We start from the raw sequence: 144,179 nt of genomic DNA on the forward strand, positions 1-144,179 counted from the left end.
TACAAAGATGGTCTATTTTCAAGTTATGAATAGACAGAGGTTCCCTTGTAGCTTTGTGAGAAGAAATGAATTGGTTAATGAAGGAATTAGATAAATTCGTGGATGATATAATAACTTCCCAAAGAAATTAGAGATGTTTGCAGGCTATTATCAAATTTGCCACCCAGTTACCGGCCCTCTCTACTCTGTTAAATTGGAGCTCTCTTGGGGATGGCCATACCTTACATTAGGATTCATGCATGTTTACTATATTTTTCCCTATAGATGTTGTTCAAATTTCCCTCTCCTGCCCTTTTGTTGACCTTCATCCCGGCTTATACTTCCAACTGCCCATGGGTAACCTCCATTTGAATGTCCTGCAAGTACCTCAAATCCAACTTGTTTAAAGTGATTTTTTTTTTCTCCCTTATAAAAGGTCTCCTAACTTCCTTGCTTCTTTTGTCCTTCCAATAAATCAGGTTCAAAACCTTGGAGTCTTCTTTTATTCTTTTTTTAATCAATTAATTAATTAATTAATTTTTGTTATTTTTATTATTTTTTTATTTTTAGAGAGAGACTGCAAGAGCCAGTAGCAGGAGAGGGGCAGAGGAAGAGAGAGGGAATCTTAAGCAGGACCCATGTTCTGTGCGGAGCCTAACATGGGATTCAATTCCATGACCTTGAAGCCATGACCTGAGCCAAAATCAAGGGTTGGATGCTTAACCAACTGAGCCACCCAGGCACCCCTCTTTGATTCTTTATCTACATTTCCAAAACATATTTCAAACCTAGCCTTTGTAGGCCTTCTCCATAAGTTATCTTTATCTCATTGTCCTCTTTTTTTCTCCCAGCCCAGTTGTCTAATACTTTTCTCCCAGCCCGTTTAATACTTTGACTATTATATAAAACTCTGAAATTGTTGTCTTCCACTTTTTACCCCCACCCTTGGTTAATAGACCCATTCACATTACCTCCAGGTGCACCTTTGTGTACAATGCTTCCAACTGCTTGATATTCTCTTACTCAAACCCTTCAAATTCCCTCACTCTACATCCAAAGCGTTTAATCTGGCATTGAAGGCCATGCATATCCCAGTGGTTTCATCTTCCATGTAACCTTTGAGCCTTTTTTTTTTTAAGATTTATTTATTTATTTATGATAGACAGAGAGAGAGAGAGAGAGAGAGAGGCAGAGACACAGGAGGAGGGAGAAGCAGGCTCCACACCAGGTGCCCGACACGGGACTCGATCCCGGGACTCCAGGATCGTGCCCTGGGCCAAAGGCAGGCGCCAAACCGCTGAGCCACCCAGGGATCCCCAACCTTTGAGCTTTTTGAGGCCTGCTCCATACCACATAGCTAATATTTAATAACAGTGAACCTACAAGACACTTAGTCCTGAACCACTTTATCTGACCCATCCCAGCTGATTCACTCTGGCCTGCTGTGGTCCTTACAGCACTTGCCCTTGCAATTAAATTTCCCTAGAACTGATACTTTTTGCCATTCCTGTTCTTTCAACTCTCCAACCACCTCTCCTCAAGTTTTTGGCTTTGACTGCTAAATTTAGCCACACAAGATAAACATTCTTAGTTATCCTGGAGCAACAATCTAGCTACTGTACTGTCACATTCTTTCTCTCCTATCTACTCTTGACTTTCTCCTGTCTACTCACAAACTTTACACACAACTACTTCTAGTAGCCATGAGCCCTCACTCCTGGATGTGTAGGCAATGCGACGCTCCCTATGTTGGCTTAAACATCTCTAGTTTTGGTTTTAGTTAACACAGGCTGGGAATGTCCTCCCTAACTCTCTTCATTGAGCACATTTTTTTTTTTCACTTCAGTGCCCATCAAAATTACCTGAATATTACCCATAAAGAATACTTTCTTTGAAATATATAACCGCTTCAAATAGAAATAGGATGTGTGTCACAAATATAAACCATGTATCTAATTTAAAAATTGTAGTAGCCAGGGTAGCCTGGGTGGCTCAGTCCGTTGAGTGCCCAAGTCTTGACTTCAGCTTAGGTCTTGATCTCAGAGTCATGAGTTCAAGCCCCACACTGGGCTTTATGCTGGAGCCTACCTAAAAAAGAAAAAAAAAATGTAGGAGCCATATTATAAAAGTAAAAAGAAATAGTTGAAATGAATTTTAGATTTTATTTTATCCAAAATACCACTTAAACATGAAATATTAAAATGATTAATGAGATGTTTCTATATTCCTTTTGTTTTCATTCTAAGCCTTTGAAATCAACCGTGTATTTTATAGGCCCAACGTATCCCAGTTCAGACTAGCCACACTTCTAATGCTCAAGAGCAACACATGACGAGAGGCCACAATAATGGGTACCACCAGCTTATCACCTTTATTGATTTGTTCAGTATTTGGCATATGCTGGCTTGAAAAATTAACCATATTTCATGAGTAGATAACTAGGTTGTCAGTTCCTGAGGTATGCGAATAGCCACTCCTGGAAGGGTTTGAATACAAGAGTAAGTACTCGGGGCTAGAACACAAAGACTCTGACAGTAAACAAGCAGCATGCACAGAGGTTATTACAATATAGCATTCTCAGGGTTAAAGTAGAAATGGAAGCATGATACTCCATGGCTCTCTACAGCCCCCCTGCATTTCCCAGGTCTGCCCCCATTAAGTTGCAACCAAGGAAGAAATTCAAATAATTCCAAAGGGAGTAATGATAAATAGGGTAAGTACAAAGAAGAAGGGTATTAGGGAGCTCATCACTGGGAAAAACTCACCAGCTCACAAATGAAATGTAAAATGAGACCTGAGGCCCAGGTGGTGTGGACACAGCTGCTGCGGGTAGCATCCTTGATGTCTCCAATGCACAGCACCTGGCTTCTCGGGGGTGGAGCTGGTACAGATGGTGGTGGACGGTGTGAAGCTGCTCATCGAGATGGAGCAGCGGCTGGAGCAGGGCCAGGCCACTGATGACCTCGTGCCTGCCCAGAAGTGAGGCCCGAGCCCGTACCTGCCACCACCACCAGCCCCGCGGCTTCCTAACTCATGACCTGGGCAGTGCTCACCGTGCACCCCTCTGATGTTCGCCACTTGTTGGCTGAGCCCTTAGCCTCGCTGGAGAGACTTCTGGTGGCCTCAGCAGAGTTTATTTTTGTGATGGCTAAGACGGTGCTGATGCTGAAATAAGCTAAGGTTTCGGCCTGAAAAGAAAAGAGGAAAGGGATATAGGACAAGAGGAAATAGGAGAGAGAAGAGTGTTCTAGGCAAAAAGAACAGCCTGTGCAAAGGCCCTCTGGCAGGAGTAACCGGAGAAAGGGCCTTGAGAAATCCCTTAGGAGCCTAAAGTCTGAGCACGTCGCCTGCACAACACACAGGGCTTTATTTAGAACCTGAAGAAATAAAAAGCAGTGAAGATGTACCCTTGTGTCTATCAGGGAATTCCTGAGAATGACCACAGTTAGGGGCTGAGGTTTGACCCAGCACCCAGATCCTGCTAAATGAGTTTTCTGGAGGTCTTATATTCTTTTCCATCTCATAATCTTTGGGAGATGTGACAGAGGTAAAAGCTTCTTCATTCTCTCCCTAAAATAAGGTTTCATGAGCTGACGTCTGAGGGGGAATGAGGTCGGCCCCACTTGATTCATGTCTGAGAAGTCAGAGGTGCCATAGCAACATCTTGAATCATGAGCCATCCCTCGATTACTTGCCTTGATACTAAGATTTAAAAAAAAAAAAAAAAAACCCTGAAGGGCAGCTAGTTCTATATCTCAGAAATCCACCTCCTAAATATGAATAGGAAGCTTAAAAATATAATGAAAGACAAATAAAGCAGCTATAGCAAAGTCTTAAGTTTTTCAAACTTCTAAGTAATTCAATGTGACCAAAAAAGTCACGGAAATGCTGCTACAGTTGTCTATTTTTAACTTGCGTCTCCTATGCTCCCCCAAATCAATGGAAAAATCTCTGACAGCTACACAGTGGGGTCACAGCAGAAAGCAGTTTCTATTTTTGAATTCCTGCTTTCAATTATGCAGACACACTTTGGAATTTTTCCTCCACGATTTAAATATTGGTTGCTGCCCCGTTACTTTGCCAGCGTCGCATGATTTTCATCGAGCGTGGCTGTATCTAAGAGGGAAAGGGCACCGACTTTGTAAAGCAAATCATCATAGCAGCATGGCTCAAGTCTTGCTAGTTGTTTTTCTGGCTGTCTGAAGAATTCTACAGATGTTAGAAACTGAATCATTATGGCATCAAAGTTCCCAGGAAAATGCTCTGTTTATGATGCCAAGTCAATAAGATGCAGCGAGTTAATGCTGATTCCCAAAGCAGGGAATCAATGGAATATTTTAAAGTCACATATTTAATTCCTTGTTCAGTTGTATTGTGAGTTTATCAAAATATTGCATAATCACTCAATCAGCCTACTATTCTGGGTCCAGAGCTCCTGGGACACTCTCCAGCACATTCTTCTCTCCCATCAAGACAGTTTATTACTAATAGGTTATGTAACCTAACAGCCTAAGTGATTACTGAAACAAATGTCTTCTTCATAGAATCTTAAATCTGGCAATATTTAACTAAAAAAAAACCAAAAAAACAAAAAAACAAAAAAACATAAAAAACAAAACTTCCTTTCCTTAATAAAGACCATAGTCCAGCCATAGCCAGCCACAAGCCCAATACAGTTAGCAATGACAATAGTGACAAACATATATTGCACATGATTCAAGACCCTGCTACTCAAAAGACTTTCTCTCGTTCTTTTTTATCAATAAGATTTCATTTTTTTGGTTTGTTCATTTGTTTTTGGCTTGACAATGAGCCTAAAGGTACATACCTTCTTAGACCCTCTTGCATTTGGGGGGAGACCATGTGACCTGGTGCTAGACAATAGAATATATAGGCTGTAATTCTTGGTATGGCTTCTAGGAAAGCCATTGTTTTCCCGAGTGCTGGAAAGAAAGAGAAAGAAAGAAAGAAAAGGAGGGAGAAAGGGAGGGAAGGAAGGAAGGAAGGAAGGAAGGAAGGAAGGAAGGAAGAAAGGAAGGAAGGAAGGAGAGAAAGAAGGGAGGGAGGGAGGGAAGGAAGGAAGAGGGAAGAAGAAAGGAGGGAGAGAAGGAAGGGTGAGAGGAAGGGAAGAAGGGAGGGAGGGGCCCTGGTTGGTTCAGTCAGTGGAGCATATATGACTCTTGATCTCCTGGTTGTGGTTTCAAGCCCCATATTGGGTGCAGAGATTATTTTAAAAAGAAAAATCAAAAAGAAAAGAAAAGGAAGGGAAGGGAAGGAAAAAGAAAGGAAAAGGAAAGGAAAGGAAAGGAAAGGAAAGGAAAGGAAAGAAAAGAAAAGAAAAAAGAAAAGAAAAGGAAAGAAAAGAAAAGGAAAGAAAGAAAGAAAAGAAAAGAAAAGAAAAGAAAAGAAAAGAAAAGAAAAGAAAAGAAAAGGAAAGGAAAGGAAAGGAAAGAAAAGAAAAAGAAAGAGCAAGCGAACTTTCCCTTCCTGCCTGCAGTCCAGACATGGTGGCTGGTGGTGAAGCAACCATTGTGCAACATTGAGACGAAAACCTCCTAATTGCAGAAGGTGGAGAAGGAAACAAGATAATCTGTGGCCTTCATGATTCCTTTTGAGCAGCTGTGCCTCCTCCTCCCAGATTTCTTATTACGTGAGAAAAAGAAACTCTCTGTGTTCAAGGGAGAGTCCAGGCTTTATGACATGGGGCCGAAAGAGATCCTAACTGATCAAACACCCTGCGGGGTGTGTGGGGCCAGGGCCACTGCACCACACTAGCCCAGGGAGTGTCATTTCCTTGTATCCTGTACAACCACGTGGTCCCAGAGCTGCCAGGCAGTAAGCAAGTTCTGAGGATCCAAGAATTAGTGAAATACGGTTTCTGCCGATCAGGAGCTTAAAACCTAACGAGACAAATTTGTAAAGGGAGAGTTACAGCGTAATGTTATCTGGGACGTCAGGGTTTCATAAAGAATGTGCCTTAGAATAACACTCAAGTTAGAAAATGATTTGCTGTCTTAGAAGCTCAGGAAACTCACTCTACCTCCAAATGCACTCCGGCACGTTAAAGACTCCAAGGAGCCTTGTAACTAGAAGGCTACTAACTTTCTCTGACCCACTGTTTCTTAAAACTAATAATTAAACCCTTTTTTTCTCCCTAGCCAGTATCTCTTAATATCCTTCAGACTAATGTTCAAAAAATACACTTGAGGAAATGCTGTAGCAAATGATTTAACAAAGCTATAACCTTAGTACTATGGCAAGTGTTAACCCGTGGAAATAAATCAGCCATACTTAAATTATTTATATATGAGTCTCTTTAAAAAAAAAAATCTGTGTGGGTTGAATTAGGTCCCCCTAAAAGATACATGGATGTCCTAATAATAAAAGCTGTGCGTGTGCCCTCATTTGGAAGCAGGGTCTTCGTAGATGTAATTAAGATGTAAATTAAGACAAGGTCATACTAGATTAGGGTGAACGAAATCACTGGTGTCCTGATAAGATGAACAAAGGAGATATATGGATGCAAAAAGCAGAAAGCCAAGTAAAGACAGAGGTAGAGATGGGAGGGACACAGCTACGAAGGAAAGAATGCCAGGGATTGCCAGCCACCACCATGAGCAAGGAGAGGCCCATAGGACAGGTTCTCCCCTGAGCCTCCAGGAAAGAATCAACCCTGCAAACACCATGATTTTTGACTTAGAGCCTCCAGAACTCTGGGAGAAAAAAAAATCTGTTTTTTTAAGCCTCCTAGTTTGTGGCACTTTATTACCTCAACCCAAGGGAATGAGTACACCATCATACTTCCTATTTGGCTTCCATCGACTCTGTTTGTACTCAAAATTTTTCTTAGTACTTTGTCTCCAGCCCAGCAGCTGTGGGATGGAAAGGAAGGGCTCCAAGTCCAGAAGAGCTAAAGCCCTGGCTCAGCCTATTTTTAACTCTTTAAATTTAGACAAGTCATTCAGATGTCCTGAGTCCCAATTCTCAACTCTAAGGACAGAAATTTGTATTCATTCATCAATTCATCTATTTGACAAGGACTGATTGGCCAATAACTGTGTGCCAAGCACTGTGCAAGGCACACGGATAGATATTACATAAGCCATTACTAAATCCTGCAAAGGAAAGGCAGGATTGACCTATAAGCTACTTGACCCTATAAGCTACTGTAGGAGGTGGCGGTGAGAATTTTATGAGAAGTATGTGAATGTCCCTTACGATCTGTACCTTACAATACAAACAAAGGTATTATTTCAAATAGGATCAGATGGATTGATGATAAGGAATGTCCCTGTTCCCTCTGATCAAACTGGTAAATATTAGGTAAAAATAAATAAATAAAAACTCTTGGTAGGGTTTCAGAGGAGGGGTAGGAAAAATTTTTTCAGGATCATTAGAGGGAATAGGAAGCCCTAAGAGGTTTATAAATTTATTCATCACTTCATTCAAAAGCAGACCTGGTCATGATCCTCTCAGAGTTTAGCCCAAACTCACCTATCATGTATTGTAATTAAGTGAGATGATTGATTGATAATTGTTCCTTTTTTTCTCCAAAGGTGATAAAATAAACAATTGTGTTAACTCATTAACTGGTTCACTTAAGAAATATCAGTATTAAGTATCACTTAAGAAATATCAGTATTTTGGGGCTTGGGTGGCCCAGTCGGTTAAGCAACCCATTTGATTCGGGTCAGGTCATGGTCTCAGGGTCCTGGGATCCAGCCCTGCATAGGGTTCCACACTCAGTATGGAGTCTCTTCGCGCCTCTCCTTCTGTTCCTCCTCCTGCACTCTCTCTCTCAAATACATACATTAAATCTTAAAAAAAAAAAAAAATCAGTATACCAATAACAGGAAGGGAAAATAGCTATTGGTATTGCATTGTCAAAATGTATCCTAGAATAAAAGAATAAATTGTCTTCATTATGTCTGAAGTCACGCAGCTGAATATTTGAAAGTTCAAGCTCCTAGTACCTGCATGATGAAGGTACAAAAAAATCTTCCTCCGTAAACTTGTCGGGGATCATCAGCTGACGTCTTTGGAGCCACCGAGCCATTTGAAAGACCCCTTCCTTGGTGTTCGGAAGACTTGACTTTTTCCAGTCTCATAAAGTAAGCAGCCATGAGTTTTCCATGCAAGGATTAAGAACTTTCCTATAAAACTTTATGAAGTGACATAGAGCCCTCTTCTTTCAGAAACCAATTCATGGACTCTATGTGGAACCAGTCTATATTGAAATTCCCAGCACAAAGGTTTATTCTCTAAATAGACTACACCGGAGTGCAGAAAGAGTCAGAGATGCAACTCTGCATACGTGCAAGGAGCAGCTAGGCCTCCTGGCCCAACCCGGATTTCCCCGGTCTCAGGGCTTACTTTTTCTTCCCAAAAGTTAAGAAAAAAAAGGACACAAGAATAAATACAGAAATAATGATAATATGTGTTTGTATAAATAAACACACAAAAGCATATATTCTTGCCTATTTCAAAAAAGGGTTTGAGGCTGCTTTTAAAAATATTGCTTATAAGAAAAGAATTCTGTTATTACAGGGCTTATAGGCCTATACTTAATAAAACCTATACTTAATAAATAAAACTTAATGATACCTAATAAAACCTATAGGTTTTACTGTCACATATTAAGGTTTTAATATCACAACTAGCATTTCTCATGGTATAAATTTCATTTAAAAGAAAAACACCTCAAATTGGATTTCTTAAGTCCATTCAAGATTCAAAGAAAAGTAATGATAGCTCCAAATCTTGCCAGGAGTAATTTGAAAAAACAAAAACAAAAACAAAAACAAAAAACAAAAAACAAACAAACAAAAAAACCCTACCTCATCAGCAAAAGGAGATGTGTTTCATGGACGCCGAGGGAATTTTGGCAAAGTTCATGTTTAACAAGCATCCAAAAATGATAAGGAAAACATAGTGGCATGAGCAATATTTGAGTTCTAGCTACCTAAGCTACGTCAATTATATTCATTAATTGTCCTACGATCATCCATGCTTCCAAAGCTTTCCTGCTGTCATACCCTGATCACTAGATCCTTTTCTTGAACATCTTCATGGCAACTCTCATAGGGTTGACTAGTCCAGCTGAAATTAAAGTGGACTAATGTGGTTTGAATATGGGAAAGACAGAATTGAACAATAAATCAGTTTGAGGGCCAATACATCTACTTAGAGATGGAGTGATATGTAGGAGAATATGGACATTTAGAGAAATCATGAGGAATCACAACAGGATCTAGAATGATCTAGAGACACACACACATATTATCCAGCTAAGAAGATACGTAAACATGATATCCAATTATTTACTTCAAAACGTCAATTTCAATGATAAAATGTTAGTGTTGAAAACAGCAGGGAAGATTACCACATTTTTCTCATATTTTACAGTCACCTTGGTCATTTTGGGATGCTATCATCAATGGTTTGTAGACGGCCATCTTCCGTGTCCTCATGTGGCGAGAGAGAGAGAGAGAGGGCTCTCAGGTTCTTCCTCTTCTAAGGTCACTAGTGCTCTAAGAGTAGGGCCCCCACTCCTATAACCTTGTTTAGCCTCCTCTCAGGCCCTACCTCCAAACACAGCCATGGGGGGTGGGTCACGGGAAGGGCTTCACCATAGAGAATTTGGGGGACACAGACATTCAGTTCATAACCACAGGTGTGTAACCAAGGACAGGAGAGGCCAAGTTGCTTGTTCAAGGTCATGTAGTGTGCAGAGTTGGTGAGAGATGGGCAAGCCCAAAGCTGAAGAGCCCGTGGTTAGGACAAGAGCTGGCCATGGGTGAGCTTGGAGAGGAAACTGACTTGGGAAGACTGAACTCCTGGAGACAGTCCTCCCCTCCCTCTCCCTTTCCTCCTCCCCCTGTGGCCCAGGTGCCCGTCACCCTGCCCGTCATCACCCTGAGGTGCTCTTAGGGATCGCCCAAGGGTTCACGTTTGCCTTTTACTGGCAACCAGCGCATCAGCTACGAGCAAATCTTCACTCATCTGTGTACATCCAGCAATTACAAAGACCCCCTCATTTTTCATTTTTTTTTAAATTTTATCCATTTTTGTTTTAATTTTTATTTATTACACAGAGAGAGAGAGAGAGAGGCAGAGACACAGGCAGAGGAAGAAGCAGGCTCCATGCATCGGGAGCCTGATGTGGGATTCGATCCCGGGTCTCCAGGATCGCGCCCTGGGCCAAAGGCAGGCGCCAAACCGCTGCGCCACCCAGGGATCCCCCCTCATTTTTCTTGATTGCCTGATGAGAACCAAGACTTTTCCTTCACTTCCCCCCTCCCCTTGGACATCAAAATTCCACATTCTTCAACAGGAAACGTAATTGAAAATGTAGATGAGCAAACTAAGTTTTTGATTTAAATGCCACCATGAAGGCTCTACCCATCCACTACCCCCCCCTTTTTTTTTAAGTGAGTACTTTTTGAATTTCCTATTATCCATATAATAAAATAAAAGCACAGGGCCGGCTTGTGCTGTGGCCCCCCTGGCCTGTGAGGTGTCCCGTCTTCTTTTTCTCCTGAGGCTCGGGCTTTGAAGAGAACAAAGTAGTTCTGGAGTTTTCCCTTCCTTCCCCAGAGTCGTTATTATCTGAAGAGCAAAGAAAATAAGGCCGAATGTTGCTTCGCCGCAGCACGCCTCGATCTTGCGTGCCTGTTTCATCTTGTGGTAGTGGGAGCGTTGTTCCCAGCCGTGGGGAGAATAGGCCCTACCTGGAGTGCTTAGGCCAAGACTAATTTATTAATACTCACACAGAGGAGTCCAGAGGAACAAAAAGAAGTAAACAAAAGGAAGAAGCCCTTTAGGCACAGTGAGCAACAATAAAGCCACATTCCCTGTAAGGGCGGCCCAGAGAAACAATCTTCTCCTGGGCACCTGGGTGGCTCAGTGGTTGGGCATCTGCCTTTGGCTCAGGGCGTGATCCCGGGGTCCTGGGATCAAATCCCACATCAGGATCCCCGCAGGGAGCCTGCTTCTCTCTCTGCCTATGTCTCTGCCTCTTTCTGTGTCTCTCATGAGTCAACAAATAAAATCTTAAAAAGAAAGAAAGAAAGAAAAGAAACAGCCTTCCCCCTCGAGCCCCCCTGCTTCTAAAATTTCACACCTTCTACTGCTCCCCACCACCCCAGTTCCGGGTTATTCCAGGGTGAACTAGCCTGCCTCTGGTCACTCACACAGAAGACTAGGATCCGGAGCATAGCATATGTCATTTGCTAACTGAAATCAAATAACACGGCTCCCTGATGATGATCAAATGTGAAACTGGTTGAGATTTTCCGCTTGCAGGATAAATTCAGTAGAGAAATGCCTATCTGGTGGTTTGTATCTGGTCACCTGCCAAGGAGCTATTTTTTTTTTTTCTTTCAGATATCAGACAATTATTCTTTCCACAGAGAATGTTTTAGTTGGACACATTTTAAGTGGAAATCTTTTGAAAATGCATAACGAGTTTTTATGACTCTACCAGTAGGGTAAACACAACGTAATTTAATTCATTACCAATCTCAAAAGTATGAGAGCGCAGTGTGGTCTTTGGGATTAGGACATTTCTTCACCGAAGAGGCACACGGCCTCTCCTAAGTGCCTTGTGGCGAGCCAGGCAGCTGCCAGGTGGGAAGGACTTGTGAGTTGAAGGCCAGTGGTCGTCAGATATTTGGCATCAGGACCTTTACCTGGGGCCCCGACATGACTGTTCTCAGAAGTTCTGGGAGAGAGTCCTATTTAACTCCTCCAGAGCAAAGAATTGGCACTCGACTGTAGCTACACCCAGAATTACAGATGGGGCTCTCTCGTGATTCTGTGGGAAGTTTGCTTCTTTACTTGGCTTGCACTGCACAGTATGTCATTTTCTGCCCACAACTTGGTGAAAGAGAACTTCTCTGAGCTCCTCTCCAAGCATGTGTGTGCAATGCGAAGACAGCCTTGTGTAACTAGATAAAGGACAAAGGAATGGGATGATCTATTCTTCAAGGATACCTTGAGCAATACAACCCAAAGAATGTTCTCTATCTTCAAGTCTATGCCTATTTCAAGTAAATGTAATCATCACCACTCTTGAATTAAGTGGGTCATAGAAAGGCTCTAAAGATGTTTTAAAGTACCGAAAAAATAATTTAAACTCAGTCAGAGTAATGATTGTTGTATAATTCGGGCAAAGAGTTGATCTTTGAAGAATACAGATACTATGAATAATTAAAATATCTGGAAGAGACATACTAATTAAAACTTGTCCGTGTGCTTGGAGACAGTGTGCTAGAAATACGTTTTGTTGCTAGATGCTGATCATGATATTTGAGAAACCGTTGTGAACAAAAAGAGATCTGCAAATCTTACCATTCATGCTATCAAAGCCTCCTTTCCTGACTTTCTGCATTGGAGACGGACTTCGTGTTTCTTTTTTGAATACTTGGTGTATTTTACAATACTTTGAGCCTGTTCAAAATCCGGTCATGGCTCCCTTTTTCCTGTTGAAGCTCATATTCATTGTCTCAGCATTTTTAAATTTGTCCACTCCTTGACCCCAATTTGTCTTTCCAATTTAGTTTCTAACCCTCGCTATACAAACCTATACTCTCACGTTATTAGACATTTCATCATTCTTTAAGAAAGCCTTGCAGTGATCTTGGGCCATTTCTAATGCCATCTTCTCTGTGAAGCCTCTGTGATCCTTCCAAATAAGAGATTGGTCCTTTATCTGAACTTCTGTAGTCCTTTGTACTTCCCATGTGGCATCCGTCACATACGGTGTTGTATTGTTATCTGTATCCATCTTATCTCTCTTACTATATTGTAAAGTACCTTAAAGGCAGAACAGGAGTTAATTTCTTATAGGAGTGTCACTCACAGCACCTAACATGGTGCTTTACATATACACAATAATCAGGTGATACTACATGTATATGCAGCAGGTCACTTTCAGTGGCAAAATAACAGAAACCTAATTCACACTGGGTTACTTTCTAAAAGGGGAATGTATTGACTCCTATAAATGGCCAATCCAGGGATGCAGCTGACTTCAAGTATAAAAGGATTGAGGGGCTCAAAGAATGTCATTACTGTTATCTCTCCTCAAATCTCTGCTTTTTCTATATCTCTTTGTCTTCATTTTTCAAGGAGATATTTTCCACGTGGTTTTCGAGAAAGGCGCATACAACCTCGGGTCACATACCCCAGGGAAGAGAACTATTGGCTCTTCCTGGGTTTCATAAAGTTACACCAGATAAAGCATGAAAGCATCGTTTCCTAATGGAACTCAAAGACAAATGATAAGAAAGCACGCTGGACAGGAGAAAAAAAAAAAAAAACCCACTATAAAATTACACTAAAAAATTACAAATCAACTTGCAAAGAATATACAGACTAGCATAAGGGCTAGCCTTACCATTTTTAAATTTTAGTGAAAATATCAAGTCAACAAGCACATAGTATATAACTGTGTATTATGCTCAATGAACGCAAATGATATAAAAGCCAAACTCAACCACTGAGGAAATCCAGTCTGGCTAGTGGTTAAAAAATATCTGATGCATGACAAATACGTGAATATAAGACATCATATTAACCGAGTGTTAAAATAGCAGCGCAAATGATAACTTTAGTAATAACTCAGAGGGCCACCCGGGTGGCTCATTCGATTAAGCATCCGACTCTGGTTTCAGCTCAGGTCATGATATTGGGGTTGTGAGATTGAGCCCCATGAGGGCTCCACACTGAGCATTGAGTCTGCTTCAAGATTCTCTCTCTCCCTCTGATTCTCACTCTCCCCCATTCATGCACCCACTCTCTGTCTCTCTCTCTAGAAAGAGAACAAATCAAATAAATAAAATCTTAATAATAAAAATAACAACTCAGGAAAGACAGGATGATTGTGAAATAGAGTAATCTTTGAAGGTTTTACAGATTGTGAAAACTGTTTTGTTCAACGAAAAATGGATTGTCTTTGAATTGTTGGAAGAGGGTGGGAAGAAATTAGGGTGGAAGGAAAGAAAATTAAATGGTCTGGAGGTAGACAATCTATTTATAGAGACATAATTGTAGACAACACCTCACTTATAATGGATAATTCATGTCTAGAATGAGGTAAAAATGGTTATACGTAAGTCAACTTAAAGCAGATTTTAAATACTGGGTCTCTAAGTTTGAATTTTATCTAGTTCTAATTTCCACTATATGTAGGTTGAAAAAAGAATTGAAAGGGAAATCAAACTGCAGGTCAGGATAAAATTAGGTTCAATTCCATAAAGTTGGAATAATATTCAACTGTGAAATAGGGGCCAACATCTCCATTTATGCAGGTTGTGCCCTAGACCAATGACATTGCAGCCTCTTGAGGTTGTGCAGTGCACAACCCTTATAACACTGGCTATTAAAAAGAAACCCACAAACCCGAGGTGAAGTCATTTACCCCCCGGACTGTGAACGAGGACTTAATTGCAATTTCAACTTCTCTAGGAGTAGAATTTTAAACCAGTCAATTTAGAATTTTGTGGTCAGCACCAATGAGGTAATCCGCTACATGGGCCCTCTCTATCCCCCAAAGGAAGATGAGGTAATCCACCTAGTAAATCCCCTTGCCCTTCTCTGTAAGGGAAGGTGACCTTGCCTGGAACAACCCTTTCTTTTCTTTTGCTAATAACTTCTTGCCCCACCCTCCTTCCTATAAAAACCTTCCAATTTGTACAATTCCTCAGAGTAACTCTACTTGCTAGATGGAATGACTCCTGATACATGAATCAATTAATAAAGTCAATTAGATCTTCAAATTGACTCTTATTATTTTTTTTTTTTTAACATGGCCCATCTGGATGACTTTCAAGAAACAAAGAACACATCAGACATTGGTAGAACATAGGTAGGTGTTAAGTAGAACTTGAAGAGAAGGTTGAAAACTGGGGACTAGATTATGGAGTGCCTCAAATTCCAGGCTAAGCAATATAGAGTTTGTTCTGTGTTTAATGCAAGGGAGAGATTAGGGAAGCCATTGAAGGATTTTGAATAGAATAGTGAAGTTGCAATCAGTGTTTTAAGTGAATGAAATTTAGGCTACAAATTGAAGAGCAGAAATTAGCAAATAGTGAACAATTAAAAGATCATTAGAGTAGGGCAGAGAAAGTGGACCGTATGCAAAGGAGAGATTTGGGAGTTTGGTTTGGCTTTGGCTTGGTATTGGTTTTTAAGGAAAAAGAAGGAAAGGCAAGAAAGAGGGATTTTATGAATCTGTTATAAAAGAAATATGTGCCCTGGGACTTATTATTATTATTATTGTTGTTGTTGTTGTTATTTAGGTAAAGAATAAAAGACAAAAATTACATTTCTTAAAAAAATCACATTTCTTTCAGATCACTCACTCTGGATGAGGTTACTTCTGACTTTTCCTGCTGGCAGCTGTATAGCTTTTTTACAGTAATTTCAAATACACTTCTTGAAATAATGAAATTAAACAATGTCCTGAGCTTACATAAAAAATCACGTCTAACATATAGAAACTGCGATGCATTGCCGATGACAGAGAGCAGTGTAATATTCTAATGACAACTCCCCCTTTATTTACTTGGACTAGAAAAGCATAAATGGGCGGTGACACCAGTGGGACAAAATCAGACTTTTCATGTGCTTTGGATTCCATTCTTTTCTGGATCCCATTCTTCAAGGACCTTATTCCCTATCTCTGCTTTTCCCATCACCGAGTTTCCCTTCAGAATTTTAGAAAAACATTCCTTAACCATCCTGGGTCATCTCACTTTCCATCAGTCCAGGCTGCTAGTAGAGCAAGTGTACACTTCATGTCTCTGCCTCCTTTGCACTCGGTCACTTCTCAGTCCATCCCACTTCCGCAACTTTTCTCCCTGAAGATAACACAAACTTCCTATTTGTGATTTCTATCGGGTAGTTTTCAGTATTTACCATCTTTGACCTCTCTACAGTGGATAATAGTTTTCCTTTCCTTCATTCTTGAATCTCCTGACTTAGATTTCTGGTTCCATTCTGTCTGAAATATGTTGCCTGTCTGCCTTGGACTTGTTCTTGTCCTTTCATGTTAATAATCCTCCAGGGTTCCATCCTTCACACTCTACTCTTTCTTGGTGTACACATTTTATCTGGGGAAGTTCATTCATTCCTTCTAAAGCTTATATACTGATGGCTGTCAGGTCTACATCTCCAATCCAGACCGAAAGCCATATGGCTACAATTGGATGTTCCAAAGATGTTCCACAAAACAGGTCCAGCACTGAACTTCTTACCAGTACCTCAGGTCCATTCTTCCTTCCATATTCTCTTTCGATTTTATGGAACCACCACTCAGGCAAGGAACTATGACAGAACATAGAGGTGTTCTTGATTCTTCTCCAACCTGTATGTGACAGTTAATTTTATGTGTCAACATGACTGGGCCACAGGGTATGCAGATATTTGACTAAACATTTCTGGTTGTGTCTGTGAGGGTGTTTCTGGATGAGGTTAACATCTAACTTGGTGGACTTAATAAAACAGATTGCCCTCCCCATATCTAATCCATGAAAGGCCTAAATAGAATAAAAGGCTGAGTAAGAAAGAATTCTTAAAAAAAAAAAAGAATTCTTACACTTCAGGTCTTTAAGCTGAAACCTCAGTCTTCTACCTTGGACTCAAACTCAGCTTGAGACGTACATCAACTTCTCTCCTGGTTCTCAGGCCTTTGGCCTCAGACTGGAAATTTACCATCAGCTCTTCTGGGTCTTGAGCTTGCTGACTGCAGATCTCGAACTTCTCAGTCTCCCTAATCGCATGAGACAATTCTTTGTAGTACATCTCTTAATATAGAAAAATATACAAATATACTTTTGGTTTCACTTCTCTGGAGAACCCTGACTGGTTCAGATTTTGGTACCAACAGTGGATCTAGAGGACCACAATTTTAAGGATGAGTTTCCTCAATTAGTTCAGAGGTTTCCAACATTGGCTCTCTAATCTCATTAGATTGAAAGATGGAAACGACCCTATTTCCAGTAGTGAAGAGAGTACTGATTGTCCCTGGCAAGATCTAGCAACAGAGATATGCAAGATATCTTCATTAGATATGCTAATCAACAACTCATAAGAAGTAAAGAGCTTGGTAACTGCATATATGATAATTTCAGACATTTTTGGAAATCCAGAGAATTTAATGAGGTTGGTTGGTTGCTCCTCATGTTGCTGGACAAAGTGATAAAAGAAAAGATGAGCTCGGGGATATGAAATCTCAGTTCAAGTGTCACATAAATGACCTAAACATTTTTGTGTGTGCCCTAAAGGAGACCCTTATCTCCTGTAGCCTCAGGGCTGAGATTGTTGAAAACCAAACACAGAATTTCATCCTGCTGTGGTTGAATTACCACACTAGCTGAACTCCCAGCTCTACAGGGTGTCTACTATCCAAATGATGGCATTGTTTGGCAAAGAATAGAATCTTGTCAATTGGAACAGGGACCTGTTGGAATTGCCTGATGAGGCTGGGGACATTGCACCTCTAAATTCTGGCTAGTTTTCTTTCTTGGTGGAAGTGGTCTCCTTACCCCCAGTAGTATTGGCCTCTTCAACTCCCCCTTAATCCCCGTTGGAGGGATTTAACTCTGCATTGCCTGAGGAAACTCTAACACTATGCAGTACAAAACTGATTCTCCTTAGGACCCAACTCTACTGCCCCTCTTTGCTTCTGGGCCTACACCTAGACTCAAATTCCAGAAGGTTCCTAAGGATGAGGTTCAAAATGTGACCTATGAGGTGGTGTGCTACACTTTTTAAACAAGGAAGTGACTTTTCTAACTTATACAGGCTAAAATGTGGAAAATATGTATGGGAATGGATACTGAGGGCATGGGGTAATGATGGAAGAAGCAAAGTTGGATCAGGTCGTTATTATCAATATGGGGTTAACTAAGCAGAGATCTGGATTTAACCTTGGAGCTCAGGGAGTTGGAAAAGGTTTCTAACAGTTTTGGTTGATGGGATGGAACCTGGACCAGAAGGTGGCCTACTATGAGCAAACTAGAAACACTTGACCTGCTTTGCTTAAATGCAGAGGAAGAGATTTAAATGCTTAGGAAGTTTGGAATGTAGATTTGTCAAATTAGTGGATTTGACACTCTTCTCTGTAGGCCAGTCCTTACAGTGGGGACTATAGGCACTGAATCAGGAAACCGAAATGCAATCAGAGTAATTGGATCCTGGGTAGTAAGGGCCAAGTGGTAGCACTCAACCACCAAAGGCAAGGGTGGGCCTGGTTACCATAATGGATAGCACTTAAGCAGCAATCAGAATGGTCTGACTTGCACAAAACCATGGCATTGGCTGGTCGATCATGGTGTTCCAAGAAGTGAGATAGATAGGAAGCCTGCTAAACTCTTACTTGATCTATCACAACAGAAATGTTTCAGGTCAAGTGGACAGAAGTCTAAGCTAAATCATAAAAAATAGAGTCATGGCTTCTCAACCAATCCCTGGACTTGACTGGTTTTTAGACCCAGAACCCCTTGAAGAGAGAAGACACTGAGTCCCCTTGAGACAGAGCCCCTGTACACTGCCAAAAACTGATAATCTTCCCAAGCCTCCACCCAAAGGACATACAGCTCTGCAATGAGGAAAGAAAATAATGAAAACTTTTAGCACTACTGAACACTGGCTCTGAACCGACATACTAATTCTAGAAGCCCCGAAATATCACTGTGATCCACCATTGGAAGAAGGGCTTATGGACATCAGGTAGTCTGGGGATTTTGGCTCAGGTCCCTCTCACAGTGGGCCTGCAGGTCCTTGAACCCATCCTGTGGCTATTTTTCCAGTTCTGGGATGCATAATTGGAATAGATATAATTATAGCAGGTGGACTCCCCATATTGGCTTCTTGACCTGTGGAGGGAGAACTATTATGGTGGGAAGGGCCAAGTGGGAGCCCCTGGAACTGCCTCTAACTAGGAAAATAGTAAAACAAAGCAAAATTGCGTTCATGAAGGGACTGCAGAGATTTGTGCCAATACCGAGGACTTAAAGGACGCAGGCATGGCAATCCCATGACAATCCCATTCAACTCACCTACTTGGTCTCTGCTAGAGACGGATAGGTATGGAGCATAGTGGTAGATTTTGTAAGCTTTACCCAGGTGGTAACTTACTGTAGCTGCTATACCAACTATGGGTTCAAATTGCTTGAGCAAATTAACACATCCCCTGATATCAGATATACGACTATTGATTTGGCAGATGCTTTTTCTCCCTACCTGTTAGCAGAAACCACCAGAAGCTACCCATCATGCACTGGATGTTATCTGACCCACCAACAGCACCCCACAACAAAAAGAAAGGTGTGTGGCGTGGCGTAAATGCACTGAGACTCATTTAGATCTCAGAATGTGGTCCATATTGGTAAATGGTCCATAAGCACTTAAAAAGGATGTGATTCTGTTGTCGAGTGGAATGTTCCATAAATGTCAATTAGATCTTGTTAGTCGATAACATTGTTCTGGTCTTTTAAATCCTTACAGATTTTCTAGCTACTCCTTTTATCAAGTCCCAGAAGAAAAGAGTTGAAGGCTCCAACTGTAGTCGTGGACTGGTCTACTTCTCTTTGTTCTATTACTTTTTGCTTCATGCATTTAGAAGGCCTAGCACTAGGCACATAATCATTCAGGATTATTCGGTCGTCTTGATAAATGGACTCCTTTATCATTATGAAATGATCAACTTTATTCTTTTTTTGTTTTAACTTTCTTCTTGATCATATTTTTCTCGAAAATCTACTTTCTCTAAAAAAATTAAAAAGCAAAATAAAATCTACTTTCTCTATTATTAATGTAGCCACCCCATCTTTATTTTGATTAGCATCCTCATGGTTTATTTTTCCCCTTTTTTGGATTTTTAACACTTTTTATTTCGAAGTAATTTTAGACCTACAGAAAAATTGCACAAATTGTCACGTACCTTTTACCAACTTTCCTTAACACAAAATGTCTCTTTAGTCTCCTGGGGTTGTCTTCTGTTGGGGCGATGGCCATGCTCCATTGGGCTCCTCCTTCTCTGTATGGCAGCCTTCTCGTCAGGCAGTAGTTAGAGCAGTCATTCTTAGGTTGACCTCTTTTGTTTCCTCTCTTTCTAGGATCACTCTTGCCCATGTCTTCTGTCTGAACCACTGTGTCATATATTTTGTTCATTTTTTAGTTATTTCAGGCTGCGGTGCAAATCTGGATCCCTTATGCAGTATTTTCTAACTTGTTTTTATTTTTTTTCGTAATTTAGTATTCATCATATCTTGGGGTACTCTTTACAAATACCCCTCTTTTAGCAGATATGTTTAGCAGATATGTCAGCGCCGCATGCATATCTGGGGGGAACTTTTGCCATTTTCCTGCATCTAAGCTTCTAGTGTGATTTCACTCCTGTGGTAGCCAGTATCTAGGACTCGGGCTGCTGTGGCCACTTTGCTGTTTGCACAGAGGATGGGGAAATATCTGGGACTTTATACCCCTAAACCAAACCCTTAGTTAATGAATCCTTGGAGCAGAAATACAGATATGCCAGCTCTCTTGCTTCTTATGGGATCAACTCTGAGGTATGATCTACACTTTTGCCAGAGCTCTTCTGAGTGAGCAAAAGTTACTTTGGGACCGCTCATTTGCCATCCCTTCCTGCTATCCTGATTTTTCATGGGAATTCTTCCTAATAACCTTCTACATGAAAGTTTTATTCAGGTTCCTTTTCTGAGGATTCTAAGCTAAACAGCTAGTTTTAATGTCTAATATTTCTATTAGAGAATCTGGACCCAATTCCAACATGGGGTTGTGTTCCTCTCACCCACAACGCCAATGAATTCTTGCACACCAGCAGGCAGTCGGTGAATTCAACTCAAGTCTGATCCTATCTACCTGGAGAGAGCATCAGATTCCACAGGTTGAAGGGCTCAGCTCTACAAGACTGCACACCCACTCCTAACCCCTTTGGACACTTGTCTCAAGCCCCAGGCTGTTACTTATGCTTCTGACCAACCTATTACAAATTGGAGGTTCCAACAACCTCCCCTTTAAATTGGATGACTTTGCTAGAGCAGCTCACAGAACTCAGGAAAACACCTGTTTACCAGTTTATTAAAGGATATGATAAAAGATGCAAATCAACAGCTAAAGGAAGAGATCCGTAGGGCAGGGAGCTTCCATGCCCGTTCTAGGCACGTCACTCTCCACAGAGCTTCACCTGTTCACCAACCAGGAAGCTCTCTGAAATAAAGGACCAAAAAGCTGTGTTCTTACGTTTTTCCTGGCAGCTTCCTTTACAAAGTCATAATTGTCAAAGTCATTGCTCATAGCCTGATTTAATCTCCAGCCCCTCTCCCTGACACCGGGGAATGGGACTGAGTTTCAGTCCTTTATTCACATGTTTGGTCCTCCTGGCAGCTAGTCCTTGACCTTGACCTTGGGTGGGGTCCAAAAGTCACCTTCATTCTTAACAAGACATCTATTTCACCTTTATGGCTCTGAAGCATTTTCAGGGACTGCGGATGGAGACCAAATATATCTGAGAAATGTATTTTGGTCATCTGAATGATCAAATGTATATTTCTTATAAATTATTGTATCACAATATTCTATTCTTTATATATCATTTATACTATAGTTTATTTAACTATTTCCCAATAGTTCAGCATTTAGGTTGTTTCTACTTTTTTTTTTTATAATAACAGATTTTGTGATAATTATCTGTTTTGTTGTTGTTTTAAGCTTATTTATTTATTTAAGTAATCTCTATACCCAACATGGGGCTTAAACCCACAACCCTGAGGTCCGAGTTGCATGCTCTACCATCTGAGCCAGCCAGGCACTCCTTGTGATAATTATCTTTGCATGTAAAAATGTATTCTTGAGTTCTAGACTACTTTCTATGGTTAGATTCCTAGAAGACAGATTATTGAAAAAAAGGTATGAATATTTTATGGTCCTTGATCTGAATCGCCATTTTGCCTTCCAGAAAATGTATCAATTCACAGCTTCCTTTGCAGCATATTTTTGTTTGAAATATTTTTGACCACATGAAGCCAATCTTAAACTTTAAAAAAAAAATCTTGCTTTTTTTTTAGTTATGAGATTATTAGTATTGTTTTCATTTCTTGGATTACTGAGATTGAATACTTTCTCACATATTTACTGTCTGTTTACCTGTTTACGGACTGTTTATGGACTATTATATGCTTATGAACTTTGCAATTTTTTAATTATCTTAGTGTTTTAACAATATGTATACAATTATATGAAGTTGAATCTATGTAATTTATGCAATCTATTTAATCTATGCAAATAATATTCTGTAAATGTCTGCTTTTTAACCTTTTTAGTATTGTTTGAGATGCAACAATTTTGAATTTCAAGTAATCCAATGTATTTAATTATTTTCATTTCTGATTTCTTGTAACACTTCCCTACTTAGAAATTGCACTACTTTTAAAATCAGATAAACTTTATTCTATATTTTTCCCCAGAATTTTTTCTTTTCTATCTCTTTCATTTATCCTGTAAATTCCCTTGTTATTTCTTTTGATTTTCACCAGAGAATAGAAATAGATTCCATTGTATGCTAAGTTTATTCGCTCACTCCATTAAAATGTGTTCAGTGTTTACTAGATACTAGGCATAGTGCTGTACACTGTTGGCACGGGCTGATGTTGAGAGGGACACCGAAGTCACATCTGAGGTTGATACAGGCTGGCTAGGTCCGAGGACCTACAGGGGTCCCACTGGACAAGCCAAGAGGATCCTTGACTTCAGGTGCAGGACAGAAATCAAATGTGAGCTGAGACGAAGTGAGAACAGAGTTTATCATAGATTCAGAGAGAGAGTATAGATACAGACAGAGCATCTGGGAACCTCAGAAAGGAAGAAAGAGTGAATTTTGACTTTGTGTGGGGCCTGGGGTTTTTATTGAGAATTGTGGTCCACTGTAGTGTCTTCTCAGGATCCAGGAACAAAGACAAGTGTTTAGGTGCTCTTCATAATAGTCACTTATGCCCCGGAGCCAAGGGTCCTGATGAGTCAGTGGTCTTAGAAAACTTTCATGAAGACCCCACCTAGTCACAACTTAGGTGTTATTTATTGTGCTGGAAGACTCCAAAAAATCATTACCTTCTTGACCTTTACGAAGAGGACAGACACCATCTGTTTTATAAGGCTTATATAAGGTGGGGGTGTAGGTCCCAGCAAGAATAGAAGCAGGAAAAGGAGCAAAAAACCAGTTTTTCATGGTTTTGCTTTTACTTTAGTTTCTCTGTCCCAAAGTCACGCAGTGACAGCTGACTTAATTCATTACTGATGGTGGAAGAGAGAGAGGGAAGACGTGGAAAATGGTCTCCCAGGGCTGGGTATTTTACTCTCCTTTTTCATGGTGTGATATCAACTCACTCCTTATGGAAAAACAGATCTTATGATCAGGGATATGTTCAACAAGGTTAAAGCCAGCAAATGACTGGAAAGCATCATAATCCTGAAGAGAATAGGTTTTCATGAGTTATTGAAAATATCCACCTTTTTTTCCCCCTTTCCATCTAATTCCTTAAAAGTAGTAATATATAACAAATTATTTTTTGTAAGTAATTTAACAGGATTACAATAATATTATTTATACAATTTCACATTCTCCTGTTTACATTTAATGTTATGAAACATTTGTAAATGTCATAAACTGCTTAGTAAACATATATAACAGTTGTACATAAAAGGTTTTAAATGGACCAATTATTGTTATTCAAAGCAGAGTTTGTTTTTCTTCTTAAATAAATACATACTGTTTTACAGATTCTCTATTTGGGATATTATCATACGATTGTGCCCATTTTGGGGGGACATTCACGTTTAATCAGAGTAAATTAACACAAGTACATACCACCTGAGGCCCTCAAACAAATTTCTTTTTCAATTAGCCAGGCAATCTTTTCAATTTTCTTCCTCTTAGTGACTCTGAAGACCATTCATTCCATAATTTATTGAGCCTCTAAAATGAAAAATGAACTATAATAGGGCATTGCCTTAAGAAATAACGTTCCATACATTCCAATATATTTAATGTGGCATTTCAAATCTTTGACCTACCCCTCTCTACTAGCTCCTTGAAAAAATTCTTGTGTGTACGAACCCAAAAACAAAAGCCCCCATAGCAAACTTTGTCTCAACCCCATTGTTTCCTCAAGCTCCACCCAATCTATCTTCCTATCAAAAGCAAAGTGCACCCTACCACTCCTCTTCCCTTATTTATCTGTCACCCATTTATCCCCAACCCACTGTCATCTTCTACCCCAACCCACCGCACAACAGTTCCATCCTCCTTGTAGGCTTCATCTCAACTTCCTCTTGGTAGTTCTACCAACAATGCTCAAGGTTCTCTTCTTAATACCACTGGTGGCCCTATTATTTCTCTCACATACCTTTTCTTGATCACCAATTCCTCCTTTTACCTCACTAGTCACCTCAATGTATGGGAGAAGCCCTAGACTCCACTTCACCAACTCACTGGATGATGGGAGGCTTTCCACTCTGTTAGTTGGTCTCTCCCCTGTGCACTTCTGGGCTGAAGACTCCTGGCACATCCCTTAATCTCTGCTTGGCTTGTCTGTCTACTGAACTGAATGCCTCCTACAGACTAGTGGTTTGTTCTAAAGCTGTTTATGCAATTCCACTTGCTATTTTAATTATGTAATTTAATCAACTGTTACGTAAACTAATGAAATACGAGAGTGAAAAAATAAAAGAGTTTTTTCTATGAAAATTAAGATGAGTGATTTGGAAAAGCTCCATGGTGGCTGGTATCTGAAAGAAAAATTGCAGTCAGGTTAGATGAAAAACAAAACCAAGATAAAACCTCCTTCAAATCTAGACATATTTACATTGAATGACCTTACCAAACAAACACTCTGAAGGTCTTGCCCCACTCAGCGAAGCCGAAACTGGAATCTGAACGATGTTGTTTGGCTTAAGAGACTAAGCAGAGCTCCAACCAACAACAGGCCCGCACACAGAGCAAAGGCCTTGTCCTTCATCAAAAGAGAATAAAAATGAAGTAACGTTTATATGTTTTAAGGAGTCTGGGCATCGCTTTCCTTTTTCCCAGCTTGAGCTCACTCTACTGATTAACCTATCCCATTGTCTTGTCCAACAGGCCTCCTTCTCTAGAACTATCATGATTACATCATGATGTCTCTTGCTCTCTTGCTCTGATCTCTCCTTGGGTTATTTAATTTCCAACCAGAACTTCAATTTAGCCATTTCTTAAAGAAATATTTAATTAGTTAATTTATTTGAGAGAGAGAGAGAGAGAGAGAGAGAGAGAGAGAGAGCAAGAACAGGGGGAGAAGCAGACACCCCACTGAGTGGGGAACCCAGTGGATGCTTGATCCCAGGACCCTGGGATCATGACCTGAGCTGAAGGCAGATGCTTTACCGACTGAGCCACCCAGGTGCCCCTGATTTACCCTTTAAATCAGGGATCCCTGGGTGGCACAGCAGTTTAGCACCTGCCTTTGGCCTAGGGCGCGATCCTGGAGACCCAGGATCGAATCCCACATCGGGCTTCCCGTGCATGGAGCCTGCTTCTCCCTCTGCCTATGTCTCTGCCTCTCTCTCTCTCACTGTGTGCCTATCATAAATAAATAAAAATAAAAAAATAAAGTTGTTTAAATCAACAAGGGCCATACTCGTAAACTGTTCACAGAAAGGGTCTGTGGTTCATTCAGCATTATATCCTCCACCTCCCACTTCCCTCCCCGCATCGTGCCTTGCACACAATAACTACTTAAGAGAATTGTTGAGATAAAGCATAATGAAAACATTAGTCTGTAAATTATAACCCAAGAATTAGAAATCTGGCTTGAATAGCGGATTACAAGGAAAGTCCTTTGTTTTAAGGTCATAATTCATTCCTTCTCGACTATGAAAGAAGCTCAGTTAATAATTGTGATTGGAAAATTATCATTTTAAACTGGGTAGCTAATGTCTTTTGTTTTTGTTTTTAATCAACTGTAGTTTTTCCACAAGTGTACAAATTTAGGTTGACAACAAGTATCACTACAACATTCAATTTTATCTAAATGAAGTCTAAAGTTTATCTTCTTTCTTGGAAATGATGGGTTTATTCTCCCTGAAGCTAGGCAGCACAGATATGATCATCCCTCCCATTTTACAGTTGAGAGAATTAAGGTCCTAACAGTGACTGACCTTGTATCTCTGACTTCAGAGATAGTTTGTAACTTTCTTGGGATTTGTAACCTGGCAGTAGGCACCTTGAGTCACCTTTTGTTCCTGAGCCCCTTTACAACTAGGCAGGAGAATCAGGAAGTAAGTAGCAAAAAGTGAAACTCATTAACCCATAATTATGACTCATCTGCCCACCAGCCTGTCTAGGATTATGCCATTAGAGCTCAGTCCTTTGGCTTAACGTATTTTCTCACGAAATTCTTGAGAGCAATAAGGTAATCCATCCTTTAATATCGTCCTACTTGCTTTCCTTTGAGTGATTACATGAGGGACAGGAATAGGTGTTTTGAGGAAAATTATTTTAGATTCGTCCTTTGTCTTCAAGAAGGGAAGGACAGTGTATGTGGGTGGGTGGTAGGGAGTGGAGGACACAGTAGTAGACAAAGATCCTGGGAAATGGGACGCCTAGTTGGCTCAGTGGTTGAGTACCTGCCTTTGGCTCTGGGAGTGATCCTGGAGTCCCGAGATCAAGTCCCATATCAGGCTCCCTACAGGGACCTGCGTCTCCCTCTGCCTGTGTCTCTGCCTCTCTCTCTCTCTCTCTGTCTCTCATGAATAAATAAATAAAATCTTAAAAAAAAAAAAAAAAGATCCTGGGAAACAGGATCAGGGGATTACTAGGATGTTGGGTGCTAGGATGTGAAGAGTTGCACTACAGAACAGAATGAGAAGGAGCAGAGTGAGGAAAGATAACGTGTTTTTATTTCACAATTTTAACATGAGCTGAACTTAATGCTGAGGTAACTTGACTCCCATAATCTTTTTTTTTTTAAGTTTGCTCTTCTTTATTTTTAAGTAAAACCATTGATTGTCCTTTTGTTTTGACTCAAAATATTCCTGAAAGTAGAGCATAACACATATTTATGGAGCAGAATAGGATTTCCCTTCGGAAAAGTTCTGGAATTGAATGTTGAATTTCTGACCCAGAATTTAGCATTGGATACATCATAAATATGATCAGCCATGTCTCATGACAACTAAGAAATTGCTACACGTACCTACCACATGACGCTAAATTTTAAAACCAATTCTATAAAATGGTCATGGATAAACCAAGCATGTCTTTTATGCAAAGGAATCCAACAACCTATACATTTGTGCGGGGGGGGGGGGGGCATTAAAAATGTAGTTTCATTTGGCTATTGATCTTCCCACAGTCTGTCTGTCTGAAGTCTCTGAGTTGCCAAAGACAGTGAACTGGTGAAAAGTGGCCTGAAAGAGCCAATGGAAGATGTGGGAAATCCACTTCACTGGAGTCTCACATATGGTCTTTTTCCATTTATTCTAACATTCTGTGAAACTCTTTTCTAAAAGTGACATGTAGCAATGATAAGTATTAAGCAACACACATAAATAATTTCTTGTGCCACCACCTTAGAATTTGGAAGTGTTTACGGTATGCAAAGTTGTGCTACTTTAGAAGGACGTTAAAGACCTTTGAAATGGTAGGTCTTGTTTAGCTACACACCTGCACATTTAGGGCCTCCTAAGTGATTTTCATAACTCTGTTAATCAGCTACCAATTACTACCAGGTCATTAGCAACATTTTGTGGAAAAGGAGTTTCAAAACATCTCTCACAGAGTCCTCAAAAAAGCATAAAACCTTGAATGTAGCTCCCTTTATCTCTCAGAACAGAGTGGCCCTAAAGTGGCAAGCAGGAAGCCTGTGTGTTAATTAGGTGATAGCAAATGGTAAAGTGGTAAAGAGACAGAGATGGGGAGCATAGATTCCTACAGAGGAAAAAGGATAGTTGATTCCAGCAATATTTACATGAAAAGGCCAAAGCTGTGCTTTATTAATACTGAAACGCCATTTACAATTTTATTTTTTTATCGAGATATAATTGACATACAACACTGGATTAGTTTTTTTTTTTCATGGATTAGTTTCAAGTGTATGACATAATGATTCAAAATAAATACTTACTGCAAAATGATCACCACAATAATTCTAGGTAACATCCATTACCACACAGGTTTAATAAAAGATTTTATTATTATTTTATTATTTATTATTTTATTTTTAAGATTTTATTTGTTCACCAGAGACATAGAGAGAGAAGCAGAGACAGAGGCAGAGGGAGAAGCAGGCTCCCTGCAGGGAGCCCGACGTGGGACTCGATCCCAGGACCCGGGGATCATGACCTATGCCAAAGGGAGACCTCAACCACTGAGCCACCCAGACGTCCCCATTACTACAGCTATAAAGTTCTTCTAAAAAATTATTTAACCGTTCATCACCTTTTCTTAGATGTTGATGTCTCTTGCAAACTATTGAATTCAATTTATAGTAAAGAGATTTAACTGAAAAATTCCACACACAATGGAAACTACTTAACTCTAGGAGGGATCATCTATTTTCACAAATTATATACAGGCTGTATCCCCCGACTATATTTTTCTCGCCTTCCCTATTTTGAAAATGAACACATTTTATTAAAATGACAAATTTAATAAAACTGGAAAGAATGCTAAGGTTCCCAAATGTTACCTTAGTCCTTCTCAAATGTTAGACTTTGAATCTTTAAGTTAATTTCTTCCTGCCTCAGAAATAAAACATTAAACTGGTGTAATACCTCAGGATATATTATTTTTAAATTACATATATATATATTGCTAAATATATGACATATGGAAATATAATTATATAATACTATTTTAAAAATGATAAATAAAAATAAAATAGAACTAACAATGGACCTCGCAAGACCAGTAGAAATAGCTCATCTATTACAAGTTCTACCCAAAGGCAATGTTATGTAAATTCAATTTATAGGCCCTGGATAGCTTCCCCAATGTTGGCCTCTCAAAAGCTTTATACTGATATTTTTAAGAAACTAGCAGCATACTTCACCTTGGAAAGTAATTTTATAAAGACACTGCCATTAGTGATTTTATGTACTTCTACCTACCCTTCCTGAATTTGAAATAATGGATAAGTCCAGGTAATAATTTTTGTTCTCTTTCAAATTTTATGACTAAAATATTGAGTTGTGTTTTATGGCCTACATTTATTATATTCTGTAGTCAGCCAGCAGCTTTAGGCAAAGAATACTTTTGGAGTCTGAAATCAGATGCAAAGGAATCAGAGGTTTAAACAGAGTAATCGTGTATTCCAGAAGCATAAGAATTTTCCAAAGATTCTGAAATGCAACTAAGTACTGCACACTATTTAACACAGGAGTAATAATTTCCCAATCCTCTGTACAATTTCTTTCTTCCTTCCTTTCTCTTTTTCCTTTGTCTTTCTTTCCCCACCCTCCCTTCCTTTCCTTCCTTCTTTTTTCAGTTAATTTTCTCCTCTAGTATTGGGCCAGGATGGTTGCTATAAAACTTCCATTTCCTCCAGAGTGGTTCTGCTAGTATTTTTGGAGAGTTTATTTAGCAGATTGTACACTGATGACGTTAGGGACTTTTTTTAGTTATGAGGAATTTTAACAAGAGTGCAGGAATTATCCAGTCTGGATTTCTAAGAGTAAAACTGAAAGAGGGAAATTTAAACAGTGGTAGACTGCATCACAAGTAAGGCTATAGACGATCTATACGACAGAACCAAATCTTAAAACTTCCTTAAATCATTTTTTGTTTTTAAGAGTTTATTTATTTATTCATGAAAGACACACACACACAGAGGCAAAGGGAGAAGCAGGCTCCACGCAGGGAGCCCGATGCAGGACTTGATCCCAGGACTCCAGGATCACGCCCTGGGCTGAAGGCAGGCACTAAACCCCTGAGCCACCCAGGGATCCCCTAAATCATTCTCTTTTTAAGCCAGGTTCTCATTTTAACAGGCCAGATACAGTTTGTTAATGTCACTTGTTTAAAAAGAGTAAGAACTTGGCTTCCATTAGGAGAAAGAGATAAAATCAGCAGGACTGTCACCTGGATCTAAGCCTGCTGAACTCCTAACTTTCTGCACGTTGTAGGTCCTAGAGCTATCATAGTCCCTTCAAGAAACCTTCATTTCTTTACCGAAACGTAAAGCTGATACTTAACCTGGGTGTGATACGTGAGAGAGCATATTTATAAACGAAAGCATTTTGCACAACAGGATATGGTTATATAATCATTGTTATATTGTGCGTTATTACGTATTAGGGAAAAGCACACGCCAGGCCAACCAAGTTTTCCTGGCAGTACAAGTGTCATAGGCTAGCTAGGAGGTAATGAGGTTTATCTTATGGTTGGGGCATTCTCTAATTTCAGAGTCTCCCTAAAAAAGTTCTACCCCAGGGACCATCCTTAAGTCTAACTTGGCCACGCAGGTCCACCCTCACTGTCCCTTATTGACGGTGATAACTGAAACCTGGTTAGAGCCTCCTAGAAGCCATAAGGAGGGAACAAGTCCCAAGGCGCCACCGAGCCATCTGAGGAAACAATTTACCTTCTTCCAAGTCAGCTCAAGAGCAGAAACAGAATCATCACCCACATCCACGCCGGCCTCCCCTGCACCCCCCCCCCCCCCCCAGGGACGCCTGCAAGAACCAAAGCGCGGTTTTCTTAGACTTTGATTTTCTTTGAAGAGGTTTGTGGTTATCGCGTCTTACTTTGCCTTGCGTAGGGGACCCCTCCCTGTGTGATCTAGCAACGTCACTCCTGTGTTCTCGCCACCAAGCAGCCAAGGTAGGCAACACTGATTTTGGAGATTAGTTTTCTGACTTCTTCTGTTAGGAGCCCCCCGCCCCCGGGGGATGGGTGTGTGGGGGGATATGAGATCACTTCGTTCCCCGGCCAGAGGAAGCTGCTGGCCCCACGGTCTCCCCAGCCCCGCGGGCAGCCGAGCGGCAGCGCAGCGCTTAGCTGCCTCAGTCTCCCGATTCGCGCCCGCCGCGGGCAAGGACGCCCGGGGAGCCCGGGAGGGCGCGGGCGGCTGCTCCCACCGCCCCCTTCCCCTCCCACCTGCACGCACTGCCCGGTGCCCACGGGCGTCGCGGACCCACCCGCGCACGTGCGCTCCCCGCGTGGCCCCCCTCCCCCCTGCACGCCCTGCTCCATCCCCACCGGCGTCCCGGGCGCCTGCACCCCGCGCACGTGCGCCCCCCGCACTTCGCCGCCGCAGGCCGGCCCGGCGCCCCGACCTCCCCGCGTGCCCCTCCCCTGCACGCCCTGCCCCGTCCCCATGGGGGTCTCTGCACCCCTCCGCCGCAGGCCGGCCCCGGCCCCGGGCGCCCCGACCTCCCCGCGTGCCCCCCTCCCCCCTGCACGCCCTGCCCCGTCCCCATGGGGGTCCCTGCACCCCGCGCACTGCGCCCCCCGCACCTCTCCGCCGCAGGCCGGCCCGGGCGCCCCGACCTCCCCGCGTGCCCCCCTCCCCCCTGCACGCCCTGCCCCGTCCCCATGGGGGTCCTCGCACCCCTCCTCCGCAGGCCGGCCCCGGCCCCGGGCGCCCCGACCTCCCCGCGTGCCCCCCTCCCCCCTGCACGCCCTGCCCCGTCCCCATGGGGGTCCCTGCACCCCGCGCACTGCGCCCCCCGCACCTCTCCGCCGCAGGCCGGCCCGGGCGCCCCGACCTCCCCGCGTGCCCCCCTCCCCCCTGCACGCCCTGCCCCGTCCCCATGGGGGTCCTCGCACCCCTCCTCCGCAGGCCGGCCCCGGCCCCGGGCGCCCCGACCTCCCCACGTGCCCCCCTCCCCCCTGCACGCCCTGCCCCGTCCCCATGGGGGTCCCTGCACCCCGCGCACTGCGCCCCCCGCACCCCTCCTCCGCAGGCCGGCCCCGGCCCCGGGCGCCCCGACCTCCCCGCGTGCCCCCCTCCCCCCTGCACGCCCTGCCCCGTCCCCATGGGGGTCCCTGCACCCCGCGCACTGCGCCCCCCGCACCCCTCCTCCGCAGGCCGGCCCCGGCCCCGGGCGCCCCGACCTCCCCGCGCGCCCGCACCCCCCGCGCCCCTCGCGGCCCCCGCGGACGGAGGGGAGGCGCGGCGCCGGGGCGGACGGACAAGGCGGGCGTCCAATGGGGCCCGAAGGGAGGGCGCGGCGGCTCGGGCGGGCCCAATGAGCGGGAGCCCGAGGGGGACTTCCTCCCCGAGTCCCGGCGGCCGGGCTGGCGGGGCCGCGGGTGACACGTAAGTTGGGCGGGAGGCGGCGGCCGCCTCGGCCCCGGCCCCCGCCCCGCCCCGCCCCGCCCGCCGCCCGGCCCGGGGCCCTTTGTTGGGCGCGCGCCCCCTCCTCTGGGTGGCGGCAGAGCCGCGCGGTGGGAGCGGCCGGGGCGGGACTCGGAGCGCCGCCGGGGGCAGCCGAGCCAAAAAGTGGGGAGGAGGAGGAGGAGGAGGAAAAGGGAAAAAAAAAAAACAAAAAAAAACCCCAAGCACACGGGGCAGGCGGCGCCTGGGGACCGGCGCGGCCGCGGCCCGCTCGGAAGTATGCGGAGGGCGGACCCCCCCGCGCCCCCGCCCGCGCCTCCCCCTGCGCCCCCGGCCCCGCCCGCAGCCCGCCCCGCGGAAGTTTGGCGGCCGCGGCCCGGGCGGCGTGGACGGGTGTGCGCTCCCCCCGGGCCCCGCTTTGTGTGTCGCGTCCCCTCCCCATGCCGCGTCCGGCCGCCTCCCCCTCCCCCTCCCCCTCCCCCGCCTCCTCCTCCTCCGGCGGCTGCTGAGACGCTCGCTCGGGGCGCAGCGGGGGCAGGGGCGGCGGCGGGCGGCCGCGGGGCGGCGGCGGGACTATGGGGAACGGGATGTGCTCCCGCAAGCAGAAGCGGATCTTCCAGACGCTGCTGCTGCTCTCCGTGGGCTTCGGCTTTCTCTACGGCGCGATGCTCTACTACGAGCTGCAGACGCAGCTGCGCAAAGCCGAGGCGGTGGCGCTCAAGTACCAGCAGCACCAGGAGTCCCTGTCCGCCCAGCTGCAAGGTACGGCGGGGCCCGGGGCCGCGGAGGTGACACCGGCGCCTCCCACCGCCCGGGCCGCGGCCTGCGAGGTCGGTCCCGCCGGGGGGGCCCGTCCTGCCGCGTCCGCCTGCGCGGCCCGGGGGTGCGCTCTGCCCCCGGCTCGGCGCGGAGCTCGAGAAACGGGGGTGCTCGGCAGGGATGCCCCCAGCCGTGCTTTTTTTTTTTTTTTTTTTTCCTTTTTTTTTAAAAAGTGAGATTTAGCCAGGACCTAGCTGCCCAAACTAACGGCCCAGGCGCACGGAGCCTGGCGCTGCCAGTTCGCGTTAACTTAATAGGGTGGCGGTAGGGGTGCTGGGGAGTCGGGGAAGGGCTCCCGCGACGACCGGTTCACGGTCCTGCAGGTTTGCTTTGGGGGCTGGAGGGGGTGGGGGTGCGGGTGCAGAGTTTCTCTTCCTTGAGTAACTTTTCGTTTGTCACAGCCGTAGGGGCGTGTGTGCGTGTTTTCCAGGGAGCCTGCAGAAGTCCAAGGGGAGAAACAAGTTTTTTTTTTTTTTTTTTTTTTTTTTTTTTTTTTTTCATTTGATGGGATGCAATGAACACAACTTGAGCAAGCCCCTGGGGAAGATGCAAAGTTCCCATCCTTCTGTTCTAGAATCTCCTTGAGTGTGAATTTCGGAGACCTCAATGATGCTTGGACTGCAGAGCAAGCCCCATGTGGTCTTAGCAGCGCAGTCATCCTATACACGGATTTTTCGAAAGCTTGTACTTGTGTCTGGTTTTCAACACTCAGGCGCCCCCCCCACCCCACCCCGCAACCACAGACATAATGACAAAAAGCCGTGAGTCGTGAAATGTTGACAGTCCTTGCTGATAATGCAAATAAAGCGTATTTCCTACTACTGGGAAGAGACGAGCTGGATGGATGTTGGTGTCCGTGAATGCGTGTACGAATAGAAAACAGATGCCTTGTCGTTGCTTCGGCTGTTTGGAGTGTTTTCTAGTAAAAAAAAAAAAAAAAAAGTTTTTTTTTTAAAATGAGAGAAAATGACATGCGGCTGATTTGCTTGGTCTTATTTTTCTCTTCCCAAGTTAGAAGAAAGGGGAGTATTTTTAGCTTACTGAAGCTGCACAGCCACAGGCAGTGAAAATATGTGGAGCTGGGTTTGGTTCAAAAGGAAAACCTGTTTTGATACAGACTTAGGGGAAAAAATTTTTTTTCTTTAAGCTTGTCGAAATTTACCCATGACTTCTTGTTGGGATAGGGAATCTGGATATTTATGTATTATTTACTTAGAAGACATGAGTGGTTTCCCTGTGAAGTTCAGTGCAGTTAGACAAAGGGAAAAATTTGCCTTCCGCTACTACAAGGGCAAGACTGGATTTTTACCCGTGTGGCTGGAAGGGGTGTGTGTGGTGGATTATAGGAGGTCCGTGCTTTGGTGTCTTGGTTTAGGTGACCCATGCAAATAGCCACCGTCAAGTTCACCGTCAAGTTCATACATCCTCAGCACTGCACAGTGCCTGACACTCACCAGGGCATCAATATATATTTGTTCAGTCAACAAACGGTTACCTGAACAGTGAAAATTAATTGATGTGAAAATTAATCTTACGCACTTTTGTCTGCTTCCTCAGGCTTTTCCCCCTGTCTCTGCTTTTTGAAAAAACAAAAACAAAATAACAACAAAATATTTGGCCCAAGTAGAGCATTTCCTCAGCAGACAATGCTGGAACTGATTGATGAGGCCCTGATTTTCTGAGTCATGGCCTGTATTTGCAGTATGTCATTTTGAAAATCAATCTCAATTTCTTTTCTCCTTTTATTTGCCTTCTTTTTGGTGGTGGTAAGTGGTAATACGAGGCCATTAAAATACACAACATTTGTTTTGTAGCAGGAGAGGAAAAGAAAATGTAGCTAGTTTGAGTGGCCTTAAAGTCTGTTTCTTAATGTATTTTGCCATTTCCTCTTGAATTTTGGTGCTGCAACAATATGGTCATGCATGAAGAGTGGTTCCCTAAGCAGGCTACAGTTTCTTCTTTCTTTCTTTCTTTTTTTTTTTTTCCTAATGGATTCACGATTGACTCCTTTAGCTTTTATTTTGGATTTCACATCTGCAGGCCATTTAATGAAGATTTTCTGATGGCATGCAGCCTTTGCTTCCCTCTTCCAATGACAAATGACATTTGCCTCAGCAGTGCTGTGTTGTACCACCTGCATAGATTTGTTTTGAGGGCATTAGGCTCTCCATTCTTAGGACTTGTTTAGTTAAGTGAGATCTCTTGACCTGGCTTGGATTAAGATCAGAGTTAATTATGAGTGGCCCTCTTCAAAATATGTGTGTGTGTGTGTGTGTGTGTATATCTATGACTCTTGAAATGTTTTAAGTAGTTTAGCCCTTTCATCTGAAGGTATACATTTGTTAAGTGAGCATATTTAGGTCATCTTCAGTTTAAGAATGGGTTGTACTCCAGAAATTATTTTGAAAGTAGGTTAGGTCTGACTCCAAATGCATTTTGCAGTAAAGACCCGATCCATAAATAGGAGACGGTGAGGGGTAACCTGGGGAAAGCTCCAAGGCTAGGCAACCCTTTCCCCAGTAAAAACAAACGTCTGTGTCTGCCAGCCAGGACATCTACTTATCTAGCTCCCACTTCTACTGCACATTAATTATCCTGAGCCAGTGGGGGCAGAGGTTACATCTTGGTGGCAGAGGCAGTAGTTAACAACCTTTGACCGGCACAATGTTTACTTAACCTCTTAAATTTTTTAAAAACTGCTTTCAGGTGGGCCATGCCCCAGTCTCTGTGTCCATACGCGGTGGTTCTTAGCGCTGACTGCCCATTAGAATCCCGCCGGCAGCTCCCAAACCAGTGAAGTCACAACCTGTGGGTGATGGTGTCCTCCCCAGGTGATTGCAATATGCGGCCAAGGTTGAGAACTACAGCCCCGTCACCCTAAAAGCGAAGCCGTTTCGCACATTTACTTGCTTGGCTGCAAAGACATCTGAGGGGTTTGTTGTTGTTGCTTTTACCCCGAGCATGTGATTCAAATTCTAGTCCTGCAACTTTCTGCGTGAACTTGGCCCTCATTTTTTCTTAATTTATATAACGGAGATTAGAGTGACCTATTTCATAGGGTTAACGTGAAGATAAAACGATGAATTCCTAATAAGCTCCCAGCGCGTACCTGGCACATAGTAGATACCTCTCATGAAAGGTGACCTGTTGTTATCATCAGGGTCCCAGTTTGAGGTGAGATAATATTTCATGTCTTTCTCTTCCCAGGTTTGTCATGGGTGTAAGTTTTGAACTTCACAAGATTTGTTTTCCTAATCAGCTTTGGTTGATTAGGTTGGTTGTACCCGATTGAACATCAAAAGAAACAGGTGGACGACACAGACCCGAGTACTTTCCTCTGGAGAAGGGACCTCCACTGACAATTTAAACTTAAAAAATTAAAGTAGGGTTACCGATTAACTCTGATCTGTATCAGATCAGATAAGAGAAGGGTGTAACCCCTAGTGGTAGGCAATAACCTTGTGCAATAGGATCTGGAATCGAGATAGAACTGTTTATATTTTTTAAAACTAGGGGCAAATAACCCCTCATTCCGGAAGCACCGTATCACAGTATTGCAGTGCTCTTGGTCTTCCCAGTGATGGCCAGAAACCATTAAGAAAAGGTTTATATTATGTTTCCCGTGCTCCTGTTCCAGAGAAGGGTATTACAGGTATTTGAAGTAAAAAAAAAAAAAAGAAAAAAAAAAGTGGGCAGTGGGGTGGCTCAGTCGATTAAGCATCTGCCTTGGGCTCATGATCTTGGGATCCTGGGATCGAGCCCCATACGGAGCTCCCTGCTCAGTGGAGAGTCTGCTGCTCTCTCTGCGCCTCCCTTGCCCTTGAGCGTACGTACACGTGCTCTGTCAAATAAATAAGATCTTTAAAAAAAAAAAAAAAAGTAAAAACCGTTTGGTGCTTCTGAGGTTCCTACTGTGACTTAAGTTAGTTGTCCCTTTCATTGTGTTCCCCTAACACAGGATGGCACGCTGGCCTGAGCATGACCATACACATTGGAACTGGTGACTTCTTTGTTTTCAGCCTACCCTGAATCTGCTTTAAAAAGAATAAAAGTCCCCTTCAGCTCAGGGCCCGGCTTTCTTTATTCCTTCATCCCCAGTGCCTGGTGCCTGGCATCTAGTAGGCCCTCCGGAGAGTGTAGGTCTATACCCGTGTGGTATTTCCATCTGCGTAGGAATGTGCTTAGACACGTACGGTGGGCAGTGAAGTGTGGTGGATACAGGCTGAGGAGTCAGAGCACTTGGGTTTCAGGTCTCGCTGTCTTATTTTTTATCAGCTGTGTGATCTTGGACAAGTTACTTCTCTGTGATCCACTTTCATCATGTGTAACAATCAGAATAATAATGCTTCTAATAGGTTGTCATGAGGACCCATCGCGTTAGCTGGCGTACAATGCTTAGGGGTGTAAGCTTACATTTTGGACTGTTTGGACTTGATGTACAACTGGGTGGCTCCCCGGACACAGTGATTTTAAGACCCACGAGTGTGGGCTGTCCGAGGGTAGGTACACTCACTTTCAAGTGCAAAGTTAGGCTTTATACACATCGACTAGATACTGTCCATTGGATGAACACTTTCATTTAAAAAATAGAACAGGGATCCCTGGGTGGCGCAGCGGTTTGGCGCCTGCCTTTAGCCCAGGGCGCGATCCTGGAGACCCGGGATCGAATCCCACGTCGGGCTCCCGGTGCATGGAGCCTGCTTCTTCCTCCGCCTGTGTCTCTGCCTCTCTGTCTCTCTCTGTGACTATCATAAATAAATAAAAATTAAAAAAAAAAAAATAAAAAATAGAACAGAAGTAAATGCTCTTTAAGTTCAGTAGTTTTTATTTATATGTAAAACCCTACCTTAAAAGACATTCCCTGAATAATAACGAAAGCTTCTAGGTGCTTAGTGAAAATCTGACTCCATTAAGCCTTCTGTTAAATATATATGATTTGCACGGATTTATATGGTTCCACACACTGTGTCTGCCTTAGTCATCCTGTAAATTGGAACAGGCCCATATCGGTTGACCACGTAAGAGAATTTCATTATTTGTGAGCCTTCGGTTTAAGTCCCAGGTAAATTAGAAGCCTTACCTTGACTTCATCCTCTTCTGCCTCTCCAAGGACAGTGTCTTTTTTTTTTTTTTTTTCCCCAAGGACAGTGTCTTATAGGGCTGGGGCACAAGACAGGTTTCTGCCACCTAAGGGACGAGTGACTTGGAGTTGGGGAACTGATATGCAACAGATTTGAGAGAGACTAGAAGGGAGGGAGAGAGAACGGGGGACTGCTACTAGTTGCTGACTTTTCAAAAACATCAAGGAATATTCTCTGCTCACACGTTTGTGTTGAAAAAGAGAGAAACAGGGACTAGTGAAGGGCGATTGGCTTTGGCATCAAGTACTGTTTGAACACAGCTCTGGTGCTCACAGGCAGAGACCTTGAACAGGCATGTAACACCTCTGGACTTGGGTTTCTTCAGGTCAAATTGGGGACAACACTGTCTGTTTTGCACACTTGTGTAGATTATAAATAATACCTCCAAAATGACTAGCACGGATCCTGGAGCGCACCACTACTGCACTTAGTAGGTGGCCAAGACCTCTGTTTGCTGCATGGGCATTGGGCTGCTTTTTATTTTGCTCACTGTTTACTGCATCTAAGCAGGGATTGGTGTTATTAGTTGTGGCCTAATTGTGGCTCTTTTCAGAGCTAAGCGCCCAACTTGGCTGAAACTTTTATTTGATTTAAGACACCCTCACTCTTTTCTATTGTATTAACGCTTCTTTGGGGGAAAGAAAAGGCCTGAGTACACTTTACGTGGTAGCGACTTAGAGTTGCTGCTTTTCCATTTTGACCAGTAAGTGTTTTTATTTATCGTTGAGGACAAAATGTTTTTGCTACTTTTGCCAGTCAGTGCTTTGTGGATTTTGTAGCTTTGAAGTAAAAGTTGTATAAAATATAACTTTATTATAAAAGAAAACTGGCAAAGTGTGTTTTCCTTTCAAGCCACTGTTATTTAAAGTGAATGTGTTTTGATAGACTTTTGAAAATTTATTTGAAGAAATTAAATGATTTTAAATACGTAACATTTGTTGAGTCTGCCAAGTTCAGGTGCTGTGCTAAGCGCATTAATGCATTTTCTCTTTTAACAGTGACAAGAGCACGCTAATGTGAGTGAGCTATCTGAGGCTCAGAGGGGTTAATTAACTTGCTAGTGTCAAGGTCAAATCTAATGAAACTGAGTTTAGAACCGTAATGCAACTACCCGGCCCTGTTCTTTCCACAGTGCTCCATTGCCCTCAAAATTATTTTAGTGTGTCTCAGGAGATCATTGATGGTTTTGAGAAAGTAGGTTAGGTGGGTTGTATGAAGAGTCAAGATAACATTCAGAATCAGAAGTAATAGTAGTGATTATTTGATGCAGCATTTCCAAAGTGTAGGACATTTACTGCTATTACAAAAGGTAATTTTGGTTGATACGGAGTTGATTTTAGGTGGTGTGCAGATGCTGTATTAAATAATGCTGAATCATATAATAAAAACCTTAAGCCCTTTTGAATTCTCTTTTGGTGTTTTCTTGACAAGTCAAGGCGAAACTCTCAGTTTGTTGCTCGAATCTCTTTCCTAGATTTAGTTACTCATTTGTTTTTCTCAAAGAGAGATGAATAAGGGCAGCCAACAGTTTGGTAGCTAGAATTTAATAATTGATTGTTGTTTTATTGCATTTAAAATTTACGGTCACTATCCATTAATGCCATGTCAGTCATGTTTTTCATTTACAAGATAGTGGTGTACAGGTTGCTTTGGTTTGATATTTTTTTTTTTTTTTTTTAGAAGTCTATGTTAGGGGAAAAAGTGAAATCTGGCAACCTGTGTAGGTTTTGCATGCATAAAGTAAGAACTGGTGTTTGAGTACCTGCATGTCTGGGTGCAGGAATGCATTAACTGATTGAATCCGATACAGATGTTGAATTTGACAGTCAAAGAAACAGTCCTGAAGCAGATGAATCATGTATTGTGTATCTCAAGCCCACATATCCTGACTTCCAGTACAACATAGCGTTCCTCTGCTGTGCTCTGCTGTCCCTTGAGACCAGCACCCTCTTCTTAATTCCAGCAGAAATGGGTGTTGCTATTTTTAAACAATGCTGTGTATTTCTGAATGGCATATTTGTGTTCTTTGTTTTTATTGGCCAGCGAGTGCTTATTCAGAGGACATGCCAGTCATCACCCTTCACTAATAAACCTCACTAAATAGGCTCATGGCCTGGAGGGATGTGGGCATGAAATAAATTGCCCTTTGAAACAGTATGACATTTTAAAAAATATTGCCTTAACTATTTTTCATATATAAAATGTCACAAATATGATAGATTGTGAATGGAAAAGTAAAAGATGCGCTGTCATTCTGAAAGATAAGGCATCATAGCACATTTGAATGACACTATTTCCTTTTCGTTGAGAGCGAGTTTAAGAAAAATATATAATCATTTCAGGAGAGTGGAACATTTTATTTCCTATTTCACATATCATTTAAACCCCTTCTTTAAGACCCCTTCTTTAAGGGGAATTTTTGTTATAAACAGCAACAAAAAATGCAAATCAAGATGTTTAAGAGAGCTTTTGCATGCCTTGTATGATCTCAACAATAGCTCTGATGCTTTATAATAGATATTCTAAACATTAAAGTTGGGCAGCTGCTAATTACTTTTTCACTTAACCTGGTTAGTGTAGAATAGTTCATTAAGTTTTACGTCAGTGAGATTAAATCTGTAATCTTTCCACCTATTAACACATGTTGATTCTTAAAAGGATTTTATATCCTTTTTTAAAGGTTTGATGCTATAAAACCTGTTAATTTGCACTGATGTCAAGCATCACTCTCATTAGAAGATGAAAAATAACTTGTCTTTACTATGTAGGTGAGCATCAGCTCTAAATCCAGAGGTCATCATGTTTCATCTGGCTGTGGGTGAGGCTCCTTGAGTACAGTTCCTCATCATCCGTATATTTGTGAAACTAAAAAGGCAAGATATCTGACCTCAGTACAGCCAACATACAGCAAAGAGACAGGCCTAAGATACCTACGTCTTCTTGTTCAAAAAAGGGTAAGATGCATGGTATGTAGGGGCCACTGGTCCATAGCAGTTCTGAAATCCAACAAGGCAGACGTTCTTTGACTAGGATTTCAGAGCTGGAGATAATTCTCCCTGGCTCTTGATTGTACTCCTTGGGTGATTGGCTCCACCCTCTGACTCATCTTTCCTTTTTCATGAAAGGTAGCATGTGTTTTGCAGCTGGGTTTTCTCAGCCTGCTTCCTGCCAGTAGAATTTGGGGGATGAATGGCTTTTCACTTATACAATCTCTGTTCCTTTCTTTCTAAACTAGCAGAGTTTCTGCTGATAAAATCTCAAAACTTTTGTCAGTCTCCTGTGAAACATGTTGGGGTTTATCTATTAGACAAAAACCACACCCACATATTTCTTGGAGGGAAATCCATCTCTACCTGGGGCTTCTGCTGAGACAAGGGATACTCAGTGCTCTTTCACTTTCCAAAGGCCTGTTGACAGGATCTCTGTGTCATACCCTTAAACTTTTAGGAGACACGTTGGTCCCACAGAATAGCTCTTTAAGAGGCCACATTTCTGGGGCACCTGGGTGGCTCAGTCGGTTAAGCCTCCAACTCTTGATTTCAGCTCAGGTCATGATCTCAGGGTCCTGATATTGAGCCCCATGTCAGGCTCCATGTTGGGCATGCAGCCTGCTGGGGATTCTCTTTCTCCTTCTCCCTCTGCCCCTCCCCCTGCTTGCACATGTGCCCGTGCATGCACGCTCTCTCTCCCAAAAAAGAAAAAAAGAGCCACATTTCTAAGGTCTTAGCAAGGAGCCACATCCTCTGTCTCATCTTTAGGCCATGTTTTCTCTGACAGTTCCCTGAAATTGATGTTTCTTAATTGAAATTAAGAAACTGTTTCTTAATTTCAGCATCGTTTGCTATCCAGAAACGCTGCGAATTTTCAAAACCGTCAAGTCCTGGCTCCTTTTTGTTTAATAGTCCTTCCCTCAATTTACCTTCTCAGAGTTTACTGTAATCAGCAAGAAGAAACTGGGTAGCATCTTCAGCACTTTGCTCGGAAATCTTCTCAGCTAAATTACCCAGTTCATTCAGCACATTTTTTACTTCGCATAGAACTCCAAGTGACTGCAGGTCATGTAACTCTATGAAAAACGTGGGTATTGTTAAACCCCTGCCACTACATAATTTCCAGTTTCCAATAAAATTTTCCTCATTTTCATGCATGCCCTTCCTAGCAATCTCTTCAAAGTCCAAAATTCTGTCAACAGTATACACATTTGTTTGAAGCACTTTGCATGTTGACTCACACTCTTCTTAGGGTCCATTACTTACACGGTTTGAAAGCTGTTCACCTTTCACATTTTTGTGATGGCTACACCCTACTCCAAAATCTCTATTGGTTATCCTGTTGCATAGCAAATTATCCCCAAGCTGAATTGGTGTAGAACAACAGACGTGATTTCACAGTTACTGTGGGAAAGGATTCTGGTTTTAGCTGGGTGATTTTTTTTTTTTCCCCAAGATCTCTCATGATGTTGCAATCAAGCTACTGACCAGGATTGTAGTCATGATCCTGGGATCCTGGGATCGAGCAAGATAAAATAGCAATTCTGAAATCCAAAGCAATTCTGAGTGATCTCAAAACTTGCCTGGGATTGAATGATCTTCAGAATTCACTAATGTGGTTGTTGGCAGGCCTCAGAAGATCTGCTTTTAATCTCATTCATCTGGGCCTTTCCCTAGGACTTCCTACAGTTCCACCCTGGGACTTAAAAAAAAAAAAAAAAAAGCTGGTATCTCTCAGGGCAAGAGATCCAAGGGAGACCTAAAGAGAGAGTGTGCAAGAATCTAAGATAAAAGTGAAAGTATTTTAATAACCTCAGTCTTGAAAGTGATAACCCATCACATCTGCCATGTTCTGTTCATTAGAATTGAATCACTAAGTTCAGTCCATGCTCAAGGGAAGGGGTTTGTGAGGACGTGAATAACAGAAGGTGGGGGTCATTGGGGTCATCTTAGTAGCTGCCTGCCACCAAGTGGAGGTGATAATGTCATTATTGTCATTGTTGGCAGTATCATTACTAGGGTCATCACACACTGACGTTCGTTGAGCACTAGCTCTATAGCAGGTACTGTTCTAAATGATTTTCTTGGGTAATCCAACATAATACTTTTGTAAAACTGCATTACTACGTATTTTAATGTGATTTATTATTTAATTTAAAGCAAATTAGCAACAAGTGCCATTTGAAATCATAGCAGTTGGGAGAGAAATTATCTGGTATTTAAACCATTTGACCTGTGAGGGCTGAAATGAAAAGAGTTCCAGGTAACTCTGAAATATAAACCCAACCACCACACCAACAAGGGGATTCCCACAGTGGAAAGTATCATGTCCTTGAGGAGTTTCAGAATCTGTTGACAATATGTGAAAAGCTCTCATTCATACAATTGACTGTATTTCTTTGGCAAGTCCATAGGAAGGCAGTGCAACGTATTTGTTCATATAATATTTTTACTTCTGATTATTCCTTCTGATTTTATAGACTGCTGTCCTTGATGAAGATCGTGTTAGAAGATAAATTTTGGGAGGATGGGTTTTTTGCTGGTTTTAGAAAGATAATATTCTTTCTTTGTATCGAGGATATTTAATTACGTGCCTGGTGATTTCAACTTGTTCTTTGGTCTCTACTTTGAAAATCAAGTTTAAAAGTTTGCAATGTAAGAGGATTCTTTCATACTATTAATAAAAATAGATCATAAGAGCATATTACGAACAAATCACTAAATATTTTCTAAACAATTATTAGTCCAAATTCATGGTTTGACCTCCCCCTTCTTAACATACTGTAGTAATTAGAAATACGAGATAAATATTTCCTAGGACCCTGAGATCAATACCTGAGCTGTGATCAAGGGTCGGTTGCTTAACCAACGGAGCCACCCAAGCACCTCAAATATTTCTATTTTCCATTTAACTTTGTTATACCTTCCTAAATGTAGTGCCATAAGAGATAGAATTGGGATGCAGATAGCGAATATCTTGTCAAAATGTGTTTGAGGCCATATTCCATTCAAGAATGAAGAGGTTTCTTCTTTGTCAATGAAAAGTTGCTGTTGAATTTCTGCAGCATCGGTGATTCTCTTCCTGCCCCACTGCTACCTATGTGGGCGCCAGATTGCTGCCGTGGTACTCGCTCATACTTGGGTCGCTGTGGCCATCTCTTCCTTTGTGATTTTCACATTCATCCAATTAAGTCCCTTGTGATATGTGGTCATTGTTACAGGATTTCTGTTCCTTTAGTGCCCGAAATGCCTGGTCATGCCACTGTGAGTAATGAAGAGGTAGACCAGAGAGAGTGATGGACACCAAAGCCAAGTTTATTGAGTTTACTGAGTGATAGTACAAAGCTTCTGAAGAGGGTGGGGACCAAAGAAGGTTGCCATCAGAGTTTCTAAGTCTAGGGGCTTTTATGGGCTTGTTGATGGGCTGTTTTAATCTGATTAAGTCTCCATGAACCTGTCACCCAATGGGGTTTTTGTCATCCATCTATCACATGCGAAAGGATGGAGGGCTCCTTCCAGGGTAGGATAAAATCCTTTTAAGGGTGGTTTCCTCTTAGAGAGGGAGTTGGGTGGGGGGGGTGGGGTGGGGGGGGTGGAACTTGTCCCTCCCTGCCTTTCTTCCAACTAACCTTCATCAGTCTTTGTTCATAGTCCCCAAAACCACAATGTGACCTATTCTCTACATGTTCTACGATGTACTGTTAACATGTGCAGTGTGGTTCTGAGGGAGACTTAGAGGTTGCATACTGGTTTTTTTCCTTTTATCTTTTGCTCCATTGGTTGATTGGTATCCATTTGGATTAAGGTAGGGGATGCACTCCGTTGTTAAACTGTCCAAGGAAGCAGTAGCTACTAACCCATTTAGCTAGAATGATCCTTCTGGGAGTGCATACCCCAAGAAGTCTTCATCAGAGGGTCCCATGGTAGCAATACTTTGAGTAGAAGCTGAGCCTTTAAAGAAATACTACTTTGTTTTATTGTTGGCCTCCAGCTGTTCTCAAAACTGCCTCCTACGCAGCAACAACTCATTCCTAAGGCCACATTGTGTGTCTCATCTGTGACCTTCTCTTCTTTAAGGGTGGCATTTTCAATTTGGGGTCCATGGGGGTCCATGAACTTCCTGAAGATATATGTCAGTTCCTTATACGTGCCTTTTTCCAAGACAGAAGCCTTAGCTTTTATCAGATCCTCAAAGCAGCAGTGACCTAAAAAAGGTTATGCTTTAGGGCACATTCCTTCCTCTGAGGTCTTTTTAAGTCCATCTTGGAATTTGACCTCCTTTGGTCCTACCCCATGAATCCTCTAGAAAGTGGCTGAATTTGTAATGGGGTAGTCTGTGCTCACTGCTATTTCCCAAAAACCCTAACCTACCCCACCTTTCTCAAATTTGAGATTCCTGAATAGGGACTTAAATGGCACTTCATAAACTACATTCCTAGAATCCACTAGTAATTGCTTAGTAAATAATAAAAAAATGCCTTGTAATTACATGAGGAATTTATACCTTCCAAATTTACATTCATGATATCATTTGGTCCTGGAAGCAGGATATAGAGAAAAGCTATATGCTAAATTATTACCATTTTAAATTTGAGGAAGCAGAAGTCACACAGCAAGACGGCGACACACTTGGGATTAATGTTCAGATTCCTTGACTCTTAACTCAGGGCTCTTAGTTATCCAAGGTTTCCAAGGTCCCCTCACCCTGGAAACCAAAACGAGGCCTTAAGAATATTCACAGAACAGAGTTTTTGACTTTCTCTCTTCAGAGGGAACTCTGTCCCTTTTAGATTCTAAGAAATTAAGAATATCCCCAGATGGTGACTCACCTGGACTTGAGGTGTCTACCTGCCACTGTAACCGAACCAATGAGCATTTGTCCACCTGCTACAGAGCAAACTGCTATGAACTGACATGGGGTTTTTGCAGTGAAGAAAGATAGGTTGTTTATTGGGGCGGCAACACCCAGGGCATTGGGGAGCTAATGCTCAAAAGCCTGGAACTCCCTGATTGCTTGCATGTGAGGGATTTTAAGGACAAAATTGGGGACAGAGGTCTTCTGGGAGGTGGATGCTATTGATTGGAGGCCCATGAGGTCATGCTAGGAGATGTGACTTAATAACTTATGGCACCACTTCATCTGGTCCCCCCAATGTCTGTTCCATCTCAAGAGACTTGAAAGTTGAGAAATATCTTTGTTCTAGATGTGAGAGTTTTCAATAGTGCTGATTAATTTCTTGTCCTACAGGTTCCTTTGAATGATAAGCAAGCATTCCTGTGCCTTGAGCCTAGGCCGGTATGTTCCTTGGTTGTCAGGTTCTTCCCAGGGATGATGTGACCTCTAGGGTTCATTCTTATATCTGAACTCTTAAGGTCCAGCCTCACCCCCCACCCCCATCTTTTTGTCCACACAAGGTACCAATAGCTGCTCAAACTGCTACTTCCCTGCTTCACCTCTGCAGCTTCTCATGGTCAGAGACAAGTTTACCTTTTTCCGTTTTGAGATCTTACATGTCCTGGAGGATCTAAGCAGGCATCACAGGGACTGGGTCCCAGGGCAAGAAGAGTGATTATTCACTGTGATAAACTTGGCTTCATTATCCTTTCCATCTGTCCCTGGCACATTGCCAATGATTTAAATTTGGAGTCTTAGGCTGTCCCTCATCATCATCATCATCATCATCATCATCATCATCATCAATCTTTTTTTTTTTTTAGACTCCTCTACGTTCTGGGGTATAGACAGAGCTTAAGCTTACACTGGGATCCTGCTGACTTTGACCAGAGGCTGTCACCTCCTGAAAGCATCTGTAGCTTCACCTTGACTTCACAGGAGGGCTTTGAATCTCACCATTCAACCGATTCTCCAGCTGTGCTTTTTAGCTTCCAGATGTAGATGTCACGTCACTCCTAAATAAATCATAGATTGGTAGAGCAGGGAAGAATGTTTATAGAACCCAGGTTGCAAAGAGTAGCATATGGATATATTTTGGTTTGGCCCACACCGTGCTCTGAAAAATTTCACGGTAGTTGTCTACATGGAAAAAGAAAGATATTTCATGTAAACATCCAGATTTCTGACTTTATTTGAAAAGTCCAAAGATTCCTTGACACTGGTCTACATTCCTGCATGGTGAATGACCCACATTTTTTTTTTTTTTCATTTGTTTCTATTGAAGTTCTATTTGGGGATTGGCCCACATATTGATTGGAGCATGTGGGCTTCAGTTGGCAGAGATTCTCACTGGGAATTCGGTATCTCGAATAATAACTTCTTTAGTTTATTGATGAAGAAAGTGAAACTTCAAGAGATGGAATGACCTGACAACTGTACCTTCCTATATGGTAGCCCCTGGTCATGTGTGGCAGAAGCATTAAAATGCAGCTGGTAAAAAAATAAATAAATAAAAAATAAAAATAAATAAATAAACTAAAATGCAGCTGGTGTGACTAAGGAACTGAATTCCACATTTTAACTAATTTAAGTTTAAAAGTTAAAACCAAAGCATTGTTGGGGAGCCTGGGGGGGCTCAGTCGGTTAAGTACTGGGCTCCTGATTTCTGCTCAGGTCATGATCTCAGGGTGGTGAATGGAGCCCTGAGTCAGGCTCTGTGCTCAGCAGGGAGTGTGCTTGAGATTCTCTTGCCTCTGCCCCTTCCCGTGCTCATGCTCACTTACTTTCTCTAAATGAGTAAGTAAGATTTTTAAAAAGTCATAAAACAGAAGCGTTGTGAAATATTTTTCTGGAAAACGACTTTATTATTTTGGTGGCACTACATTTCAGTGAAGTGCTATGTTGCATTAAATATTATGGTATATTACAGTGCACATAAATACTTCTTTTTAAAATATGGTGACTAGAAATTTAAAAATTACAGATGTGACTCACAGTGTGTTTCTGTTGGACAGTGGACAGTTGGACAGTGCTGATTTGACTGAGTTCACATAGATTGCTCGTGGCAGGTCTGGAATTTGTCAGTAGATATCCACCGTTCTAGCCCTATTTTTTCTCCTTTACTAAAGTAGTATCCTTTTTTTTTCCTTCTAATTCTCAAAATCTTTTTCATTTCCTACAGAAATGTGTTTTTCATCATTTTTACATGGTACATGATACAGAAGTTATTTTATGTGAAGGAAAATTCAGCTCTATATCATCAACAATTTTATAATAAAGCTAATCCTAAAGATAATAAAATTAATATTCATGACACATAAAGACTATTTTTAATTATTTTCTATTGTTAGTGACACTGACCATTCAACTTTTTCTGAATTATTGTGGTAGAAAAGTTTTTTTTTTTTTTTTTTAATGAGAACAATGTTTAATACATTCAAAATAACATTGTATTTGATTTTGGCACAGATGTATATTAAAATGTAGTCTAAAATTAGTTACCTACTGTAACATTAAAATTAGCCAAAATTACTTGTAGACCTATTATATTGAGTTCTCATATTCAGCATGGTAAGAAAGAATGAAATACTCTGCACCTAGAACATTGGGCTTGTGGATTGCTCAATCAAACCTAACACTTTTTTTTTTTTTTTTTACATTTTAGTTATTGAACTGTGAAGTGTCACTTATATACATAAAAGTGCGCATACTGTAAGCATACAGCTTCAGGAACGTTCACAAGCATGCCTGTGTAACCAGCAACCAGATCAAGACACAGGACAGTATCAGCAGCCCCTAGTTTTGTTGAGCCCCTTTCAAGTCACTAACTGCCCCTCCCTCTGTGGATAATCCCCATGGATTAATTTGCCTGTTCTTGTACCATAAGTGAAACCAAACAATATGTTCTCTTGTGTCTGGCTTCTTTTGTTTAATGTTATTTGGGAGCTTCATCCAAGCTGTTACTTGTAGTTACAGATTGTTCATTTCTGTTACTATGCCATTAGAATTTGTTCATTCTTCTGTTGATGGACAGTTGGGTAATACCAATTCCTGCTGCTGTGAAGGCTCTGGTTCTTTTGCCTTTTTAGGACTAGCAGCTTTTGATGTGCTTGATGACTATTTTGAGTTAGATAATGCCACTTAAGGACAATTTTGAGTGCATTTGCAAAATCATGATTATTGCCCCTCTACTAGTGCTAATTTAATATTCTTAGGATCCTGTCTTCAAGTGCTGGCCTATTATCGGTACAGACTTTAAAATATGACCCAAGTAAGAGCAACTATAATTTAGTGTTCGAGACACAAGCAGTGGTATCATTGTTCAGCCAAGTATAAGCTGACCATAGGACTGCCTGGATATGAATTGGCATTATCTATTCTCATGTTAACCATCATTCATGCTCATTTTGGTACATTTTTTTTCCCATTTGTGTTGTGTAAAGGGGTCATTTAGAAGTAATTTATTTAAAAAGTAGAAATTACAGCATGCCCAATTACTGCCTTTTGCTAAATTAATTTCCTGAAACATACTGGCAGTCCTACTAGTTAGGAAACACTGCCTCTCACTGCAAAGGGCCAAAGTATAACTGAGCACTCTGGAAGAATGGTATGCAGTTAGCTCAGATACCTGGTGGGTAGTTGAACTAGCCTTAGGATTCCTCTAAGCTAAAATTTTATGATTTTTAAATTCTAAGATGATAGGTTAAGTGAATAATAATGAGAATAAGAATTACCTATAGTGACTCCTACTTACCACCTTTTAGTACATAGTTTTCACAGTATAGCTTTGCCTTACTATATATAAATGACAGAAAGGGCAATGACATTCTTGGAATTGATCCATGAAAATCTCATTAATGTTACTTTTGTAACATAACTGAACTTCTGTTAGATTATACTTTATCTTCATTCAAATTATGACAGAAAAAATTAATAAAATATCTGTGTAAAGAAAAATCTACCCCACTTTCTAAAACAATAGATTTCTAAATCATGTAGGAACATAAAAAGATATCCTCCTAACTCAAGAATTAACAAATGATTCCCTTCTAGTTTCAGGCAGGCCCTGATACTATTAGTACTCATAAGTAATAAAATTGCGCATATTAAAACTTTCTTGGAAACTTTTGCTAATTCGTACTGGCTTCTCCTCCCAACACAAGTTAGTTCACACTTGTGAGGTTTTGATGGGAAGCTTCTCAGAAATTGCTCAAACGAAGCGAAACAAAGCAAAAACAGACAAAAAGTTCTAGAGTATATCAGACATTCAGGGAAGCACTTTATGTTCAGTTCACTTGGAAGACTGGTAAATTGTAGAAACCTCTGAGATTACAAAATTATAACTTGGATGTGTTAAAATATTGTTTCTTCAGTATATTATAGTTTATTTCTGGGAATTATACTTTAGTTCTAGAACAGATGTCTTTGTATGACAATTTTTAAAAATTCCTTTATTTGAAAAATATGTGACTTTCTGAAATGGAAGGTAGCTGAAGAAAATGACTATTAGTTTGGATAGGTAGATCAAGGAGGTGTGGTTCCATGCAACTAATGTTACACGAGTCACCATATAAAGATACCGAGAGTCAGTACACTAGTTTTTGTTTTGTGTGGATTTCAAAATCTCAGTGACTTACAATAACAAACATATTCATGTTCAAGTTCTGCAATTTGGCTGTGGTTTGGCCATTGGGGACTGGGCTTGGCTGGGCCCGACATGCCTGAACCTAGGCCTGGGCAACAGGTTTTTGGTTCGTTTCAAGTAGACTCTGAATGCCTCCTTTCTACAACCTGTGCTGAAAATATTCCATCTACCTGGGGGTTCCCTTCTCAGTGGATTACAAGAGCACAAGAGAGGGAGTGTTAACCCACAATGCCTCTCAAAGCCCGGGCTTGGAGCTGGTGCGCTGTTATTTTTGTGCAATTCCCATTGGCCAAACATGTTACCTGGTCAATCCCAACATTAGTGGGTTGGGGCGCAGGACATCCTCTCCCTGTAGCAGTGAGCAGTGGGGTGTGGTTATAGTGCAGTAATACGGGATGAAGGATGTAGCGTAATGGTTCCATCTACACCATAAGTTTCAAAATTGGTACAATGTGAGATAAAGGAAGAAAGCTGCTTTTATTTGAAGAATCATTTTGTGGTGATTTGATACAAACTTTTCAGAAGAGTAACATTAAATAGCATATTGTTAGTTATTTTTGTGTATCTCTTGGACAGGTTTCTTAAGTTTATAATGAACAAGCACTTCCCATCAATTCTAAAAATGCAATGAGTAAATATGTTCTTTTAAGCAGCAGACTTTTCCTGAAGCACTTACTGGCCACAGGCTTTCTTGGGGGACATAAATTTGATTATACAGGTGCTGCCATCAAGAGAGAGAATGTAAATGAAGCATCCAGTAAAGCTAAAGCCTTTTCTGTTGGATATTTTTATCGCTCTGCTCTTTCACTGACAAAGTAGAACTTCTCTACCAAAGCATTTCAACATTTAATATAATGATTTTAGCAGCAAAAGCAGATGTAATAAAACATAGAATTATTTTTGTATGCTAATTTATGTGGATTAAAAAAAAAAGAGCAATTTAGAACATGGACCTGTGAATAGAATTTAGGATTTTAAGTTTTTGTGCACTTCTTATGAACATATATAGTACTTAAAAATTTTTTTTGCATATTTACTGAGATTCTTTTGTGAAAACAAAATTAAATGAAAAAACTATGCAATTAGTATTTATTTAAAAGGTCTAGCACCTACTGTGGTAACTACATAGGTTTATACCCAAAGCCTTGGGGGAAAAAAACTATGGAAAATTCATACATACAGATGTTCTTTTGGTCAGTTTGTTTGTCTTTCTGTTTTTTAAAGAACTTACCTGATTTTAAACATTTCTTTTAAAAAGTTTCACATTTATGGGGCACCCAGGTGGCTAAAGTAGGTTAAGTATGTGACTCTTGATTTTGACTCAGATCATATCTCAGGGTCATGAGATCAAGCCTGGAGCCTTGTGTGGAGCCCCCTGGGGAGCCCTGTATCAGGCTCTATGCTGCTTAAGATTCTCTTTCTCTCCTGCTCTTCCCCTCCCTGCCCCTCCCCACTCTGCTGGCTCTCTCAATTTCTCTTAAAAACAAAAAAAAAGTTGCTCATTATTTCCATTTAATGTGAGATTGTGTGTGTATATGATCGTATATATGTGTGTGTAGTTACTTATTATATTGACATTCTTCAATAAGCTAATCCCAAGAGCTATTTCTTTAAATAGCAGTGTCTTTAGAGTTTTTATTTTTCAAGCTTGATTTTTTTTAATTTATTTCAGCTTTAAGAACATCAGAATTCTGTAGTAAAAAAGGGAAGCTGAAAGCTGGTCCCTAGGTTTACAAATATGGTCTTGATTTGGAAATGGATATTTCCTGTGAGATGTCCTGACATGCTTTTTGTGCACGTAGAAGAAGCAGTAAGAGAGGCAAGGTTTTTTTTTCCGACAAGTTCACTAATGTACTTTTTGTGAACATTGCCTGCTCAGAAAATTTGCAGAGTAGGAACATGTAGATTCTTGTTAAGCTTTAATAAGTGAAGGTCTAAAGCTCTGTGAAACCAGTGAGAAGTCTGCATGTTACTAGCGTAAGTATTCTCTAACCTAAAGGAATACTTCTCATCATTACTTTGTTCCTTTGGAAATACGTTGATGTGGAAGGAAAATCTGGCTTTATTTTTGGTCTTCCTCGTCTCTGTTTTATTTTATTTTTTTTAACCTCACTAGTTGATTGCCTAAACCTAAACAACCTTTTTTTTTTTTTTTAACAGTCTGATTGGCACCAATCAGAATAGATGCTGAAAAGAACATTTTTATTGTCTGCTTAATTCTTTTTTTTTTTTTTTTAAGATTTTATGTATTTATTCATGAGAGACACACAGAGAGAGAGAGAGAGAGAGAGAGAGAGAGAGAGGCAGACACAGGCAGAGGGAGAAGCAGGCTCCATGCAGGGAGCCCAATGTGGGACTCGATCCCGGGACTCCAGGATCAGGCCCTGGGCCGAAGGCTGTGCTAAACCGCTGAGCCACCCGGGCTGCCCTGCTTATTAATTCTTTTATAAGGGAAAAATCTTTATTTCCATTCCTCATTGAATTTTAACTACAAAAGGTTAGTTTTTAACTACCTCACCTAAAACTATTTCTTGAATTTTAAGTTCTATTCAAGTAGGTCATATCTCATTTCCCTTCTTTCTAGGGCTGTTCTGGTTTTACCCAGGTGCCTCAGAAACCTATTGCGTGGTGTTATCTACATGGATACGTTTTTGATATAGTTGTGTTGATTGTACGTTTCAGAATACATATTCCAAATTTTGGGGTGTCTGGGTGGCTCAGTCGGTTGAGCATCCGACTCTTGGTTTCAGCTCAGGTCTTGATCTTGGTGATGGTGGGATCCATCCCCGAGTTGGGCTCTGTGCACAGTGCGGAGTCTGCTGCAGATTCTTTCTCCCTCTCTCTTTGCCCCTCCCTGCTCTTGCTCTCTCTCAAATAATTTAGAAGCTTATTCATGTAAAGGAGAGGGAGGGGCAGAGGGAGAGGGAAAGAATGTCAAGCAGAGTCCCCACTAAGCACAGAGCCCTGGCAGGACCCGATCCTGTGACCCTGAGATCACTACCTGAGCCAAAACCAAGAGTCAGACACAATCAACTGGGCCACCCAGGTGACCCAAAACATCTGTTTCTTTTAAGTTGAATTTTTCTCCTCCCCCCCCCCTTTTTTTTGAATGAAAAAAATGACTGAATAAAATGAATAAATAAAATATTTTAAATGAATAAATAAAATCTCTCTCTCTTTATATATAAAACTACTTCTTGAATTTTGAGTTATATTTCAAGTAGACTAACATCCTAGGCTGACCACATCTCTTGACTGGACTAATTGTAGTAGGCCTCCACCTGGTTTTCTTGCCTCCACCCTTACCTCCCACATGGTGGTCCAGTAGTTTACAAAGGTTATTCTTTGTGAAATATAAATTCGGTAATGTTATCTTCTATTTCTCTCTGAAGGAAAATTCGCCTCCTCTTTTACTTTTCTTTTATTTTACTTTTATTTTACTTTACTAACAAGATTCCAGCCACGTGGGCCTTCTAGCTATTTTAAGTGACACTGCAAGCACACATTCTAATTCTTAAGAGTCTTTATACTTGCTGCTTTCTGTCTGGAATATTCTTCTCTGAGATCTAGCCTTCACTAGCTCCTCTTTATTCAGGCCTTGGCTCAATTTGTACTACTAGAAGGGTAGCTGTGTTACCTATTGCTGTATAACAAATTACCTGCAAATTTAGCATCTTCAAGCAACAAGTATGTACACATTAACCATTTCACACTGTTCATGAATCTGGGAGCAGTTTTGCTGGATGGTTCTGGCTCAGCATCTCTCATGAGCCTGTAACCAAGTGCTGGCTGGGCTTCAGTCATCTAAAATTCATCGAGGGGAGGGTCTGCTTCCAAGTTCATTTACATGGTTGTTGGTAGGCTTCAGTTCCTCACTGTGGAATACCCTCCGTATGGGATTCCATAGATTGCCTGCATGACCTCGTGACCTGGTAGCTGGCATCCCACAGGGTGAGGGATCTAAGAGAGGAAGAGCCCAACATGGAAGGCGGAGACTTTCAGAAACTAATCTTGGAAGTGAAATAACATCTCTTGTGCTGGATGCGATTAGTCACACAGACCAACCTACTACAGTGTTAGAAGGGAGTACACAGGGTTAGAGCACCAGGAGGTGGGATCACAGGGAACAATCTGAAAGGCTGGCAACTACTGTAGCCCTGCCTCCCATTGAGATTTCACTGGTTACTTTCAAGAAGCCTGTACCTTTCATATATATATATATATATATATATATTTTTTAACCTCTGAACAATCTCTAGACTTTGTAACTACATCTATTCCTTGATATAGGGTCATACCCCACATAAGCAGAAAAATGGTAATAGTTCTTCTAAGTACTGTATTCCATTATCCTCTATGATTTTCTTTTTTCTTTTCTTTTCTTTTCTTTTCTTTTCTTTTCTTTTCTTTTCTTTTCTTTTCTTTCTTTTCTTTCTTTTTTCTTTTCTTTCTTTTCTTCTTTTCTTTCTTTCTTTCTTTCTTTCTTTCTTTCTTTCTTTCTTTCTTTCTTTCTTTCTTTCTTTCTTTCTTTCTTTCTTTCTTTCTTCAGATTTTATTTGAGAGAGAAAGAGAACATGAGCTAGGGTAGGGGACGCAGAGGGAGAGGGAGAAGCTGACTCTCCACTGAGCAGGGAGCCTGACACACGCTTCAATCCTAGGACTTCAGAATCATGACCTGAGCTGAAGGCAGACACTTAACCGACTGAGCCACCCAGGTGCCTCACTCCATGATTTTCTTATTTGTGCTGATGACTCGCTGAAATGTTGTATCTCAAAGTTATCTGTCTTCCTCTGTGAGATTATATAGGACCTTGAGTTCAGGAAACTGGTATTTCATGTCCACTGTTTTAATCCTTGAGCTTACAACAATGCCTGAAATGTAATAGTTATTTGATAAATGAAAAGTGGGTTTGCCTTTTCAAGCCCTAGAAGTTTTTTTTTTTTTTTTTAAGATTTATTTATTCATTAGAGAGCAAGGGCCACCCCAGTCAGGGGTGGGGCCAAGGGACAAGCAGATTCTCTGCTGAGCAGGGAGCCTGAAACGGGGCTCTATCCTAGGACCCTGAGATCATGACCTGAGCCCAAGGCAGGTGCTTAACCTACTGAGCCACCCGGTCGCCCCCGAAGGCCTAGAAGTTTTATGGTGACCATTCTGTAAGAAACTTTCTATGTGCCTCCTTATATTCTAAAATTGAGTATATTGTGCATAAATCTCATTAGTTTAATATTCTCTGAGTTTACCTTATGTAGGAGGCACTGTGCTAGATAGTCTGAAGTTACACACACAGGTAAGACATGGTCCCTGCCCCCACAAGAGAAGGGCAGATGCAGTGTGGGTCACATGGCAACAGGTAAACTAGAAGAGAGGGGAGTACAGGGCCAGGGGGACGATGGCCCTTGGAGGAGGCTGCACAGTGGGGTGCCCTCTAGATGTCTTAGGGTCAGTACAGTGATTTTGTGCTGTAATACTGTGTTCCTCTTAGCACGCTCAGAATGTAAGAAGGAAAGAAACCGTATGTTCTAAACAACAAAATCAGGAAATAGAATTAAATAGAAATGGTGGATTAGTTATATATTTTTTAAAAAATTGCCTTGCTGAAATGACTAAAAACGTATGGAATTGTGTTTTATTATTATACGTGGGCATATGTGGAGCAGTGTACCAGTCCATCAAATAGCTCCAGGCCAATGTATTGTCGGAATTAGTTCTCGGAGTAGTGATGATTTTTATAGGGTTCTTCTTTCTTCTTAGCTTATTCACTGTAGCCCCTCTGCCTCCCTCGTCTTCAGGTTGCTTCACCTAATTGCTGTGGACTTGAAAGCCCAATACCCAAGCTTGAAAGAATTATATGTAAGAAGAATAAAGAAGGCTCTTAAAAATTTGCTTTTCAAGTAAGTAATGAAGTTTTCGGGGAGGTTTTGTTTTTAGTTTAACCATTTGTGGCCCAGTTTTACATCTTTCTAGTACTCACCTATTTGAGTACCCCCCTTTGATAGACAGAAGGTTATTTTACCTTGGGTTTCCCATTAAACTTTCTGTCTCACGCAGCATCATCATAGTTGGCTTTAAAGTCAGACCGACACATAGGTCCGCCACATTTTAGTTTTACATCCTTAAATAAGTGCTGGATCCTTCTGAGTCGTGTAAGAAAAAGAAGAAAAGTCAGATCTTCCTCACCGTGGGAGTTTGAAGAGTAAATGAATACGGCAAGGCCCTAGAATGTCACCTGGCCATCTGCTCCCTGCTTTCCTCCTTTGCTGGTTATTCCCCACCAGGTTGAAGGGGCTTCACACGACATCACCTAGTGCCTAGTGCCAGCATCACCCATAAGGCGTGAGCACTTTGACAGGGATGTCCCAGTGTATCTCTGGCAGTGGAGGGCTGGGCCAGGAAGGAAGCCCAGTACTGCAGGTCACCTCTGTTGGCAGCGTAACTCAGGGAGTGATCCAACGTTGAGTTTCACTGCAGAGTGGTACCAAGGATGTGACCCTAGAGAAAACCCCGTCCCCAAGACTGGCCATAAAAGTGAACATGCTCTTTAGGTATCCACTAGAGATTTGATACCTGCTATGTGGTATTTCACTCCCTCCCTGGGATTTACAGCAGTGGAACTCAGAGGCATCTCAGCTTTTGAGAAGAATTAAGGACGTGGGGGTTTCATGGGAGGATGAATCACTCACTGTACACACTCCAAGTTAACTCAGGAACTTCCAGAGCAAGGAATTTTTTAATTAGAGTAAGTTCTGGGGCATCCTTGTAATTACTTACATTTTTCTACTCCCTCACATGTTTTCTCAGTTTACCCACCCTTGTGACTCATTCAGGAGCAAAATCAGTGAAATCAGCATTCTCTTCTAGTTGTTGAGCAAAAGTGGGTCATCTCCTTGGCCTACTGGATCGTCTCGTGTGTCCCAGAGAATCTCATTTCAACTGGGCCGCCTCTTGCTTCCATGTTTCCTTGCTTTCTCCTTAGACTGGCTTCCACCGACCATCAAGAACTTCTCACCATGGCCAGCTTCTTCACTGCAGGGTGTTCTTGCCTAGTGTTGCACTTTTTGTATTCATTTACCTCCATGCCCTGAGAAAACTGCTGAGATTCACCCTTTTTCTTGTTTCAAAGGACCTCTTATGTGCCACACACTGAATTAGGTCCCTGTACCTACATTATGGATTAGAGGAATGAGGTTCAAAATGGTTATGTGTCCAGAATGACAAAGGTAATCAGTGGTGGGAATTTGAATGCAAATCTGCTGATTCCAAATGCAGTTTTACTTTTGACTTAGCACAACCCCCGTTTCCTCCAGACCAATGCTGAGAAACACTGATGATGTGAGCTCTAAAGTTTTATTAGGTCATGCTTGGGTCTGTGCCACTGGCCGTCACCTCTTCTCTAGCTCGGGTGTCTGCTGCAAGCAGCATGTGGCAGATGTGCAGGGGCCAGGGCTATAGGATGGAAGGAAAGATAGACTCACCATCGATTAAAAAAAAAAATAGAAAAAGGGGTGCCTGGGTAGCTCAGTAGTTGAGCATCTGGTCATGGGTTCTGGGGTCCTGGGATTGAGCCCCACATCGGGCTCCCTCAGGGAGTCTGCTTCTCCCTCTGCCTGTCTCTGCCTCTCACTCTGTGTCTCTCATGAATAAATAGATAAAATCTTAAAAAAAAGATTGGTCTTAAAAAATTGCTTAGGTTTAGCAATTCAGAATAGAAAACCTTCATTCCCTAAGAAGAGTAAATTTTCTAAATGTAAAGACGTTGAGGGAACTTCTTGATTTCAGTTTATTCAGGATATGGATTTAGTCTTTAATCAGAAAAGTAGAAAGGTGCTACCTTATTACATTGAGGAAGCATTCGCTTTCAGGTTTTAAAGCTATATGCCTTTGTCTAGATTGGTCCAGAAATTGTTTCTTCTCATTCTTTTTTTTTTTTTTTTTCTTAAATAACCTTAATGAAAATGAAGGTGGTTTCTGTGAGTTGAAAAATAGTTATGGATTAATTGTATTATTGGAGGATAATATTAAAAATAGTTCATTTTGCGTTTCATAATGTGATTTTAGAGTTTACATTAGAATCTGCATTTGATGACGTTTGAAGACCCCATCGGAAACTTTAATGAAGCCACAGTGTTGAACACCCAACTCAGGAAGATGAGGAAACTATACGCTTTCCCAAAATTTGGAGTGAATGTAGACCTGGGTTCCAATTTGGACTCTATAACTAAAGACTTGGATGACCTTTGGCAGGTTACCTAGCACTTGGCCTGTTTCATTGCTATTCAGTAATAGGGACTACACTGCTTTTTTTCTGGAGCTAGCAGTCTGATGAAAGCATCTGTCTTGTGCCTAGACATACTGCAAAAGTCCAGCATTTTGATTAGTTGATAAATTATAATTACTAGAAAAACAAAGTATTTGCCTTACCCATGATGAGTTGGTAGTGGCAGAGGCTTCCTAGTTCAAAATTTGCTACATTATATCAAAGGTTTTATGTAGCACCAACTTGAAAAGTGAAAACAGAGATGGCCTAAAGCTGTAATGACACCCTTTTAAGATTCCCATTAAGACATGATGCTTTTAACAGGCATTTTTAGTTTTCTCAGGAAGCATATTTTGGAATGATTTTGAAAGGCTGCTGTTTCAATCGCTAATTCATTTTACTCAGAGACTTTGAACATCAAAGCAGCAAAACTCAATTAAGTGAAATAGGAAATGGAATATTCTGGTGAATTTCGTTGTCAATGTTAAATAGAAAACTTATTACATTCTCCACCCATATGGTTTCTGGTCTCTGTATTTGAAGCATTCTGTTCAATTTGAGTTCATATTGAAAGGTCTATGTCAAGTTTGTTTGTTTGTTTTTCTAGAAAAAAGAAGGGAAATCAATGAAAGGAGAGCCTTTTTGTTTCAAGTTATAGAAAAGCATTCCAAACTATCCTGATTGCTTTACTTAATTGGTACAAATGATCATCATTGGAAACATCAATTTCCAACGTAGATTAGATATAAAGAAGATTCAATTTAAATGAGCATAGCCATGAACTGACTTAATCAATGGATTTTGATCTTTCCCTTTTTTCTAGAACTTGAGTCCAGAAGAAAAAAAATCCACTTAGTTATGGCAAAATGAGCATCAACACAATTAATTGATAGAATATGGACTTGAAAGAGTAGTTTATGTTTGTGTGGAAATTTGGAAAGTAAAGAAAATTTTTAAGAGGCAAAAGGAAAAAGTAATTGATAATCTCAATAACCAGAGCAATCTCGTAAAACTTCAGTGTTTAGTCTTTATTTACAGAATCAAAAGCAAATGGATGTGCAGTTCTTCTTTTTTTAACCTGATTAAGTTCGTGTTTTGCTTTATGTGTTCTTATTTCTATTTTAAGTTTTGGAGAAATTATAAGAAAAAATGGACGAAAAGAGCAGAAATAAAGCTTTCCTTTATGCTTAAAAAAAATATTTGTCCTTAACATTGCTGTATCTTAATTGGCATACAGAAAAAGATAAATTATTTTTAAAAGTTTTTTGTTCTGGGATGCCTAGATGACGCAGTTGGTTAAGTGCCCACCTCTTGGTTTCAGCTCAGGGTCCTGAGATCAAGTCCCACGTGGGCTCCGCCCTCAGCACAAGGCTGCTTCGGATTCTCTCTCCCTCTCCCTCTGTCCCTCCTGCTCTGCTCTCTCTTTCTCAAATAAATAAAAAAATCTACCCCCCCCCATGTTTTTGTTCTACAAGAAGTTGATATGTAAATAGTAAATCACATATCCCTTTCAGAATTCAGGGGGAAAATGCTCTAACAAATAGGACAGTTCAGAAGCCAGATTTTGAGAGATTTTTTTTTCTGCCTTATTTTTTTTACTCAATGTTGAATGAACAGTTTCATTATAGTAATTTTTTGTTGGTTTACTTTCAAGTGTTTTGGATGACAGCAGGGAATTTAAGCCTCACAGAAAAATGCATCCATAAGTTATCAATATGTCTTAACATAGATTAATTCCTGATCATTGACTTTGTGAGGAAAATTTTGTGGAAGTTATCCTAATTCTATATGGCAGTATTATCAGGTATTTTCATCAGATAGATATCATACAGAGTGATATTTTATAAACTCATTTAGATTTGGAGTAGAAATTTAGCTCATAGCATCCTTTATTTCTTAGCTCTATAGTTAAGGAATTACAAAATTATTTTTATATATCCCTGGTGAAATAGCAGGCCAGAAAATATTGACATGCCCTGCAAGATTTCATCTGTGTTCTTTTCAGATTCATGGAACTCTAGAGACAAGATGATGGAAATACTCATTTTCTGCACCTCATATAAATATCATGTACATTTCCATATTGATAATGTAAATTGTCCTTTCTGCCTTAAAAGGCTTTTTTTTTTTTTTTTTTGGTGAGCCCTGGCCTTTTTCTTATTTCTTGAATGGCTGCATTATATCTCTAGTGTAGTTAGTCTGGGGATGATTTACTGAATATTGTCAGTACACTGGCCACTCCGTTTAAGATCAGAGGTGGTTTTGTTTTGGTTTTGATTTTGCTGTGTCACGTGTGTGTCTGTGGGTTTGGTAGCCTTGGAGGAAAAGCTGATAACTATTTAATTCTATTTTTTTTTGTTTGCCTACACATACTACTAATTATGTATTTGCTTAGATAACAGCTCAATGTGTGTATTCCTAGGTTCATTGCGTTGGATCAAGGACTAGAATTCTTAATTGGTAAATTTGTGGTGCCGAAGGGATTGGCTACTTGTAGTTTTTATACCACCACTGAGTAGGTAATAAAGTAGGCACACAATTATCTTCATTGAAAGTAGTGCTCAGAAGTGGATTCTTTAAAATGTCAAACAAAAAATTTACCGAGTGTGTTCTCAAGATTCTAAAGCAGAGACGAGAGAACCAAGCATGAATATTAACTAAAAATTGTCCTAATTTTTCTATGGTAATTCGTACTCAGTGGTAATTACAATTTTTTTTCTTTTATCTGTATACTTCTATTCACACAGCTTTATTGGGGGGGGGGGGAGCTATGTTGTATCAACAATTTTAAGGTAAATTTAAATAGTCTCTTTTCTTTCTCCCGGCCTCTTGAATGACGCTCACAAAATTGCCATAGTAAGTGGATTCCTTTTCTAATGAAGTAACTCTTAAGGAATCCTGAATAATGGAACAGGACCATACTAAATCACCAAAAAGTTCAATGCCTTTTAAGTAAATGCATTTTTAAATGCTACAAAATGTAAGATGAACCAATGGCTAAAGAAAGGTCACTGTATCTTCTAATGAATAGATGGAAGTAATTTCTAATTAGCACCTTGTTCCCTCACAAATTACACATGAATTGGTTGTAAAAGCTCTTTGTATATAAACTGTAAAGACTATAAAAACATAATTTATTATGATTGCGATGAAAGTAGGTTTCAAATGAATCCTTGATTGAATGGACACTTACCTACAAATATTTTTAACCTCTTAGAGACAGGTTTATTTACAAGATTATAAAGAATAGAACTGAGATCTTTAGTGAAACAACTTTGCTCTTCCTGAGAAATTCTGATTTACACTTTGTCAATGGAGAAATAACATAAAAATCAGAGGCGATGTGTCTCGTATGCTAATGGATCTTATTTTAAGGGCTATGGTTATAATTAGTTTTGTTCTCTGCTGCTTGAAAAAACTATGCAGTACAATAATAAATGTCAGTTACTTAGGTCCAAATTACTATAAATATTGAATTGGTTGAATCTGGAACTAGTGGGGTTATTCTATGCCTGAACTTCCTGTTTTCACCTACCTCCCAATTACTTGCAGCTGTCAAAATAATTTTAATCATTTTCAGATACTTTGCAAGAGAAAAGGGCCTTAAGCCCTTCAGCCAAAAAGGTGTTACCCCTTCTCATCTCCCTTTATTGCCCTGCTGGGTCCCTGTGTTGTAGTCAGGCCAGCATGCTTTCTGTACATCACCGTTATGCTCTAAGATCTTAAACATTTATCCAGGTCATGCCACAGTTCTGATTCTGTGCCCTTGCCTGCTAAACCACATCAGAGCATCAGAATTTTAGATGTAGGAGAGGCTTTTAGTAATCAGTTGGTAAGCCCTCTCACTTTACAAATGATGAAATATATGGCATTAAATAAATACTTATCAGATTAAAAATTAAGCCCCAATCTCTGGACGTCTAGCCTTTGGCCCCTTCCACCATCACATGTTGCCTGCAGATACATGCAACTAGGCATGAGCAGAAATCTGCTTCCTCCAAAGGAACACCTAGCACTTGCATCTCTCATCTCTGTGTCCAGGCTGTCCACCAGATATGCCTGATTATGTCCCAATGTGCATAAGAATTATGGGAATTTAAAAAGTTGGTATGGGGAGAGCAAATTGAAACATATATTAGGCAGAGGAAAACTGAGCAAGCACACTTCACAGATCCATTTGCGATTAGGGTAGCAGTTATATTTTACGTACTTTGCTGCTTTTATTACTCATTCAGTGTCAAAAAAGGTTAACATGTTGTATTTCTCAGAGCCAAACCTATAGAAAAGGAGAACCCCACTATAGGACAACCTTAAGGATGGCAAAGGGTCTTAGCTTGTATGAAAGTTTTCAACTTTTGAAAGTCATGGGAGATAAATCTGAAATAATATTCTTCTGAAAGTATGAAAATTTCAACTTTTGAAAATCATGGGAGATAAATCTGAAATAATATTTTTCCTTAAAAAAAAAATCAGGGGATCCCTGGGTGGCTCAGCGGTTTGGTGCCTACCTTTGACCCAGGGCGCAATCCTGGAGTCCTGGGATCAAGTCCCGCGTCGGGCTCCTGGCATGGAGCCTGCTTCTCCCTCTGCCTGTGTCTCTGCCTCTCTCTCTCTCTCTCTCTCTGTCTATCATAAATAAATAAATCTTAAAAAAAAAATCAGAGCCTTTCTCAGCATTCTGCTAAACTCTGAGTCCTTTCATTCTTAAATATCATATATTGAAAATACACAATACCAATTTGAAATGATTTATGTACTGTCAGTGTCCCCACTCTTCTCCTAGTAATTACTGCAGATATGCATGGTTAGAATTTTAGCAATAACCACTCAACTGTCCAACTACATTTTATTGCTGAAGAAACAGACTTAGGTGAAGTGTCTCGATCGTGAGCACAGAACTGGTTAGTGTCAGGCAGCATGGAACTCAGGAAACTTGGCTCAGGCTACTGTTATTTTCCCTAAATTATTTGAAAAATCCTTTTAAAACTATCTCTTGTCTCCATCTGATTCTATTTGTCAGCCTGTCTCTTTTTTCTTGCTTTTTTCTTTCAGGAGAATTCATCTCAGTCCTATTTAAGTTATTTTCAATGGATTTAATCTGAATTCAAACTATGGAATGAGTTTGAAAAGAAAAATCGGAAGTCTGACTCTAATTAGAATGCTGATACCATCAAAGATTTCTTTTCTTTTCTTTTCTTTTTTTCTTTCAGCATCCAGTCATACTCCTTTCTACAGATCAGGACTATTTATTGATTTTTCTGTGTTTTCAAAAGTCCCCGTGTACTTTGTTAATTTAAACAATATAGATATATCATCTCTGCCTTTGATAGAGAAGCTTTAGAGGTTGCCAATGAATTCCCAGGCTTCTTTTGGTGCAGGTCAGCTGTATCAAATTTAAAGTATTTAAAAATGAGACTCTTGGAAATCTACCTTGACACGTAATCATTAAAGCTTTACGTACATGCATTTTACAGAACGGTTGATGTGAAGAGTACATTATTGACATTACGTGCAACCTTTGATCCTGGCATTCATTTGTCTGCCTTAGTTCGGTCACTTGATAAACATTCAGCAGGTGCCCACTTTGTACCAGACCAAGGCTAGTGTGCAAACAGCAAGGAGACCAACTTTCTCAGGAGGAATCCACGTGCAGGAGGAGTGGCAAGTCTGTATATAAAAAGATAAGACTGTGGGTAGAGCTGTGCCTTGGGCCTCCAGGGATCACGGTGAAGGCAGATGCTGATCTTGAGGGTTGGGTGTCATGTCACCTGTGACCTTCCTTACAGGACCCAGACCAGCGTAATGGAAGTATCGCAAGGGCTACTCACCAGAATATGCCCCCGCAAAACCCTCTGTATCCTTCTTGCATCTTATGATCATCAGAAATCTCTCACTGCCCCACTCGAGTCCACAGCTCCTCGTAAGCACCATGCCCTTTCCTAAAGGATGAAGAAAGGATAACACCTTCATTTGAAATTGAGGGTCTCACCCAGTGAGGCCAGCCTAGTGGCTGAAGGACTCTTCTTACATCGGGTGCAGGGATCAGTGACTAAGCTGTCACCCCCTGCCGCATCTGGTGGTGCCCGACATCTCAGTGCAGAAGATATTCCTGCTTGGAGTCACATGTGTTCTTCTGAGACCACTAGGAAAATATTCATTTTCTGTAGCAGGAGGTATAAAGAAATATACTTAAGTATATTTTTATCCCAAAGGAAAGCTTGAAAATGAATGGCCAAAAGTGAAAAGAGAATTCAGGCTATCATTAAGAATTGCAGCGAAACTGGTGAAGTAGCTTTTAGACAGTCAGTGCTGATTTTGTTCCCACAGTCTGTCTCTGTCTCTGTCTCTGTCTCTGTCTCTCTTTTTGTAAGTTCCCACAGTTGTAACCATAAGCAGTCAGGCAGGTTGGTGGTGGTGGACAGAGAGCTATGTCAGGAGGAGTAAGAGTGGCTTGGGGAATAGGCTGAGGTCTGCCCCGGAGGGGTCCTTGTGTTGGTCTTAGGCCTGTAAGAGATGGTGGCCCTTCCCAGCAAGGACCTTCCAGCTGCCAGCAACGTGAGTGCTGGTTAGATTACTATTCATTCATTCATTCATTCATTCGAGACACAGAGATTGGGGCAGAGACACACACAGGCAGAGGGAGAAGCAGACTCCCTGCGGGGAGCCCCACGCGGGACTCGATCCCAGGACCCTGGGGTCACGCCCTGAGCCGAGGGCAGATGCTCAACTACTGAGCCACCCGGGCGTCCCTCTTGGATGACTTTTTAAGGTCCTCTGTGCCATCTGGACATCCCTATCAAACTTAAACATGTCCACTGTGGGACACATGGTTTGCCTCGCCCCAGGCCTCCTTGATCCTGGATCCGTCTTGCACACGGTAGCCTCAGTCAAAAATATTTGCACCATCCCTGGATCCACTCTCATGGTGCACTTTGAATCCATCACTCAGGCATTTTGATTTGATTTTCTTAAATATATTTTGCTTCTGGGCATTCCTCTCCCTCTGTCAGTGATGATTGCATACCCTTGGATATTATAAGGCAAGGTTCCCTTCATTCTGCAAAATTACCCCTCAGAAAAAGAGGGAGTCTTGTTGTATTGGAGTCAGCACAAAGCCTCTGCTATTTCTGGGTGCTTTCCCAACTGCTTTATTTTAAACAGCAGAGCACTGTGTGAGGAAGACACATTAGCCCAAAATGACCTCGTTTGATGTGGTTAGATATTTATGGAAGGCACCTGACCAATTTTTTTTTTAAGAACGAAATAACACTTAGAATGGTGTATTTATTCCCAGGAATGTGTCCTCCTCCGGTTGCAAATGCAAAATGTTTTTATAAACAAGCCTCTTTACCACGAGCCCCCGCCAAAAGCACCCCAGTACACTCGAGTCAACAATACAGAAAGCATGAATATTCACCTACAGGACGACTGAAACCACTGGCCCTCCTTGCTTTTTTTTTTTTTTTTATTGGAGTTTAATTTGCCAACATCTAGCATAACACCCAGTGCTCATCCTGCCAAGTGCCCCCCTCAGTACCCGTCACCCAGTCACCCCCACCCCCACCCACCTCCCTTTCCACTACCCCTTGTTCATTTCCCAGAGTTAGGGGTCTCTCCTGTTTTGTCAACCTCATTGATATTTTCACTCATTTTCTCTCCTTTCTCTTTATTCCCTTTCACTTTTATTTATATTCCCCAAATGAATGAGACCATATAATGTTTGTCCTTCTCCAACTGACTTACTTCACTCAGCATCATACCCTCCAGTTCCATCCATGTTGAAGCAGATGGTGGGTATTTGTCATTTCTGATGGCTGAGGAATATTCCATTGTATACATAGACCACAGCTTCTTTATCCATCATCTGTCGATGGACACCAAGGCTCCTTCCACAGTTTGGCTATTGTGGACATTGCTGCTAGAAACATCGGGGTGCAGGTGTCCTGGCGTTTCACTGCATCTGTATCTTTGGGGTAAATCCCCAGCAGTGCAATTGCTGGGTCGTAGGGCAGGTCTATTTTTAACTCTTCGAGGAACCTCCACACAGTTTTCCAGAGTGGCTGCACCAGTTCCCATTACCACCAACAGTGCAGGAGGGTTCCCCTTTCTCCGCATCCTCTCCAACATGTGTTGTTTCCTGTCTTGTTCATTTTCCCCGTTCTCACTGGGGTGAGGAGGGATCTCCTTGCTTTTACAGATGTGAGCAGCTTAGGACGGTTCTGGCGGTGGCAGCAGACAGAGCGTCCCCAGATGTTGCCTCTCAGGGGAGACGGGGATGCTTCAGGAACCTCCGAGGACTAAAATTCTAAATTCTAAAACCCGCCTGAAGAGTTTGAATCATGGTGTTGGGAGAGATGTGGATGGGGGGTGGGAGGGGGACACATCTAGCTGTGTTTTCCATTTCACTATTCCTGTCACTGAACAAACACCCTTCACCTTTCACCTAAACCAGTACACAGTCAGCAAAGTGGAGGAAGCTTTAAGTAGAGAACTCAGTGGATTTGCACAAAGCCGGCGTCTCCGGCACCCAGAAAGGCTGTCTCGCACTCTCCCAGGCCCTGCGCGCCTCCCTCCTGTCTCCTGTCACCGCCGTCAGCTCTCGCCTGGCTTTGAGCTGCTTGTGAGTAGCCTGACTTAGGAAGCACCGCCCTGCCGTCTGGCTGCTTTCCTTTCCTGTGTGGAACTCGCCTGTTCTCCCAGTCCGCTCCTTTGCCCCGCTGGGTGACGCCAACAGGTTCCTGAACAACCGCGCCTCCTCATTCTCCTGTGACCCATGATCCTGTTGTTTTACAGCTTGGGACTATTATGAATAGTGCTGTTCTTAAGACCCTCCTATGTGCGGTAAATGGTAAATAAATTAAAATATTGGGTTGGGTGCATGCCGAGGCGTGGGATTCATTGGCCACGAGGTCTGCATCCATCAGCCCTGGCGGACACCACCAGGCAGTTTTCTGAAGTGGTTGTACTGACTCCATCCATCAGCGACGTCATGCCAACCTTTGGTATTGTCTGTCTTTGAGAGTTTTCACCATTTTGTTGGGAGGATAGTGGTATTACCTGATTTTAATTTGATTTCCCTGATGATTAAGTTAGTTGGCCACTTTTTCGTACCTTTAAGAGTCGGTTTGTATTCTTTTTCACCTCCTACTCCTTTCCACTGCTCTAAAATGTTGTATATTCCAGGTGGTAAAATAATCAGCTTTTTAAAAATTATTATTATTGGATTGTCCTATTTGCATAACTGGAGATCATCTTCTATTCGGGCAATATGAAATTTTAATCTTCATACTATTTTGTTCCAGGTTATTGCAATGACATCCTAACTGATGAATCCATCAACCTCTGCGCTCTCTTGGATTCTCTATCTTGTGCACCACCCATAAACTTATTTTCTGGCAACCTTGCAGGCCTGATCAAGTCCATCGGAGCCCTGTCTCACCCATTCTCTCCCCACGCGGCCGCCTACTTTCCTATCATCCCTATGCTAAACAATGTTTCCAGAGTTCCCCTGTGAGGGCAGCCCCAGTGGCTTGGCGGTTTAGTGCCACCTTCAGCCCAGGGCGTGATCCTGGAGATCCTGGATCGAGTCCCTTGTCGGGCTCCCTGCATGGAGCCTGCTTCTCCCTCTGTCCGTGTCTCTTCCTCTCTCTGTGTTTCTCATGAATAAATCAATAAATCTTTAAACAAACAAAAAAAGAACTCCCCTGTGAAAGCACACAGCAGGGGAGGCAGGTGGTGCACACTTGCTGAATATTCCAATTATCAGGTATGATAATTCCCTGGAAATTCTGATTCAGTAGATGCAGGTTGGGCCCCAGGAATCTGTGCTATTAACAAGGTTATTCTTACTCAGTTTGAAGAATACCATAAACAGATTTCTTGTTTTTGCCTCAGTGCTCTTGCACATTCTGTCTCCACTGTCTGTATCTTTCTGCGTTCTTTCCTCCATTGTCATCTTTCAACATCCGCACCAGATGTTACCTGTAGGAGTCTAATTGACTCCTGTAGGCTGAGTGAATCACTCCGTAATCAATAAATTGCTTATCCCATAAATCTTCCTCACAGACCTCTTGCGCTAGTGGCCTGCCCATCTCAGCTGATGGCATGCACTGGTGTTAGCCTCAGTATAAACGCAGAACCTGCCACAGCCTGCACATCGGTCCTATTCCACCATCACCTCATGCCTAGATTATTGCAGAAGCCTGCTAATAACCTCTTTCCCTGCTGGCATCTTGCACCTATGCGGTCAGAGCGATCATTATTTTAAGATCTAAATCATCTGAACCCTGTACTCCTGCTCAAACTCTCCAGAGGATTTTGGAGTAAAAGCTAGAGTCTTCTTCACTAGGTCCTATGAGGCCCATCCCACCCTGTCCCCTTCCCCACTTTTGCCCTTTGATCTTCCAGCTACTCAGCTACAGTGGCTTTTCTACATTTCTTAGAACGTCCCGAAGTATGCTTGCCCTGTAGAGTTTTTGCATTGCCCATTCCTTCTCTCCGGAACATTTTCCCCTACGTGTCTGTAGTAGTAACTCTTGCACTTTTTTCAAATCTTGGCTCAGATGTCTTCTCCTCAGTGAGTCCTGCCTTGACTACCCGATTTAGAGATGTGACCCATCCTTCCTTCCCATACCTCTAGTCCCTTTACCCTGCTCTCCCTGCCCTCCACCCCATGACACTCATTAGTTCCGAATCATTTATATATCTCCCAGAATATGAACTCCCTGGAGACATTTTTGAATTTTTTTTTTTTTTTTACTGTTGTGCTCATAACGTATGCCCAAGGATATCAGGACCAGTGCCTGGCACATAGTAAGTGTTCACTGAATACTTGTTTGATTTGTTCACTGAAGTATTCAGGATGTGTTAGAGATGTAACCTTAAATAATATCTCTGTAGAAGCCAGAATTTTAGGAAAACTTCTCCAAGCTATATTGTATATTTTCACATCTTGAAGTGAAAATGTGATATTGGGAGTTTGGATGAAGCTGGGGTTGCTTGTGTGCTGCTGGGTTGATTTGAAGAAGTGTGTTATAGGCCGGCTCAGCCTACCGCTCTTGGGGCTATTCTTTGGGATACAGGCTTATGCAAAGTTAAAAACCTCTCCGGGTAGATACCTGAGTGTTTGTTCCCTCCTTGCTGGGGTTAGTGGTACTGTCCTCAGAGACAGGTTCCCATGAATAAATCAGATCACCTAGGAAAATGAAATGTCTTATGGTTGGTTCAAGCACATCAATTTTGAAAAGTATATGCATAAATGCATAGTCCTATTATAAAACCAATGTGCTTTTGCATATTTTAGCTCATCTAAAGGGCATTCTACATCCTTGCATCAATTAGGGGTGACCAGAAGCCTCTTCCCCTCTTTCTCTTTCTCTCCTGCATTGTGTCCTGAAACACTATGATGCTGTCCTGCTAATATCTGACTGCTAAATAAGAATATTACTGTACAGGGCCTATTTATAGACATCTAATTTTAGAATAATTTTGCTTCTATTACCGTAAGTTCTTAAGTTCCCCATATATATGCAAATATATGTATATATTTTTAATATATATGCACACATATATACATATTATATATATATATATAATTTTTGCTTTGTAAGGTGTAGCATTTTCATGGGGCAGGAGGATATTTTTCCTCTCAGCTTGCAAAGAGGTTCTGTTTAAAAATCTGTTGGCTTCAGCAGATACATTATGTCAGCTCACGTAACCTTTGGTGATTGCTAATTGTCTTCTTCCTGTTTTACCTGACTTTACCTCTCCTCACAGCCCAAATTTATTGATTATAAGCTTTTTATAAGAGTCAATCCTACACTTTTGTGTTTTTCAAGATGCCTGGAAGGAACACTGCCGGGCTGTAATAGAATAGCTCTAAGCAGCTAAGAGAAGATTCCTTTCATGAGGAGTCAGTAGATTTCATCTAATAATAAGAATGATGATTAGTAGCTCACCACTTGAAAGAAGACTCCTCTATGAAGAAATATATCTTAAGTCAGCTAATGTAATACTTATTTGAAAAAGCCAAATCTCAGAGAGTGTCATGAGGGAAAGCCTGGGTATAGTTTTATCCAAAATAAAAAAGGCAGTTAAGCACCATTCAAATCATGCTTAAAATTTCCATTTAAATGACTTCATAAACTGTATGCATTAGCAAACATAAAAATAGACACTTGTGTGAGCTATTATTGGAACGTTATTGTGCAGCAAAACAAAACAAAAACAAAAACAAAAAAACTTTAATTGCTATGCAGTAGAAAAATACCTAATCAGACTGTCCTTTTTTCTCTCAGCATCCTGAAAGCATCTGTATTCCAGAGCTGGGAGTTAACTAATGCTAATCTTACGAGCCTGCACGTCAACAGATAAATTTATATTTAATCTCTTTTTCTGTTACCTCTCTCTTCTCTGCAATAGGCGAGTACTAATGAGCCAACAAATGTGGAAATTTAGCTTAAAAGTGCCCAGCCATAAAGGATGGCAGGCAAATGAGCAAAAGTATGAAATGTCTTCTAAATGCACCCATTCATTTAACAGCTATTGAATACCACCAGATATTAGGAACTAGAGTACTGGGACTGAAGTAGTAATAAAGGTTTGGGATATTGAAGAGGAGGATTAAGGAGCTAGCCAATCCCAGCCTTCAAGGCACCTATAATTCATTCATTCATTCATTCATTCATTCATTTATTCATTCATTATCTATCGAATGTCGACAATCCAGCGTACCAGGGGTACAGGAGGGAAATAAGGCAAACCACATATTCTTGCCCTGACAAAACTTATATTCTAGTGGGATAGAAAAGCAATAAATAAGACAAATAACACACACACACACACATATATGTGTGTGTGTTAATATATATATAAATATATATATTAAAAAATATATATGCAAAAGCAATAAATAAGACAAATAACATACACACACATATATGTGTATGTGTTTATATATATATATATATATTTTTTTTTTTTTTTTCCTTTGGTAGGGTGTTATGCCCTAAGGAGAAAAATAAAGTAGGAATGGAGACTACAAGTGTTGAGAGTAGGGAGCAGGTTGCAATTTTCAATAGATTGCCCGGGAAAGGACTTGGGAAGAAGGTATCTTTTTAGTAAAGGTCTGCAAGAAATAAGGGGGTCTGTTGTGCAGGTGCCTGGAGAAGGAGCAGTGGCGGCAGCAGGAAGAGGTGGTGCAAGGTGCTGGGGGGAGAGGGTGCCTGGGCTGTTAGAGGAAGGGCAGGCTGCAGTGGCACCAACAGCCTGGCGAAGCCTTGCAAGGGGGTTGGGTGTCACTCGGAGCATGATGGGAAGCCACTGCAAGGTTCTGCGCCCCGGGCCTGGAATGTGAATATGTAATTTAGTAAAGGGAGCTAACCGCAGGGAAAGGTTAATTAATAATTGAATTCAACCATAAATTGTCAAGCTGACTGGAAAGGTTAAACTGTGCTGGAAGACATAAAACTAGGATGAGCGAGAAGTCCAACCTGGGCCTAACTTTTGAGGAGTTACCTGTGAGAGGTCGTAGCGACCTTCTGAAGATGGTGCAGGAGTCGGGGAGACACCATGGAAAGAGCCGGGCTGAGACTCTGACCACTGACGATAGCCACAGGGTGTCCCTTGTCTACTCCCAGGGGCCGGAGGGGGGGATCCAGTGAGATCTTCAAAATGTCACCACCACTTTGTTCTTTTGCTTCCTTGTTGTATGTGCGTTGTTTTCCGAGATCTCTGTTCTTCCTCAGACTCCTTAGGAGGTAGAATTATGAAGGAAGGAAGGAAAGGGAATTGGAAAACTCTGTCTTCGTGTTGATTCCTGAGTCATTGTTCTACAGAAGAGGGGGCGACTGTCCTCCATCCCACATCTGGTGACTGAGAACCACCACCGGAAACCGTTCTAAAGGCTGTAATCAATATCTGCTATTCTAGGCCTAAAAACAAAGACAAAACAAATCTTCAAAAGTATTATGTTCTGGGAACTAAGGTGATTTCAGTTTATCTTCCTCTTTGTCATCCCTCTTGCCTCCTACTTGAAGATCTTCAACCACCAGGGCGCCTGGGTGGCTCAGTCGGTTAAGTGGCTGATTCTTGATTTCGTGATCTCAGGGTCATGAGATCAAGCTTCAGGTCTGGCTCTGTAGTCAGCACAGCAACTTCTTGAATCTCCCTCTCTCTTTCCCTGTGCTCCTCCCCCTGCCTTCTCTCTGTCTCTCTCTAAAATAAATAAAATCTTTAAAAGAAAAACCCGAAAAACAAACCTTCAACCAAATTTTCAAAAGCCCAGATTTGTTCATTTTCATTTTTATCAGCTCTAAAGCGATAAAGATACTTGGAATTCTTAATATTTTCACAAGCTGAATTGTGTGACTTTCATACAATTGGTTTTTTTTGTTTTTTTTTTTTTTTTTATAAAGATAAAACCTTACGTTATTGTCAGGACAGAAAGCAAAATTTTATGATCTGTTGCTTCTGCCAAAGAAACATTGCCCTCTCTTGGCTTAAGGTGTTAAAACACTTAGCAGTGTTTTATGTCTAATTTTGGAGTGTTGCTTTCAAATTCTGAATTGGAGCAGTTCGCCCTGAAATGTCATGGATTTGTGTTTTGCCCATAGTGGATGTATACAGCTAATTTCTCTTGTGGCTTTCAGAGCAAGTCAGAGTTGAGATGGAAAATTGCTGTAGGAAGCTGGCATGATTTTAAACTCTTGAAGGAGGAGTAAAACCTCTTTCCGTTCTCCACTGCATGGAAAATATTAAACTCCCTTGCAGGACGCAGGGGAGATGATGAGTATTATGCATTTTCATCTCTTTCTCATGAGTTCTTGTGATTCAAATCCTACCCCCATTGCACTGTTAATTCTGCATTAAAAATCCTGAATGCAAAAAAAAAAAAAAAAAAAAAAAAAATCCTGAATGCCCAGATTGAATCATTATGTACCTTTCTCGTTGTAGAGGTTCTAGCGGTATTAGTTCATCTTGACTGATGCCCTTGACTTCAGAGTATAAATAGAAAAATAGAGATAGGTGACAAGGATTGATTAGCGATCCTCCTCCTAAGTGAAACAGTAAACCTCTCTAGATAAATCACTAGCTCCAAAGCCGGGAGAATGCATGTTAAAAGAATTAAGGGCAGTGTGGGTGTATGTGTGTGTGCATTTTATTATTTTTTTTAAAGGCTTCTGAAGTTTGGAGCCGTTTGATTTTTTTTTTTAAGGGAAAGATTCCTTTTAAGTAAAAGGGAACTGAGATTAATATTTTATTGCCTTTCTGAGTCCCCCCTCCCTCTATGCATAATCATATATCTATATCTGTAATTACTTTATTACTATTAGAATTTAACTGTAGGGTTGAAAGGGCTCAGGGAATCCTCTGATTGCTTCCCTGGCAATCTTAAGCCCCACAGGGAGGAAAGCGAGTATCTTGGGGTGCCCCAGCATTTCCTCTGTGCCAGCTCATGTTCTGTGCACTTGGCGTAAGTGACCCACTCACGTAACCCCGATGACACCCGCTCACGGGTGGATGCTCCCCTTATTCACCCACAGCAGGTGGGGAAGCCGAAGCGCAAGGAAGTTCAGCAGCTCGCCCCAGAAGGCACGGATCCGGGGTTTGAATCCTGCTCTCAACCATTAGGCTGCTGCCTGCCTCTTTCCCTCACCCATTCTTTCTAGAATTTGCAATCCCGAGGGTAAATTTTCACCGACCCATTCCCCTTCCCTTATAGATCTTTTAAGGCTCCCCTTGTCATGATTTTCCCTTCTTGGAACTCGGGGAAGGAACCCCACTTCTCCCCGCCTCTCGCCTCCTCCTCAGCCTGCAACCATTGCTGCATTCTTTTTTTTTTTTTTTTTTTGCTATTTTAAAAAAATTGTTTACATTTATTCTATTTACTTATTTTTGTTATTTGCCCATTTCTGCACTCTTAAGTTACTTTACGTTGGGGTTAGAAGCCAGTGCCATGTAATAAGGGCTTGGCCAGTTCTGAGTTGGATAATATCAATAGTACAGTCACCTCCTGGTGTGTACATACATCCTCTATTCCTGTTTATCACATCTTTTTTTTTTTTTTTTTTTACAGTCTTTGCAAAACCACATTCTTCATGCCTTAGATCTTGCTATTGATGAGCGATGCCATTTTATTCATCCTTGACTAGCTCAGGTGTCTCACGGCCTTTGAATTTTGACTGTGATCCATGAGCACGTCCTGGCTTCGTGGACGTTGTGTTGCATCTGTTTAGGGTATTTATAAAAGTTTGTAACGGAGTGTCCTAGGATTCTCTGGCTCTTGAGACAACGCTGCTATTAGGATGTGGAATGTGTAAATTCCCACTGAGTGTAAAACTGTCGAGAGACGGTTGTGTGACTCAGTATGATAAATGGGCACTTTGGGCCAGCTGTTGGCACATCACCGACCTGACTGCGACGCGGGGAAGAGGCCGAGGGACTGGAGCACAGCCTCCCACCCTCTCACCCCATCCCCTAGACTCCCTCTCTGCCTGCTGCAATCCAGTGGGCCCTCCACTCTCCCGGGAGATGAAATAACTCTGCTTCCCAGGGCAAAGACCATCGTTACCCACTTACCAAGTCCCATACAAGACTCCTTTGCCACAGCAAGTTTGCAGAGTGATTGCCAGTGGTTGCTGCAGTAGAGGATTGTGCAGGATTGTGATTCGTAAGTGCAGCTTTCCCCCGCCGTTACTTCCCCTCTACTCCACAGTAAGGTCTGCTACTTGGGAGTCTGAGGTGGTGAGCGGTCCTCTCGAATTTGTCTTGTTGGCTCTGCTGCTGTCTTTTAAAAGCATGGATGATTCTTTTTCTTTTTTTTTTTTTTTTAAGATTTTATTTATTTATTCAGGAGAGACACAGAGAGAGAGGCAGAGGGAGAAGCAGGCTCCATGCAAGGAGCCCAATGCGGGACTCGATCCCAGGACCCCGGGGTCACGACCTGAGCTGAAGGCCAATGCTCAGCCACTGAGCCACCCAGGAGCCCCCTCACGGGTGTTTCTAGTCTGGAATTGTTTCCCTCTAGTGGTCCTGACCTCCTTGGCAGCCCCCCAACCTCACGACCTCCCCACACCCTCTGCCACTGCAGTTCCATTGGAAAAAGACCTTGACAGTTCTTCCTGTTGTTTCCTTTGGAAGTGGTGCACACGCTTGCTGAAATCATCTACCCCATATCCAGCTAGTGCACCGCAGCTCCAGTGTACCAGGCACGTTTGTGTTCCCACGACTCTCTACCCAGACCTGGGAACTTTGGCCAGTGGATTAGAGGAGAGGCAGGATATTTCCTTCCCACTGGGGAGCTCAGGTGTGCCTGGGGCGTCCTGTTCTTGCCTCTGGGATGTCATGATAGCACCGTCACGGACTTGTTCCCCTGTAAATGTTTCCCACCTGATTGAAATTCTCAAAGTCCATGAGCCTGCTTGGCTTGGCTTAGTGAGGTTCTGTAGCGCTAATCCTTTCTTCCCTTGCCTTGTTCCAAACGTCATTCCAGATGATACTGTTAGTACCCATTCAAGGAACTTCTTGGTTTTAGTAGGGTTTGGACACTGGCAGATGGACTTATCTGCCATAGAGACTTATTTGGGGGAAAAAATGTGATTTCTCAACAATGGACTTACAGGCAAGCCTTAGAGTACAGCTAGGTTGTGGTAGTGGTAGAGGGAGCCCTGAGAATGGAAGGTTTCTCTGGGATGACAAGATGAGACATGCAGGGTAGGGAGAAGCCCGAGGACCCAGGAGATGGCAGGCATGCTGGGAGGAGGACAGCAGTGGCTGGCAACTGGCAGCTGTGACACTGGGGAAAGGGCAGGAGGGACAGGGCGTCCCTTCAAGCAACAAGGAGTTAGAGCAGGCGTGGGGGTGGGTGGGTGGAGTTGCTGTGACCTCGGCGCTTTGGGATGGCCAGTAGTGTCAGGCAGTTGTATGTGTTGTATCTGGCGAGTCAGCGATGGGTGATTCAGTTGTGTCTTAGGGTAGCCAAGGGAAGCCAGACGCTGGTAGATGAACCAAATGACAGGTTTGGCTTAGTTTGGCATGGGATTGAGGTCATATGTGACCATAATGCTGCACAAACAGAGGATTCAAAGCAAACACCAGAAATTCAGTTTTTGCCATTCCCCCCCTCACCCTTCTTGGCCTGTACAAACCACTCTGTGAGGTTGGGTTTTCAGTCCCGGAATGAAATCTTAGCACAGACCTGGATGCTTCTTGACATCTCAGATTAAAAAAAAAAAAAAAGTATTAATAACTTGTATCCACAAACACAGTCTCTATTATGTCTGGCTTAGTCCATCTGCATACATTTTATTATAGAAATAAAATAGCCATTTAATTATTTTATTCGTTCCAAAGTAAAGCTTTTCCCACTCCTCCAGCTCTTGTTTGCTGTAGATGTGAAGGCCGAGGTGGGGAAGAGAGTTCTGCTGAGCTCCTCGTCCCTGTTTTCCCTCTAGGACATCCAGACTACCTCTCTCTTCCCCGGGCATGGCTGGCTCTTCAGAGTAGACAGGGCAGGTGGGGACAGGCCAAGTCCAGGGGCGTCTTCCAGCCTGACCTCACTTTGCTGTTGGCTTCCTGCAGATGTGAAGCTGACGTCTGTAGGTTCTCCGTAGGGTCCCTCCCCTCTTGGCTTCTGTGGCTCCCTCACTGTGTTTTCCTTGATGTAGGGGAGATACAAGGTCTCTTTCATGCCAGTGGGGGTGCGGCCTTCGTTCAGGTTCAGATCCCGTGGACTTGGCAGCACTTAGGGGGTAGCTAGGTGGAAAAGCCCTGGAGTCTCTAGCAAACTAAGGGAGGTGGGAGCTAGAAATAGAGCTGTGGGGCTAGCCGCCGTGCACATGGTGGGAGAGGACCAGACAGTGGACACATTGGCCCAGGAGAAGACGTGGAGCCTCGTATTCGACAGATGCTCGTATTTGAGAAGCAGGAGAAGGAGCTGGAAAAAGAAGGTGGAAGGAAGCCTCTTTCAGAGTATTGTTTTCAAAGGTGTGGACTGTGCAGAAGTCAGCTCAGAATTAGGTCTGTTGTGGCTTTTTTTTTTTTTTTTTAAACCCAGAACTTGGAACTTAAACATGTATACATTTTTATTTCAATCGTGAAGACCCCAAAGTGTTTTCCTCCCCCGTTTGGAAAATTTGATGTTACCTTTACTTTAGAGTTTCTAATTCTTTGCCGACAAATTTTAACTTTTTTCTTTCAGTTGTGTATGAACACAGATCAAGATTAGAGAAATCCTTGCAAAAGGAAAGACTTGAACATAAAAAAGCAAAGGAAGGTAAATATAAAATGCAGTTTGTGTTCTGTGTTTTTATCATACTCCTCTTCGAAACATCACGTGCTTGCTTTACTATCTCTTTGGTGTTGTTAAGAACTTTCTCAGATCAGCCCTGAGTCAGTTTTATAAGTAGACAGAGGAGGTCAAGCGATATGTTACACATTGAACAATACGGTAATTCCTGCTTAAGATTGGACTCAGAATCTTTCATTCGCTGCCACCTTGAGGCAGTTCATAGTATTGGTTACACATAATATATCAGAAATAAACCGCTTTAACTCTGAATATTACACACATATGTCACTCATCCCCGAAAATTCTGGCCATAGATGTCCGAGAAGTAACAGCATGTGTTGCCCGGAATATGACACATTTTATACATTCATCCACATACACATACACAGGCATACAGACATTTATCTATGTTTACAACTTAATACATTGATCACATCTTATGGTGTCTCTTTTGTTTTTCTCTGCAGGGTGTCTCTTAAGTTACACACTTGTTTTTATCTTGTGAAGGCTTTTGTTGGCACAGCTGATTGGTTCAATTTGGAAAATTAGCATCTAGCACAGGCATTGGGCAACCCATTGACTTTTAACACAATTTTTCTATAAAGCATAGGCTCTATACAGCTCGTGATTGGAAATCATCCACATTCTTCGTTTGATTTATTTGCTCGTGTATTGTGAAATCCTGTGAGGAAATATAAGTTAGGTATTTTGTCTCATTACGTTGGCGTGGGATGGAGGGAGGGAGGGAGTGTGGGAGGGCAGGATGGGTTAGGATGTTTTACTGACCCTCGGTTTAAGCCTGTATGAAGAAGAGGAGTTTAGCATCATTAAGATGCTTTGATAGGATTTGGATTTTCCTTGTCTTTAAATGCAGAGTGATTTTATAGAGCCATCTAGTGGATAATAAAGCCTTAAGAGCATTAGAGATGGTTTCTGTGGCTTGATTTCTCTTTTCAAGTCCTGAATGATTTTAGCATGCCATCTAGTGGACAGCAGTAAATCATCTCTGTCTTCAGATGCGCCTCATTTTTTTTTTTTTCTCCTTAATTTCAAGGAGAGTTAATCACAGAGTGCACGTTAAAAATTTACTTCTAACTAATTGGCTATAATGTATACATTATTTATTCAAGATGTACAGCTTTAAAATAAAGCTGAAAATTATATAATAGTTTTTTTTCCTACTCTTTCTAAAGCATTGAGAGGCAAAACAAAGTAGGCTACCAAGCCGATTGTTTTTAAACCTAAAATATTTTCCACAAGTGTGAACAAAATGTGCTTTTATTCTTTTAGATGTTTAAAAATTCCATAATGAGTTAATTACACCCCATTTTCTCCATTTTTTTTATTTTCTAGATTTTCTTGTTTATAAGTTAGAAGCACAAGAAACACTAAATAAAGGAAGGGTAAGTTGGGGGTTTTTTCTTAATTATTTTATGAAACTTAAAGAGAGGGAAATAATAGTGGCAAAATCTTTTACTATGTTGATCATAGGACTATAGGGCTGGAGTGTGTGTATATGTGTGTGTGTGTGTGTGTGTGTGTGTGTGTGTAATTTATTTATTTATTTTTTGCTGCTAAAAGAATCCCACAACGTTACTGTCACTTGCACAGTCCAAATTAACTGGACCAAAGCAACTTTTTCTCTTACTCTAAGAAAATCATATAAGCATTAGTTGGATGAACCATTGGCATCTTGGGGGTATTAAAATCGAGAAGGGTCCGTTCCTTGCATAGCTGGGAGGCTGTCCGCTTTCAACTCTTACTTGCTTTTAAAAGCCCCAACTAAAACTGTGTGCTTTCTGTTGTGCATTTCGTAACACAGTTTCCTGTCAAGTAAAAGAGTAAAGCAATAAAATAAAGCGATGGAACAAAATTGTAGTTCATTTTAGGAATTTAAAAAAAAATGGGGGGGAAAAACCCAACTCTAAAGGGTTGAGGGTGTCCTTGGGCTGGAGGTGGGATAGAGCGGGGGGCGTAGCGGACAATGGAAATGTGTGGGGTCCGTGTGTAACCGTGTTCTGCTGGGACACAGACGAACCCACCGGATGGAACATGGCCCAGACTCAAGTTTCAGTCCTGGCTCTTCTTCTAAAGGAAATGCTCGCCCTCCGCTTATTGCTTATCCTTTCTCAGTTTCTTCAGTCTGTGAAATAGATTCTCATTTGGGTAGAGTGATAGATGGAGAATGCCGTACCCCCTGAAGCTCCGGGAAGGAAAGCGCCTTCTCTCTCCCCTTTCTTAAGCCTTGCAAAGCCTGTGAGGCCTGGCCTGGCCTTCGCTGGTTCATCGCCACAGCCCCCCGGAGCCCCTGGCACGGGGTGTTAGCCGCGCGCAGTGACTGTGTCTCGGGACAAGTGCCTTGTGCCTCTGAGCCCTGGTTCTTTGCAACTTGAGAGGGGACATAAATCATTTCCAGGGCCCTGCCAAGCTGCTCGTTTGTGAAGCCATGCCTTGCTTTTTCTTTAACTAAAGTTAGCAAACTTCCAGGAATGTTAAAACTTCATTCCTGCCATTAAATAAAGAGCCGGCCCTAGAGACGTCCTGGTTCAAGCAGGACATTCATCATAGCTTCTATGAGTGAAATAAGTGGAATTCTTCTGTTAAGTGCTTTAAGCTAGTTTAGCAAGAGAGCCAGAATCGTTATCATCGTGTTAACTATTTTCTTTTCAATTTGCAGCAAGATTCCAATAGTAGATACAGTGCATTGAACGTGCAGCATCAGATGTTGAAAGTGAGTCATTTAACGTTGTTCCTCATGAATGAATGAAAGAATTAACTGAGTAACTTAAGTGATCAGGGAAAGCTTTTACAGAAGATTGATTTGTGTGGTAATGTGGAACATTAAAGTCACATTTGCAGTAAACACGATGTAGAATTGTGACGTGTCCCCTCCTCTAATCACCCCAGTTACTAAAATCACGGTCAGCTTATTAATACATTTTCTTGTAAATCAGTCTGTCTGGTCACCTCATTTAAAATTTTATTCTTCTCTTTATCCTTTAAGGCTTTTTTTGTTTGTGTCTGTTTGTTTCATGTCTCACAGTGGTCTTCCTTAGACGTTTCTGTGATCCCCGGCGCACCAGAGGCAGCAGACAATGAAACGCCTCCTTCATGTTACCGATACTTAATGTGTCCTTTCACCTACCCCAGGAACACAATTTATATTTAAAGATTCTCCTTCCTTGGTTCTGGGGTAAAACTCATTATTGTGTGTCAAGAAGACTTAGAAAGAGAGAGACTGAGTGGAGGGGAGAGATTCATTATTTCTGTCAAGCTAGAAGAGAGGAGTGGATGCCATCCAGTGTTCTGCACAGCGGGGAAACCATGCCCTGATCTCTAGGCCTCCAGCCCCCCTTCCTCCTCCGCCTCACTTTTGGTTTGGCGTTGTCTTTCCTCCCATATCAGGAGAGCAAGTGTTTTTTACTGAAGCCAGAACCTTTCCTACTATCCAGAAAGCTGTGTGTGGATTAAGGCACACTGCCCTTTCACATTTAAGCATTTGGAGACCGTGGGATTTATCTAGACTGTGATCACAGCATGGTGTTCTGACCAGAAATAGGGCAAATAATCATTCTATAAACAATGTATTATTTCCCCCAAAGGGAAGGAAATCTGTTTTTTTTTCTTTTTCTTTTTCTTTAAACTGGGTTACCCAGAGGGCTGAGAATTAAAGAAGGGAAATAAAAAATGTTGCTGGGAAAACATTAGATTGAAAGAGGAAGTCTGGAATATCCATAGAAGGATAGTTTTTCCATTAGCTTTACCCTGTCTCCACAGCAGTGTGAGTCCGGGGAGTTGCCCCGGATCCTTCCCCTCCCCTTCTCTCCTTGCTGACTTCTAACTTCTTGTTGTCTTTACCCATGTTGAAAATTGAGGAGAAGATTATTTTTGGCCAGGATCCCCAACACTTGATTTGAAATGTGAGAGAAATGGAGGGGGAACTGCCCAAATTAACAGCAAGCCTGAGGAAGACAAAGCCTCCGGCTTCATCTGTCGGGGGCGGGGGGCGGGGGGGGCGGGAGATTGAGGCGCTGTCAGCTGGGGTGTCATTTCGAGAATGTGCATCTCTGCTCAGGTTCTCATCTTCGCAGAGTCAACACGAAGAGCTGAAGAAGCAGCACAGCGACTTGGAGGAAGAGCACCGCAGACAAGGAGAAGACTTCAGTAGGACATTGAATGACCATAAGCAGAAATACCTGCAGCTACAGCAGGAGAAAGAACAAGAACTTTCTAAGCTAAAAGGTATTTGCAAGTCTGATTAGCTAGTTTACATGGAAATAACTACTCCTGTAATGTTTCAGTAAAGCCATAGAATTTTGGTTTTTGTGTTTTTTTTTTTTTGCATGGTGATTGGTTCACATTTATCATGTGACTATTTATAGGCACGTACTTCTTTGTAACATGTCACATTTACCCTTATCTCTTTGGGTTTGTTTAGAGAAACAGGATAGAGTACTTGGTGTTTCTCGATGGGGCACACTGGCCACATCGGGCAAGACCATTTTTATGTGTGTTTTAGGATATTTAGTATCTCTGACCTCTACCCACAAAATGCCATCAATGCTTCACATTCAGTGCAATGATCAAAATTGCCCCGTGCATTTCCTAGTCTCCAAGGGGCCAAGAAATCTACCTGTTGATCGCTAGTAGTAGCTTGGAAAAGCTCAGGATCTAGAGTCAGACTGCCCTGGCGAGACTTGGCCTCTTCAATTACTGGTTCTACGACCATTGGCAAGTTGTATGATCACCACGGGCCTCATCGTCATCATCTGTCAAACTGGGATATTCAAAAGTTACCAACCTCGCAGGGTTGTATGTAAAGCACCTAGGACAGTTTCTGATACATGATCACTGTCAGCATGAGGTATTTTCTTGGTATTCTGAAACAAATGTATCACTCTGAGTGTATGTAAAGTCTGGAAAAAAGGGAAATCTTCTGCAATCAGTTATCCAGGTGCTTAATAAGTTTGAAGTGTGACGGTTTAAAAAGTCACATGGTGCTCGTGAAAACAATGGTGAAATCCAAGGAACGTCTGTGGTCCAGTTAGTTATACTGTGCCAAACTCTATTTTTATTTTATATAAGATACTGTCATAGAGGGAAGGAATCTGAGTGATAGGTACTTTGGACCTCTCTATACGTTTTTTTTTTTTTGCATTGTTATGTCTATAAGTATTTCAAAATAATAAGTTATAACAAAAAGGCACATGAGAGTTAAGTAGCCATTGAGGCAGATTGCAGAGGGTTAACATGGTCCTGAGAGATCTGGGCCAGGTGTCAGCCGATAATACCCACAAGCTATAGACATGCAGGACACGCAGGGGCGTCGGTTGGCTTGTTGGTGGTATGGGCACATGGTGGAGATCATGAAGATAACAGAGAAAAGTCCTCACAAAGGTAATATAAAGCGTGTCTTCTTATGTCTACTCGGTATTATTTTCTTTGAAACAAAGGGCATTTAGAGTAAAGTTTTAACAAATTATATGTAGAAGTTATAAATCAGAACCGTGGAAAAGAGGAGGACACCTGTACGTGAGTTCTGCGTACTAAGAGAATTTAAGCCTCGTAACCTGGCCTAAATTTCCTGGCAGCCAGGACAGAAAGGGAAATGCAGTAAGTTATGGGCCTCTTATCAGAAAGAGAGTGTACCTACCTGTGGGTGGGGTAAGGGAGGGAGAAACAGAGAGAGAGAGAGAAGGGGGGAGAGAGAATAGTATTCCCAGTATCAGTTAGTTTTTGGGAGAATTCTCTGAGAGGCCTTAAACAATGGGGTGTGACAATGCCTTTGATGGCACTTTTATGAGCAGTTCCTCCATCAGCACTTCCGTTCAATTATGATCCTTTGATAAAAGCTGCGGACAGTAAGTTAAAGCATATTGTGATGGAGGCAGGTCGGTAGTGGCAACTCAGGCGTATAATCCAGGTAGTCTCTGGTAAAGTTCATTGTGATGCCAGGAGAGAGTTTAGACTCCCTAGGGAGATGAGCCAGTAGCCTATAAGCTTAGATAATTATTCTTTTCCTTCCCTGTTATAATAATAGCTGACACTCAGCTAATGTTCACCATGTGCCAGGACCAGGTGAAACTCTTCGTGTGGTTATTTTATTTAATTCTCATAACAACCTGTAAGCTGGGCATTGTGTTTAGCCTAATTTAACAAATGAGGAAATTGAAACCTTCATAAAGTAAAAGAACTTACTCAAGGGCAATACATTTAAGGCACAGAAGCAACCACCTTTGAGTTTATGATGGAAAACTCCTTTAGAAGCTAACAGTTTGGGTATTGAGTGCACCTGTGTGTGGGTGTGTGTGTCTGTGTGTGTCCTAAAGCCTCATCCAGCCAACAGCACGCTGACAGTCCCCATGGTATTCCCCCTTGATTCCCAGTGGTATTTTGACCTTCGAGTCGAAACCTTTCCTACCTGTTCTTGATCTCTCCCCTACACCCAGTCAGCAATCCAGAGCTCAGGGGCGAAGCGGGGACCCTAAAGGAGTAAAAGTGGGCAGAAAATATGGTAAGAGATGGTGGCACTTTTCTCAGTGCTGAGTGCCGCGCTGGAGGATTAGGATTTTGTCTGCAGGGGGTGACGTCCACTCAGGGATTGTTTGCCCAGCACAGTGTAGACTCAGACCTCCTGTCCCATCCCCTTTCACTTTCAGAGGTGTCTCCCATTGCAAAATGAATTAGAATGTTCCCTGCCACCATTCAACCTCTGCTGAGTATTGTCACATGAGAATTGGCCTCGTGTTGCCAGATCTTAGTAGACCCAGATCCTTGATTTCTAAATGGTTCAAATGTGGAACACTCTGCATAGGCCAACACTGCAAGACTGCAAGGGCCAAAAAAAAAAAAAAAAAAAAAAAAAAAAGTTGGATTCAGCCCTGGGGCTGCCAGTTTATAACATCCAGTGTCCAGAAACAGCAAAAGTGAGAAAATCACCAAGAGGGTAAGAGAAGTAGGCCTGGCGTCTTTACGTCACTGAGGCTGTTCCTTGAGCAGTGGGCTTGAGATGGGAGAGATTATAGGACTTCCCTTGGGCAGCTATAGTCTCACATTGTTGCCCTGGAAAAAACTGTCCTGTCGCTGTTGGAGGGGGAATTTGCATCAGGCAGGAAGTCAGTAGTAAGAGAAAGAAAATATACTTAGAATTTTTAAACAGGTAAGTGGGGTTTCTCTCTGTTTCATCATTTCTTGAGTTGCCTTTGTAATTGAAATACCTTTTGGGGTCTGTGGAGATTATTGGTTCTGTGAGAAAAAGGACTTGCACTCTTTGATAACTTTCTTTATAATTTGTGGAGAGACTCAAATCTTATAGCGTCCATGCCCATTACACTTTGTTCCTGAGGACCTGCTTATTGACAGAAATCCTTCATTTTCAAGTCCTGACTAATTAGAAATCCTTAACTTCCACACTGTGTAGCTTCCTTAAAAGTATTTAAACTCCCGAACCAGATTGTATTGGAATATCAAGCTGAATCCATGCCACATCCCAAAGTGATACAGTTGTCGTTGATTCGGCATCAGAGTTCAAAACAAATCCTAAAAATAGTTATGTGAAGTTTTAGATATGAAAATAATGGGATCCAAAGCAAAAAAAAGAAAAATCCTAAGGCTTTATGCATGATTTTTTTTTTCTGCAAATAGAAACCGTGTACAATTTGAGAGAAGAAAACAGACAACTAAGGAAAGCGCACCAAGACATGCACACACAGCTTCAAGACGTCAAGGTAAAACAAGACGGAGCGTTTGACTGCTTGGCATTGGCCTGCTTTACTCTGTAGAATGGCTTGACCAGTCAGCCCCTAAGTGACCTGCGTTACAAATCCACACTGTTATTCTGGGCTTTGCATAAACTAGAATGTGCCCAGTACTTTGACCACTGCTGCCCTGTAAGCTAAAAGATGGTCTGAAAAATCCAAACGTTTTCATGAGTAGCGAAACGATTCTTTGGCTAGGTGGTTGCCTTGTAATAAGCATTTTATCTGCCAAGGCTTATTAATAATGAAATATTCATTCCTTTGGTTTTGACCTCATGGTAAAGGATTGTGATACTTAGGTGTAGCGCATTCTAGGTTTCGGCATGCTACATTACTATCGTCCTCTCTCTCCGACGATTTCTTAAACGTAGCAAGTGTCACCAGAACAGCAGACAAGCAGACAAGCAAGCTGCCTTTGGGTGTTCGTACCACTGTCAGCAGCGGAAGAAGAATCTGTCTGGGAATGCTAAATCTCAACATGTAACATTCTTTTTTGTGTAGCAACAGCATAAGAATTTACTCTCGGAGCATGAACAGCTTGTAGTGACTTTGGAAGACCACAAGAGTGCACTAGCGGCTGCACAGGTTAGAAGGGTAGCAGCCTCTGTGGGTTCTTGTCACAATCTGCTTAACATTTCCGAATTCCTTTATGCATGTGGTCTCTGACAAGCCAATCTTGAGTGAGTTCCTTCGGACACACGGCTCTCCTGATCCTGAGGATCATGCATGCTTTCGAAATTCAATCAAGAGAATATGAAATCAGCCTTTGATGAGGTTTTGCACCGGTAGTGTGGTACCTGTGACCACTTCTGCCCTACACGCAATGGGCTAATGCTTGTTTAAATCCCAGAGATGGTCCCATCTGTATGGTCTTTTGCCACTCTCTGACCTGTGGTGACTCTTCTTCTAGGATCTACAGGATTTTATGATGCTAGCTCCCAACTACATGACTGTCAGACTTTTTCTTCCATTCCCCCCTCCTTTGCTCCCATATTCCAGCCTACGCACGCTCCTTTTACGACCAGCCTTAGGTGTTCTTGGTCAAATTATGGAAAATAAGAGACCTCATGTCAATGGAGAAGGAAAAACAGGAGTCATAAATTCTGTTTGTTCAAAGCCTAGAACAGCCCCTGGCACAGAGCAGGCCCTCCGTGCTTATGCACTGAATGTGCAAGCGCACGAATACGGGTGTCGGAGAGCTTATGAAAGCAATACCATACTGTGTTTTACAGCTTTCTAGGAGATGCAAGTAAATAGGAATGGCTAGCTTAGCCACTGGGTTTGCACTTTTCTTCTGTGGAAAGAATTAAGAGGAAAACCAGCTATCTGTCCTTAATCAGGAGACCATGTATTATTTTTTGTCTTTATAAAATTATGAAAAGCATAACATGCTGGGCCCTGACCCATCTCACAGGCTGTAGCATCTGTGTTTGTGGGACTTGTTTTCAAGGTAGTCATTGGATATAATATTTCCCTATGAAGCTATAGCTGAGTGGTATTATTTTACACGTGTACAAATTAAATGGACTTTAGGAGATTGTTTCACTTAAAACCTTCTTTATACAATTTTTACCAAGTATTACTTTATTTGAGGCTGTTTTTCATGCAAACATTGTGACAAACCGATTTGAATATTCTGTGTGCTGTGATGGCCACAAATCCCAGACTAAGCAACAGCCCAATTTTTAAATGTAGCTGAGTGGGGGAAAGCAAGTACAACATAGAATTTGAGTTTATAGTGTGTCTGGGATCATCATAAGAACTTTTCATACAGGATTTTATTTAATGTTCGCAGTCTACTTTATAACATTGTGCCCTTTTTTATAACCAAATGCAAGGAAGTCAAAGGGAAAATAGCTGGCCTAAGATCAGCGACCAGAACTGAGGTTAGAGCTTAGGTCCTCTTGATATCACGGTCACGGGTAACTCATAAGCTGGTGTTTTTGGAGACTTCCCTGCATCACAGTTAGCTGGGCCTTGTCCCAGACCTACCGAGTCATAGTTCCTAGGATGGGGGCCCCGGAGATTGCATTTTTAACACGATCCTTCATGATTCTCAATGCACACTAATGTTTGAGAGCTGCAGCATAATTGCTTTCAAATATGTATCTCAGAGGAGGAGAAAGAAGAAATATTTACTAAAAGTATCACTATGTGGACAGATGTCTTTTTTTTAAGATTGCCTTTGACCTCCAAAGTTGGTATGCAAGTTTTTCGATAGATCTCTGGGATAAGGGCCACTCACTGTTAGCCATGTGGCATTCCTTTGTACGAATTATAAGGAAGCGCTCCCCTGAGACAGATTTCATAAGAAAACTTCTTCACCTTTGTGTGAGTTGGAAGAAGAATTAAAAAAGGCCCCTCTTCGTCAGGGTGGAAGAGCACTCGCTATGCCAGGGTGCACGGCTGGGGCAGCGGGAGCGCCAGCTGGATTCCAGCCTCCACTCAGCTGCTCTGTTGTGCGCACTGTCTGGGAAACTTGTCCAGAAAAGAGTTCTGTGGTTTTTGTGTGTGTCTATGTAGGTGTGTGTTTACACACACAGAATCTCTGTTTTAGGACAACAGTGTTGGTGCATATGATGAGCTAAGTATGAGCAGTGTCTATTGATTTTCTTAGTTAAGGTATTTGATTTTTTTCCCCAGCCTTTCTAGCTCCTCGTATGAAAAATATTGTGCACGCACACACACATACACACTGCACCACATATACACAGATACGCCCGTATGAGTATATTGTATTTAATACTTACATGAGTACCTTTATCACCTTAGAAGAGGGAAGGTTCACAATGAGGGACAAAAATCTAGGCTCATTTCATGCCTACGCTGTTGCCTCCCTAAATCTGCAGAGCACAATACCAGAAGCCTTCTGGAGAGGGAGGGACCCTATTTGAGCACAGGTTGATGGAGGGGGTGGGGAGTAAGGGGGTGGCCTGACCGATTTATGTATATATTTACTTATTTTAAACTTCGGATTCCTTTTCACTGAAAAACATTACTCAGACCAATTTGGTAAAAGATATCTGCGCTTGTATTTATATAATTGTGTGAATTTTTAAACAGATTTTTTTTTAATGCTATAACACTGGTTGCAAACTGCCTTGTGAATAATGGTATTTATACCACAAAGTTATTTATAAGAATTCTGACTGTTTAACATAGCATGAGAAACTAACATCTGTCTTAGATATTTTTTCTCTGTTCCCTTGATGTCTAATTCTCATTTGCATGTGCTTAAAAATGGGTAAGCATGTCCAAGTAAGAATAGCTAATGCATGGAAATAATCTGCATATTTTTCCTAATTTGTATGTAGGTAAAGTATCTTAGCCTAGGCTTCCAGTGAACCCTAATGTCCATCCATGAACGATCATGTCTCTTTCCCTCCTCACATTGTACAATTGGCATCCGATTGTGCAATGTATGCACAGACGCAAGTTGCAGAGTATAAACAGTTGAAAGATACTCTGAATCGGATTCCAAGCCTTCGAAAGCCAGAACAAGCAGAGCAGCCGAATGTGACCCAGGTGACACATTCTCCACAAGGCGACAACACAGCCAGGGAGAACACAGCCGGAGAGCCACGGGAGGTAAGAGGCGCCAACTGCTCTTCCACGGTCGGGTCACTTCCCCGTCATGCTGTCACCAGGTGAACGGCTCTATATATTGCCACCTCTTCCTGTGCAACAGTGGTTCTCAAATTTGCACGTATATCGGAGCCCCCAGCAGAGCTGTTTTAACGCAGATAGTTGGGCCCTAGCCCAGAATTTCCAGTTCAGTTATTTTGGGATGAGGCCTGACGATTTGCATTTGTGACTGATTCAGCTGGTCTGGGGAGGACGCTTTGAGAACTCCTGCTATAGTGTTTTCTGGGAAGGACTTTACTGGCTTTGTTTATTCAGGTGGGTTTATTGGTTTGAAGGAGCTGTTGTGTCTGAAGCTTTTTTTAAACCTCTTTTTGTTGTTGTTCTTGTCGTTTGGCTTTTTGGGGGGGTGGAGTGAGAAGACTGAATGATCATGAGGGTGTTGACAGCCCACTCAAGTGTTGAAGTTGCTGATACAGTTGAACTTGATGCAGTGCTAGGTCCACACAGAACAAGCCAAGCGTTGTCTTTAAGAGGTCTTTATAAAGCTATCAAAGGTATGAGTGCTAGTCTGTTAATCCACTTTTTTTTTTTTTTAATTTCTGCTTTTCATAAAAATTGAGGCTTGCCGAAGACTATCTTATAAGAGGGACATCCAAAGTAGGGTCATCCTTATCTTTAATTCTCACATATTGTTGTTTTAATCACATGCATAATAAAAATGGCAAATATGACTATGTGTCTCCCCGAGGAAGTTGTTTTTAACAGTGAATGTTTGAGAGCTGTGTCCTGAGTTACCATCTTATGGGAATCATTCAGTTGCTGTGAGAGGACCTCATGGAAGCCTCATTCCTTTACAGACGGGGCCTTCTGTGTCCTTCTGGACCCTTGTCTGCTACTATTAAGAAGATATGACCAGATCCCTGGCCTGGGAATTGGTTCTGTTCTCTCTCCTGGTCTCACTACCAGTTTACTGGATTAATTTATCTTTTAATGCCTTAGACCTTCAGTTTTTTCATCTGGGAGGTGGGGTTGGTAGTTCTCTGCTGTCACCTTTCTCATGGGAATGGCTGTGGAGATAATTGGCACGTATCTGAAAGCACTTAGGGCCCCTTAGAGAAATATTTTGTATAAAGCCAGGACAGTATTAGGTCAAACGTGCCATGTATGTGAGGACATTGGTAAAACATATCTCCAGAAGTTGTCCTCAGATGTCTGAGAGAGGGCTTTCTTCCTCCATTCATTTCACTCATTCATTCATTCATTCATTCATTCAATTAATCAATCCAGTTTCTCAGTTATAGTTCTGCTAATTTAAGAAGAGGGCTTCACATTTATTTCAATTTGGAAGAACAGTCTGACCAAAGAAGATTGGACGAGGGGAGGAGTGATACATTTTCTTATGATATTGTATCATCTCTTCTTTGCCCCTCTTTTCTAAGTAATGAAGATCACATGGAAATCTCTGAAACTTTAAATCCAGGAAAATCCATTTAAATCAACCAATTTTAGAAGAAGAGTTCTCTGTAAAAAGATATGCTTTTTTTATGTTGACTTTTCTGTGTTAGCAATACAAAATACAAAATATTTCCTCTGATTTACGAGGAAATGCTATTTAGTACGTAAAAAAATATTTTCTTATATTTGGTTTAATGAGCACTATTTGCAGCTACCGTGGGCATCTATTAGTAATGGCATTCTTTTTTTCTTTTTATTAGTTAATAAAAAATAAACCCAGTTCATCTTCAACTTGATCTTGTCCTTCTCTTTTCAAATTATAATTTTTTTTAAAGTTTTATTCATTTAAGTAATCTTTACACACCTCCATGGGGCTCGAACTCACAACCCTGAGGTCAGGAGTCGCACCCTCTTCCAATGAGCCAGCCAGGTGTCCCACTTTTTCAAATCCTTATTGAAAACAGAATTTACATTGAAGTAGGTGACATAGACACTGCATTACTTGAAGGCTGAGGGATTTTTTTCCCTTTTGTTTTAAAGGAGAAACAGGAGTTAGATTGCTTTTGAGGGAAGGGTCTGCTGAGATGTGGTCAGGTGCAGACTTTACTTTTGAGCTACTTAACCGTATTGTTTCTGAGATGAAATTTTGCTTATGTTCTCTCTCTTTTATAAGTGAGATTACATAGTGAGAAGCGTTAAGTGACTCCACTGCAGCCATACTTTTCAGTGAGGGCTCTGCTCTTTACTTCTAGACGCCAGGGCTTTGCTTATGTTGTAACCCCATAGAGATTATGTCACTGTTTTCGAAATGGAAGAATGTCATTTCCAGTGATGTGCTTGGCCTAGGTGTCTCGAAATAGTGATGCGTGGCAGACACATGAAACAGTTCCCAGGAGAACAGAAGAATCAAAACTTTACCCTCCCACCCAGAAGGAGGCAGACTTTCAGGCTCCAGCAGATCTGAACCAGCACGACGCGGAACCCCGAGAACCCGAGGAGCGGCAGGTGGAAGAGGAGCACAGAAAGGCCCTGGAAGAGGAAGCGATGGAGCAGGTCGGGCAGGCTGAGCATCTGGAGGAGGAACACGATCCATCTCCAGAGGAGCAGGATCGGGAATGGAAGGAACAGCATCGGGAATGGAAGGAACAGCATGAAACCAGAGAAGAAGCCAACCTTCTAGGGGGTCACGCTCCGGCTGAGGTAAGAGGTCATCCGCTTCCTGTCCACCAGGATGATGTTTTGTCGGCTGGGATAGGGAACGTGGCTTTGCTTGTAAACACTGAAAAAGCCTCCCCATATCTGACAGTCTCCCAAATAAAATTTTGAGGGACTTTACTAAACGTTGAATGCACATGCTTAAGCTTTCTATTGTAATGTTCGTGGCTTAGCTGCTCACATGGCTCAGGAAGATGCCCGGTGGGAGCAGAAGGCTCCTGTTGGTGTGTGTATTTTCTTTGCGAGCAGCACATCACAAGGGAGCATCACGCTCCCTTCCTTGAGCAGTAGGAGGAGGCATGAGCGCCTGACTGGGCACTTCCCAGAATGTGCTCAAGTCCCACGGGCATCTTGAGGCCGAGAAGGGTCTCATTTTCTAGACTCAAAAGCCTCCCTCTCCCTGTTCATTTACTATCAAATGGTAGGTTGGCTTTTGCACATTCATCTTCAAGGTGGTTATTAAGTTGTCAAAAGGCTGATCTTAGAATCACTTAAGAATGCCCCACTGGGTGAGTATGTTTAACCAGTCCCTGCTCCGGCTCCCCCTACAGAGCCTGCCCTCTCACAGAAGTAAGGCTTTTTCCCTTTAGAAAATCCATTTTTATGAGACATCATACTTTAAAAGAACTTGAAGCAACACTGAACGCAGAGGGCTGTCTCTCTTCTGCTGTCTCTAAGCCGATACCTAGCAGTGGGCTACTTGGCCTTTCCATAGATGCTGATCACCTTTTATTTATGACTCTGAAGCTTTGTGTGGCCTCAGACTCTAAGACTTCAAGCTGGTTGAGGCTCTGGGCTGAGTAGATGCAAAGGCCTCTGTCGTACTTCCACATTGTTGCGCACTTCGCATGGAGAAGCCTCTCCCAGCCTTGTGTCCCTCATAGCTTTCTTCAAAAGTAATTCCCCCGTCGGTTTGATTTCCCTCACCCCTGCACCTTCTTTCCTTTGGTGAAAATTGCTTGTGCTTGTGTTGGTTGGGAGAGAGGGTGGGCAGGAGAGGGTGGTGGGTAGCCCAGGGGGGAGCAGAGTTTAAGGATTCCTGCATCAGTTCTTCCTTTCATTGGAAGGTACTTTGTTCTCATGCATTCTCTTTTTCTTTGAAGACTTTTTTTTTTTTTTAAGATTTTATTTATTCATGAGACACAGAGAGAGAGAGAGAGAGAGAGAGAGAGAGACACAGGCAGAGGGCGAAGCAGGCTCCATGCAGGGAGCCCGATGTGGGACTCGATCCAGGACCACAGGATCACGCCTTGAGCTGAAGGCAGATGCTCAAGTGCTAAGCCACCCACCACCCTGGCGTCCTGAAGAATTTGGTCTTTGTCTCTCCACAAATATGTGAAATTGGCTTTCTTTTTTTCTTTTCTTTTCTTTTCCTTTTATCTTTTCTTCTTTCATTTTTCATTTTTCTTTTCTCTTTTATCTTTTTTCTTTTCTTCTTTCTTGGCTCAGGGTAGCCTGAGCTTGGTTTTGCACTCCTAGTATTAATTGGCATCCTTGCATCTTCAGCTCTTCCTGGAAACACTGCCCCAGTTAACGTGAGGTCCCCCAGCGCCCGCTTACGGCAGAGCCTTGCGAACATAACAATTACGGTCCAAAACGGCTTCTTCGGCTGTGTCCCCTTCCTCGTGGGAGGGAGCACACCCAACACCTGCCGGGGCGCCGGCCACTCCGGGCGATTGAGGGTGGGAGGCAGGCGCCCGGGGCCTTTGCATCTACTCACCTGACTCCAGGGGTTCACTCCGCCGGCCCTGCCTCCTGAGCCTGTCGTGAGAAACGAGGAGGGGGCGCCCCAGAGGTCCTGATGACTTGCTCAGCTCCAGCTCGTTGTCCCCCAGGTGCGTCCTTCGGCCGGGCCGGCCACCAGACTCCGACCGGCGTCCGAGGAGCAGCTGGAGCAGCGGCCGAGGGAGCAGCAGGAGGCCGGGCGCCAGCAGAGGCTGCAGGGCCACGCGTGGAGGCAGCGGCAGCAGCAGCTCCTGGCCGGGGCGGCCCGGCAGAGGCAGGCGGGCCCCGAGGACAGGCGGCCGCAACCCCCCGAGCAGCTCCGGTAGCCTCCTGGCCACGACGTGGCGGCCAGCCCCGCCCCGTGTCCTTCTTACTTATTTTTAATTTCTGAAGATCTTATTAATAGAGAGACAGAGTGAGCGGGAGAGGGGACACAGGAGGGACAGGGGAGGGGGAGAAGCAGACTCTGCACGCAGACTCCGCCCTGAGCTGGGAGCCCAACACGGGGGACTCGAACCCGGGACCCTGGGATCATGATCTGAGACCCCCCTTCCCGGCACACACCCCCTGCCTTGATCCCATCAGCAGATGGCAGTAGCTTTGTGTGTGTGTTACCTGTGAGCCTGAGGGGCTCCCCTGGCTGGGGCAGGACGACGACTTGAAAGTTAAACGTCCAGATGTTTAATTTTTAAAATAAATGTTTCTTAAACATTTTTAAATAAATGTCCCCCCCCGCCCCGATTAAAAATGTTAGGTCTCTAAGCTTAGTGTAGCTCTCAAAATTACCTAGCAGGTTTGGTGATGACTGTATTTTACTTCATCACTTCAAAGGTGTCTTCTCTCTTTCAAGGCATCCTTTGAAATCGTATCTGGAATCCTTACGAAGCCTGATAGCAAAAGGTGTAAAAAAAAAAAAAAAAAGAAAAAAAAATCTGACTCTTTAAGAAAACGTGGAAAAATGAGTTTATTACTACCTTTAAATATAACTGACTTATGGCCAGTCGTGCTACTTAATTTGTCACTGGACTGATAATGTTCGTGCCGTTACAGGCAGCAAGTTCGCTACGATGCCATGGATCATGATATCGTCCAGGGCGCGGAGGACCAGGGCATCCAAGAAGAGGAAGGAGGTGGTGAGACTTCTTAGATGATGCATATGTTAATTGGATGACTTGGTAATACAGATTATCAACTCAGTGCCGTGGGCACGTGTGAGTACACACAAGGGAGGCCTGTGTGCTGCGTGTCTTTTTTTGTTGTCGGTGTTAGGCGTTTGCCAGTCCTCCAGCACGGTGCTCGTTGGTGGCCCAGACTATTCGAGATCATGTATTTCCTTCCTGATGTTTTTCCTGTCGTTTAGGCTTTTTGTATACGGAACTGTTATTTCTGACACATTATCCCCGGGCTGCTGTACTCTGGGAAATGGCTCCATTTTCACCTTACCTTGAAAGCCTTTGGATCATTGCCTTTAAAAGTTTTTCAAATTAAGGCAATAGTAGCTTTCACTGGTGGTGAGCGGCTCCTGTGTAATTTATCAAATATCATTTGCTGGGTAACAACTAGAAAGTAGCCTCTCTGGCAACTCGAACACTCAGACAGGTATCCTTTTTTTAAAAAAGCCTAAAAGAAGGTGATTACCCAAACTCTCTGCATAGCCTCTTCTGATATTTTATAGCCCTTATAGTCAAGAAATCGTTTTCCTTATGTCCCCCTGTACGGCACTTTAAGCTTTTTTGTTCCATTATCAGTAAGACGAGAGAACAGTTTGCTCTCTTATTTATTTAATGAATCCCTTGGTGCACTTGAAACCTGATGGTAAGCTACCTTGCATCCCTATTTTCTGTAAGCTAAATACTCTCTATATACTTAACCTTTCCTCTCACAACTTACTTAAAAAGTTGTTTGTTCTTCGCTTTGTACGCTCTTATCTAAATTTCCTTTATGGAAATTACGTTTTGCTTTAAGCAGCAAGTAAATGTGTGTGCGAGATGCATCTGTGCGGTGGCCGCCCTCATCGTTGCCATGTCGGACCACACAGGATGGGCTAGATTGGCTTTGAGGTCCACAGATGGGGTTGTTCTTTCTTTCGTCTCCTGAGACGTTACCATCTTCTTCTGGTACCCTGCTGCTTCCTCTCATGGTACCCCAAATCAGCTGATAATAGCAGCAGCGTCCAGTGGCCTGGGCTTTCCTGTAGTGAGGAACTTCTGGTTATTGTTTTTTTTGCATCACAAGGAGGGGGGGATGCAGCTGCCCTCATAAATATTTGTTTTAGAAGGTAAGCATGGCATCGCTTACCCACGCTATCTCCTGAGACACACAGTCTGGGGAAGGGAACATAGTTTTTTTCAGAAAAGCTGAGATGTATGCCTTGCAGTGAACTAGCCTCTCTGGAGGAGAGATTGGGTGAAGTGGTCTGGAGGAAAGCCCACTGGGGGCTTTTCTGGGAGTGAAGGGGCACAGTCCCGTCCGATTCACCTGCACTGATGTCAGTCCCTTCGATTTGCTAGCCTATGAGAGGGACAACCATCACCAAGATGAAGCAGAGGACGACCCAGAGAATGGACGTGAGCCTCAAGATCACGGGCCCCACGAAGCCGATCCGGAGTCTGAGGCAGATGTAAGTGTCCCCTCTCTTGGTCATCACACTTGGAAGCCCCCAAGGCGGGAAGGAAACTCGAAGGTTTGCCCGACACCAAGCCTCTGGCTCCAGCTCCAGCTGCAGATGCGTCTGTTATGTCAACGCAGAAGGAAGGTGGCTTGTGTGATGGCATAAGCAGTGTCGCTAACTGTAAACCGAGGGTGCTTGTGTGAGGAGACCGGCCCAGAAGTTGTTCTGGGAAAACGTAGGAGGAGTTTCCCTCTGCCAACTTCTATATTAGTAAAAGTAAGACTGAGAAAAGCAATATTGAGAGGCTCGAAATATGCAGTCATTCTGAAAGATTAGGAAAAAAAAAAAAGAGCAAGTGTGGGAGTTAGAGAACTGGAGGAAGGAAGCTGACCATTAGGGGCCCATTGACCAGCGCGCTGGAGCACTGTGTGTGTCGTGTGACTGTCCTCTCCCAGCAGGCAGGGACCATTTTAATTAATAACATCGGTAAGGACGTGTAGCTTGAGAAATGGAAAAAAAAAAAAAAAAAGACAAAACTGCTCAGGTACCATGGGGCTGTAGAAGAATTAGAATATAAATTGGTAGAGACCTACTAATGGGGAATGTTCTTTGTGTTTCCTGGAAGAGGACCCCGACCAGGCAAGCAAGTGTCCAGCGAGTGTGTTCTTGTGCATGTGCGTTGATGCGTTTTACAACTTATTGTCCTCTTGTGCTAGTAAGTCAACCACTGTGCTTGTGAAATTCAGTCGATGCTGTCATATGGGTCTTGTTTGTATGGAAAGAGGGATCCGTATGGCTCCGTGACAGTCATTGGGAAAGCTTCCTGATAGCCACTTCAAGTCCCCGGGTGACTTTTCTATGTGTGCGAGGCTGTGGCAAAGCACAGTCCTTCTGTGGTCACTGGAGCCGCGCTTGTGACAGTTCGCTCAGGAAAGAGCAGGTGCTCCAGAGAGCAGGACACAGCTAGAGACTGTGACAGGGCGAGAGTCTGTAGTCACAGCGGCAGGGGAGCAGGTGTGCCTGCCTGAGAGGGATGGAGGGGCAGCAAAAGGACGCCTGTTCCAGGCACCGGCCTCTGGGGCCTGCCGTGTACCTTGGCTACTTGGCTATAACCCTTGACTCTCCCGTCAGCGGTTGACAGGCTCTGGAGGACACACTGGTGGCCTTCCTCCCATTCCTTCTTTTAATTAGAAAATGTTAGTCTAATCGTCTCTCTGTCTCATCTATTTTCAATTTTTTTATATAATTAAAAAAAATTTTGTCTGGCTTCACTGAGTTATAACTGGTCGTCCATTTGATTTGGATGGAACAACCTTGCCTATTCAACTTTATTTATTACTTGGTTAGGGTTGGACCCGGTGTGTACGTTCTGTGGGCCCTTGCAAAAGCTTTGGGTCCTTTTTTTCCTGAAGAGAATGTGTTACGTTTTTCCCGTGCTTTCACATGAACTATCGATAATGCACAAAAAGAAATCTTCACAACAAGAGATTGTGGAGTAATTGGCGTCGTGTGAAGGTGATGATTTGTCACTCTAAATTCCCGAGAAGAGTGTCATCTGCACTTGCATGAAGTGTACAACCGGGGGGTGTGCGCACAATAAGTCGGCGAGACCGCGCGCTGAGCTCTTGACCACGTTCAAGGCTCCGAGGTGAATTGGATTGGAGCAGAATCGTGTTGTCCGGAGAGCACCGACGGAGACCAAATCTTACTCTGCGCCCTCCTCTCTGGGCAGCATTTGCCACTTCGGTTAAGTGTCCTGTTGGTGACCCTGGAGTGATCAAGAAGCTCCCGCAAGCGTTACCGTTTCTGCCCAGCTCGGGCTTTAAAATCTGAATCTTTATGAGGACACGCATTATTCTGAAAGGTGCTCTGGGAGTTTGAGTGGAGGAAAATAGAGAAGATTCTCAGCTTGATACCGTGAAGGGCATTTGTGGAACAGCAAACCCGAGAGCTGCTGTGCGGGAGGGCGGGCGGGGGAGAGGTTTTTCAAGATAACGTTGCTGAAGACTGGGTTAGCTCGTTTCTGTGTGTGTGTGTGTGTGTGTGTGTGTGTGTGTGTGTGTGTTTTCCCTCCTGTCCCTGGCTGCTGCAGTGTCTCTCTTTCATGGTAGTGTGTGTTGTACAGAAATGTGTTCCATGCTAGAAACTGAGTGCTTGCATTTGGCTTAGCCCCTTGTCTCCTGCACAGCCGCTTCCTTGGGTCCTTTCTGGCGGGGCCTCCTTGCTCTTTGCCTACTGTCCTCCCACTTAACACGTGAAACATTGCTTGTGCCTGTATCAAAATCAACAGACTCACGAAAGGAGTTACAGTCTGCCCATCTCCATCCCTCATCTTAATGATTTCTCCTACTTGGTCTTTTAGCTTTTATTAACTACTTCTCCCGTTGTCTGTTTGTCATGCTCATGTTTCTCGTGATCGAATTTGGGGGACCGTTTTGGAATCGCTTGCAGACAGCAGACGCGGTTTGTTCTGATTCCGTCAGCCTCTGACAAATAAAGCCGAGGTTTTCTCTTCTGACGGTGGGATGTGTACTTGCGAGTCTTGGCAGGGATAGATCTGAACGGTCTGGTGAAGGACGATTTCATTTTCCGCCAGTGTGTGGTCTTTCCAGTGACATTAAATTTGATCCTGGATGTCGAAGTAGTGGTTGCTTTTTATTAAAATTTTGCAGAGGGCAGCTGTAGAGGATATAAACCCAGCAGATGACCCCAATAATCAAGGCGAAGATGAATTTGAGGAAGCTGAGCAAGTGAGAGAAGAAAATTTGCCAGATGAAAATGAAGAGCCAAAGCAAAGCCGTCAAAAGCAAGAGAACGGAGAAATGGAGGAGCATTTAGTGGTAAGCGGACGCTACTACGGAGGGTTTAAATCCGGGCATCTGAGTAGTAACTGCTTGGTGGATGCAGGGTTAGTCCGAACACGCACTGACGGAAGGTTTGCCTCTTTGGTTGGTTTTTGAGCCATGGTGTGAAATGCTAGGCCCACACTCAGAGAGAGAGGGTGACACACCTCCTAGGTTTTGTGTTGGGAAGGATTAGTCATCATTTCCTGGCCACCGATGCATCAGAAGTACATTTTTTATGGCAGCAAGCCTGCCCTCTCTTTGAGCGTATTGCAGAACTCATCGCCAGTGTTCAGTAACCTGAGCTTCCCCTTTTTGTTTCAACAGATGGCAGGAAACCCAGACCAGCAGGAGGATAATGTTGATGAGCAGTACCAGGAAGAGGGAGAAGAGGAGGTAGGGAGGCCAAACGCAGTCCCCTGATCAGACTGCTTGGTGCATCGCACTCACCTTAAGCGGCGGCATCGCTTTGACACGCCTCTGTAGACACCTGCAGAAAAACATAGGCAGGATGAGAAAAGGGTGCTTTCAAGAGGAAATGGACCGTGGAAGTAGAGACATTTGGTTAGGAGGTAACAAAAACAGGGCCATAGACTCCTTCCTTCTGGTGCTCACTAGAAATTTTGAACTAAGAGAGACATTCAGCCTTCTAGGAACGGTAGACTTAGGTCTGTGTGATCTTTGTAAGAATATTTTCTCCTGTTTCTGTTCCTCATAAAAGAGAGAAGAGCAAAAAAAAAAAAAAAAAAGAGCAAAAAAAAAAAAAAAAGAGAGAGAGAGAAGAGCAAAGCTTTGCCTATTGTGGGGGGGCGGGGGGAGGTCTGGTGTAACTCCTGTAACTTGCTCTGTAGACATTGCCGTAGTTCCCTCTCACGGGGGTGCCCCACAGTGTCCATCAGGGTACACTTGGCACCCTCCAAAAAAATTGTTAGAGTCTCTACATTTTGCTGCTTCCCTCCTAAGAATTTCATGTCATGAAATTTAACAATATAGAAAGGGAAAAAAATATGTAAGGAGCTCAGTTGAATAAAATGCATTTGGGTGGAATTTCTTTTTTTTTTAAAGATTTTATTTAGTGTATGTTATTAGAGACAGTGCACGCGCATGGAGTGGGGAGAAGGAGCAGAGGGAGAAGGAGCGAGAATCTCAAGCAGACTCCATGCTGAGCACAGAGCCTGACACAGGCCTCAGTCTCACGACCCTGAGATCAGGACCTGAGCCGCAATCCAGAGTCAGCTGCTTTAATTGACTGTGCCACCTAGGCGCCCCATGGGTGGAATTTCTTAAATTTCATTTTGGTTTCCTTTCCATTGGAAACTTCTGGCAGATTATTGTTAGTTAGTTTTATAGAGCACCTATTGGGGTGGCACATCTGTGCAAGCGATGAATGGGTGCAGTTGGTTGTGGCTGGTGAGTCACAGTGCTCTACTCTACGGATCACCGAAGCTCCGTACCTGGGGACCTGCTATGAAAGAGCCAACGCCCCATGTTTCGTCTCTCTCCGGCCCAGTAAATGGTCCACTAAATTCAAACTCTAGTTCAGAGGGGTTTCTCAGCCAGGCTTCTTGCCTTTGTAGGGCTTTGGCCCGAAGGGGAACTGCATGAATAGATGGACCAGTGGCAGCCTAGACCAATCCCCCCACCACCCCTGGGGATCCCGCTCAGAATACATGCGCCACTACACTCGTGTGCACAGTTCCCCTGACCAGCCCTGCTTTTTTATTTTTGCCGTATTTGTTGTCCACTTCGCAGACCTAATGCTAAAATTTGCACTTCTGGAAAAATAGAAAAGGATGGTGCTCTTTACAGCCATGGGCGACACATAGCTCTAGTCACACGCACTCTAACTGGTTTGGACTTTCTGTTCTTTCTCTGTTCTCATCCTACTGTTCATCCCAATCAAGAGCCTGAGCTATGTTGTCACAAGAGAGAGTTAGAAAGACTAGCAGTCTTGAATATTAAGACATTTGGCAAGAAAAAGGTATTTGTCTGGACTTCTCTTGTAACAGGATGTCTGGACAAATATTATTCTGTTTCATTGGGTCAGATGCCAGGGATCTGGGAGGGATTAAAAGAGAGGAGGTTCACCTTGGCTTCTTTTTAAAAATGCAGAAGGGTAAACATAAAATTTTAATCAGTATTTACTGGTTACTTTTTTACCTTCATATGATGTCAATTAAGGTGAAGAGAGCACTCCTGTATCCGAGAGGGATCAAGGATAGGGGAAAAAAGAAAGAGACACAAGGGGTAGAGAGTGGTGACAGGTCGACGTGAGGACCACTGCTCTTTGTCCCTCATGTGGGCTGAACCCACCAGAACCCTTTACTCTCCCTGCACCGGGCCCCAGATCCTGCTTCTCCTTCTCTGGTTCCCTGCTCTGAATTCCTGTCTGGCGTCTCGGCCCCACTTTCTGACCCTCTCTTGCTCTTGTATAGGCTCGAGGTTGGACACCCTCCCATGTAGGGGTGCTCTCAGCCTGCCTTTCCCCTCCCCGGGGGACTCCCCTCCCCATCCCCAGAGGCCCTGGCACAGGCTGTGTTGCCTTCCTCAGGCAGTTCCTGAGATGGTCAGCTGTTGGATCTTCCCACCTTTTCCCATTATTCCCGGTTCTTCCCTGGAAAAGGGAGAAAAGTGGTTCCCAAATACCATTTAAGGACTAGCAATAGAGATACAGTTCTCACCAGACTGCAGCAAAATGAGAAAGAGAGGAAGGCAATATGTGCAAACCCATTTCATGTTGTTTGTAAGTGATGCACGTGAGACATTTGTGGGATGCTCTGAAGACCATGCACCACCATGTCATATGCGTCCTTATCCTAACTGAGCCTCAGAGTGTTCTAGCTGCCCCAGCAGACCACAGGGAGGTACGGTCCCCCTCCCGTCCATCCCGTGTCACCTGCCTTCCATCAGCATTTGCTCCTAGGGAGGGAGTGCATCTTGCCAGGGCCCTCCCTGCTCAGAGGTATAGCCCATCACGCTTGTGACTTGAGCTCAGAGAATGGGACCCAAGTCGAGTGTGCCATTTGGAAATTTGCACTATCCCCACCTTTTTTTTTTTTTTTTTTTTTAATCTTGGTGCCATAGCATTACCCTTCTAAGACAGAAAAATGATGGTTATGAACAAGCGTTCGTGGCTTCTTGTTTGGGACATTCATGTGGAGATCCCATCCCCATGTTGCTTACTTTCTAGACTTTTTATCTGCTCATGAGTAAACAAGACAAATTATGGCATTTCCAAAAAGAGTTATGGGTGCTTAAAAGTGATTGAAATGCTCAAAAATATATATACGCTACATGACCACTTGAAAACCCTGAGTGCTCATTTTCTCCAAATATAATTGGAAATAGGTCCATCTGAACACTCGTGGGAGAGCACCCACAAGGTTATTTGGTACGTTCAGTGGGACTGGGAGCCTGTGGGTGCCCACGGCACAGAGCCAGCCAGGCAGGGCACATGTGACTCGTGACCCCTGACTCAGCCAGCAGTGGTGTCCTTCACGAGAGCCACTGGTGCTGACGGCCTTTCCTTTGTCACATTCCATCCCCGTATTTAGACCCCAGCATTCTGGACTGCTTCAAGTTCAGCCTTCTGGTCCGTGGTGTCTCATCCTGTGGCATCTTTGATGTGTAACGCCAAAGCCCATTTTGGCCTCAGTAGATCTGTCTTATTTTGACAGTTAAACTTTGCTGCATCATATAGGGACCATTTCTAAAATGCCCCAGACACTAGATTTCAGCGAATTCAAAATGAGTAATGAGGAGTAGTCTTGGAAATCTTTGACAAGATGTTTGCATCAGCTTTATCAAGATGCTAAAGAGGGTCGAATGTGGAAGACCTAATTGGTGTGTCTCCATTAGAAAGGAGTAACCTTTGGCTTCTCTTTTTAAGTCTAAGTATCTTTGAAAATTAGAAGTGCCGTATCATTTTGTTCCTTTTCAGTAATGCCTTGTGAGATGAATTTGCGTTACTTTTGTCCCAAACATGAAGAATATATCTTGTATTTATCAATAAATTTGAAAATCACAAAATCTTTATTTGTGGGTTCTCTCTAAAGAGTAACTTACAGACGGCTTCTTACCTCAGATTCTATTGACAGCTGGTAAACAACCCAAATTTTCTATAAATAGATCTCCAGGGAAGAAAAGAAGGAATTTATGCAAGGGTGTTCATCTCTAGCCAGAGACTTCTTTTTTTTTTTTAATTTTTATTTATTTATGATAGTCACAGAGGGAGAGAGAGGTGCAGAGACACAGGCAGAGGGAGAAGCAGGCTCCATGCACCAGGAGCCCGACGTGGGATTCAATCCCGGGTCTCCAGGATCGCCCCCTGGGCCAAAGGCAGGCGCCAAACCGCTGCACCACCCAGGGATCCCTAGTCAGAGACTTCTTAATCCCCTAGTCATTGTCACTCAAGCTAGTAGCTCTCACTATTTGCTGTGGCTAAGAGTCACTTTGGAGAGTGTGTGTGAAAGGCACAAATTCGGGGATCCCTGGGTGGCTCAGCGGTTTGGCGCCTGCCTTTGGCCCGGGGCGCGATCCTGGAGTCCCGGGATCGAGTCCCACGTCGGGCTCCCGGCATGGAGCCTGCTTCTCCCTCCTCCTGTGTCTCTGCCTCTCTGTCTCTCTGTCTATGATAAATAAATAAATAAATCTTAAAAAAAAAAAAAAAAAAAGAAAGGCACAAATTCCTGGCTCAGACCTTACCGTTGGGGATTTTGATCTTACCTGTGGAGGAACCTAGGAATTAGGGTTCCAGGAACACACTGTTTGGAGAAGCATTCCTCGGACAGGTGGCCACAGGTAGACTCAGGGGAGTCTGAATCTCCTGAAACTTCTGTGTAAAATGATGTGTATCTGTGCCTATTTACATACATCTGCATTTCTTCCCAAAGTCATAAAAGGGCCCATGACCCCCCGCCCTCCCTCCCCCCCACAGAAACTTAAAAAGCACTGGTTTTATCAAACCTTTTTATTTTACAGATGAGGAATTTGAGCCTCAGAGAGGTTGGCTAAGTTTTTGGAGCTCACACAGCTTGTTATTGTTGGAGCCATGATTGGACCCCCCCCCCCACGTCTGATTTTAGAGGCTACCGTACTTTAGTATAACAAGCACAGTAACTAAATAATTGATACGGGCAAGTTCTTTGTAGAAGTTAGTGAATGCAGAAGGAATGGTGAAATTAGAGAGTCACCATTTCTGTAACCCCTAATTAAAACAAGTGACTTAGGAGCCAGTCATCAATGGATGATATCACTAGGTGAATGGAGGTCAGGGAATTTTATCAGGGAGCATCCGGATGAGGCAGTTGCCTTCTGAGTGCGCTGTCCAACTTCAGCCTCACGAAAAATGGGACGAGTGTCACGTGCCTTTTGGTGTGATGAAAAAATAAATTGGCAGCATCACCTTTGAAAAATTCTTGCTTTGCAAATTGAATCTGAATTCATGTAAGTCTTTAACTTCCTTTTGTAAGAAATGTGAGGTCTGGAGGAATGAGTTAAGTCATAACTTTAAAGAAGCTGGTGAATCCAGAGTGTGGGCCATTCTATAGCAAAACAAGTCAATAGCATTAAGGCAAAAATGCCTTCCATCAGCATTTGCTCCTAGGGAGGGAGTGCATCTTGCCAGGGCGGAACTGATGTTAGGCATGGCCTTTGTTTGGATAATGATTAGGCCAAACCAGCTGTCAATAGACATTTTGAAGATAATCAGGAAAATGCTAAGTAGGAGCTAGACTTTAGATGGTACCATGGGATTATTTATCAGGTGACAATGGCATTACGATTATATAAGAAAACTCCCTTGTTTTTAGAGAGACACGCTGAGGTGGGTAGGGGTGAAATTACAGGACGTCCAGATGCCCATGCTGTGGGCAGACATCCACAGGCTGCCAGTGCCACTGAACGTAGCCAAATAACCTTGTACGCGCTCTCCCATGAGTGTTCAGATCGACCTATTTCCAATGATAGTTGGAGAAAATGAGCACTCAGGGCTTTCAAGCAGTCACTTAATATATATATATTTTGAGCGTTTCAGTCACTTTTAAGCACCCATAACTCTTTTTGGCAATGCCAAATTTTTAAATAGTAGGTCATCAAAAACATAAAGAATACTGATTGATAGGTCATGCGGGAGTGGCAACGTTGAGCTAACTTTTGAGCCTTGTGCATGGCTGTAAGGAGTTCAGTGAATTACTTGCTTTGCTTGTGCTTGCTTGCAAATTTTCCTAATAGAAACAAGTGACCTTATTTTTATACAGCCAGCATTTGGGAGCCAAGGTCTGTCTGTCTCTTAAGCTCCGCCACTGGGACATGTGAATACAAAGAATGCCCCATGCCTCTGTCCCCAGAATGTATTTATTGGATGCCATTGTAGTTCAGTGGCTGTGAGTCTGGCCGACACTGGGCCGTTTAGAAGAGGTTGGGAAAAGCTGGGCTCTGTCTAGGGCGTCTTTGAAGGGTCATCGTTGTCAGTTTGTAAGAAGCCAGGTTCCTGCCAAAGCTTGTGCGGTGGGTTGTGCTTCATTCCTGTCACACCTGGGCTGGACACCTTGAGGCAGCCCCTAATTTGTTCCTCTTGCATTGTAACACCTGCGTGCTTTCCTTCCCTTGCCCATTTCTGGGATTTTTAACACTCCTCCCCCACCAACCAAATTTGGTAATTCTCTGTGTTGTTCAGGAAGACCTACTCTTATACCCCTGTCGTAGGACAGGTTAGGTTTTCTTGTAGTCCCAGGACTCCACATGACACTTAATGGATGGGCAGCAATTTTTTGAAATTCAAGTGACTCCAGTCTTTTGGCATACATATGGTTTTCAAAATAGTTAAGCTAGAAAATATTTTACCTTGTATTGTTGTGGAATGTAACCATTAAATAGAGATTAGTCTGCAAAAATATTCGGACGCTTTCCTTGACCTGCGTTTTGAAAAAAATAATTGGGACCCATGACAGATACATAATAGTAATGGCTAAAATAGAAATAGTGCACTTAAAACTACTTAAAACAGTAATAGCACACATAAAGGAAAACTACTTAAAACTACCTCTACTTGGGCAGCCCGGGTGGCTCAGTGGTTTAGGGCGCTCTTCAGCCCAGGGCATGATCCTGGAGACCCCGGATCGAGTCCCACTTTGGGCTCCCTGCATGGAGCCTGCTTCTCCCTCTGCCTGTGTCTCTGCCTCTCTCTCTCTCTGTCATGAATAAATAAATAAAATATTTTTATTTTTTATTTTTATTTTTATTTTTTTTAAAGATTTTATTTATTTATTCATGATAGTCACACAGAGAGAGAGAGAGAGAGATAGGCAGAGACAGGTAGAGGGAGAAGCAGGCTCCATGCACCGGGAGCCCGATGTGGGATTCGATCCTGGGTCTCCAGGATCGCGCCCGAGGCCAAAGGCAGGCGCCAAACCGCTGCGCCACCCAGGGATCCCAAATAAAATATTTTTAAAAAAGAACTACTTCTACTTAAGTAGAAAACTACTTAGAACAATGAAGAGATGTAGGGATTTGGGGCAGTTTAGTAACTATTTCAAGAAGAAATTGAAATGCTTGTGTTCTGGGTTCTAGATATTGTTAGCCAGAGAACTTTATTCTTAATTATAGGATTAGATGTACACCTTTTTTTTTTTTTTACTACATCATGTGCATGTAATAAGGGTGTCTGTTTTCTGTACCTTTAAGAGAGCAGATACTTTTTGTGTTCATTCACTTATTCATTCATTGCCTCATGCATTCATCAATATTTATTAAGCAGCTGCAGTGTGCCAGGTATGCATCTAGGCATGGAAGACAGTTGAGTGTAAGAGAGACGGTTCTTTCCTTCCTAGAACTCACATTCTATCAGAGCCTTGAGACTTCTAGAGTTCCTCCATTTGGAAAAGGGGAGTTTTTAATTTTATAAGCTGAATTTTTTCAGATGCTATACTTGCAGGATTAACACTTATTCAAAGAAATGAGGAATTCAGACACGTAAGTCCTAGGCTCTAAATCAGTGGCAATGATTTTTTGTAGGGGGTGTATTACACATCTCTCCATAGCTAACAGACAAGTCAGGTCTCTGATTCAAAAATACTTGTATTTTTTCAAGCTTATTTTTAGTTTCTGCTACTTATTTTTTTAGGATTCTGTTTGTTTATTTGAGAGAAAGAGTGAGAAAGAGAGTGCATGCACAAGCGGAAAGGAGGGGCAGAGGGAGGGAGAAGCAGACTCCTGGCTGAGCAGGGAACCCATATGGGGCTGGATCCCAGGACCCTGGGATAATGACCTCAGCGGAAGGCAGACGGGCACTCAACCAGCTGAGCCACCCAGACTCCTCATTTCTGCTACTTTTAATGAACATTTTAGAAATCAAAATATGTTCTTGCATAAGAACGTATTATCATATGTTCATATCATAATATATTAAATGATAAAAAGGGTCACCTAGTATCTCTGGTTTCTTTCAGGTTCAGGAAGATTTGACTGAAGAGAAAAAAAGGGAATTGGAGCATAATGCTGAAGAGACCTATGGGGAAAATGAGGAAAACGTACGTACAGGACAGAGATGTCCACCGCGTGCTTGTGCATGTGTAGGAGATACATGTGGCCAGTTGGGTAGATACCAGTGGGTACGTCTCACCTGCTAGTGGTTTAACAGGCCAACCTAGAATTAGGAAAACTGTGACAGTATGAGGATTAGGAAAGACTAGCACTGCTGTGTATCTGAACGTTTTTCTGCACTCATTTCCTTTCTCTACAAATGAATAACTTCACTTTTTTTAAAAAAAGGAATTATTTATATCACCCACTCTATGCCCTATCTCTTCGTTTTTCCTTTTATCTTTAAGGCTGATGAAAAAAACAATGATGGCGAAGAACAAGAAGTTCGAGATGACAACCGTCCCAAAGGCCGAGAGGAACCCTATGAGGAGGAGGAGGAGGAAGAAGAAGATGGGGTTGGGGCTGCAGAGAAATCACAGCGAAGAGCGGAAATGTAGCAGTGCCCCACCTTGTGGACGGTGCTCAGCCAACGGATTCTTTTCAAGCTGCTCAGAAACAAATCTGCCTACTGAAACTCTAGGATATTTAATTACAAAAATTAAAGATTTAGACTTTTTTTTAACTTTTGTATTAGAAATGCTCATACATTTATATGAATATATTTTGATAACCTAGGTTTAGAGCTTCTTTTATATTTAAGCTAAACACAAAGGAGAAGAAAAACAATAAAGCAAACCTTAGCCTTTGAATCTCATTTTCATAGATTATGTGATGTTGGAAAGGGCACCGATTTTGTATATTTCAGCTTGTTCCTTTTCTATCTTCTAGTTTCCAGGTGTTCGGTTGTTAGCCTTGAAGAAAATACAGGATTTCAAATAGGGAATATTGCAAAGCGCTGTGTAGCCTTTAAGGAGAATGGTCAGTTTATTAACTGCTGCCTTTCTGAGGTTCTTGCATATAGTTCTGATGGAATCTTCGTCCCTCCGTCTGTCTCTGGAATAAGATCCACGTGCAGACCGACGTACAACGGGAAGGGCATTTTGATTATACAGACGTTGTTTTTCAGACTCTTCATATCAATTAGAAAAATGTTTGGCTTTACCTCAAATCACAGCCGTTCTGGAAAGGAATTGGATTTTAAAAGGAGATGGTACCTAAACTCGCGCCACAGTGTTCTGGACTTTGATATTCCGGTATTCAAACAAGATCGGACACAGCAGTGTATTAACCTTCTTGAAGGACTGACACCTTGTTTAGTAACTAATTTAGTGTGTGTGGGGGTGGTATTGTCTTCGGGAGCACACCCATTCAGTTCGATTCTTCTGAAATCATCTAGTGATATCCTTGTTTCAATATCTAGTTCTCTACAGTAATATATGTATTTCCCCATCAGCTCTGTTCCTCATTATGTAATCGCTTTGATGACAAGTATGAATATGAAGGCATTCCAGATGATACAATTGAATAGGATTATTTTTTGAAAACTATACAGTGAAGTACCCATGATGATATATATGATAGACCCTCATGATTTTTCTGTTTGCTGGGACCCGGGCCTGTGTGATGCCCATGGATGGCATTTTAATGACTACAAAAGTCCCCTAAAATTAAAAAAAAAAAAATCAAAAATTTATTTTGAGATCAAGACATATTTGTCTTTTTACATAAAGATTTTTAAATATCTAGAATTAGGTTATATAATTCATATGTGTGTGGTCTTTATAGTAATACACTCAAATTAGTAAAGACAAATTTAATTTCTACCATTGTATGAATGTAATGTTATTTTTTTAATAACCACACTCATGTATGGTTTTGATTATCCCGGTGGAGTGATTGTGTATGTATGCATAGGAATGTTTTGTTCAAATGTATTTTGGATTTTCAATAATCATGAATCAAATTTTACCTTTATGTATAAAAACCCTTTATGTAATGTAAAATGTATAATATTGTACATAATATTCAGAATACAATTATTTTGGTAAATTAGTTTGTATTTTTAATGTCCCAGTTGCAGTATTTAATTATTTGAACCACCTTGAAACTTGGTAATCGTCAATAAAGCTATAAAAAGCAAGTGGTAAATCTTTTAAAGTCCTTGATTTCTTATTAGTTTCTGATCTTATTCCTCAGTTGTTTTTCATAAAGAGAAACATTTTAGGAGGCACCAGTCTATATGAATGAATTATAAAATGCCCTCCCCAACCTTTTCCTACTTTCCTTATCTAATTGGAGTGGTACTTTATTTTCCCCCCTTTCCTAAAGAAAAAGCTAAGAATTGTTATTTGTGCTACTTCTTGGGGAAGAAATGATAACCAGGTACAAAAATGTAAGAGACTATCATGTGAGCACACACAAAACAAAAAACTATTAAATCCTCCCTTGGAAAGCAACCATCACGAGCCATTCTACTCTGTATGACACCAAGTTATAGTCCCATTCTAGCTAGTGTTTGGAAGAAAACTAATCAGAGTTGAGCTACATTAATGAGATGAGCAGAAACAAAATGTCACTTGTATTTATCTTGCCAATTAATCTGTGACTTTTGGTGCAGCCGATAAATCAAAGGATTTGGTCCCAATGACATAATCAGAAGGGGGAGGAAAGGGCACATTTATTAGGGATGAGTACAATGGAACACAAAAAAGCTATGTTAGTACAATGTAATGACAAGATATTTCTAAGAGTGATTTTAAAAGATCCTGGAGTAAGAGTATCTTCTGAGCCACAGGTAATTCACAGCAACTCACTTTCATAAAGGAAAATTATTGACATCGAATGCCTTCATGATGCAGGAGGTGTGCAAACAGGATCCACTGTATACCTACGGCGATCCTTTAAGGTTGATGGAATCCCCCATCTCACAGCTGAAGAATTTTGCCCTCCTGGAGCATTTGGCATTGCTTAGCTGCTTTGAGTTCTTTGTTTTGTTTTTATTCCTACGTTGTGGTGCATCCACGCTATGGCATGTTGCACAACCGTTAACCAAAAAATAGGTCAATTTGTATTGAATTCTCTTCTGTCTTCTATTGGACTGTCTCTTCCTAGTTTTCTGCTTACCATCTTGGCTACTTTTTCCTCAAGCTTCCCCCCCCCCCCAAGATTTTGTGCTTCTATCTGCCCTTAAATATTAGTGTCCTTCAGCTTTTTTGTCCTGGAGGTCTTTCCTCTATAGCCCTCTCCCCATCCATGTCTAAGACCCATGTTTCCTAATCCATTTCTTTAGTCTGGCTTTTGAAGACCTGTTCCACTTCAGATTTATAATTTTTAAAGCTGAATTTGTCTTTTTTCCCTGCCTAAAACCTACTTCTAGGTTCAGCATCTCAGTTCACTAAGTTTCCCAAAACAGACACAAAGCTTGTCCTGGATTCTGTCTTCACTCCCTACAGATGCTACCAAGATTTCTTTAAATTTGACCTTTTTTTTTTTTTTTTATTTTTCCATCTTTACTATCCTGGTTCTGGCCGCTGTTACCTTTTTTACTTGGACTATTACAACAGTCCCTTAACCTCTCTCATTTGCTCTTTCCCACCAATCCCTAAAATCTGTGCAGTGTGATTTTTCTAAAGATAACATTAACACTCCCCCATTATAAAGTTATTTAATAAGTTGCTATTCCACATAAGAAAAATTACAAACTCTTAAACATAACTTACATAATCATGATCTGGCCCCATCTTAGCTCTTCAACCTTGTTATTTTCATTCTAATACTGAATCATAATAAGTCTGGTTCCTCTTTGTGAAATACATTCCTCTCTTAATGTCTTGTAACCCACCTTAACCAATGCCAAAGCTTGTTAATGCAGGTTAGCTGGTGTCCATGTTCTCAGTCGTGTGGAGAAAATAATCTACAGAAGTAGAGAACAAACTTAACCCACAAAGACAAGCAAAAATCACCGGCAGAGGTAAGACCTGTGGCATTTTTTCAGTCTTTATATCTTAACCATCCTTGATGCCAGCTGAGTCTACCCATGGGTTGATAAATAAGCAAATCCTACTTTTTCATTTGAGCTAGTTGAAAATGGATTTGTCACTTGCCGTCTGAATATTCCTGACTAATACTTAATATTCAGTTCCTTTAAATCATGCTTTCCTGTATCATGGTAAATGTACTATTTACTCTCTGCAGAAAGACTGTTTAATCCTTTTTCACTCTCTTCTTTGCCTAACTCATTAAGTTAGGTCTCTCCATAGATACCATTTCCTTTGGGAAGGGTATACCTCCCACTCAACCCCTACCCCAGTCTAGGTTGCATACCCTTTCTATGTCCTTCTAGAACATCCTATATTTCATAGTGCAGTACTCACCACAGTATATAAAAACAGCCTATAAATTTACCTATACTCCTCTTGACATATGTTCTGTTAGGATGGAGACTTTCTCACTTACTGTTGCAACCCAAATACTGATACCTTCAATAAATATTTATGAGATGAATATTTTAGAATTCTCATCTAAGAATATCAACTATTTCAAGATCATACAATGAATAAGTGGCAGAGCTAGGGTTCCTTCCCAAGAGATTCTGATTCCAATGTTAATTCCAAATGAAGCCAGGGTTGAATGGATCACTATCCAGTGTCACGGTCTGAGTTTCATATATTAAGAAGATGTGCTTTAAATTCTGCAAAAACAAATCTAGTGGGAGTCAAAAATTTGATAAAGGAGCAAAGTCTCAGTCATAGGCTCTTAAAGAGGAACCAAGAAATTGGAATTATTTGACCAAAGAAAGGTATATGGTCAAAAGAAGATGTAACATTGTATGTTCCTCTTCGAAGCATCAACTGTAGCATGAAGAATAAAGAATTTCTTGAGAAACACATTGGTGGAGTTATGAAATCTAGAGAGGTTTTAAAATTAGAATCCATTAATCAATTAAGACTTAAAGAGCCCCCCCCCTGCCCTCAAGCCAAGGAATATATGAAATATTCTCTTAGAATATCCCTGGGTCTTGTGACTGACTGCTGTGGGAGGGCCAGTTTTTCTGGTGGAGTAGGCCATGTGTTCATCCACCGGTTGGCCTTTCATCTGCATACCATTTCCCTTCTGCTCTTCATTTGAAGAAAGGCCTAATCCTATAACCACAGACTTGGTCCCCAAACCAATCGTTGTGCTCCATCTGGGATTTCTATGAGGCTTGATAAAAGAAATGCTCTCTGGCTGCTCTGATGATGGCAGGAAATGTACATCTGGAGCTTCCAGGAGTCATACTCCTCATGACAGGGGGAACACCCAGTTGCAGCAGGAAGAAATGAAGCTAATACAGAATGAGGGGCAGGATTGGGATATAAGGGAGGAAGAAAGGAAAGTGGGAAAGGGTGAGAGACAGAATGATCAAGAGGATGGTATTCAGATTCCCAGGTTTTGACTTCCTTTGATTTCCCTGTCTTTATTCCCTTAGGCAAATTGGAGGTTCTTTTCAAACACATACAACCTAAAGAACACTGATTACTTTATATATATATATATATATATATATATATATATATATATATATACACACACACACATATATATATATATGCTTTTTTTAAATAGTATTCTGTACTAGTTTCATTTCTTCCTGCTGCAACTGGATATTATCCATGTCATAAGAAGTATGACTTCTGGAAACTCCAGATGTGCATTATATAGACAGAAGATAGATGGTAGATGATGATGATAGATAGATGATAGATAGATAGATAGATAGATAGATAGATAATAGGTAGATACAGAGAAGAAGAAGATTAGGATGAGAGGAAATACTTGGCATTAACTTTTCGTCATATTGCCCTAAAGGTAGCAAGTTTTAATAAATAATGACATGTTTTTTTGCCAATCCCTTGATCTTCTTGTTTTTGCTTGGATCTGTCTTTAAGGCCCAGAGAATCTGTGTTGAAAGCTTTGGCATTATTTTAATGAAGTCAAGAATACTCATATATCCTTCTTCTTTAGTCTACACCGAAGATTGGCAAACTTTTTCTCTAAAGGGCCAGAGACTGAATCTTTTAGTCCTTGTGGAGCATAGAGCATAGAGCCCCTACCACTGTACTGTAAAGATAGCCAAAAACAATGCATAAAGGAATCGGTATGGCTGTATTCCAATAAAATTTTCCATAAACAGAAAGCATGCTAGATTTGGCCTGCGGGTTGTAGACACCTGTTATATATGATCTAAATGCTTGCTGTAAAAATGATTATTTCAATAGAAAATAGAGCATTTTGAGATCTTCAGGTATCACAAGCCCTTCTGTTTCTTTCCTATAATCCCTTCTATTTTAAGTTGGCAAGCACTCAACATTATCTCAGCTGCTGCATTTGTACACTATTTTAAGTAATTGGAAATGAAATACTTTTGTCCTTCACCATCTTGGCCGACCTTGTTCTTACCATTCCCTATATGTTACTAATGGAGCTTGAAATTAAATGTCATTTCTGTTTGTCTGTTAACACATACACGGAATTCTGTATAAGGTACATGCCTTTTAAAGAACTGATCCATTGGAAAACATGGGTTTGAGCAAGATGAGATGACTTCTTTTGGTCTGTGTGTTCTTTCTCCTTTTAAGACTTAAAAAATGGGAAGCAATTACCAAAACTGCCCATTAATACATTAATGATAATCCGATTTGTGATCTGCACTCCAAATGCTTTTTTCAGATTCTGTAGGTGTTCTGATTCCTGTTAAGTTTATGCATCCTGGTGGAATTAGACTTTTTTTTTCCCCCATAAAGGCAACTTGAACACCTTTACATTCCCTTAGCCCTGGCCAATTACCTCCTGTGGTGGTTTTAAGGTTTTTCCACAAAATCTTTAATAGCCATCCCTTTAATAAGTAGAATCTAGTTTCCATTCCCTTGAGTATGGGTTAGACTTAGTCACTGGCTTTTAACAAATAAAATTGAAGGGAAGTGATGGTGTGTGACTCAGATTAGATCACAAAGACAATGCAGCGTCTTCTATGTTCTCTCCTGGAAGCCAGCTAGAAGCCTTATGTTGAGACTTACATTTGTGTGGCAAGAAATTGAGGCCTCTGGCTAGCCAACGGCCAGTGAGAAACTGAGGCCTCCTGTCCACAGCCATCTGAGTGAGTTTGGAGCAGAGCTTCCAGCACTAGTCTAGCCATCAGACTACGAGTTGAATGCAACCTCATTGGAAACCCTGAACCAGAACGACCCAGACAAGTCATTCCCAGATTCCTGGACCACACAAACTGAGATAATAAATGTTTATTCTTTTAGGTTGTGGAGTAATTGGTTACACAGCAGTAGATAACCAATACATCTTCTAAGGAGTGTTTATAACTCAAAGTAGAGACGCCAGGGTTGAAGAGGATACACAGCTGCCTGGTAAACCTGGGTGTCGAGCCAGTTGCTTTGCTGGAAGCCACATCGAGATGCAAGGGTGACAGAAGGTGAAGTTCAACTTACTGAGTTAAATAAATTGAACCCGATTTATTTGTTCAAAGTATTAGATTATTTGGGGGCAGATATTAGTAGCCTCTGACACAGTGTTACTCAACTTGGATTCACACCTGAAGAATTTCTGAACGAGGAATACCTGGGCTCCGCTTCCAGGCACTCTGGATGACCAGCACTGGGGTGTAGTCTGGGCTTCAGGGTTTATTTTAAATCCTCAGGTGTTTCTAAAGTGCAGCTAAGATTTAGATTAAGTTAAAAGAAGGAAAGAGTAATGTTCCTGCCCCAACATCTCCCTACCAGATGGTAAATTACAATTTAAATTCTGGGATTTCTAGATAAGGCTTGGCAAGAGAAATGCTCTCTGGCTCCTTTGATGATTAAAACAAGTCTCAGACCAATTCAGCAAAGCAAATATTTATAGGTAACCAGAACAGACATTAAGCTTTCCTGAAGTGTTCATCAAGGCCCAGATCCCCATCGTTTAGGCCTTCTAGACAGGCAAAAGGTGTGAAAGAGTTGCTCAGGACCAATCCTATAATATCCCAGGCACAGGATGGAGCTAAATTTCTGGCCAGATCCTGTGCCTGATAAGCTTAAGAGGCCCATGTCTTCCTGCAATGGGCGCTAGGTTTACCAGGTGCACGGACACCTTGGGCTGGGGGGAGGGGTCAGTACCTGTACAGCTCACCCACCTATTTTGAATACAATTCATTCATTTCTAGAATGAAAAAAAAAAGTGTCTTTAATACCCATGGTACTAACAAAACAATGCTGCTTTAAGTGAAGAGAGTAAAAGATCTTGTGGTAGTGGTCTCTGGAGTATGAGACCACCAGTTTCCCAGCCCTGGATGCATATTAGAGCCACCAGAGAAACTTTTTTAAAAGAGCCCTGTCCTGACCCTGGTCTAATTAAACCAGAAACTCTGAGGGCAGAGCCTGGACATTGGTCTTTTTATTTTATTTATTTTTTTTAAGATTTTATTTATTTATTCATGAGAGACAGAGAGAGAGAGAGAGGCAGAGAAACAGGCAGAGGGAGGAGCAGGCTCCATGCAGGGAGCCTGATGTGGGACTCGATCCTGGGTCTCCAGGATCATGCCCTGGGCTGAAGGCAGGTGCTAAACGGCTGAGCCACCCAGGCCGCCCTTTATTTTATTTTATTTTATTTTATTTTATTTTATTTTATTTTATTTTATTATTTTATTTATTTTATTATCTTTTTAAAATAAAATGTTTTTTTAAATAAAATTTTTTAATTTTTAATTTTTTATTTCATTTATTTATTTGAGAGAGAGTGAGGGAGAGAGAGAGCATAAGGCAGGGAGGAGCAGAGGGAAAGGGAGAAGCAGGCTACCCACTAAGCAGGGAGCCCTTTTGGAGGCTTGATCCCAGGACCCTGGGATTATGACCTGAACTGAAGACAGATGCTTAACTAACTGAGCCACCCAGGTGCCCAACATTGTTTTTTTAAAAAAACCTCTCAACGAGTCATGATCACCAGGGGGTAGGGTGGCAGGGAGGCATGATCCTAAGGGGTTGGACACTAAATGGAGCAGTTTTGGGTGGAGAAACTCTTCTGGATTCTGTGAGTGTTACACGAATCTACAGACGTATGAGCACTCTCAGAACTGCACCACAAGGGGGACACCTGGGTGGCTCAGCGGTTTAGCTCCTGCCTTAGGCCCAGGGCATGATCCTGGAGTCCCAGGATCGAGTCCTGCATGGGGCTCCCTGCATGGAGCCTGCTTGTCTCTCTGCCTCTCTCTTTCTCTCTCTCTGTCTCTCATGAATAAATAAAGAACTGTACAACAAAAGAGAAGGTCGAACTTATTACATAATTTTAAAAATAAAATGTAACTATTAAATTCTTTTTAAAAGCCTCCGCTGATTCTAACGTACAGCCAGCAGTGGGAGGCCACTGGGTTGGATTCCTTCAAGAGATGAGCCACCATCTTCGGAACATGTTTCCATATGGAACATGTTTCCATAGTTGGGGCACCAGCAGCGGGAACTGCCTACGTTAACAAGCCGCCCCTGCCCCCCATGTGCACGTATCCATGTATATGAGCACACCCTACTATCTATGCTGAAGTAGTCTAAAGTAAATCAAAAAAATAAATTAATTAAATAAAATAAATTTAAAAAAATAAAGTAAATCAAAAATACTCTAACAGTGAGATATAGCTGCCTTTTCCCCATTCACACTGGGGAATGTCACAACATCGCAGTGGAGAATTGCATGAGTCACTAGTTCTATTAATCTCTGCTCGTGGAGAAAACATTCATAATGCAATTGCTTTGCCTCAAAAAACACTGTTTCTCAAGCCCATAAACTGTGTTTTTTTTTTTAATAGAATAACAAAGAATCCCAAAAGGAGAGGAGTTTGGCAGTTTAATTAGTTTCTGAGTAAAATCATAGGAAGAAATAAACACATCTCATATCACAAAACAGGGTGCAGAGAATATGTGTTTATATCAATGACATAAAAGTTTCGAGAAACAGCTCATGCCTTTTCTGTTTTATTCTATTTCATGGCAGGATTAGTCATGACTCGGTATCTCGATATCAGGAGGCACGAATGGTGAGAAAAATCACAGTGAAAATAGTCTGGGCCGCTATAGCCGTGTGTCTGTGCATCTTCCTGCCCCCTGGCTCTATCATTCTCAAGCTTTCTCAAGTTGGGCAAGTTTCTTCACCTTTGTGTGCCTCCACCTGCTTACTCATAAAATGGGAACAACTGCAACAGCCTGTGGGCTGTGGTTGGGAACCCCTGAATCCTTATCTGAAGCGCTCAATTCCCAAGTTCCTCTTCCCTCCCTTATATTTAAGACTCACTCAGAGAGAGCCCCATGCAAGTCCTAAACTGTTTCTTAGCTTAGAGGCCACAAGACTAAACCTAACCTTATGGTCATTTTTTTTTTTTTAATGTTGAAAGTCAAGTTTTGTTTGTTTGGTCTTTTATATTATTTATCACGTTTATTTTAATTCCAGTGGCGTTAACATAAGGTGCTGTATTCATCTCAGGTGCACAACTTAGTGATTCAACAATTCTGTACGTGACTCGCCGCTCATGGTGATAAATGTACTCTTAATCCCCTATTTCAACACCCCCCCCCCACCATCAGTGTGTTCTCTACAGTTAAGAGTCTATATGAGACTATAGGAGTCTATAAGAGTTTTATGGTTTGTCTCTTTTTCTCTTTGTTTTGTTTAACTTGTACACACAAGTCAAATCATATGGTATTTGTCTTTCTTGGACTGTAGTGTGGTTTTCTTTCTTTTTAAGATTAGAGAGGGGAAAAGAGAGAGAGAGAGAAAGCAGGGGGCAGGGGGGAGCAGAGGGAGAGAATGTCAAGCAGACTCCCCGCCCAGCCCAGGGCCCAACACTGGGCTCCATCCCACGACCCTGAGATCATGACCTGAGAAGAAACCAAGAGGCCGACGCTTAACCGAGACACCCAGGTCCCCCGATTGTTTTCCTTTAATGGTGGTGTGTGGTAACTAGGTCTCATATGAAATATTCCAGTATCTTAAAAACAGTATATGTAGTTTAATGCCCAATGATTCAGGACAGTCTAGGCTGGAGGCGGGAAAGGGGTCAGGCAACTGTTCTGGCCACAGAGGACCGAGTCGTTTTGAGACAGACTGATCAGCCCCAGCACACCCTCCCTTTAAAGAACCAGAGAAGTCTCTCTGCTGTGGATTTGCTGGTGGCAGCAGGTAGTGTCCGAGGGGCAGGGGGCGGTCATCCCCGCTGAGGAGCGTGTGCCGAGCAGCCCGGAGAAGGGGAGGCCGCACCAGCCCCACTGAGCCCTCGGCTGCCTCCGGGCCCTGGGGGAGCTGGGGGACCTGGGGGAGCTGGGGGAGCTGGGGGCCCTGGGGGACCTGGGGGAGCTGGGGAACCTGGGGGAGCTGGGGGAGCTGGGGGAGCTGGGGGCCCTGGGGGCCCTGGGGGACCTGGGGAACCTGGGGGAGCTGGGGGAGCTGGGGGGGCTGGGGGACCTAGCCCGCCCGGGGGTGGCCTCAGAGGCCACGGACTTAAGAGGCCTTCCCCAAACCTCAGCAGCTGGAAACATCTGCTCCACGGACGGAAATAGAAATCATGCAGGATGTGAACTAGTACCACGGGGTGAGATGAGCCAAGGCAGCTGCCTTCAGGGCTCAGCCTCCGTTTCTGGTATTTGGGGCAGAGGCGGGGCAGGGGCAGGGGCAGGGGCAGGGAGGGGCAGGGGCAGGGAGGGGCTGGGGTAGGGCAGGGGTAGGGCAGGGGCAGGGACAGGGCAGGGACAGGGCAGGGACAGGGCAGGGGCAGGGGCAGATGCTTAACCGCTTAACCGTCTGGGTCCTAGACAGCGTCCCCACTGACTGTGAAATGCAGACCCGTTTAGGATAGGCCTAGCCGTTAGCTGGTCAATCTCTTCTATGACGACTTCAAGAGACCACATTAATTTTACGTGTATCTGAGAACCTGATATCAGCATATGATCTGGTTTAATGAGGAGGTGGCTCAGCAACCTCATCTGTATGGAGAATTGATGAATTAAGAGGTAATACAGTATTGTGTATATTCCCTAACCCACAATTTGAGGGGAAATCACTCAATTATTAAACTGCCTCCCTAATACTTTTCTTCCACTTAGAAATTATAATTATGCCTTTACCTTACATATGAAAAATTAATGAACTTTTACTTTTCAATGGCTAGGATAAAGATCTAGTTACCAACTTCATCTCATAGTCCTCTCTTGTGTCTTTCTGTTATTTCCCTAGGGATAGAGCTCCAGTCTATCTTTATAGGTGATGCCAACAGCAAGTAAGCTTTTCTGGTGACTCAAACACACTTAAGTCCCAAATGTAAAATTTGAAAAAAATTCCAACTGTAAATATTACTTTTGTGCCAGCTGAAAATCATACATTTTTCCCTGTTGCTTGGAAATGTACTTAGCCTCTTCAGTAGTATTTCTTAGAAAGTGAAGAAATAGCTAAAATAATAAAAAGTAGTATTCTAGGTTCCTATTAATATTATCATTATTTTTAAGTATATTTGAGTTGTGTTTTCAGGATTTAATGTACTTATCAAGTGATATCAGAAGCAAAGTCTAAATGAATCATTTTTCTTTGTCCTTCTTATTCCAAACTGAAAATATTCCTGGAGTAAAAAGGGAGGACATGGGTGAGCAAATAAAACAAATGGTTCAAGTGCTTTTGTATAATCACAAATGGCTTTGTGCAGTTAGAACTGACTTTAGCAATTTTTTCTTTTGTGAACTTAGTCAAATAATTTGCCAAATCCATTATTCAACAATTTAACATTTATTTAATGAATGGATTAACTGGAGCTTTTGAGATTATTTCCAAAGCCATTGTATATTTTTATGAACAACCAAGAAGGAAAGGTCATCATTTCGTAAAGATAACGGGAGGAGGCCTGACTTGTCTTTCACTAAAAGTTCTATCCAATTAATTGTACAATATGAGAAACCTAAAGCATTAACTTTCAGGCAGGAAAGGAATGGTCTATTGTTAATGGAGAAACTATGGTATTAGTTTCACATCACCATATAGCATCAAATAATTAACTGGCAGAGATTAAGTTTATTCAGAAGCTTAAATAAGCGATTTACACTGCTTTGGAAAGTGATTATTAGATAAATGAAGATCATATATGTTTACAATAGAAAAGAGTGATATTATAAAAAATAGTTTTTCTGGTTAATGTCAACATAATGGAGGTGTCAGCAAATTTCTTCTTCTTTTTTTTTAAAGATTTTATTTATTTATTCATGAGAGACATAGAGAGAGAGAGAGAGAGGCAGAGACACAGGCAGAGGGAGAAGCAGGCTCCATGCAGGGAGCCTGATGTGGGACTCGATCCCGGGTCTCCAGGATCACACCCTGGGCTGAAGTTGGCACTAAACCGCTGGGCCACCGGGGCTGCCCAAGGTGTCAGCATATTTCTACCTAACAATGAACGCATCACAAAACTTGGCATTAGTGTCTCCATTAGCTTCTGGGGCTGCCATAACAAATTAGCACATGCTGGGTGCCTTAGAACCATGGAAATGTATTTTCTCACAGTTGTAGAGGCTAGAAGTCCAAAGTCAATGTGTCTGCAAGGTTCGTTCCTTCCGTTCTGAGGGAGGTTTGGAGGGAGAGTTTGTTCCAGGCCTCCCTCCTGGCCTCTGGTGCTTGCCAGAAATCCTTGGTGCTCCTTAGCTTGCAGCTGTAGCACCTTCCTATGTGTCTCTGGCATCACATGGTGTTTTCCCTGTAAGTCTCTATGTTGTCACATCAGCTGCTTATAAAGGCATGTGCTGTTGGTTTGGAGGCCCAGTCTAGTCTAGTACGATTTGTCACTTCTGCAAAGACCCTATTTCCAAATAAGGTCACGTTCTGAGGATCTGTATAGATAGGGATTTTGAGGAACAGTCCAGTAGAATGTCTTAACCATTGGAAAGAAACAATGAAGAGTTTAAGAAAGTGGCTCAGAATATATTTTGGGTATTCATGTGCTTAAACCAACAGTCAAACAATTGTATTTGGGAAGTATGTTATTAAATTTCATCAGACTAAAGAATTAGGAAATAACTATTAATACTATATGCAGGAAATGTTGGCATAGTCTCCATACACATTATCAGAAAGAATCAATAAATATTTATTGAACATTTCCTATGCCCCAGGCCCATCTTTCTAGAATATTGGTCTTTCATTTATCTGAACATTACTATTGATTAAAATATTCATTATATCCACTCTTGATTGCTTGTAATACATAAAGTAGGGCATGAATTGTTGGAAAAAGGAAAACAAGAAAGACCTAGCACTTTTCCTCAAAAGCTTTCAAATAAAGGCCTACTTACTCTATTGTAAAGAGAGGTGCAGTTTGGTAAGTGAGGGTACGACAGGTTGCTACCTACTGGGCAGGTAGTCATGGGCCGGTTAATAAACCTTTCTGTATTACACTTTATCTGTAAATAGGGATGGTGATATGTGTATCTATCTCAGAAGATTGTTGGGAGGATTGAATGAGTATATGCATGAGAAGTGTTCAGAGCCATGCACGGATGCAGGAAGCTGTTTATAGGTGTTAGTTACTATTACAAAAGGAAAAAAAAAGCTGGTGCATTATCAACATTTAAGGATGATATGGGAGTATTGTGTAACATCTTTTTGGGACCCAAATATTCTCCATAAAATAGTTTCCAGAAAACATTGGGTAACCTGATGGTTATAAATTATTTATTTGAGACACCAATTCATTATTGGCAGGAATCATTTGTGTTTTAAGTAATGAGTGCATACTTTTTCCTTGGATAATGTAATGATTTATTCTGGAGTTGAGCTTGCTGTTAAAAGCCAATCAGGAGGAAAACTTAAAACACTCGAAGAATTTGAATTCTACTGGTGTGTTTTTGGTATATGTGAGTTTGAATGTTTCCTGCTGACATGTCCTGGGACAATGGTTGTGACAGAAGTCTGTACTTGTCTTCTTTCACCCAATAAAAAGAAACATTGGCCCAACAAAATAGGATCATCACCTTGAGCGGACCCTTGTCATGGGTTTCTGTCTCCAAAGAAGAATCTCTTCTGCCACTGTTTACCTCTCAGACCAACTACTTCCTGGGATGTGTATTGACATAGGCAGAAACATACCACCCTAGAGTAGTTAAATTACTCTGATTCTGATGTTTTCTTCCCCCCGGCCCAGCTAAGGCTAGTAGTGAAATTGAATGGAGCCTGGGTGACCCCACAAAGCTTATATGAGTGCAGTTCTATCATTGACTATTAGGCAGTGCCAATTCATTCATTCATTCATTCATTCATTCATTGACCAGCCATACTCAAGGGCATTTATGGGTAGGAAATAGTGGAGGAAGTGAATTTAGGTGCTTAAGATAGGGACATGCAAAATCTATAGATTGCAGCTGTAATCCACCCGGTGTGTTCATTAAGGTACAACTGGGTGGAGAAATCTGTGCTGGACCGGCTTCCACAACTCCCTGGAGGATGGCAAACCAGAGGTTCCATAGCTACAATTTTGCAACATCCATAACCTGAAAAAGAGGCCACTGCATCCTTCTCCTATATACTTAAATGGATCTTCAGTTTCTTCTATTATGCCTACTTCCTGCAAGTGATTTTTATGGTCCTTAAGAAGAGAAGGATAAGAATAAATTTTTAGAAAATTAAACTAATGCCAGATACGAGTCTTAAGTATTAATTAGGAAAGCTGTAAAATATCATTTCCTCGGAGACTGATAAATGTTCTAGGTTAAACGGATTCCATGGTAAAGTAAGTTTGAGAAATAGGTTAGACTAAAATGGTTAGGGTAACCATATAATTTATTGTATAATTTATTGTATTGTTTATTGTATCTTAGCCAAGCTAAGATACTTTTGAGACAGAAAGGGAGCACTGTTGATAACTGTGCCAGAACAAAGGCATAAAGCGGGATTGTACCGGGCAAAAATTGATATATGGCCACCCGACTTATTGTACATCATATTAGAACCTTTAGAATAATAGTAAACGTTTGCTTAGAAAGAAAATAATGTAGAGTATTTAAAAAATAGATATATGGAACATGTTGAGGGTCTGGGTGAAATAGCATTTGTGAAATGTCAGTTTTAATTGTGTACTTAGGAACAGTGGTTTCTGCATCCCCATCCTCATTTCAAATTTTAAAAGAAACTACATAAAAACCAAAGGGAATTACCATCTCTATATAAATTTAAATGTCTATGGATGATGTTAAATTCTTTAATGAGGACTTTAATTGTGCAGTATAAATCCTTGGGATTAAAGGTTTCTAAGGATGGCTGATATCCTATTAACTTTTTAATAATGTTATAATACCCCAGGAGGAAATTAGGTCTGTCCCTAAAGAGCATTAGAACAGTCTGCCTATTTTGCCTACATTTTTATCATGGTGACTTTTGATTCTAAGAGTCTTTTACGATTGTTTCAGGAAAATGCTTTATTGTGAGTCCCATTTATTTGTGGGCATCCGATCATTTAAGAGCAGATTTCCTTGTTGCTGAAACTATCCCTCTTATAATCCTGGCAAATATTTCCAACTTTATGAAATGATAATGAGAGTTTAATGGCTTTCTTTACCTTCCAGGAAAAATGGTTTCTAGCACATTAGAGATACAGGACTTTGCTTTCTCTGGAAAGACAAAAACCAAAATTGACCCTAGTTCTCAAGATTTAATTCACCAGTGGTTAATTGGATATTATTCTCAGCATGTTTCAATCTGTTTTCAAGGAGCTCTAAACCCACTGATTAAAAACTAGCAAGATGAGGAAAGAGCAGAGAATCGTGGCCTGAAGCATGAAGAAAGTAGGACACTGTCGTTCAAAAGAAAATTAAGTCTTTCAAATAATGGAACAGCATGAAGAGACAGACTTGTGCTGTTAGCTATACCTAGAACACTGGCTTGAACCGAGGTAGGCAAAGGAAGGCCACCAGGGGGGTGAGAGGCAGGTGCATGGGAAAAGTTAGAGGTTGCTGGGGGAGAGTAACAGTTACAGGGAAAACTCAGCCTGCCTTGGATTAACGGCTGGGACGTTGCAGGCGCTCCACAAAAAGGTCAATATTCGGTGAGTATTTGTTGAGTGAACGAAATTCTCCCAGTAATCAGATCTTCCCTCAGTGTTTTGCTAATGTTAACACATTGACTAGGAAATGCTGTTTGAATGTAGAGATAAAATGATGGTTTAGAACAGCTCTTCTGATTTTCTTAAGATCCCGAAACAGAGGAGAAGATAAAATTTACATTCCCTCCCTTTTCCCTTGAGCAAATTATTAAGATTCAGATTCTTTGCAAGTTTAGAAATGATAATATTTGCTCTATCTTCCTCACCTGTTTGTTTGAGGATCAAATGAGATAGTTGTAAGAATGTATTATGAAAGCATATTAGGTTTTTACTCGGAGGGAATATCAATGATTTCCCTTAGAAAGCCTTTTCTCATCCAGCAAGTGATCAAGTCTTTGCACACAGAGGAGATGCAACGTGGAGACGCATGGTTGCCACATGCGTATATGCTATTAATGGAGCGGCATGAGTCAGTGATTCTGAACTTTTCAGTATGCATTAGATTCACCTGGACAGCTTTTACAGCATACCTGTGTCTATGTCTTGCTCCAAGAAATCCTGATTTAATTAGTCTGAATAGAGCCCAGGAACTGGTATGTTTCCAAAGCTCCCTAGATAATTCTGTATGGAGGCAGAGTTGAGAATTACCGTTTTAGACCAAAGCTGGGGGTGGGGAGAGAGAGAGAAAGGAGAGGGAAATAGAACCTATTGTTTCTCCTGTATGAATTCAGCAAATATTTACTGAATATCTATTATGTAATAGACATTGTTCCAGGCACGGGGCACATATTAGGATTAACATAGACAAAATCTCTACCTTCTTCTTGAGTTTTATATTCTAGTTGGGAAAGGCAGACAATAAATACCTATTTCATTGATTCTAAGGCATCTATTTTCCATAATTTAAAATCTCTAGAATTATTATGTAGCTCATAGTGGATACATAAGAAAGCATGGCAACATAATAGTTATTAGGCAGTTTAGTGGTAAATAGAGCAATGGCACTTATCATTTTGGAGATCTGAGTTTTAATGGAATATAATAATAAAATTTTAGATAGAGTCAAGGGAGATGAACTTCTCTATAATCAACAAAACATCATCCTTTAATCCAAAAGTTGAAAATCTTAATTAACATAATCTTAATTAACAAAGCAATCATTAATAAACTATCAACCTAAATAAACACCGTGATCCCTTCAGCAAGGGTTTCACTTCCCTGGATCAGCACCATAATGCTTTCAGGAATTTTAAATATTTTACTGAACGAATACTGTGAACTTTTTCAGTGTATGTTATCAGTTTTGAGACTCAATTATCCATGAGTTTCTCCACATCTTGAGAAGTGAGGCATTGACTACGTCTTGTTTCAACTATCCTTTAAAGGATGTTTGTATAGCAAACAGCCTTGGAAGAAAGAGGTAGTATTCCTCTCCAAAGCAAAGGGCAGGCATGCTTACTGTAAAGTGTAATAAAGATAATGTGTCCCTCTAAAACAAGGAATAATTATCTTATTTTCCACTGTAAAATATTCCAGTTCCCTAAGCTCAGGGTTCCTCTCCTGTAGACATCCCGCTGCATGTTCAGGCTTCATATTACCCTTTTTGCATTCCCTTTTGGGAAATGGGGCTTAGGAAACCAGCACAAAAGATGCTTATACTCTAGCTACCACTACTATTGCGATGAATAATAAACCATTCTGCGTCTCTGATCAAGAAATGTTATACCATCAATGGACATTCATGAAATTGTGGTTGGCTGACTGGTTAGCATGCAGGGATGATAAATTTCAGACTGTTCCTAGTTCTTATCAATTAGTATTCATTTTTTTTAATGTTTTTTTAAAAGACTTTATTTATTTATTAACAGAGACACACACACACAGAGAGAGAGAGAGGCAGAGACACAGGCAGAGAGAGAAGCAGGCACCATGCAAAGAGCCTGACATGGGACTCAATCCCAGGTCTCCAGGATCACGCCCTGGGCTGCAGGCGACGCTAAACCACTGAGCCACCAGGGCTGCCCATCAATTAGTATTCAAATAGGCTTTTTGAATTTTGATAATTTAGGATATGGAGATGATTAATAGAATACAGTGTCCTAAGGGGCAAGGCAGCCAACATAAATACTGCTAAACGTACGTAGTCAAAAGAAACCACAGCTAGGAGACTGAGGGCAGTTTCCCCAATGAAAAGTCATAATCTCTGGCCTGACTTCTAGAGATGAGCCAGTTTTCAAACCCAGGACGCACTTAGTGAAATGAAGGTTGGGTTCCCAGGAAAAAGGGCACTGAAAGACGTGTGGTAGCAATTCCCCAGTATTGCCCCAAAGGGACCCACAAAGTAGCAACATACAATCCCCCTGTTGCAGTTGGGCTAGTTGGGAGTCAGATAATAAATGGAATCTTGGCCCAGGTCCTACTCATAATAGTCCATAAACCACTGGTGGTCATTTTTCCATTCTGAAATGAATAATTATAACAGGTGTACCCAGCAGTTGAAAGAACCCCCATATTGATTGCCTGGTCTGTGGGATAAGAGTGGTCACAAGGGAGAGGCCAGTTGGAGCTCCCCTATCCCCTGCCAAAATAGTAAATCACAATTATTTTATGTTTCATGGGGGAATGGCAGGGATTATTTCTGCCTTTAAACTAAAGATGCAGAATTGATGGTCCCCATCATGTTCTATTTAAACCAGAAAAATCCTGAAGGATGGGAGTAAATTGTGCCAGATGTGTGATGTCTTTGCCAAAACAGGATACCTGGATTAAGGTATGTAACATGCAGCCTTTGATATGGTGAATTCATCCTTTTCTAATCCTTTAGGAAGAGAGTCAGAAATGGTTCACCTTCACTTGGGATGGACAAGAGTATACATTTGTGATCTTGTTCCAGATCTTTGTTAAATTTTCTCTTCTCTCACAATATAGTCAAAAGGACCTGGGCTGTTGAGATAATCTTCAGGACATCACATTGGTTCCTTATAACAATTATATGTTACATTGACCAGACATGCAAGAATTGGCAGATACATCAAAGACCAGAAAGGGAGGAAATAAAACCTTTTAGGTCCTCAACAGTGTAGGTTATAAGACTTCCATGCTCTGGGGCACATTGGGATATCCCCTCAGAAATAAGGAACCAATTGTTGTACCTCCCACCTTTTAGAAAGAACACAGTGCCTGGTAGGCCATTTCAGGGCTAAAGACAGTAGATTCCAGAGTTGGAAAATGATTCTAACTTAACTACCGAGTGATATAAAGGCTGGGAACATTGAAGCTGGCAGAGGAAATACTTCAAGAAGGGAAGGCGAGGGAGGGGAGGAGAGAGAGGAAAAGGAGGGAGGGGGTGTGGGGGGTACGTGACAGACCCGAAGGAGGAGAGGATCTTACACTTAGATGTTTCTCACAATGTAGTTTTTTTCTCTCAAAGTGTCCAAGCACTCTCTTCCTCACCATGACTTTGCCAAGGCTATCCTTTTACAAATTAAAATAGGCAAGGTCAGCCTAATACGGACACATGACAACATTTCCAAAGAGATGAGCTGCTTGGCCTTCAGACATAAATAATCCGTCCAATTTAAATATGGCTGGGAGTAGGAAAGAAGAATTAGAGGAGTTTTAAGTAGATTTTTATGGCTGTATCACAGAATTATTTCTCACAATACCATTATTATTATGAAAAATTAAAAATAGCTTAAGTGCTAAGGAAAAGAGAATAGCTAAATAGATTGCTGCATATTCAGACCTTGGGTGGGATACCATGTAGTAATTAACAATAGTGTTTAAGAAAAATGCTCATGAAAGAAAATGCTCATGTTATAATAAATCTATATCCATATATATCACACCATGTAGACAGAAGGTATGTAATAAATCATTATCAGTAGGAGCAGCATCAACATATTCATAGCAATAAAAAAGAAAAATATCAACCATTTATTTATTCTACAAATAGTTTATTGAGAGTAATTGTCAATATAATATCCATGAAAGCAGGGATTTTTTTTTCTTTCCATATTCCCAGAACCTAGAACAGTGCTTGGTCCATTTTTAGGAGCTCAATAAGTATCTATTAAGTGATTTTTTTTTTTTTTGAAAATTTATGATGGTATACGACATAGTTTCAATTATTTATAATCTCTTTAAAATACTTTGTCATGGGGCTCCTGGGGGCTCAGCTGGTTAAGCATCAGACTCTTGACTTTAGCTCAGGTCACGATCTCAGGGTCATGGGGTCAGGCCCTATGTCTGCTCCACACTGGGCATGGAGTCTGCTTAAATTTCTCTCTCTCCCCTTCCCCTCCCTGCTCGCTCGCTCTCCTGTTCTCTCTCTTGCTCTAAATGACAAAAGACTTTGTCATGGACAACGGGATATAAATGTGTATATATCAGTTTTTATGCATAACCCATAGACATTTGGTCAACAATTCAAGGATTCTAATACACATTTCAGAGGTGATTGGTAATATTTGAAAGACATTGATCCACACTCCAGGAGTATCTACACCAGGGTTTCAGATAAGATCTCTATGTGATTTTTTTTAAATAGGGTTTGCTATTTAGCATAAGGGATGCTGGAGGTACTTTCTCATTGGTGGAAGGAGTGATGTTCCAACTATGTTGATCAGATAGAAATACTTTATAGACACATGCAAATTTGCCTGAATGGTGTGTTGAAACTTTCTTCAAATTTTTATTTGAATTTTCACTAACATACAGTGCAATATTGGCTTCAGGAGTGGAATTCAGTGATTCATCACTTAATGAGTACCCAGTGCTCATTATCACAAGTGTTCTCCTTAATCCCCATCATCCATCTAGTGCATCCCCCACCACCTCCCCTTCAGCAACCCTCAGTGTGTTCTCTCTCAGAGTCTCTTATAGTTTGTTTCCTTCACTATCCCCCCCCTGCCCCTTCCCATATACTCATCTGTTTTGTTTCGGGCTGACTTATTTCGCTTAGCATAATACACTCTAGGTCCATCCGCATTGCTAATGGCAAGACTTCATTCCTTTTGATGGCTAAGTAGTAATCCATTGTGTATCTATACCACATCTTCTTTATCCAGTCATCAGTCAATGAACATCTGGGCTCTTTTCATAGTTTGGCTACTGTAGATAATGCTGTCATAAACATCAGAGTGCACGTACCCCTCCAAATCTGTATTTTTGTATCCTTTGGGTAAATACCTAGTAGTGCAATTGCCTGGTCCTAGGGTAGTTCTATATTTTAACTTGTTAAGGAACCTCCATACTGTTTTCCAGAGTGGCTGCACTAGTTTGCCTTCCCTGAACAGTGTACTAATTCTTGAGAGCTCAGATTTAGATTTCATTATCTATTCTTTTTTTTTTTAAAGAACTTATTTATTCATAAGAGAGAGAGAGAGAGAGAGAGAGAGGCAGAGGTGCAGGCAGAGGGAGAAGCAGGCTCCATGCAGGGAGCCCAATGCAGGCCTTGATCCCGGGACTCCAGGATCACGCCCTGGGCCAAAGGCAGGCGCTAAACTGCTGAGCCGTCCAAGGATCCCCCTCATTATCTATTCTAATTAGAAATATCACTGCTTTCCACCTTAGAATAGGGTGAGTATCTCTGTCTTAGAATGACACTTGCACGAAGATTGCTGAAGTTTCCTGGAGATAGAGAACTGGTGGTCCTGCAAGTCATGGAATGTTTGCGTGTCTCGCAGATATCACTGAGCCTTGCTCTCATCCTTACAGATCCCTGATGACCAGGTAGCCAGAGAGGAGTCTTGATTACTTTAGGTCACCAGTATTCACCACCAAGAACCTGACAATTGTGAGGACACACATTCACTTGGGTTAGATCACAGCAGACAAATGTCAGCATCATCCCCATTTTATAGATGAGGAAGCTAAGGGTTAGAAAAATAAGTGATTTGTCAAGGTGATTAAGACTTGTCAGAGGGAGAGGTGGGATGGAAATTGGAGTATCATTCAAACATCCCTTTCCTTGTACTTAAAGTCGATGGGAAAAAGATAGCAAATTATGTTCTTACCAAGGGAGAAAAGGAACACCAAGCCAAAAGTTATGCATTAAAAAAAAAAAAGCCTAGGGATCCCTGGGTGGCGCAGCGGTTTGGCTCCTGCCTTTGGCCCAGGGCGCGATCCTGGAGACCCAGGATCGAATCCCACGTCGGGCTCCCGCTGCATGGAGCCTGCTTCTCCCTCTGCCTGTGTCTCTGCCTCTCTCTCATTCTCTCTCTGTGTGACTATCATAAATAAATAAAAATTTTAAAAAAAAGGAAGCCTAAAAGAAATTTTAGCAAAAATGTTACTAATAGCCAGTGGGATAATGGACAATTGTTTTCTTTCTACCTTTCTATAGTATATAAAATTTTTGCAGCGTTTTCACATTTATGAAGAGAAAGAAAACCTAAGCTTTGTTTGATTTCTTTTCAAAACATTTTTGGCTGAAGAAACTGTTCTATCCATGTTTCTTCAAAATAGAATATGTAGAGATAAAAATATATTTATAGGCCAAATAAAGTTCTTGTGTCATAGGCCTAAAATATATTTATGCTGTTGACAGAATTTTTGAAATACACAGAATCCTCGCCAATGTATTACTTTTTCTATTAGTAGAGTATTTTTTAATTTTCCATAATTCATTTCTTAAAAGCAGAATATTGGTTTTATTGACTAAAATATAGTGTTGCTCATTATTTTAGAGTCACATCAGGAGAAATGTTGAAAAGGAGTAGAACTAAATCAAACCTCTATGTTTTGCTTTAAATTTTCTTGTGCATTGTTGATGTGAATATAATAATAAAATGCATTGCAAATCTTGCTAAGGATACCCTGGATGAAAGGAGGTTATATTTATGTTTCCTGTTGTTAATAATGGGAGACCTGTAGTATGTTTCGCTAATATGCGGGTTGGGTTTTTTAAGCTGATAAATTTGAACATTACAAATATGTACATAATTGACACCACAGATGAATAACTCCAATATGGAGACAATCATTACCCAAAATTTTCATTAGAGCAATTGCTCACTAAGTTTTGTATTGTTACTTTTCAATGTGCAAGATATTTTGAAATGCAGGCTTTAAATACACTAAGAACAAAAAGGGAAGCCAACATGATAGTGGGATTTTTTTTTCTGTAAAGGAAGTCGGGTGGATGGGATGGCAACCTTTGATCTCTGACTCTTCTCTCTCCAATTATTTGTGTTCATCATTGTTTTGGTTTACACATGTGCTTGAACCACATTTTTGCATTATTTTGATTAACTTCAGTAAACATACTACCTACTGGTTGAGACGTGTTCTGATTTTGCTAACAATTACTAGAGATGTATGACGTTCTTACATAGTGGACTATTTCTATTTCTTTTATACAAAAGTAAATTAATACATTGATTTTGTCATTAATGTAAAATGTCAATGGGTGTATGAAGGCCTCTTTTTTTGGTGGTGATGGTTATAAAATATAAAACAGCTCGTCTGAGACTGTTAGAGAAGTGACTAGAACTGCCGTTTAGCACTGCCAGGGAAGAAGACTTCAGCTTCAGTAGTGGTCCAGCTGACTGGTGGGGAGCGTTGCACTAACCTAGATGGGTCACTAAAGTCTCCACCATAACTTAGATTCTAAAGATTTTAAAGCCACTTGCTCTACAATGTGGGAATATAAACCAGGGAAAGGACAGTCTTTGGCTTATTAGGGTAAAAAATGTGTACTGGACATGAGTTATGCTAGATAACTTCTCACTGTTTCACTGTAGTGCTCCCTTCCTAAAGCTCTTCCATATAAGGCAAACATTATCTGTTAATATTGTCATCCAACACTTGGGGATCTATTAAAATGCTGCATAATACCTATCCAGCCTAAAAAAAAGCAAACCAAAAAAATAAAATAAAATAAATTTTATGCTATAAATGAAAGTTGGGCTCATTTTTGCTTCAACATAGAAGAAAGTCACTAATCTTTTCCATATACACGTAACTGATTAGTTTTTGAACAGACAGGAACAATGGACTTTTTTTTCTGTTTTACGCAAGTTGGAAGAACTTTCAAATTATAACTCGTTTGTACCTTGGGTTCTCTGTTAGTGAAACTAACAGTATTTTTAAAAATGTTATAAGTTCCTTTAGTTTGTTTTTAGATAGCTTGTGTGAGTGTGTGCACTGAATTATTTGTTTCAAATGAAAATCTCCAGCTCCCTGGGCATTTCTTAGACTCCATTGTGTCACCATTAGTTTTTGTACGGATTTCTTTTCTGAGTAGATTGCCAATTCCTTGAGGAGAGATTCTGTTCTTGTTTTCTTTTGTTTTGTTTTGTTTTGTTTTGTTTTTGTTTTTGTTTTTGTGTGTGTGCCTTGATCCTCCCTAATGCCAGTGACAGTTCTATAGATAGCTGGACTGCAACACACGGACTAAATGGAATTGAAGTTACACATTTATAAAGAAAGTAAGAAAGAGAATGGGGAGGAGGAAGAGGAAGAAGAGGAGCAGAGGAAGGAAGTGGAAGAGAAGAAAGAAGAGGAAGAGGAGGAGAGAAAGGAGGAGGGAGAGAGAGAGAGAGCAAAAGGAATTGGGAGGGAGAGAAAAGCTGGAGAGAGGCAGAGAAAAAAAAACAAGGTATTTAATAGGGAGGAAATGCCCTCTTAGCAAAACTCAAAGGACCCGGGATTATTTTGCATGCTAGAGAAATAAACTTGCTTTAGGCTGCACATGTACAAAAAATAAAATAAAGTCAGCTTCCAATGTAGCAGGCAAAATGGAGCTGAGACCATAAAAAATGTCTTGGCCAGAAAAATAAAATGATAGCACCAAATAGGTAAAATGGCAGGGATCTCTGTGCTCTTGACTTCCATTAGCATTTAGGGGAAAAAATTAAACCAGACACAAGAAAGAGTACCTCCAATATGGGAAGAGGAAAGAACAAAGGAGGAGTCCTAGAGGGGAGGCAATGAAAATGAGACCTGAAGAATATTATAGCTTTGGGCCCTCAAAGGAGAAAGAGGAGAAAGTCTGGAAGGCAGAGGGCTCAGCATGAGCAAAGGCACAGGAAGCGGCGGTGCTGATGGAAGGGTGTTGCATCGGGAGCAGCTGATACGCAGGGTAGCCGGGAGCTGAACCCAGGTCTGGATTTGAACCTAGGTCAGTTAGACAAATGTCTCTTCTCTTCTGGAACTTCAACTCTTACTCTTAAATGCTCAAGGCTCCTTCAAAGCTTTGAGATATATTCCCTGAGTCCTGTAGCATCAGAATGTAAGGGGGGTGACTAGCGATTTCCCTGGATGGCATTTCAAAACTGAGAGAAAGGGCAGAGTGGGGAAGTTGGGGGGTTAGAAACTCCCAGGGTTGTCAGTGTTTTTAGAGAGCATCTGGTTTTCCTCTTTTCTTTGCAAGCATTGCCATTAAGGCTCAGAGAGGTTAGGCAACTTGGACAAAACAAATAGCCGGCTAGAGTCAGAGCTGAGCCCAGGCCCCGGTGAGCTGCCCTGTGCTTCAAGGGGTCCTTCCTCAGGGTGATGTCATGGGAGAAGCCCAGGTTGTAGAAGGCAGACGCGGCTGGATTCAAGCCATTACTCCTTCCTATGGGAACCAGGGAATTTCATGGAGCTACTGTCAGCTTTTTAAAAGTGAGGATAAACATGTTTGTTTCATGGGTTTGTTTTAGTGATAAAATACTATCCTACAAAGGTTAAGGTTAAGAACATAAAAAAAGTTCTGAAACACTCTATGCCTTGACACCTGCTGCAGAACCAATGTTTGTGCTATAGACTGAGTGTTCCCATCCCGCCCCCACCTCCCCCAACCACCCTGGGGGTTCATAGAGAAAACATAGCCATTGTGAACCAGAGAGTGGGCTCTCCTCCAACACCAAATCTGCCAGTGCATCGACCTTGGAGTTTCCGGCCTCTGAAACTTTGAGAAATAAATTTATGTTGTTCGTAAGCCACCCAGTCTATGATTTTCTATTATAGCTGCCCAAGCAGATGAAGACAGCTCAGATTCCCCCTCAGATTCAGTTCACGTGGAGGCCTAATCCCCAGTGTGGTTCGGAAATGAGACCTTGGGAGATGTTAGGTCATAAGGATGGAGCCCTCATGAATGGAATTGGTGCCTTTGTAAGAAGAGACCAGAGTGATAGCTAGCTCTCTTTCTCTCCCTGCCATGTTGAGGATGTACTGAGAAGAAGCCAAGTGCAAACCAGAAAGAAGGCTCTTACCAGGAACTAGATTGGCACCTTGGTCTTCGATTTTCCAGGATCTAGAACTATGACAAATATTGTTATTTGGCTTGTTATTAAGGCCACCCAGTTTGTCGTAGCTGCTGGAATTGGAAATACCCTCATATCTGATGGGAGGATAACAGTACCTACTCATAGGATTTTTGTAAGGATTAAACTGGTCAGTCCCTCAAAAAGAAATGGGTAGGAAATATCAGAAAGGGAGACAGAACATGGAAGACTCCTAACTCTGGGAAAAGAACTAGGGGTGGTGGAAGGGGAGGAGGGCAGGGGGTGGGGTGACTAGGTGGCGGGCACTGAGGGGGGCACTTGACGGGATGAGCACTGGGTGTTATTCTGTATGTTGGCAAACTGAACACCAATCAAAAATAAATTTATTACTAAAATTAAAAAAAGAAAAAAATTAGTTAATCCACGGAAGTGTTTAGGACAGTGCCTAACACATAGTTATTGCTCAGTAGATAGACGTTATCATCATCATCATCATCATCATCATTGGAGCAGAATCTAGGGTTTGAATACTCCTTCCAATGCTTCTTATCTACGTGACCTTGGTGAACTTCTCTGAACCTCAATCTCCTCACCTGTGAAATGAAAACAATAGTACCTGCTTAAGAGAATCACTGTGATGATAACCAAACAAACAGTAGTAAAGAGCTCAGAGCAGGCTTCGTGTACACCTAGCACTCCACAAAACTGCTAGCTCCTTTTAGCTGAGAACCCCCAAAAGATTGCTTTGTGCTTCTCATTTTATATCCAAGTGATATAATTTTATGGACTCTACAAAAACTATAGAATGACAGTTTAGAACGAGTCTTAATGTAAATCTTGAAATAAGCCAAGGAGAAACACTTAACACCCAAAGGTCTGAGTAAAAAATGCTGCATATCCCAACTATTGACCTTATGTGGAGAGTTGGCACTTTTAGTATATGTGGTGCCGAAGCGAGCACGGGAGATGGCATTTTTAAAACTTTAAACTGATATATTTAAATGCTAGTTACCAGTAATTGCTTATTCTGAGGAACTAATAATTGCTTCTCTGTGCCCTGAGGCTCTTGTTTCATTAAAACTGAAGCAATTGTAGCTTCTGGGGAGGGAAGGTATTTCAAAGAACAAATAAGTAATTGCTCAACTTGGAGCAATTTCTAAAATATAATTATATAGTCTTTGTGTACATATTTTTAGGGGAAAAGATTTATTTTTAAAATTGTATTCTTTAGTTAAAAATTTATTTTTAGGGGTGGCTGGGTAGCTCAGTTGGTTAAGCATCTGCCTTCAGCTCAGGTCATGATCGGGTCATCCATCATCGGTCTCTCTGCTCAGCGGGGAGCCTGCTTCTCCCTCTTCCTCTGTCCCTCCCCCTCTACTCATGCTCTTTCATTTTCTTCCTCTCAAATAAATAAAATCCTTAACAAGTAAAAATATTTATAGGTATTTATAGATTTTACAGTCACATGGTTCAGAATTCAAGAAGTATAAAAGGATATCTGGTGAGAATTCTCCCTTGCTCTTCTGAGCTTTATTTATCCACTGCTTTTCTGCACAATCTGTATTACTGATGTTTAGCTTAACCTTCCAGATACATCTTGGAGATCTTACAGATTAGCACATAAAGAGCCACTTCATTATATTTGATGTCTTCATAATAGCCCACTGTATGAATTTACCATAATTTTTATTTAACCAGTTTCATGTTGATGGACATGTAGGGTTCTAATCTTTCACTATTACAAATTATCCCACATGAATAATCTCATTAAAAGGCCATTCTATGAGAGCATGATCATATCTGCAGTATAAATTCCTTTTTTTTTTTTTGCAGTATAAATTCCTAAACGTAAAATTGCTATTCGAGGCCATGTGTATTTAAAAGTTGCTAAATATTGCCAAATTATCCTCTATACTGTTGGTACTGAATTACATTCCAACTGGAAATGTATGAAAATTCTTCAATCTAGACATCTTAAGGTCTAATATGAGACACCAGATTTTTGGCTTCCCCAACTTGAGTTGAAATTCCAGAAAGGGAAGGGGGTGGAGACAATGGAATTATCACTCCACCTGAATATCTAGTTTGATGTGAGTAGTCACCAGAGAGTTCCCAGTCTGACATGGCTCTGAATTCCACATGCCACGGTGGCCACAGCTTAGCAAGGGCAGGGAGAGGTTCCCAGGACTGTGGGTCTGATGGCAGCTTTGAGAAGCCCCTTCATACCAGTGGAGCACGGAAGAAATACCTGAGAGTTTCTGGGGTACACATAAGGCATGGAAATGCTGAGGAGAGCAGTGGAAGAGAAGAGGACTAGGTTTGGGACCAGAAGCCACGGAGAGCAGAGATCTTATAATCTATGGTGATGGCCAGGACTGCTGTTAGCAGTAACAAGAGACGCCCAAGAGACCAGATGGGACCTGATGGATAACTATGTCGAGTGTCTTCTGGGCCAAGCAATGGGGACAGAGAACATAGCAGGAGGAAACACCAGCCAAAGACCAAATAAGACCAGTACCCATCACCCCCCTAATGACAGGGTAGTATTTAAACTTGAATTCCACCTGGGTGTAGGGCAAGGACCCCATACTCTGTGTCTTCACCTCCTCATCTCGGATATTTCTTTCTTGATTTCCCTGATGCCTTTACCTTGGAACTCTTATTTCACTGGTTCCTTGGGTAGTGCTCTTCTAGTTGCAGACTGTAACATCTACCCCCATTAATTTAAACATAAAGAGATGAATATTATTGGGAGACTCGTGGGAACTCCAGGGTCCTGGGAACAAGGCTAAGATATAAAACCAGCAGCTCACAAAACTCAGTAGAAACCACAGTCACCACTGCTCACCACTCAGATTCCATGATGCTGGGGAAGGGATGCTAGCAATCCGGCCACAGCTATCCCAGAAGCCCCAGAAACTGCTGTCACCATGCCCACCTGTTTGAAAAAGACTTCTTGTAACAAGCAGTTCCCCTCATTGCTCACTGTCACATCACAAATGCACAAAGACTTGGAACCAGACCATATATGGAGCCCTGGTCAGAAGACGACCTGGAAAATCCTTTGTTAGGATTCCTGGTCCACAGTACAAGAAGAAAAGGAAGACAGATGTCAGGATGGGTGTGCATCAACCAAACCCGAGCACCGGCCTCACCCCACATTTCCACTGTGACCTTATGCTGAAGAGTTCCAGGTATCTATGTACCTACACCTCGGGCCTGCATTTTCAGCTTCCTGGTAGGCAGAGAAAATGACTTGCCCACAGTGTTTAAGCAAAACGTCTTTTGAAATAACAATTTTTGTGGTTATTCTTTCTCCTAAACCTAGACTTGCCCTCTTATATTGTGCAATTTTAGATGAGGTCTCTGGAAACATGTTTCCACCCCCCACCTCCGTTCTGAGTTTTTATTTGGAACAGGTCTCCCTGAGGTGTAATCCTTCTGCTGATTGCCAACAGCATGGTTATCCTGTCAGCTGGAAATGAGTGGAAGGACGAACAATTGTTTTTTAAAGACAAGACATAGCAACGTACTAAAATGCAAGGTGATTGAGCATAGGGTGCCCTCCTCCCCTACTAAATATAGTCTTAATTGTTGTGGTTTTTCTGCAGAGGAGCATTTACAGCCTGGAGGTCCCTTGATAACACCCACAGCCACTGTTCCCACTGGTCCGACCACTTCTTAGAGTATCCTATTCCCAGTCCCTGTCCGCTAGTCATTTCCTGGGTTACCATGGAGCTTTGCTGCTGCTTCTGGTTTTTTTTTTTTTCCTTCCCTTTCTCTTCATTCACACATATTCCAAGATTTCTTCTATCCAATGTTTGCTGTTACTCTGTTTTACTGCTAAGACAAGAGTATCTCTGTGTGTGTGTGTGTGTGTGTGTGTCTTACAACCACAGACGTTTATTTCTCATCGTGACATATATCCCATATTGGTTGGTGGAGGCATCTGTGCCACTTAGTCACTCTGGGACCCAGGCCTTGAACTTTGCCAGGGCAGGGAGACAACGAGAGGGCCATGCCGTTTGTGGATGGTGCAAAGAGTCTGTGTTGGGATGTTTGGGCGAATATCTGGGGAGTAGCACTATTTATGCCTCGGATCATTTCAGATGGACGGAGCAGATGGCCTTCCTGGTAATGTCCTTCAGCCCCATCCTCCTTCCTTTCACACATGGGTGGGAGCAGAGAATCAGGGACCCAGAGGGGACGAGGGCACAGCATTGACCCAAGCGTCACCCCTCCAGGCCCCTGCCCACTTGTTCGCTGGCTCCTTCTCCTTTGTCATTTTTATCTCATTAGTCTGCTGCAGCACATCGTTTGGCTGTGACCTTTACGTTGAAGGGTTCCAAATATATACATGTGTATCTCAGATCTGCATTTTCAACTTCCTGCCCCTAAACTCCTGGTGGTTCAGCTGCTCCAAATTAGTTTTTTTTTTTTAATACATTTTTTTGTGTGTGTGTAGAAAGGAGGAAGGGAACACACATTGCAGTAAAAGGAATCCTGTGAGGTACACGTGTAGAGGGAGCTTTGTCCAGGGTGGCTGGAACATAGATTTCTAGTCAGTGAGCCCAAGAGCATGATTCTGAGAACCAACAGCGAGGATATTAATTTAAACAAACATGGAGGTGCCTTTGGGTGGAAGAAATGCAACAGCTTATACAAGGCGGAGGGAATGCATATCTTTATCTCCTTTTTCATTTTCTTTTTTTCCCCCTACCCACCCCCCCTTTTCCTTTTAACTGATACACACTCCCCAAGCAACAAATATGGTTGACCTAGAGGCTGGGGGTTGGGGGGCACAGCCTGAAAGCTCGTGGTGGTTGGGAAATGTTGACTTTCTCCTCTTTGCATTTCATCTTCTTTCTACTTAAAGAAAATTGTGTGTATCTTTTCTTTGGTTTCCTGCCTGTAGCTTTTGAAAAGCTTTTTCTCTCAACTCCATTGGCATTTTGCCTGCTTGAGGTCTCCGAGAGAAAGAATACTTCCTGAAATGCAGTTCTCTCTCGCGCTTTTGTTTTTCTTGGCCAGCATCTGCTTCAGTCTTGACTATTTAGTAAACTTTGTGAAGAATTGTTCAAGGCTTTTGGGCATTAGGAATGGCACATTAATTATTTCATTTTCAAGAAACAAGTGCTTTAAAAAAGTGGAACATGAGTGATTTTAACTTCTCATTATTCTTTTGAAGCTTCTCTAGAAAATGCCCTTTTTTCCTTAGGCACAGAAACTCGTTGTTTAAAGCTACAAGGGTGAATGATTTTATTTTCACTATGGGATTGCTCCTGCAAAAACCAGATATTGATTCTTTTGTTAGATGTACAGTAAAGTCATTTTTAAAAACTTGTTCCTTCTTTTTCTTTAAAGATGAGCCTTTTAAATGCATGTTCCAGCTCTTTCTGATAAATCACTGCCTAACTCTAGTTCTCTACATCATTTCATACTTTTTTTCTGTGTGTGGCAATAATGTGATAGAAAAGGAATTTGGAGAAATGAATACATAAAAGATTGTGTCAAATCTTATGATTTTTCCCTTAAGAGTTTGAGGGAAGCCATTTTGCACAAAGCACTCCTAGGGAGAATAAAGAATTTGCAGAAGAGATTTTTAGTCAAAGAAGGCTTTTCACATAATGAAACAGTAGCATCCTGTATCTTGTATTTATTGAGAAATGATAGGAAACAGTATTTCTCTCTAACAGAGAACAACAACTTTAGATTGACTATATGATAAGGTGGTTGTGCATTTAATTATACATGTTTATTTTATTTGCCACTGGTAGGAGTACAGACGGTAATATTTATGGAACATGACTTGGCATTCTCCATCAAAATTTAAAATACACATGCTTTTAGATGCAGCAATTGCACTTTTAGGAAATTGTTCAGCAGATACATTTGCACATGTGGTAAATGACCAATGTATAAGCTGACCACTAAGTCAACCAAGTTGGAAAACGATGTACATGCTCAAATGTTGGATTAAATAAAACTTGTAGCACATCTGTAGAACGGATTACCTTGTGTTAAAAAAAACGACTGGGGAGGCACTGCAAAGTGATCCCCAAGGTAGTTTGTTAAGTGAAAAATCAAGGGGCAGAACAGCACTATGACATGCTACTATTTGTCTCCCAAAGGGAGAAGTAAGTAAATATATACTTTTGTTACATATAATATACCACTGACATGTGCCCAAATATATATTTGTAAAGACATTCAATAATCCTAAATAACGTTAGCTGCAAGTAGGGAGCAAAATTAGGCTAGGGTGGGAGGTGAACGTTCACCAGCGGTGTTTTGGTGAATGTTCAACAACTCGGTAGGGGTGGAGGAGGGACGGGATTTGTAGTATTTGCAAATTTCCATGGTATAAATATGCCCAACACGTCCTCTTTTGAGATACCAATGTGGTGTCAGTGAACACAGAGTTGGGAAGAGATGTGTACAATGGCCCCTGTGAGCCAGAGAGAGCAATCTCCAGCACAACCCTGCCTTTCAATATTTTCCACGTTGCAGCCTTTGCATTTTGAACTATATGAACTTACTCAAAACATAAGAAATCAAAAAAGTAGGTAAAATTTAAAAATCTAAGTGTTCTTGCTGAACCATTTGTTATCCAGTAACCAGATATTTTAAACAGCAGAACCAAGGCTTTGTAATAGCAAAAACGAGAATAATGGACCTAAGAAAAATTATGTATCTTTTCACCAGGTTTCAAATATCACTATTAGTGCTGAAATAAAAAGTAAATTGGAGCAGAACTTCAGAAAGATTGCGAGATTTCTGGTTTTACAGTATTTAGCATTATCTTTAATAAATGACTTCAGTATTCATCAGTGTTTGACATGTAAACAATCTCTGACCAAATGGAGAGAATTTTCTTAGCAGAAAAACCAGTAAGAAGCTCTTTCCTGCAAACTTTCTATTCCATATCTAGGCCTGAAGGTTGACACTTCCTGATACTTGGTTACAGTTTCCCCTTTCCAAAGTTATTAATTCTCAGTCCCACAAGCAGGGGAGAAATGGATTTAGAGGGCATCTCCTGCTCCCCACCGTAACCAACTCCTCTCCAACCCATATATTATAGGTGCTCTTCACTAGCTTAAGGGTACAAGTATGATCATGACTTTTTTTAGTGAAATTATCTAAACCCCTCCTATAATAGACTTTGCAAGGCTTTATTATCCCCTTCTGTTCCCCAAATGAATCAGGAACACCAAAGGCTTACTTGATCAAGGAAGCTAGCCTTGCTTCCCAATGTCTCAAGGAGAGACAACACAGAAACTGAGTGATCCAGTTGGCCCCAGTCTGGGGATGCCATTGTTTCTGCTGTTGCCCCACTGTGCTAAAACAAGTTAAAGCTAACAGTGTGGTGGTTCCTCAAGAAGTTAAAAATAGAGCTACTTACGACCCAGCAACTGCACTACTGGGTATTTACCTTAAAGATACAGATGTAGTGAAACATGGGGGCACCTGCACCCCAGTGTTCCTAGTAGCAATGTCCACAATAGCCAAACTGTGGAAGAAGCCACGATGTCCTTCGACGGATGAATGGATAAAGAAGAGGTGTTATATATACACAATGGGATATTTCTCAACCATCAGAAAGCATGAATATCTACCATTTACATCAATGTGGGTGGAGCTGGAGGGTATTATGCTGAATGAAAATACGTCAATCAGAGAAGGACAATTATATGGTCTCATATGTAGAGTATAAGAAATAGTGAAAGAACCATAAGGGAAGGGGGAAAACTGAGTGAGGAAAAATTAAAGAAGAAGACAAACCATGAAAGACTCCTAATTCTGGGAAACAAACAAAGGGTTGCAGAAGGGAAGGTGAGTGGGGAGGGATGGGGTAACTAGATGATGGGCATTAAGGAAGGCATGTGATAAGATGAGCTTTGAGTGTTATATGTTGGCAAATTGAATTTAAATTAAAAGCGAAACAAAAAAACAAAAAACCCTAATTCTACACGATATAATATATCCTCATTCACTCTTGCAGCAATGCTTATGTTAATGAGATCCATACCTACCCCAGAGTTGGATCATTTTGGGGCTTCCAAGATCACAGCTCTTGCATTTACATCTTGTGGTAGAGTCTGCTGGTGTCTCACATACCCTTTGCACGGCTGTTGTACCCATCCCACATTCCACAGCTCTTAGGAGTTTTTGACTGCTAAGAGCTCACAACTGTCACTTTCTCTAAACACTGAGCTTGGAGATCAGGAGGGAGCATGTTGTCTGGGAGGTAACGCTGTGCCTTCTGACCCTGGGGTAACCCGCAGCTAATCACTGACTAACGCTACAATAAGAAGGCCAGCCCCCTTACCTCAAGATGGACTACCTCTGAAGCTAGCACAAAGCCTACAATGCAGCTGAGATTCAATAAAAATATATTGATGAATGAATAAATAAGGAGCTACTTGAATATACGCTGCAGTATACAAAAAAGCAAATATTTAATGAAGACAATGTATGAATATTTTCCCTTGGTTTCTAAGTTGCAAATCATGGTAAGAAAGATCTTCCCTTTGAGAGCTCAACAAAAGATTGTGTTCATGTTTTTTTCAAGTACTTTTTAAGATTTCTTTTTTTTTTTTATTTTTATGATCAATGCACACTTGAGTTTTTCACTTTTGTGGCTAACTCGGATCATTATACTACCATAGCTTTATATTTAAGCCGTTGTGTCCTCCAAATTTGAAGCCATAGCTTCTTTTCCAGTTTAAACAAAAAGGAGACCTAATTACTTTAGGGTGCTTGCGGGTTGCAACATGATTAGAACTGAAATAGTAGGGCAGCCTGGGTGGCTCAGTGGTTTAGCGCCGCCTTCAGCCCAGGGTGTGATCCTGGAGTCCCAGGATTGAGTCCCACATCCGGCTCTCTGCATAGAGCCTGCTTCTCCCTCTGCCTCTGTGTCTAACATGAATAAATA

The 144,179-nt window shown here is 41.9% G+C and overlaps 1 protein-coding gene across 4 annotated transcripts; it reads left to right on the top strand.

The window, feature by feature from the left end:
* The first annotated feature begins 32,615 nt into the window (after nucleotides 1-32,615).
* Nucleotides 32,616-110,099, top strand: GOLIM4 (golgi integral membrane protein 4). 4 transcript variants are annotated; one of them, XM_041731522.1, is made up of 16 exons: nucleotides 32,616-33,077; nucleotides 78,258-78,332; nucleotides 79,701-79,750; nucleotides 81,025-81,078; nucleotides 82,439-82,589; nucleotides 85,992-86,074; nucleotides 86,606-86,689; nucleotides 89,534-89,692; nucleotides 91,991-92,344; nucleotides 94,195-94,406; nucleotides 95,135-95,214; nucleotides 96,595-96,704; nucleotides 99,368-99,535; nucleotides 99,866-99,934; nucleotides 107,986-108,066; nucleotides 108,367-110,099. In XM_041731522.1, exons 1-16 carry the CDS (start codon nucleotides 32,891-32,893, stop codon nucleotides 108,514-108,516), a joined length of 2,067 nt encoding a protein of 688 aa, XP_041587456.1. In that variant the 5' UTR covers nucleotides 32,616-32,890; the 3' UTR covers nucleotides 108,517-110,099. The 4 variants fall into 4 exon arrangements, with proteins under 4 accessions (XP_041587456.1, XP_041587458.1, XP_041587455.1 ...); XM_041731521.1 differs by having other exon boundaries at nucleotides 32,619-33,077; nucleotides 95,135-95,217; XM_041731524.1 differs by lacking the exon at nucleotides 86,606-86,689 and having other exon boundaries at nucleotides 32,617-33,077.
* Nucleotides 110,100-144,179: the final 34,080 nt, after the last annotated feature.

Source organism: Vulpes lagopus, chromosome 17, assembly GCF_018345385.1.
Source record: "Vulpes lagopus strain Blue_001 chromosome 17, ASM1834538v1, whole genome shotgun sequence".
In the NCBI taxonomy this organism is placed as follows: Eukaryota; Metazoa; Chordata; class Mammalia; order Carnivora; family Canidae; genus Vulpes; species Vulpes lagopus.

Excerpts from the sequence above, each read along its gene's own strand:
- GOLIM4 (XM_041731521.1), top strand. The coding sequence starts at position 32,891 with ATGGGGAACGGGATGTGCTCCCGCAAGCAGAAGCGGATCTTCCAGACG. Across the intron at positions 86,690-89,533 it reads GTGCACTAGCGGCTGCACAG|ACGCAAGTTGCAGAGTATAA; the intron begins GTTAGAAGGGTA and ends ATGTATGCACAG. Across the intron at positions 92,345-94,194 it reads GGGGTCACGCTCCGGCTGAG|GTGCGTCCTTCGGCCGGGCC; the intron begins GTAAGAGGTCAT and ends GTTGTCCCCCAG.